A 106,568-nucleotide genomic window follows, 5' to 3' on the forward strand; every position below is an offset into this window, starting at 1 on the left:
TATTTTTTAGAGACTTTATTCATTTATTTGAGAGAAAGAGAGCACAAGCAGGGGGAGTGGGAGAGGGAGAAGCTGGCCTCCTGCTAAGCAGGGAGCCCTATTCGGGGCTCTATCCCAGGATGCCAGGATCATGACCTGAGCTGAAGGCAGAGGCTTCACTGACTGAGCCCCCCAGGCTTCCCTCCCTGCCCGTTTCTCAAAGGAAGGCAGCAAATCATCGACACAGAATTTGAAAAAATGAGCTGGCCAAGGGTTGTGCCAGTTTCCTTATCCAAACGATAGAGGCCGGATGTTCTGCCCGTCATCTTAAGGAGCATGAGTGTTAGAACGCATAGAAGGCTCGGCCTCTTTCCACACCAAGTATGAATGGGTAGGCCCATGACCGGTGTGGTCAGTAAAGGCCAGACACTGTGAAACGTCCATGAGATGGATAATATGGGGGTCAATTATTATCAGCCGTTCAGGGCAATTCATGCACAGGGTCAGGAAGCCCTGATTCAGTGCGTTCAAATCCATTTGCATTCCCAGAAAATATTGCTCAGGTTCTACAGGGAGGGAGGGAGGGGGTCTAATCAAGTCAAGCTTTAACACGACCTCTGTTTTTTTTTTTTTTAATTTTTTAAAGATTTTATTTATTTATTCGACAGACAGAGATCACAAGTAGGCAGAGAGGCAGACAGAGAGAGAGGGAGGAAGCAGGCTCCCTGCCGAGCAGAGAGCCCGATGCGGGGCTCGATCCCAGGACCCTGAGACCATGACCTGAGCCAAAGGCAGAGGCTTTAACCACTGAGCCACCCAGGCGCCCCACGACCTCTGTTTTAATCCACGCCTGTTGTCCTAAGGCAATAGCGTCCCTAGCCATCTAAGCAACTGCTTGTTACTCATTTCAGTTTTTCCTTCAATGCTGAGATTAACAACCCATCCACATTTTCCCTGAGGTTCAGACCTGTGGGGAACTTAGAGGAATTTGGAAGAGTGTCCTGAGACCCAAGGACAGCTGGGAGACCTCCTCTAATCCTACCAATAAAATCCAAACATTTTCCAGACTTGTTCCAAGTAAGTACCATCCTACAACAGCTGCAGTAAGAAATCCGCAGCAGGACAGCACTCCCCTGCTCATTTGCTTAAAAGAAAGTCTTGTTTCTGACTTCATTTTTGTGTCCCTAAAAAGATTTTTTTTTAAAGATTTTATTTATTTATTCATCAGAGAGAGAGAGAGAGAGAGCACAAGCAGGAGGAGCTGCAGGCAGAGGGAGGAGACCACCTGCTGGGCAGGGAGCCCAATGTGGGACTCGATCCCATGACCCTTGGATCATGTCTGAGCTGAAGGCAGTTGGTTACCTGACTGAGCCCCCCAGGCGCCCCAATGTCCTAAATTGTAACCTTGAGTTCAAGAGTCTCAGGGTTGCGCTAGGAGGCTGGGCCTAGGAAGACGGTGGTTTAATTCCTTGTTGAGAAGCTGCGGCGCTGTCTACGCAGCTGACGTGTGTGAAAGGCGGTGCTGATTCTGTCCCAATTCCCGGTGGCTGCTTGGCCTCCCAGGCTGTCCTGGTGACAGCGTGGCCTCTGTGCTCAATGAGGACAGAGCGACGTAGACACGGAAGAAGATAAAATAGCTGTAGGGCTTTGCATAGAATCATGTGCATTTTCAGAACATGCTCAGATAATTTTCCTTTTGCCCCTTTCTGGAACTCTGTGAAGAAATGTGGAGGAAGAGGATGAGACCAAATCACGTGACTAGTGCAGACCAGTTATTTACGAAGGGCCAGGCATGGTTCTAAGCTATTTCTGTAGTTACGGCGGCTTCATTTAAATTCACAGACGCTCTTTACGACAACTCTGCAAAGTAGGAACCACTACCCTGGTTGCTTTACAGATGAGGAGATCGATGGGTCAATAAATTATTTAATCAGGTCACGGAGGCGCCGCTCCTAAGTGGCAAGGCTGGGATTCAAACCCAGAGCCCACCTGTCTTTGGGGCCCTGACACGGAACAACCAGTCGACACTGGGTCTCTATAGAGACAGGGGTAAAGAGCTCTGTGTGGTCTTAGAACACAGTTTGGAACCCGATGAGTTGTCTTAGAATCTAGGTTTCCTGACTCCTATTCAATAACTTCTTTCTTTCTTCTTTTCATTTAAAAAAAAATTTATTTATTTATTTTAGAGGAATAGAGAGAGAGAGAGTGCGCGCACGCAGGGGCGGGCAGGGGCAAAGGGAGGGGGAGAGAATCCCCAGCAGACTCCCCGCTGAGCACAGAGCCCCATGTGGGGCTCCATCTCACGTCCCTGGGATCACCCCCTGAGTCAAAATCAAGAGCCTGAGGCTCAACCAGCTGAGCCACCCGGGCGTCCCCCCTTCTTTTCGTTTTTTTATTATGAAATATATCGTACACAGATCATACTGTATAAACACATATAATTTTATCTCAAAGCATTTGAAATTGTCAATATTTGCTTAGATTTGACACATAAAAATGGCAATTTCATGATTTGATATGCTGTACGCTATTTAATGACTCCAGTGACCCTTTCTCTGCTGGAAAAAGTTAAAGCAAACAGGAGTATAAACACCATCCAGTTCAAAGAAGAGAGCATTACCTCCACATAGCCCCTCCCCGGGACGCGTCCCTCCCGTCCGTCTGGGTAACAACTACGTGAGTTTTGTGGTAAGCATTTCTTTTCCTCGTGAAGGCAACCTTAAGGAACGTAGCTTGTTTGTGCTTGCTACGTCTTTATATAACTGGATCACACCACACATGTTCTTTTGAGACTTGCTTTTCTCATTCATTACTATGTTGGTGCAAATGAGCTAGATTGCTTGCGCAATTATAGTTTTTTTGGGTTGTTGTGTAATATTACATTATATGACTAAATGACTGTTTATTTATCCAGTAGGCTGTTGAAAAGCATTTGGGCTGTTCCTGGGTTGGAGCTAATAAGCGTAGAGTTTCTGTGTACATTCCTGCATCTGGCTCCCGGTGCACTTGGCAGGATCCGTTCAAGTGTACACTTATGGGTGGAATTACCAAGTGCGAGAAAAGACTAAGAGATTTATACGGAATTATTCGGCACTCAGCAAGTATAACTGCTCTGTGTTTCCACTGCTCTGTGTTCTCTCTTCCATGCAGTATGGTCAGACTTTAATACTTCATTTTTGTTATCCGAGGGTGTGTAATGACACTTTCTTGCGGTTTTACTTTGCATTTCTCTAGTTATTAAAGAGGCTGAGCAATATCTCGTGTCTTTATTGACCATTTGGATTTCCCCTTTGCCCTTTGGGAAATGCCTGTTCATGTCTTTGCCACTATTATTTAATTTAATTTAATTTAATTTATTTTCTCTCTCCTTATGTACATCTGTGTTCACAGGAATTCATTAAATGTTTCCAGATGTTAGTCTTTTGTCAGTTATATATGTTAAAAATATTTGTCCCCAGGTTGTGTCTTCGCTTTTCACTTTCTTTATAATGTCTTTAGGTGAACAAATTAAAAAAAAAAATTTCAAGAGGGGAGTATGATTAGTACTTTTTGTGTCTTGTTTAAGAAATCCTTTCCTGCATCGAGATCACGAAGCTACTCTACTATATTGTCCTTTAAGATCTTATATTTTTGTGTCTTATGTCCAAGCCTTTAATAATCCTGGAAGTGAGTTTTGTGTCTGGTGTCAGGTGGCAGCATATCTTGCCCCAGTGTGATTCCTTTAAAAAACTCTTCCTTTCCCCACTGATACACACCATCACTTCTTTTATATATCCGTTTTCCGTTGTTTTTTTCTCCTACGGGTAAAAAATTTGCTCCCCGTACAAATTTGAGAGCAATGGAATGAACCACTTTGTATACCTGTTCTTCCCTGTTCCCACTGATTGTTTGCATGTGGCGGTTTTACGGACGTGGAATCGTGGAAACACTGCAGTATCACCCGTATCGAGTATCGCTTGGGTGGATTCTAGGCAGACTGGCACATTCACGACCTCTAAGTTCCCCAGGACCTCATGGCCCCAGTGCTGCCTTGCTCAGGGCCCCGGGGTGGCTGCTGCTGTTGACTGCCGATTCTCAAGGTTTTGATGCTTTGGGAGAACAAAGGGATCATTTGAATCAGCAGGGGAAGAACTGGGCAAGTGAACAGGAGGAGATCCCCCTGCACAAGTTGGATACTGGGCAGGAGGCAGATTACCTGAGTCCTTAGGGTGCTAGTCTCTGCTCTCAGGCTGACTTGCTTTCTGAGTCATTGAACTATGTGAATCCAGTGACTCTTTCTCTGCTGGGATGCAACGGACTCCATCGCCATCTTTCTCCGTGACCGTGTGTATCACACATCTATGGACTCCAGTTTCTCCTCTGCCTCCAGTGTCTCTTACAGTGCCCATTTGGATGGATGCCGTGCTTCATGGATAACTGAGTCCTTACTGTTGAGGAGGAGCCAGAAAGAAGGTGTCCCGTGTGGGGATACTTGGTGAGAAGTTGGTGATGAAGGCTGGAGGTCCATCCAGTCTTCCTGTAAACCCTGTAACGATACCTGTGCCCCTTCGAAATGGTTTCCTTCACTACCGACCTCATTTACTCTATACACGTGTCAGGAAGACAAATGAAATAACATAGATACAAATGATAAAGTATTTTTTTATAAGTAATAAAGTATTTTTAACAATTTTATTTGTTTATTTTAGAGAGGGAAAGAGTGAGAGAGTGGGAGGATAATCACGAATGGGAGGAGCAGAGGGAGAGGGAGAGGGCATCTCCAGCAGACTCTGTGATGAGCACAGAGCTTGAGCTCATGACTCTGAGATCATGACTTGAGCTGAAATCAAGAGTCTGTTGCTTAACCAACTGAGCCACCCAGGCGCCCCCACAATTCTGTAAATTTACTAAAAATCATTGAGCTGTACACTTAAAATGGATGAATTTATGGTATGAGTATTATACCTAGAAAAATCTGTTTCTTAAAAGTCTCTTAAGACCATACACTGTCATATTTTTAAAAACGATGTATTTATATAGGGGAAGAGAAGATAAAATGAAACGATGAAATCAGAGAGGGAGACAAACCATGAGAGACTTAGTCATGGGAAACAAACTGAGGGTTGCTGGAGGAGTGGGGGTGGAGGGTTGGGGTAACTGGGGAATGGGCATTAAGGAGGACACCGGATGGAATGAGCACTGGGTGGTGATGAATCACTGACCTCTACCTCTGAAACTAATAATACATTATATGTTAATTGAATTTAAATTTTAAAAATTAAAATAAAACAATTATTTGACATTGTACATTAAATGGTTTAAAGTATATGCTAAGAATTGGGATATTTTTAAGAGACTTTAAGAGATTTTAGGAATCAAATAAGAAGTTAAATCAATGCCTGGAAAATTATCTAGGCTGTATTAAAATGATGTAAACTTTAAACACCATGAATCAACTCTGAAGCTATTAGCTTATTCTTTTAGAAACTATTTAGTTTTAAATTTACATAGAGTAAAGTTCATTTTGGGGTGTACCATTCCATGGGTTTTCACAAATGAATACACCGTCATATAAGCACCACCATAATCCAGATATGAAACAGTCCTGTTCCTCCCAAATTTCCCCTGTGCCACCCAGTTATAGTGTACCCCTCTCCCCACCCACAAACCTGGTGATCACTCATTTGCTCTCTGTCTGGAGGTGTCTCTGCAAGGACATTATATGATGTGTAAATTTTGAGAAGATTTTTAAACCTACCATTATCCTTTTTTTTTTAAGATCTTATTTATTTATTTGACGCACAGAAAGAGATCACAAGTAGGCAGAACAGCAGGCAGAGAGAGAGGAGGAAGCAGGCTCCTCGCTGAGCAGAGAGCCCAATGCGGGGCTCGATCCCAGGACCCTGAGATCACGACCTGAGCTGAAGGCAGAGGCTTAACCCATTGAGCCACCCAGGCGTCCCTCCATTTTACTTTTTAAAATTGAGATATAATTTACAGACAACATTATGTTCATTTCAGGTGTGCACCATAGTGATTTAATATTTGTATATACTGTGAAATGATCACCACAAAAAGTCTAGTTAGCATCCATCACCACACACAGTTGTGCAACTTTTCCTTGTGATGAGAACTTTTAAGATCTACTCTCTTAACAACTGTCATATATGCAATAAATATAAATTAAATACATTGATGTTCTACATTACATCTCAGTGACTTCCTTATTTTATAACAGAGTTTGTGCCTTTGGATCGCCCCCACCCATTTTGCACACTTGTCTCTGGTGGCCACCACTCTGTCCTCTGCAGCCACCTGCTCGTTTGTTTTGGTTTGGGTTTTTTAGAGGGAGTTGTTCAGCTTTCATACATAAGTGAAATCCGGTGGTATCTGTCTCTCTCCGGCTGACTTATTTTACTTGGCATAATAAGCTCAAGGTCCATTTATACCGTGGGATTCGAACTTTTGAATGATAAAAGTAATGGTTATTTTGGGGTGGCAGGAATTTCCCTGCTCATAATTAGTCAGATCGAGAATGGCAAGACAGTGACAGGATGAGACTGGTCTGAATTCAGTCACACTCACAGGCTCACAGGCAGCCAGAACCAGAAGGAACTTCAGGGTCATTTAACCAAAATCTTACTTATAAATACAGAGAAACTGAGTCTCAAGCTTGGGTCCCTCCTTGCACCCTGGGCCCAGTGCTCAGCGTGTTAGGAGTCCGCTTCACTACACTTCCCACCGCTACCCACCATGCTTGGGACTGTGGCTTTGTCTGTCAGTTCCAGAACAAATCCTGCCTCTCTGACCCATCCCTGACTGCCGACAACCCAAGTAATACTGGTATCCGTCATTAGCAGCAGAAGAAAGGCTGGTTCTGAGAACTGTCTCATGAAGTTAATTTCTGACGCTGCAACATGGAACTGTCACACATTCACTAGTATTAATTTGATGGCTGTTCATTCTGTTATTAGGCAAAATGTCCAAGAAAACACATAGTCTGGAATCAAAATCAAGTCTTTTTAAAAGGCAAGAACTGGAAGGGTCTTCAGAAATCATTTGAGGTGGTTCTGAGGTGTCCTTAGGCATTTCCAGAGTTCCCACAGGGAGTGTCTCAGTGGAGTGGTGGGGAGGGGCTCAGCGGTAGCTGTGCTTCCTCCTCTGATTAAACTATTATTCTTCTTGAAGGGCTTTTTAAAACATTTCTTATGGTGCTGATCTGCTGGTCAGCTTTTTTATGTCTGAAAAAGTCCTCATTTCATCTTTGTTTTTGAAGACTATTTTCACTGGGTATAGAATTCTAGGTTAACCGTTTTTGTCCCTCACTCTCAAGATGTTGCTGTACCGCATTCTGGCTGGCACTGTTCTCCCCGAGAAGCCTGCTGTCATTTTATCTTTATTCCTCTGTACTTTTTTTTGGTAAAGATTTTATTTATTTATTTGAGAGGGAAAGAGAAAGCATAAGCATGGGTGAGAGGCGGAGGGAGAGGGAGAAGCTGACTCCCTGATGAACAAGGAGCCCAAGGCAGGACTTGATTCCAGGACCCTGAGATCATGACATGAGCCGAAGGCAGATGGCCCCACTGACTGAACCACCCAGGTGCCCTGTTCCTCTGTACTTAATGTGTCTTTTATCTCTGGCTGCTTTTAAGCTCTCCTCTTTATCACCGGTTTTAAGTAACTTGATTATGATGGATCTTAGCATAGTTTTCTGAAGTTTCTTGAGGCTGGGATTTATTGAGCTTGGATCTTATTCTTGGATCTTATTCTTGGATCTATCTTTCATAATTTCATCAAGCTTGGGAAATTTGACCCTTATTTTTTCAAACCTTTCACTTTCCTGTCCCTTTTCTTGGACTCCCGTGAAATGTACGTTGGTCCATGTGAAGTGCCCCCAGAAATCAGTGCTTCCAAGTTATCTTGTTTTCAGTTTTTCTTTATGTGTTTATTTTGGATAGTTTCTATCACTGTGTCTTCCAGTTCATGTCTTTTTTTTTAAATGCAGTGTTTAATCAGTTCTTAATTCTACCTAGTATATATTTTGATGAGAGACATTGAATTTTTTTATTCTCCAGAAGTTCAGTTTGGGCTGTTTTATATCTTCCAAGCTTCTTCTTAATATGCTCTTATTTTCTTCTAGTTTCTTGGACATATAGAATGTGTCTCTAGTCATGGTTTAAATGTCTTTTTCTATGACTTCTGTCATCTGTATAATTTTTGGCTTCTGTTTATACTTAATTTCCTTTTGTCCTCATTATGGGCCATATTTTCCTGCTTCTTTACATTGCCTGGTAATGTTTTTAAAAGATTTTATTTATTTATTTGATAGACAGAGATCACAAGTAGGCAGAGAGGCAGGCAGAGAGAGAGGGGGAAGCAGGCTCCCTGCTGAGCAGAGAGCCCAATGTGGGGCTCGATCCCAGGACCCTGGGACCATGACCTGAGCCGAAGGCAGAGGCTTTAACCCACTGAGCCATCCAGGCACCCTGCCTAGTAAATTTTTACTGGATTCCAGATATTACGAATTTTAGGTTATTGAGATTCTTTGAATTCTTTTAAATAATTTTGAGTTGTCTGTGCAGTTAATTTACTAGGGAACTGCTTGATATTTGAGGCATATTTTCAAGTTTTGTTAAATGAGATTAGAGCCATTCCTCTTTATTCCTTTGTACGTATCAAGGTTTCCATCTGGAATCTTGGTATTTTGACCTTAAGAACGTCTTTTAATATTTAGTTCTGGTCATGAGTTCTTTGAATCTTTTGTTCTTCTTTAAAGGTTTTTATTTTGCTTCCTTTCTGAAAGATATTTTCCCTGGATAGAATTCTAGATTTTTTTTTTCCCTTTCTTTCTTTTAACACTTTAAAGATGTTGTTTGTCTGCTGGCTTGCATTTTTTTGTTGTTGTTGTTTTTACTAGAAGATTGCCGTAAATCTTATCTTTCTTTTCATGTATATAATGTTCCTTTTCCTCTGCCTACTTTAGTATTTTCTTTTTATCACTGGTTTTCAACAATTTGGTTATGATATTACTTGAGTAGTTTTTATGTTTATCTTGCCTGTGGTTTGTTGAACTTCCTGGGTCTGTAAGCTAATAGTTTTATCAAATTTAGAATACTTCTGGTCACTTTCCTTGAAATATTTCTCCGCTGTCCCCTTCTCTGGTACCTGACAACATTTGCATTATACTGTTTAACAGTGCCACCCTTTACTGATGTACTTCCTTTTCTCTCTTTTTCTTTTTTTTAAAAATTTTATTTTTTATAAACATATATTTTTTTTCCCAGGGGTACAGGTCTGTGAATCGCCAGGTTTACACACTTCACAGCACTCACCATAGCACATACCCTCCCCAATGTCCATAACCCCACCCCTTTTTTTTTTTTTAAGAGTTTTTTCCTCCTTCTACTTCTGTTAGGATGGTTTCTATTACTATGTCATCAAGTTTGTTTATCATTTCTTTTGCATCTGTTTAGCTCAGCTAGTGAACTGTCATATCAGGTATTGTATTTTTCAACTCTATAGCTTCTATCTGGTTCTTTTCTGTATCTTCCATTTATTTCCACATAAACACAATAAAGAGAGAAGTAGAAGATACAGAAAAGAACCCAGTTTGCATCTTCTGTTTAATTTTATTTTTTTTTGAGGTTGCCATGAAAGTACACCACTCATGTCTTTTGTTGCAGGAAACCTATTGATTGATGACTCTGGCAGCATGCTCTGAATCCACCATTGTATCCGCACGAAAGCCTCCCTTTTCATGGGCTGCTTATAGTCATTGATTGAATGTGGTACGAATACTAATGTAGGTCTTTTCCTGCAAGTTACAGGTTCCTCTGATGGGTGACTCTGGTTTGAGGACACATCAATCCAGATGAAACTTTCTTAGAACTGCACAGCCGTCTGAGACTCTACTCTTTCAGTCCTTCTTTTCCTCTCTTTTTCCCAAGGGTCAGATCCACATCATGGTCTGAAGAGTCTACTTCTCCAGCTTATTCTCTTTTTTCTTTCGTAGGCATTTCCTCCAGTAAACCTTTGGCATCTTGTTTCTTGAACTATCTGAATTAATATATTTATTATTATCGATATATATTTGGTTCTTATTTGCAGTCAGTATAGAATTTCATTTTAATAAAAGGTTCAAGATTTAAAAGTGAGAACTATAGGTTTTTTTTATGTCATTTATGATTGAGGGACTGAACTCAGAGGTTCTTCTGAACATTGAGTTTGCGAACTTAAACCTACCTATATTATGGCATTAATCAAGGTCATAAAGGCTTGTCCTTTTGCCCTGAACAAAAAATCAGGAGCCCCAATAATACTACTAACTCCTTTTTGCCTTGGACAAACTACTTGACTTCTCTAAGCTTATAAAAGGGGTTACGGTAGTTCATCTATATAGCCTCCTTAATTCTAAAATGTAACTTTACAGATGAGAAAATTGAAATAATTTACCTCACCAATTATCCAAAAAGTTGTTAGGGAATATCTAGATTGGATTTTTTTCCCCAAATAGACAATAAATGGCCCAAAACTTTGTGTGTGTGCGTACTGACCTGTATTTAGGAAAATACCTTGATAAGCCATTTATGGTAAGGGATGTGATCTGAGGACATGGATTTCAGGACCAATATAATGAAAAAAGTGGCTGAACTGTTTGACATATAGAAGGGAAGGAATGTACTTTTCATTCTAGGAGGCAACAGAAAAGAGAAGACAGAAGGGGAAGAGCAAGAGAAAGAAAGGAAAGAGAGTGGAACCACCGTAAGAGTAGAAAACTAGAGACGGGCATGGGTGAACATATCTAGAGGCAGAGTAGGGAAAGGGCATTTAAAGCCAGAGATACCCATCATTTAATTGGAAGTTTTCTGCTCTATTAATCAGGCTTGTTATCTTTGAAAGTGACACAAATCCAATGCAAAGAATCTAAAAAAAAAAAAAAAAAAAGAAAGAAAGAAAAGGATCTTAGTGGGTCACAAAGTTTGGTAAGATACTGGGAACTAAGCAACTAAGGAAGAATTGCAGACACCAATGCTGCAGGCACCAAAATTAGCAACTTGGGTTAGCAGTGCTAGATCTCTCTTTCTCTTTCCCTTCTTCCCTACTTTCCTTTTGGTCTGGCCTTGCTCATCTCTGTTTGGCTCTGCTTTTCTTTGACTTCATTCTTTCCCGCAGCAGACAGGACTTGGCCATGTGGCAGGAAACATGGCTGCTGTCAGACCTAGCTCAGCAACCATAAAGAGAGAGCTTGTGGAGGGAGGAGGGAAAGGGGTTCTGGTGTAACAATTCCAGGGACATGTTCTAACTAGCCTTGGTTGGATTCTGTGTTCATCCCTTGCACTCGTCATCAGCGCCAGTGAAATAGGGCCCTATGGTCAACTAACACAGGTCATGTGATATTTTTCCCTGGGGTGAGGGAAGGGTCTAGTACCAGAAGAATGAGGATAGAAATACTTCCTGGAAAGATAAAAATAATAGCTGATTCTGTGTTGTTCTGGTGTAAACCAACCTTTCTTCCAAGAACCTTTCTTTTTTAGATTTCGTTTTTTAGAGGAATCTCTATACCCAACTTGGGGCTCAAACTCACAACTCCAAGATCAGGAGCCACATGTTTGATGGCTGAGCCAGCCAGGTGCCCCCAAAAACCTTTCGTACAATTGGAATGTTGTATCCATGTGACAGCTTTGTGTAAATGAGACTTTGTGGCAGAAATTTCGGGAGTGATCTGAATCCTCCCTGGATTTAAGGTAGCAAAGAATAGGGAAATACACATGGGTGGTCAAATGATCCATAAACTGAATTTGGCAGAAACAAGAATTTGGAGCCAAAAGTGACTTTGAGAACAATGCAATGAAAGAGGGCATTGCCTCGACAAAGGATGCAGGATGGAGGTTTGAGCCCATTTTTAGATCTCTATGATCTGGATTGGGGCAGATTAACATTACTGGCCGTAAAAATGAAACTTATGGGCCTTGTTTACCTTTTTCTAAATAACATCAGAGTACTTACATCTGAGAATAATAATAGTTCTACTGTGTGGCGACATTTTGTAAATTCTTCAAAGATTCCCCTACTGAGAATATTTAACTATAATTCCCGAGATGTGGGTGATGCTTCTTATCAGATTGGCTGGTTTTAACTTCAACTCTCAGGACTGAGCTTCCCAAAGTTGGTCTTGGGGGACTTCGGTGGAGCAATGAGCTTTCAGATTGGCTCCAGGTCAGCTCCACCTCTGAAAGCCTATGGTTGTTCTGGGGAAACACTCCTGGATTTGTCCCACCATCTGCAGTTGGTCACCCGTCCTCTGCTCTGTGGCCTTAGGCCCGTCTGTCCACACACAGCCTCTCTTCACAGCCCTTACTCCCGAGGACATATGTCGCTCTGAATGACCTGCCGCTTATGATTCTATTGGAGTCTATCCAACCGGCTTGAGGGGAGGGGACATCCCCTGCCCCATGCTGTGTAGAACGCAACATTCCCACAACTTTTTGCAGAGAAAGTCTGTCCTTTTCTCTTCAGCCTCAACTTCTGCTAGAAGTGAAGTGTTAAGGGCCATAAAACCAGCTTTTTCTCATCATCTTTGTAGGTTCCTGAAAAAGTGGGCCAGCCCTGTAATGTGGGAAGAACTTAGCGTCTATTGACTTATTTATGGTTTTTGGAGGCTTAGCCCAAATTTAAAAAGAGAGAATCTCATTTTAAGCTCCTTTTACACATACACTATCCCACTGAAACCTTTAGATATGTTAGTTCCGTTTTACAGATGAGGAGACAGGTTTAGTGAGGTTATATGACTTCTTCAAGGTCATACAGACAGTAAGTGACAAGGATAGAATCTGAACCCAGATTTTTCTGACTCCAAACTTCACACTCTTTCCACTTTAAAACTGTTAACTGATGACCAGACCGACCTCGATTCTTGCTATTAACACTCTGAATTGGGCATGAGGAGCTTTGATCAGGTGTTGGTGGCTCTGACTGATCGTCGTGTTCTTAACCCACTCACCTCTGTGTCTATGCTTTCTGTTACGTAAGCTGTGGAACATAATAGTAATATATAAATAGATATATTTTTACTGTTTCCTTATAGAACTGTGTCGGTGACAATATTTGGGGGTGGGTGGGTAGGGAAAGAATTGACAGAACTAAAATTTACTGAACATCCTCTACTATGTTCCAGTCACTCTTTGATCAGTTCCTCATGTACACTGTTCAGTCAGGATTGACTAAAAACATTCAGCAATGGGTAAGCAGAGTCAACCACCAACCAGGACGTTGGTGGTTAACAGTCAGTAGGCTGTGCCTATGAGGTGAGCCCAAGTGTGGGCCTTGGGGACTCAGGCTTCGCAGCCCACGCAGGTCACACAGCCAGCAAGGGGGCCCGGCCTGCCCCCCGAACGACCCCACAACAAAGTCCATGCTCTTTCCAGCTACTACAGCGAATACTTCAGAAGTCGCCACACAGTAGAACTATTATTATTCTCAGATGTAAGTACTCTGATGTTATTTAGAAAAAGGTAAACAAGGCCCATAAGTTTCATTTTTACGGTTCCTCTTTCAAATGAACACTGTTTTGCTCTTTTGTCTTATATGTCTGTCTCTTTCTCATGCCTCCTGTGGACCAAAAGTCGTTCAGTTATGAGCCTCAAAATCATATGCTCAGACTCCTTTTTCCTCTCCTCGTGATAGTACCCCCTAATCAAGATGCATTTGAAGTACTGAGAGTAACACTGAAGAAGAAAGAAAGGAGGAGGGGGAGGAAGGGGTGGGGGAGCGGGTGACAAGAGGTTGTGGGGGGAACAGGTCAGAAAGAGAGAGGGAGAGAGAAGGAAAGAAAGAGGAAGACAGAGAGAAGGCAGGATGAAAGAATGAAAGGGAGAAAGAAAGAAAGAGAAAAAGGAAGAAAAAGAAAGAAGAGATGGAGACAAAAAGAAACAGAAGGCATTAGGGCAGAGGCTCCCTCAGAGCTCATATCTACATATTCAATCAGAGAGGCTCATAGCCACCGGAAAGTTTGCAAATTTAGATGTCATTTTAACAGCTTTGAACATCAAAGTGCCCCAGAGTCCCTGCCATTCGCCCAAACACCAGGACTGCAGTAATCATGACGCTGGAGGGGTGGTGAGGGTGGAAGGTCGGGCCTCACTGGGTACTTGTGGAAAAACCAAGGACAAACAGGAAGAATTAAACCAGGAAATGACTCATAAACCATACAAGGGGGTGCTCCCCTCCCTTTCTTATCCCCCTCACAGAAAAACGTGTTTCCATTCGCTTTGTTTTTAGGATTTTTCCCTCAACAACAACACAGTCTCTCCTGACTCCTTCCTGGGAGGGAGATTCAGTTTTTCCAGTCACTTCTCTGCCATCTTCTCTCACTGATTTCTCGTAAGCCATTGTGATACTGAACACTTGTGCTCTGGATCTGCTATTGAAGAAACAGCGTTAGTCAGATTTGTGAGTGCACTATTTAGAAAACCCACAGCAGCAGATGCAAATTTTATGGATGGCAAAACTCACCTTAGGAAGTCTTCAAAGAGCTCCTCAGGAGGTGTTTCTTGTTCAGCTCTTGGCTCCAGAGCCTGCTCAGAAAAAGGAACTTCGGGGACATGGGGTTGAAATTGGTTTTCAGGTAGAATAACAGGTGTGTTTCAATTTTTCCGTGGGGGAGGGGAGGGGAGCACTGGTAGGTTTAACAACCTCCTCTCCAATAAAAACAACAAACAACCTCCCCCCCCACCCCACAACACCCTAACTTGCAGCACTTGCCGGAGTCTGTGGCGGCATTTGCATAGAGATCGGCACTAATATTATGAGAGCAATAGATGTAAATCATCTCAGGGGCATAGAATGTCACGTGTAGTCAAATAATTAGGAAGTGATATATTTTGAGTACAAAATTAGCGTATTTACATGTAAGCTTATACAATTCCGTTTTTTATAATGGCTGCGTTTAACAACAGGTTAGCAAAATTCCTCAAATGTTAACAGTTGACTTGTGTGAACCTGTATGAGCAGCTTGTGGCTTGTGGGCCCTGGGACTCTGAGAGGAGAGGAGAGAGGATGAGCGAGACCGCAGGAAAGGCACATGCTGGAACCAATGGAGGACGTCACCAGTGGGAACGTCTCTCTATGTGACTGGCCCAGGGACTTCAAAGGCAGTGATTTGAAGGATTCCATTTTAATTTGTTTTTTATTCTGTGTCATGCACTCTGGCCCTTTCCTTCAAGTTTTGTTTTTTTTTTTTTTAAGATTTTATTTATTTATTTATTTGACAGAGAGAGAGAGAGACAGACAGACAGTGCACAACTGCACAAGCTGGGAGGTGGGGTGGAGAGACAGAGGAAGAAGCAGGCTCCCTGCTCAGCAGGCTCAGTCCCAGAACCCTGGGATTATGAGATCATGAACTTAGGGGAAGCCAGACGCTTATCCGACTGAGCCACCCAGGCGCCCCTCCCTCAAATCTTTAAGTGTTTTTAAAAAGGATTAAAGAAGACCATGTAGGTGACACAAACTTTATCTAACACTTCATGAGGCAGACCGTTTCCATTCAGAGCACTGCAAAATGGGGCAGGAGGCAGGACACTTTTCTAGGACAAAGAATGAAGAACAAGAAAACAGACACAGAGCCCATGGGTGGCCTGGGGGATGGGGCTTGGCTGACTGGACATACCGTGTTTCTGGTCAAGCAGAGCATTTACGGGGTGTGAACATTGTCTGTTTCAGCTTGCTGCCATGGTACTGTAGGCAGGGTGGCCCACCTTGGGCCTAGAAAGTAATTTCAACAAGTGAAGGAGTAATAGACACACAGACTTGTGTTTGGTGGTACTTTGAGGGTCAGGGGTCACACTGGTGACAAAGTAGCTTGAAGCCTCAATTTCTTCATCTGTAAAGTGGAAATAACAATAGTGTCTAAACCATAGAGCAGTTGTGAGTATTAAATGAGATAATTTGTATACAATATGAGCCTGATGCCTGGCACATAAGCAGTTTCCATCCCTCTTCCTCTGACCACTCCTCGTCAGATTCCTTTATTATGTCTTCCTCTTCCAGAGGTAACCATCTGCTTTACATTTCCTCTGTTCACTCTGTATTAACTCTTCATGGGACCACATTTGGTCTCATGCCTTTAAAAATTACCCAGTGTTAGTGGTTTCCAGGTATAAGTTGTCTACACCCACTGGCATTTTTAGACTGCTGACTTCTTCAGCTCCAAGTTTAGGATATATGAAGCAAAAACAGAACCTAGAAAACTCAGCACTGAGCCTTTCCTTGGGTCCTGAGTTCCCTGGCCTGTTTGTCTTCTTCTCTCCACCTTCAACATCTTCTTATGTTCGTTTTATATATAATGTCTAGGGTTTTACATTGCTCTCAGTGAGAAGAATAGAAAACCATATCAACTTTATCTTGGTGGGTGTGTTTATTGAGTTTTTTTTTTTAATTAAAAAATTTTTAAATGTGGTAAAGACACAATATGAAATGTACCCTTTTCACCACTTTTAAGTATACAATTCAGTAGTGTTAACTATATTCATATTGTTGTGTAACAGATCTCCAGAACTTTTTCATCTTGCAAAATTGAAAATATACCCATCGAACAACTTCCCGTTTTTCCCTTGATGGGGAATTCAAAGCACGCAAGAGTGTTTAAAAAGGCAGCATATTTAATGGGACGCCTGGGTGGCTCAGTTGGTTAAGCGGCTGCCTTTGGCTCAGGTCATGATCCCAGTGTCCTGGGATCGAGTCCCACATCGGGCTCCTTGCTCGGCAGGGAACCTGCTTCTCTCTCTGCCTCTGCCTGCCTCTCTGTCTGCCTGTGTTCGCTCGCTCTCTCCCTCTGTCCCTGACAAAAAAAAAAAAAAAAAAAAAAAATAAATAAATAAATAAATAAATAAAAAGGCAGCATATTTAAAAAAAGGAAAATTGAGCCCTCAAGCACTTAAAATAATAGGTTGGCATCATATTCTAGAAAGTAAAATATTTATGCTTAAAATTATTAAAAACATAAAAACAAAAAACAAGATTTTACAAAATTTAGTTTCCAGAAATAAGGCATATAATTGCTGTAATTAAAAACTCAGTAGATATTCAGCCTCAGAAAGGAAGGAAATTCTGTCACATACTACCACATGGAGGAGCTTTGAGGATATTTTGCTGAGTAAAGTAAACCAGTCACAAGAGAATAAATATTGTATGATTCCACTTACAAGAAGTATCTGAGATCATTGAAATCAAGGAAACAGAAAGTAGAATGGTGGTTTCCAAGGGTAACTTGTTACATAGCCATAGGTAATTAACACAGGTATCATAAATATCTTACTAGTTTAAGGCCTTGAAGATATAAATCTATCCTTGATAATCTTGACCTAGTACCTTAATCTTCTGGACTCAGATCTTTATTTTTACCACCTTCATCTACATGCACAAACTAGACCTTGCCAATTATCTAGAATGTTCCACCTGTCTGAAATACTGAATTATTGTATCCTACTGCTTGACCACAAATTTTTATCCTTCCATGTCTTGCATCATTTCTCAATAGAAATTATAAACCTCATCAATATTTCCAGTTCAGGAGCTCCTGGGTGGCTCAGTGGGTTGAAGCCTCTGCCTTTGGCTCAGGTCATGATCCCAGGGTCCTGGGATCGGGCCCCGAGTCGGGCTCTCTGCTCGGCGATGAGACTGTTTCCCTTCCTCTCTCTGCCTGCCTCTCTGCCTACTTGTGATTTCTGCCTGTCAAGTAAATAAATAAAATCTTAAAAAAAAATTTCCAGTTCAATAACCCACTCATTTCTCCCAGTTTATTTGTCTCCTTCCTAGCCTCAATTTGTTTTCCCAGCAGCATTGGTCTATTGTTTCTCTGTATGCTGAACGTTGGTACCACCCGGAACTCTTCCTGCGTTCCATGTGGAAGTGGTAGGGCTGTTGGGTCTTGTGGCTTAACCCTCCACCACAGGTGTGGGCCCCTGACCCAGGCCATCCAAGCAATCCTTGTTGGGGGTTGATATGTACACTGTAAGAGAAAGGGTCAGGGTCAGCCTATGGGGTCATGAGCTCTAAAGAATATGTAAAAACAGAGCTGCTGGAAACTTGGAGAAATTTGGGAATGAATAAAGCCAAGCAGAGGCAAGCAGAGCTGGGAGGTAAAGAGAGATAATTTTTCTAGTGATACTATTTGAACTATGGATCCTGCTGGACCTGAAGCCAATTTTATCTCTTGGATGTTTCCACCCATATGAGTCAGTAAATCCTCTCCCACTTATTTTCCCTTAAATTACTTTATAATTACCCCCCCCCCCCAACCCCAAGTTCGGCTTTATTTTGCAGTACAGAGATGATCTGGAGACATTTTGAGACAGACATCATTGAGGTAGAGGGTCTGTCAAGTCAAAAACTGCATTGTAGCTGGGTCTATTTTGTATGCCACACATGGGATACAAAAGAAGCTTCTACATTTACCTAACATTTTTGTTTTGTACACCCAAAAGCATCGTGACTAACATATTTACATAGCGCGGAGCTCTGTTTCAGGTATGAACACATTTGGTTGCAAACCACCAGAAAACACAAGAACAAGAAACCTGAGGCAAGTCAGTTCAGAGCTGGTAACAACAGCACTGAACACAGTCAGGAACGCATGTTCTTTCTCCCTTTTTGCTCTGACGTCCTTACTGTGTGACTTTATCCACCTACTTGCAGCCTCAAGGTCACCAAGTGGCTGCTGCTTCTCCAAGCATCATGACTGTGCTGTAAACACTAGAAAAGAGAAAGAGAAGGGCATTATTTGTAGACTTATGCTTATGTCTCATCGGTGCATGGCTTCCCCTAGCTGCAGGGTTGCTGGGGAAGTAAGTGTTTACCTTTTACCATCTCACTATTAGAGGCAGGCAAAGGAAAGACGAGTTGGAAATAGACAAACCCAAGCTGATTGTTTTCAGGATCGTACCACTACACGTGACCTCTTTCCTTGCCCTGTAAGCCACCAGCCATCTGTGAGTTCTGCAAGTCATTCTGTATCTGAGCGCTGAAGTTTAGTGAATAAAAATCACATAATTGCAGAGAATAAAACCTCTACAAATTAACAGCATTTAAAATCATGTAAGTATTCACAGCTTTTTTTAAAACAAGATTTTATTTATTTATTTTGAGAATGAGAGATCGTGCATGCACAAGCAGGGGGAGAGGCAGAGGCAGAGGAAGAAGCAGATTCCCCACTGAGCAGAGAGCCTGATGTGGGACTTCAACCTGGGATCATGACCTGAGCTGAAGGCAGACTCCCAACTGACTGAGCCAGCAAGGTGTCCCAGAGCTCTTTGATGGTTCTTTTTCATTTTGGTTTTATTAGATTTCCCTCCTATTCCCTTTAATTATTATTACAAATCTTTAGCTGAAATATCTTCCTTATGTCCCATTCTTATATTCCCTTGCTTGCTGAGAAAATAGAGGTCATAAAAATATGAAGTCCCTCAATTTTCTGTAACCAATACTTTCCTCCTTCCTTTATTCCTTTTGGCTTTAAAACCAGGATCTGTGGTTGTGGTTTTAACCTTGCCCACATCCATTATGCTACAGTATATTTCTTTCATTCTTGATTCTCAACACTTGATATCATTTGGTAGTGGGCCCACCATAAATATTTGTTGGATGGTATTGAATCCTCTTTGCAAGACTTTGATGTGTCAATTACCCTCTACTGGATCTTTCACTTCTCCTTTTCTTAGCTCCTTTTAGTCTATAAATAAACTCGAGCTTTTTTCTTCCAAAGGAATAAGACTTTCCTTCTCATGTACCTGCATTTACCCCTTAGCTACCATCTAATTTCTTTCTCTACTGAACCAAGATTCTCAAAATAGTAATCTCTCCGATTTCAGTCTCTACTTCCATATTTTCCAGATATTTCTCAACCCCTTGCTCAGCAGCTTCAATCCACCATGTCAAGGAAACTGGCCTTGCTGAGGTCCCTGATGACTTCCTAACTGCCACATTTACATATTACTTAAGTTTTCTGAAGAATTCATTTACATGCCTCTTATTTCCTGTGTCTCCCCCCCCCACTTTTTTTTCCCTAGCTCTCTGTTAATTCCTTTTTTGTTCTTCTGTTGGTATTCTCTCCCACCATGGTATTACTCAGGGCTCTGTAGGTGACCATCTTCTCTTCCCACTATAGACACACTTTTTATGTGACCGTATCAATACCGTGGCTTCAGCTGTCGCCCAAATGCAAATGGTTCCCAAATCTTTCTCTCCAGAAAATGATATTTGAGCAAAACCAGAAAGAGGTGAGAAAGTAAGCCATGTAAATATCTGGAAGAATATCATTCCAAAGAGTGGAAATAGCCAAGGGTCAAGGCCTGAGGTAGGAAGGTTTGGTCTGTTTCAAGAATGGCCAGAAAGCCAGTGTGGCTGCAGCTGAGAGTGAGGAGAAAATTTAGTAGGAATTGAGGTCAGAGACATAGTGGAAGATAGGAGAATCAAGCCACATCAGGCTTCTTGGGCCATTTTAATGACCCTAACGCCTACTGTGAGTAAACTAAAAAGCTATTGGAGAGGTTTGAGCTGAGGAGAGATATGTTCTGACTGAAGTTTTAGAAGGATCACTCTGTTGATAGTAGATAGGAAGAAGGCCTACCTGGTTGGGAGGCTATTGCAGTAATTTAACTGAGAGATGACGGTGATCTGGATCGGGGAAGTCACAGTGAAGGAGCTGTTATGGATCTATTTAAAAGAGAGAACCAATAGCATATGATGACAGATGGGATGGGGGTTTGAGAAATAAGGACTCACAGATTTTTGTCCTTAGAAACTAGAAGAATGGAGTTGCAGTTTACTGAGCTGGGGAGTACTGTGGGAAAAGCTGGTTGGAGGAAAGATTAGGAGATTGGGTTTGTACCAATTAAACATGAGATGGTGGTTAGAAGACATTCAAGTGTAGAAGTCTTAAGACAGCTGGATAAAGGATGGAGTTTAGTTGTCAAAGGGACTGGAGATGTGCATCTGTCAGTCATTATCCTGTGGGTAGATGTTAAACTTATGAGGATAGATGAGATCATCAACAGAATGAGAATAAATAGAAAATATTAGTGTTCTAAGAGCTGAACCTTGGCATAATCTAATGTTAACAGGCAGAGAAGGTGAGCATGAACAGTGAGAGAGACAGAGGAGTGGCAGGAGATGGGAAGAAAATCAGAAGAGTGCGGTGGCCTGGAAAATGACTGAAGAAATGTTTCAAGAAGGAGGAAGGAATTGACCAAATCAAATAATACTGATAGCTCATGTAATTGGAGGACTGAGTATTTCAATGGGTCAAGAGGGTGGGAGACAAAAAGTAGGAATTTTTCTGTGAATGGAAGGAGCAATAGAGGAGTAGCTAGGGAGAGAAGTAGGATCAAGAGAATCTTGTTTTGTTTATTAGATGGGAGAAATAATATGTCTGCAATCTGATTGTCATCTGATGGGAAAGATCTAGTGGAGAGGGAATTTGTTAAAATTTAAAAGGGGATTTAAAAGGGGAGATTTAAAGGGGGAGAACTGCTAGAACAATGTCCTTGAGCAGGCAAGAGGAGTTGGTTCTAGTGCATAAGTAGAGGAACTGTCCTTCACTTGATACAGTTAATTAAATTCATCCATAGTAACAGGAAGATGAAGAAAGATACAGAAAGGAAGAGAAGACAGAGTAGGATACAAATGAAGGTGGGTGGCTGGTTGTTATAACGGAAGCATGTGGAAATACTCTTCAGATACCTTCTGTTTTATCAGTAAGGAAGCTGAGAATGAAGACAGTTAAGTATTGAAAGGTGGTGCCCCTTATGACTTCTCTGCCCTCACCTCGTAGTTGTTTAAGAGAGTGAGAGAATGAATGACAGAAATAAAGTATAATTGCTTGGTAGCATTGAAGTTAGGAATCGTAAATTTAAGTGAGACTAATCATAGCATGATTGTATACTCTTTCTCCAGATAGTTGTACAAATTCAGGCATGAACAAGCCCAAGTTGGAATTAAGCAGTATTGAATATTTATTTATTTATTTATTTATTTGCCAGGTGATATGACTCAAAATGGAACAAGGGACTTGAGGGTGTGTGAGAGGGAGTGATGACAATGACTTACTGTGGTTATTAAACTGGGTAAGGAGGAAAGTGATGTCATGAGGGGCAGGAGGGACAGTGAAAGGTAGTTGGATCAATGTACTATTGGCTAGGGCATGGCAGTGAAGGGATTATTGGAGCTGGGGAAAAGAAGGAGTGAAATAGAAAGATAGAAGGTGAGATTAGAAAGAGTAGGATGCTTGAAACTAAGATTACAGAATGATTGTAGCTTTTGGTACTAGGTATGACTACAGAAGATGGCTAATCAGCAGAATCTAGAGAAACAAATCAGGTTATGGGACAGGAATCACAAGAGGAGGCAAACCAAGGAGCAGTAAGGAAGAGCCAGAAAGACAGAGGAGAAGACCAGGATGGAACAACTGAAAGTCTAATCAAGTAAAAGGAGTGGAAGACAAGGTCATTGGAGGACAGGAGGTCAGGGATCTGATAAACAAGGTTAATGGAAGGACCATGTGCATGGATAGAAGTTCAAAAGGAGTAGTGTTGAAGAGTGTACAAGGTAGCCAGCTGGGAGTTAAACTCAAGGAATTGGAGGACAGTGACCTGAGGAATGCATGTGACTCTAACAGGAAGACTGGTGGTGTTACAGTCTTGTAACATGAGATTCAAAACTAAAATTGTTCATTGTATGGTCATGCATGATCTCCTGCTTAGCAAACTTTTTACTTAAGTTTTCTGCAGAATTTGTCATCATTTCCACTTCCTTGGACCTCTTTTATCTTGAACTGGTGTGATTCTAGATCTGCTAGTTCTCTTACCTCTCTGTCAACTCCCTTTGTTGTTTTCTCTTGGATTTTCCTTCTCATGGGTTACTTCTCAGTTACCCAGGGCTCCCTACATGTTCTTTTCTCTTCTCACTGTGCATGTACTCCCTGGGTGATCTCACCAATCTCATGGCTTCAGCTGCCACCCAAATGCATGTGGTTTCCAGATCTGTAGCTCCAGCCCCAAATGGGCTCTCCTGCTCTAGTTTTCTATTTCTTTTTTTTTTAAGATTTTATTTATTTATTTGTCAGAGAGGGAGAGCGAGAGAGCGAGCACAGGCAGGCAGAGGCAGAGGGAGAAGCAGGCTCCCTGCTGAGCAAGGAGCCCGATGTGGGACTCGATCCCAGGACGCTGGGATCACGAACTGAGCCGAAGGCAGCTGCTTAACCAACTGAGACACCTAGGCGTCCCTCTAGTCTTCTATTTGTGACTGTTCAGTGAAGAGAATTTAGATGTCCTTCAGGTGGCTTAAATTCATTCAAGACCATGTTAATTATCTTCTCCCAACTTCCTCTTCTTCATTTTTTAATTTCAGCCAATCATTGCTATATTCGACTCGTCATAGTCATATGTCTCTTCCTCATCTCCAATATATAGTCAAGTCACTGATTTCTGTGAACTCCATTTCCAAGCTCTGAGTCTTATATCTAAATGTCAACACTGAATAAGTCTGACACTTTGCTTCCTTCAAACCTATATCTGTGCTGCAAAAAGTTGGTGAAGAAAAACAGAAAGGTGCTGCCCAACTTCATAGAGGTCTAGGATATGTAGTTTATTTGATGTTCTCTTTCTATAGCACAGGAAGACCCATAGAAGGAAGATGGGACGGGTATTGAATGCCAACCCACTGCCTTGACAAGTCATCCTGAGATTCAGGACAGGGAATAATCTAGGTTGAGAACTGGTGAGTGTGTGTATGTGTGTGTATGTGTGTATGTATGTGCATGTGTATCCACACCAGATAAGAAGTTTTGGTCACAGATTATTATCTGTAAATTTTTTTTAAAAAGTCGCTAACTCAGAGAAGCCTTCCTTGATCCCTTTGTCTGGGTAGGCTTCTCCTCGTTTTCTATAATTGTTCCTTCATCAGTTTACCAAAAGTTTAGAGTATCTATTTCTTCTCACACATGATTTTTTAAAAAGATTTTATTTATTTATTTGACAGAGAGAGCCACAGTGAGAGAGGGAACACAAGCAGGGAGAGTGGGAGAGGAAGAAACAGGCTTCCCACCGAGTAGGGAGCCCATGATGCGGGGCTCAATCCCAGGGCCCTAGGATCTTGACCTGATCTGAGGGCAGATGCTTAATGACTGAGCCACTCAGGCACCCCTCGTCTCACACACTATTTTGAGTGCTAAGAATACAGTGAAGAAAAAGGACAAAATCCATACCATTACTGAACTTAGACTCTAGTTGGGGAGCTAGGCAAGAAACCTGTATAGAAATAAATAATGTATTTTCCAATAGTGATCTGTGCTATGAGAAAACAAAGGGTACAGGACAGAATGAGTGTGGGTGGGGAGGCTGGGAGAAATTTTAGGTAGGAAAATCAGAGAAATCCTCTTTGATATGATTGGTGAGAAGAAGCTGGCCACACAAGGATCTGGGGAGAGAGACGTGCACTGAAAGTGGCAAGTATAAAGCCCTGAGGTTGTAGAGCCCGGCAGGTTCAACATTGCCTGTACCTCTGAAGGACTCATATAACACTTACCACAGAGGTCATTTTGTATTTATTTGTGTTTGCCCACCCAGATCTGTTGCATATTTGTATAGTGTCCATTATCCCCATGATTCCTGAGGACTGAGGCCCTGTCTATCCTTTTAAATGTTAATACCTAGTACCTAGCACTCAGGGAGCAGTTAAATGTTTACCAAATTAATGAATAGCTAAATGACAACTGCTTACTAATGCAACTATTCATAGGATTAACTGTTGAAGAGGTGCATTTTGTTTTCTAAATATAAGCCTGTAATACTGACTATGTCTCTTCAAACTGCACATTCTGCCCTGTGTCATAAGCAGGCTCCTGTCCCTTCCTTTCTTGAAAATCTCTATTGTAAGAAGTTAAAAACTTAAGTTACCTTCTCCTTTGTCTTAAATTGCTGTGAACTCACCCTATGACTTGGATTGTTATCAGATCCCAAGAGGGGCTTTTGTAGGGATTTTCTCCTTTGAGTCACTAGAAGTATTAATGATATATAGTCCATGGAAATGAGTAAAATGAGAGAGAAAAGCAGAGTTTAAGGTGATTATGGGACATCCAGATAGTGTCCAGTCAGCAGAATCATGCAAAACAAATCTATTTATGAGAAAAGAATCATAAGAGAAGCCAAGCCAAGGAAAGGGAAGAAGGACCAGAAAGAGAGGGGAGAGGGCTAGGCTGGCACAATGTACTGAGAACTAAAAAGTGGGAAACTTTTGGAATGGAGAGGACTCTGTAATGTCAAATGCCCCAGAAGGCACCAGCATATTAATGCTTTTAAGAAGGAAGCTTCAGAAGAGTGGTACGACTAGGTCTGAAAAAGTGAAAACTGGGGACATAAGTCATTCCTTTTAGTGGTCTGGCAGAGGTCAATGACAATGGCCTCTTCCTTCTTTCCCACAGAAAGTGTCTTCAGGCAACATCTGGGAAGAGGAGAATAAGGAGTTCAGACTTCCCCTATCTCAAGTTGAGAAGTCATTTCTCAGCTCATTGTTATCGCAGTGAAATTCAGCATGAAAGGTCTGCCCTGAGACTCTGGAGCAGGGTTGCCTTCTCTCTGCTCTGCCTCCATCAGTGGCAATCTTCCTCCTAGAAACATATACATTGGACCCAGATGGGGACTCAGTGGTTCTTGACTAAAAGCTTTGGAGAAATGTTCTAAAGCCGCACAGGATCCAACTATTGGTTTGGGGGTAGATGGGAGTGAGGAAGGGAGTTCAGGCCTTTTGCCTGACTTACTAATCTGCTTCTTGGACCAGTATGGAGTGGCACAAAGCTTCATGGCTTAATCTAGAGGTTGGAAGCTTAAATCTTTATAGATATCAGGCATATCAAATAAATCAGAGAGGTGGGCAGGCCAGGCCAGGGATGAAGAGTAGAGTGTGAGCCCCATTTAGTATAGGACAAATGTCCCTTAGTACCAGATATTGCTGCCCTGTAGAAATGTGCTCCCAGTATGGTCAGGGATCTGGAAACCATTTTTAAAGAAGAGTGAGAAGTGAGTATCTCGAGGTAAATTGTCTCAATTTTTCATGTTACTCTATAAAAAACTAAGGTGAAGGGGACTGGGAGATATAGGCCTCCAGTTATGGAATGAATAAGTCATGGGAATGAAAGGCACAGCATAGGAAGATAGTCAATGGTGTTGTAATAACATTGTCTGTGACAGATGGCAACTACACTTATAGTGAGCACAGGGTAATAACAACAACAAAATTAAAGCACTGTGGGGCCAAATATCTGTAGATAGGATCTTCATCTTCAGCTGCCAGTTTGTGATTTCTGGTTTAGGACTTAAGAAAGTATGCCAACGGAATACTTTCCTCATCCCTCACTTCATTACTGACTCCCCACCCCCACAACACCTCCATCATCGATCCCAAACCCCTTTTCTCAGCCATTCACTGACTCTGATTGTTTTCTCCTCCACCCTTATGTGCTGACTTTGAGGGAGGCAGCAGGTGGGCAGCAGCCTGTGGATAGGAATGGGGAAGAGCTGGGGAAGCTTCACCTCCAGCTTGGTCTCTCGAGTCTACAAGCATGCCATCGATGTTCTATTAAAGTACCTGAAGATCAACACATTACCTCACGAGGAAGATCAGTCTCCTCTCAAACACCACACCGTGTAGTCTACGTGTGCAAAAGAATGTTTCTGCCAGTACGTAGACTGGAGTCACCGAGGGAGTTCAGAAAGGCTGCGCCTGAGTCCCAGCCTAGGATAATTAGATCAGTAACTTTGGATGTCAGATCCTACATTGGTGGGTTTACAAGCTCCTCTTGTGGTTTGGATGAGCAGTCAAGGGCTGAGAACCACTGTATAGGCGATTACTGAAAATATAGAAAGGGTGAAGGGGTTTGGGTTAGCAAAGGTCCAAAGAGAAATTGCATGGACTTGTGGTGTGTCCATTGGTCATTGGCTTTCTCCTATGGATGTCGTAAGTTGCACTGGGAACTCAGGATGGGGCAGGGGCAATCCTTTGGGTTGGATGCTGGCTTAGCAAAATGGAAAGCGAAGGAAGAGAGCACAGAGTGTTAATAATGACTTTATTGATGTGTGGACAGGCAGTGAAAGCTATTCAGATAGGGACTAAGGGTCTGGATGACTTCAAATGAGTGAAGGAGGGAGGAAACACCAGGGAGTATAGGGGGAATGTAAGGAAGAGGGGTAATTTCATATTTCAGATTCCAAAGGCCATTGTGATGAGACAGTTTGGGGTTTGCCATCCTGGTGTGATTCCACTGAAGAGCTGTCTCTCCTTATACAAGGAATCCCCTCTTGTGTTCCCAGCATTCACATACACTGGTTGTATTCTAACAATCTTAATGTCACTCATTCTGTACCCTGGTCCTTCCTCCAGTCTTTAAATTCCCCGTCTACCAAATTACTTCCGATCTATTGTTTGCTCCTTTATTCAACCCGTAGGTATTGAATGTCTACTTTGATAGACTAGGCACCATGTGAGGTTCTGGGGACACAGTCACTATTCTCTTGAAACTCAGAATGCAATATGTTAGATATATCAGACATAAAATTACATAAATGCTTATTAAATTACAATTTATGTAAGTGTTTGGAGAAACAGAGGGAGCTATGAAACCACAGTTCAGGAATAGTGAGGGTCAATTTGTCAGAGAAGGCTTCTCTGGAGAAATGATATAGAAGCTGAGTCCTGAAGGACGACCAGAAGCTGGCTGGCCTGTATGGGTGTGTGTGTGTGTGTGTGTGTGCGCGTGTGTGTGCGTGTGTGTGTGTGTAGAACCTATCACAGAGGGAACTGAATATACAAAGGCACAGAAGCAGAGTTTGCACTCTTCCAGGAGTGAAATGAAAACGTGGCTGGGGTGCCATGGAAGGAGTGGAGATGTAAGTAGGGGTCTTGCAGGTCATGCCAAAGGTTTGGGACTGCCAGTGGTTGGACTGGGCTGCTTAAAAGGGGACAGGACTTCTCTTTCATGATTCTCCCAGAACAGCCAACCACAGTGTCCTTCCCTTAATCAAAGCAGTTTAATGGTGGTGCAGTTTCCTCCATTCTGCAAGGAAAACCTTGAAGAACAAGATTATTTTCTGGACAAAACAAGGTTTTTGTTTTTGCTTTATAGGAATTTTGTAGGCATTGAATGTTTTCTTCCCTGGCTACAAAATGCATTTTCTATGTCTTGGGAATAGGGCATCCAGGTCTTAATGTGTTTACCTTCATAACAATAGATTACTTACAGTTGACTAACTCATTTTGTTTCCCACAAGAAAGGGAAAAATGATTAATTATATGGTGAACATTGGGTGGTCTTCAGGCCTGTAAAGGAGGTTTCTCATTAACAATGGTTCCATTTATTGATATGGGAAAGAGTAGTAGAAGAAGAGCCTTGGAGAGGGAAATCCAAAGGCTTTTTCTTTTCTTTTTTGGCATCCTAAATTTGATATATGTGTTAGACATCTAAGTGGAGATGCCAAGAAGGCAGTTAGTGATGTAAGCCAGCAGGACAGGCTAAAGATTTAAATTTGGGAACCATTAGCATATAAATCATAGTAAGGTGATGGAAATGGTTGATATCATATTAGAACATTGAGATGGAGAAGTGAAAGGGGCCCAGGTTTGAAGCTTAAGTCCAGTCTTTACTGGTCCTGCAGAGGAGAAAGAAGTTCAGAAGGAAACTGAGAAGCAGCTGGTAAAGAAGGAGGAAAATGCGGGACAATGTGGTTTCACAGAAGCCAACAGAAGACAGTGTGACACTGATAATAAATATAGAAGATGTTTAAAGGTTTAAGGAAATGTAAAAATTAAGAACTCTATATTTTAGGGTGCCTGGGTGGCTCAGTGGGTTAAGCCTCTGCCTTCGGCTCAGGTCATGATCTCAGGGTCCTGGGATCAAGCCCCACATCGGGCTCTCTGCTCAGCAGGGAGCCTGCTTCCTCCTCTCTCTCTGCCTGCCTCTCTGCCTGCTTGTGATCTCTGTCTGTCAAATAAATAAATAAAATCTTAAAAAAAAAGAACTCTATATTTTATTACCTGGTCTATGGTGAAATGTTAGCTTAGTTTTTCTTAAAAATTTTTCTCACTCACTTCTTAGATATTCATGGACACATTTCTAGTTCCCATTTTAGTAGTGATCCTGTCCAGGGCTGTCCAGGCTCAGGGTGGGTTCTTGCAGATTTCCTGCTCTAGATAGATTAGCATCCCTTCCAGGACTTGATCTCCAATTCTCTGGCATCCTAGATGTTGAAAACATTTCTCTGCCTGCCCTGATTTCACAGATTATTCCTTCTTCCCCTCTGCCTTCAGAAGTCTTCCTTTTTGTTGATTGATCCCCTTGGTGTAGAAGGCACAATTTTACCCAAAGAGATTTCCTCTGAGCTTGACGCCATCTTGCAGGGCATAGCAGTAAACTTCTCTTTCCTTGATGCCTCCACGACTCTGTTCCTAGAAGTTCTTCCTTCTTCCTGATCAAATTTTCTCAGTCCTCTCCTATTCCACTGACTGATCATATAGTTGATGGCCAGTATGTGAGATTAATTTAACTTTGATGAATTTTGTTTGGCTCATCTATTGTTTGCAGCCACTATTTTGGCCATTCCCTATTCAAACTTGCTCACCCTTTCCCACTGAATCTTCGAAGCTGGTCTCCATCACATAGTTTCCATCACATGGGCTCTCCCCAACAGTCCTGGCCTATTTAAAATTTTGCATTTAACTTTAAAAATGGATTTAAATTTTAAGAAGAATTTTAGTCATTTAAAATCACAAAACAATACACTATTAATGTAGCTATTTAAATGATTCAGAAATATATAAAGGAAATCATAGATACAAAAGTTAGAATATCTCACAGAAGAGACAGATAAAAGTTTTGATAAAGGTGATAGCAAAGGGGGTTCCCAAGACAATGGCTGTGCATCAGGCATAGGAAATAACCAGCTCAGGCTGGAGTAGAAGGTCAGATGCTCCAGTAGGAATGCCTCAGAAGAACATAAAGCTAATACATTATTTAACAGATTTAACAGGTGGAGAATTATATTGAGAATCGCTTTTACAGAGCTAACGGAGGGCATGGGAATATAGATGTTTCATGAAAACAGAGCAAAGAGGAAAATGAGACAACTCCAAGAAAAACTAAAAACTGTGCAAGAGGAGAAATATAATCATAGTCACTTCTTGGCTCAGTAACCAACAATATTTTACATGGTCGTAATGATGAAAGCATTTGAATATGTATTTGGCCAAAACTGAGGCGTCTTCATATTAGGAAGATGGAATTTAGAATTAATGTAAACAGATAAGACGTCAATAGACAACAGGTGGTGTGCACATGTGAGAGGCAAGTATGAAACAAGACACTGTAGTTAGTTGTTATATACATTTTATTTTTTTAAAGATATTACTTATTTGAGAGAGAGTGTGCACAAGGGGGGCAAGGGGAGGGGGCAAGCAGACTCCTTACTGATCAGGGACCCCCATGAGGGGCTCGATCCCAGGACTCTGGGATCATGACCCAAGCTGAAGGCAGACACTTAACCAACTGAGCCACCAAGAAGCCTCCTTGCTACATGCATTTTAAAGCACTATTTGACTTTAAACAATTTGTGGATAAAACTGATAAAAATTAATCAAAAGCAAAAACAAATGTAGGACAACGACAGGTTCTAACATTGGAATGTTGTTTAAGAGATATTCTTTTATTTTTTTAAGAGTTTTTAAAATGTTGGGGCACCTGCATGGCTCAGTCAGTTAAATGACTGCTTCTTGGTTTTGCCTCAAGTCATGATCTCTTGGATTCTGGGAATTGAGCCTTGCCTGGGCTCTGTGCTCAGCAAGTAGTCTGCTGGAAATTGTCTCCCCCTCCCTCTCCCTCGGCTCCTCCCCGGCTCACATACAATCTCTCTAAAATAAATAAATAAAAACTCTATAAAAAAAAAGATTTAAGAAAAAATTTAAGTAATCTCCACACCCAACATGGGGCTTGAAGCCATAACCCTGAGATCAGGAGTTGCAGGCTCCACCTACTGAGCCAGCCGCAGGTCCCTTGAGAGATTTCATAAGCAAAAAAAAAAAAAATCTAAAAAATGTTTCCTTCTGGTAAAAAAAAAAAAAAAAAGTTGTTCTTTAATAGGAAACCATTTGTGGTAGTTATCTTGGGGATTGTAGGGGGTTTTTGCTTGTGGAATGTTTGACTTATTTACGATGAGGATGTATTTATTTTTGTGATCAGAAAAAGACACACCAAGGAAAGATGTATCAGAGTCACGTCAGCTAGATGGTGGGATAAGAGGGCCCCAGCCTTGCCCTCCCACAGGAATACTGATGGAACAGCCATTCATGGACAAATACACTTTTACTAGAGTTCCAGGAGGGTCTCGTTGAGAGGTCCTAGGAGCCAGTGGAACCCAAAATCGGAGAACAGCCGCATCGCAAAGGGTGAGAACAGTCTCCCTTTACGGACATCCGCCAGTCCCCAGGCTGGCATAGCCCAGTGCTTGGAGAGACTCCCTCAGCCTGCGGTTCCTCCCGCAGGAGACACAGAAAGTGGAGCGAGTGTGCCGGTTTCCCCAGCCCTTTCCAAAGGGGCCTGAGAGGTTTGCTCCTGTTCCCCAGAATGCTTAGGGAATTTGCATTTGTGCCTCATGGAGGGGCGGTTAAGAACAAAGAAAAGGGGATGGGGATCATGGCGACTGACACGTGCATCAGCTGGCCCACCGGTGGAGCCCAGCAGCTGGCCTGTGGCAGCCCTTGCAGATGTCACCCCATTGGGCACGCCCCCCCCACCATGCGCGGCCCTACAAACAGCACCCAGTTTGCAGCAGCCAGCATGGATGCCAGCAGCTGGTTGGCTCTGCAGGATTGGGAGAAAGCACACAACCCCCCTGACTGCTCCTTCAGCAGGGAAGGAGAATAATGGAGCTTGTACCCATTATCCTGGGATGCTGAGTGCTACTCCGGGGAAGATGGACCAGTGACTCAGCCCTTAGCCTGGTTCTGCAGGGTAGGGAGAAAGGGTGTACAATTTCAGTCCTGCATGAGGAGTAAGTCCCAGAGAGGCACTGTGCCTCGCTGAGCCTATAATTAACAATATCGTACTGTATACCTAAAAATTTGCTAATAGGATAGGTCTTATGTTAAGTGTTCTTATCACATAAAAAAACTAAAAATTAAAGAGATTAGAGGAAACTTCTTGTGGTGCCAGATATGTTTATTGTACCAGTTGTGGTCATGGTTTCACGAATGTATTCTTATCTCCAAACTCATCAGGTTGTGTGCATTAAGTATGGACAGCTTTTTGTGTGTCGATCCTACCTCAACAAAGTGTTGAAAATAATTTGTTTAAGGATCTCAAACTTGGGGTGCCTGGGTGTCTTAGTTGTCGGGCATCTGCCTTCGGCTCGGTTCATGATCCCAGGGTCCTGGGATCTAGCTCCCCATCAAGCTCCCCACTCAGCGGGGAGCCTGCTTCTCCCTCTCCCACTGCCCTGCTTATGCTCCCTCTCTCGCTCTGTCTCTCTGTGTCAAATAAATAAATAAAATCTAAAAAAAAAAATTCAAACTCACACAAAAAATTAGAAAATTCTTCCCTAGAGATGAAAGAATGAAATTTAAAAATCTGATCAGAGGAAAAAGGTAGGAAGTGATGTGGAACCGGGACACGGAGGATGTATCCTTCCTCCTCTCTTGTGCTGGGAGTTTGCGAGAAGATGCTGTCCGTTCAGGAGGGATGCAGTTTCATAACAGAAACAACAACAGCAGAAGAGATGCTCACACTCACCGGGCTCTTTTGTGTGCTAAGGCCCAACACAGGGGCTGCAGGTAGCTCGTCTTTAATTCTCACAAAACTCCACCACACATTCATTTATTTATTAAAAAGTATCTGTTGAACATTTTCTATGGGCCAGAGGCTCTGGATACAGAGATAAAATCGTCATGGTCCTTTTCCTGGAGAGGGTACAATAGAGTAGGAGAAATAGTCATTAAATTAAAATAAATATTTAATGGCATATGATAAATGACACATAAGGTGTGGCAGCATAACAGGGTTTAGGGTTAGGTCCAGTGGCCTGAAGGTCTTTCTTGGAGGATAACATGTATATATTGAGACCTGGAGAGTAAGGAGGCAGGCAGAAAGGGTCTTGAGGCAGATGTGAGGAAACTCTCTCCTCTGATGGAGGGGCTGAAAGAGAATCAGAGAAGCCAGATCAGAGAGGGGCAGGCGTGATGGCTGAGGCTGCAGGTGGGCCAAGCCATCCAGAGCCACGGAGACTCAGTTTCTTTCTGAGTACCTGGAAAGCCTTGCAAGGCCAATTTTAAGCAGACAAGTGCAGGATCTGGTTTATATTAAAAATATTTCTCCAGCTGTCTTGTAGAGAATGGATCAGAGGGAGATAAGAGCAAAAATTGGGGAAATTTGTTCAGAGCTTACTGTCACATTCCATGTTGGAGATGATCATGGGTTAATACAGGATGGTGGATAAGGTTTGGAGAGAACTGGGTCAGTCTACAGTACATATTTGGGCCTGGTGATGGAACAGCTGAAGTCAAGGCTAAATCTGGTTCCTGGTTTGAGTAACGGGCTGATCCCATTTTTCAGTCTAGGAGACCAGAGTTCAAGAGGTTGCAGAACATATCCCAGGAGGTATGTCTATAAATCACATGTGAGGATTTGGAAATAGGCCCAGCCAGTTCCAGAGACAACATACATAACAAATCCACTGTACTCCCTCCCAGTGAATCACAATCCAGCTTTCTAAAAGGGGAGGAGGGGTTGTCCTCTGAATTATAACTCTCTGCCAGACACAGCTCTGTCCGCTGCCAAAGAGAAAGTCAACATCCAGGCTTGTTCACGGAAGCATGTTTTGGCCTGGAGCAGATTAGAACATGTTATTTGGATCACACGCTGGAAATGACGTTATTCCCAAGACGTTTGACGTACTTGAGCAGATTCTAGTCTGAGGAACTGGAAGGGATAATCCTAAATATTCGGATTCTGTTGCCAGGCAGAAACCAAGCTGTGTTCTCCCCGATGGGATCAGGAGAAGCTGTGTCACTCTGAGTTTGAGAAGAAGCTGAGTTCCTTTTGAGACCTCTCTGCAACTTAAATGACATTGTTGAGGGCAGTTGTCCTGGAAGAAATAGGTTTACTCTAATGGAAAAAAGGAAGATGAAGTAGGTTAGTAGAGACCAGAGCCTCCCAGGCTACCTCTCATGGCTGTAGAGAAGGTCTGGAGAACACTAACTGGCAGATAAGGATATTGATGGCTAAGGCAAAGTTAAATTAAAATTTGAATTTAAAAAATCTCATTAAATTCAGGTACGTTGAAAACCTACTTATGGGTGGAGATCCTGAAATACAAGATAACTTCTTGGATATGTTTTGGTGATGTCCTGAGGCTTTCTATACCCTGCTGGTATTCTTGCATTTATAGAATGACCCCTTTACTTGTACTTTTTCTGTAAACTGACAAGTCTGGGAGAGAGGTAAGATGTGAGAACAGGGGGCAATCATGGGCTTACCTGTTTGGACTGATGAACTGTGGAGTAAATGGTGGAGAAATCACTGCTTTTCACGGGTGTTGGGCTATTTGTTTGCTGCAAAAAATAACCACACACATTTGTCTCACATGGATGAAGAGATATTCATGCACAGACACATTCCGGGGGAAGACAATGGGATATAGAGCCATGATGTCGAAGTTCTTCAGGAGGGAAAGGCTAGAGACTGTGTGGCTAGAGGAGCTGGAGACCAAACACCACGAGCTCTCCAACCTGAGAAGTTTACTCACACTTCCTGAGGCCCACACAGAAGCACAACAGCCCAGCAAACCAGTAGCTCAAGAGCCAGAAAGGCACAGAAGGGCGACCTTGTTGGCAGGTGGTGTGAAGAAAAGGAAGGATTCTTTCCTGTCTCTGACTCTGCTCTCCTTCCTCCATTTTAAGAACTGATTCTATAGCTGAAGGGTACAAAAGTATTGGGTCTTTTGTCTTAGATCTTTGCTCGCTACAACTGGAGGTATTGCCGGCTCTGGTCTGTCCCTTGACTCGAATTGCCTTGTCCTCATGCCGTTGGGCTCTCCTCAAGCCCGGGGAATGGAAAAGCAGGAGGAACCCCCAGTCTGAAGAATGGTTCTGCTTGGAATACGAATACAGCCGCAACAGCAGAAGTGCCTGTGTTCACAGGTTTCAACATTTGAACCTAATTAAGGAATATTTAGAGTATTTATTAAAACCTCTGGGACACTCCAAAGTATAATTATTGCTAAAGAAGAAGTTAGAAAATTTCCTGAAGATTCACGTATTGGTTTGTCGAGGGCGATTCATCTTGTCTTCAGGATGACCTTGAAAGGAACGTTCGAATAAGCGAGAGTACCCCTTCTTGTTACCTGTCTTCAGGGGGGCCTACCTTGCAAGTAGCCATGAGGGGCTGAGTGACATTTGACACTCACTTGGGGAATCTAAGATTTCTAGCTGGACCATTGCTCCCATGAGTTGGCAAATGCTGAGGTATCTTGGCTTACTTTCCAGAAGACGTACGGTATTATTCAGAAATGTTCACTAGCAGGTGCTTCATTTGGGTGGGGGGGTGGGAAATTGCTGATGTGTGGCAGGAGAGTTCCTGGTGGCTGACCAAGGCCATCTGTTATGTGGCAGCGGGGGGAGAGGGTTGAAGGCTGCTCATGCCTTTACCGTCTTCTACTGTTGCAAATCCTTGCCCCACTTCCCCTCTTGAGAGACTGCTTCTGAGTTCCCCTATTTCCACTGCATCCAGGGTGAGAAATCCCCTGCGACTGAATTGTCTGCTCTGGAAACTCTCAGACCTAAGTGAACTCTGATCCATTCAGCAAGTATTTACTGTGCATTGTGCTCAGGGAAGAGAGAGGAAGACGTAATTTTCACTTCAGGTAGCTTGTAATTAATCTGAAAAGGGACAAGACTTACTGATGCATCAGCAGTTAGAGGACCATGCAAAGCAGGGTATGAGCAAACACACCATGGGGCTTGAGCCCTGGGTGCTAGCTAGGTCCCACATACAATGCCATAGCTCCTGCCACTCCTCTCCTCCATGGTGTGCGTCATTGGATTAGTCAGGTGATTGTGGTGACGAGTTTGTGAATAAAGGCTATAAAAATCATGGCAATGATGGAGTATAAAGCTGAAAAGACTCACCCTGTTTGGATGTGTGACATGAGCGTACACGGTATTCCCTGGAGAGACGGAGACATAATCTATGTTCCTTATGGTCTCTGCTGTTAACATAGGAAGGCGCAGTCAGTGTCCTGCTCTCCTGGGACCTTTGCCTACACCAGGGCACTTTTTGGCTCTAAAGAGGCAGTTGTTCAAGGCAATGCCCTTCCCTAGGGTTCATTCATTTTTGACAGTCTTTGAAGTTCTGGGTTGAACCAGAACCTTTTAAGCCATGTGTTCTATTTCTGACCTTATCTCTTAGAGGAATGTGCTCTAGAGGTACCCTAAAGCTTCAGAGTCTACCTCTAGGTTTGCACTGGGCTAGGGAGCTCCTGGACCAAATAGCACTGCCTATACAAGGGCTAGAGAACCTCCTTGGCTCCTTTAATGGAGCCAGATTAGGTCACATATATAATATTGTTAAACTTCTCAGATTATATTGTAAGTGATTATACTCTAGAGGATTATACTCTAGAGGACTGTATTATATTATATTAATACTATATTATTTATATTATATTATATTATATTATATTATATTATATTATAGAAACTGGAGGCTCAGAAAGTTCAATTAACTTGGTACAAAGTCAAACAGGAAGTGATGGACCAGAAAGTGCTGCCCGCCTTCTGACTGTGAACTTCATGTTTGTCCTCTACACACAATGTCATATATCTCTCAGCCAGGAAATGAGACTCACAGCCAATCTGAAGCCAGAACCTGTGTTCCTGTCTCTATATCATACTTTCTTTTCGGACTGCGTCTACTCAGTGTTCAAACCTTGGTTGAAAGAGTGATGGGTCAAGCAGTTAGTCTTTGGACCTTTGATGCTTTAACCTTGTCCCTGCCCTGGACTTGTTGGTTGATAATGGACAGGCCATGAACATTTCACTGGCACCTGGTTTCTCATTAGCAGGGCGGGGAATGACCCTAATCCCACTCCAAGAAACTGAGTGAGTGACTGGTTTGCATGCTTGTAAGGGGTCCTTTGGGTCCCAGAGGGGAGAGACACGCATAGTTACAGGTCATATCCTTTTGCACCATCTGGTCCGTCTCAATAATGACATTCCGACTCCCTCCTCTCTCATTATCCAGCCCTTTGACTAGCCCTTTTCCTCCTCCATTAGGCTCTCCCCATCTGTTCTATGATTGGAAGCTAAGATTCTGCAAGCTCACCAGGACTCTGGGTTTGTGGAGTAGAGAAATGAAAGATGCCTGAAAAATAAAATCAGGTAAATTGAAATTTGTGAGTGTAGTGAGAGAGGCTCCCACACCCTACCCCATGCCCACAGGCGTCTCTCTAGAGGATGTGGGGGAGGTGGGCTGCAGGGGAAGTGCAGCTAGACCTTGAAGCTTGGTTGGGCATTTTCTGGTAGGACCCACCCCCCTTGGGAACTTAGCAGGTGTTTGGTCACATCCCAGGGGTTGTCCCAGTGGACCAGCCTCCTTCCTTTTACCTGTCCTCCACAAACAATCTTTTTTCCTCCAAACAAATAACCCCACAGTGATGACTGTGCACATCAAAATAACCACAACCACAGTTATAATCCACTTGGTATCGGGCTGATTTTTGGTACTCAAAACACCTGAAAAAGGAAAAAGGAAGTTGCATTTGAGACACAGGGAGTGTTTTCCTCAGAGCCTCCGCTGAGCCTCTTTTAGGCCCCCTTTTGGGGGCTGGCTAGGCTCTGGCTCTGGGTAGATTTTCTGAGAGTGGGAGTCCTTATGGCAGACAGGACAGGAGCCTGGTAGAGCCAGAGTGGGGACCAGTTCTGACTCCCCAGGGACTTTGCTCCTGGGCTCTGAGTGAGCTGGAGGTGGGGTTGGGGGAGGGAGGGAGGAAGGAGAGGCCTCTGGAGGTAGTGAGAGGCACAGAGTGGCAGGAGTGTCTGTCCTCTCCCAGCAGTGTTTGGCTGCCTCCCACTGGGCCACTGTTTTGGGCAATCACCTTGGGCAGGAGGGACACACCACACCCCACGGCTGCTCAAAGCTCCTGGAGGCACCTGAGACAGACTGTTACCTTCGCAGAGTCTCTGAGTGGAGACAGAGAGGGATATGTTGCTGACAGGATTCTCAGCTATGCAGGTGAACTCCTGTTCACCAGAATTCCTGGAGTCCCAGGAGATAGTGAGGTTTGCTTCATTTACAGATGTGTTTCCTACAACCTGCCACCTTACAAAGGTGTCATTTGAGTTCTCCACAAAGCAGGTCAGATGGATCTCACAGGTCCCAGTCTCAGACAGCCAAGTGTGACTGGCAGTTTGTATGTTCCTCAGCCGTCCTGTGGGGAGAGATAAGACCCGAACTAAGAACAAATGGCTTGGTTCAGCCCTCTGTGAAAAATATCCTTCCCACCACAGAATGATTCTGCATTCCACCCGACACTCCATGTTATGGTCTGTGTACTCTGTAAGTAAGTCGGCTTCTATTGCTTAATTGATGACACCAAGGTCTGGGGTGACCAAATGATGAAGGGCTTCCGCAACGAGACAGAGCAGCCAGAGGGAGAAGCGGGTAGAGACACACCAGGGCAGCCACCAACTAGTTAGATGATTTGGGCTGATTGATTTACTTTCTAGGCCCGGTTTATTCCTGGTGTCCTTTCTAGCCTTGCACATAGCCTCGTGTAAAGACATTTGGGAATTCTCCTGAGGGTCGACTCTACTTTAGCCAGGGCAGAAGCCAGGAGACCAGACTCAAGAACCCTGTTTCCTCAACCATCACAATTCCCTTCCCTAGTTGGGATGGGAAATAAAAGCTTAACGTCCTTGAGGAACAGTATTTCTCACAAATATGCAGGAATCCCGGACCTCGTTGTATCGGGTGCTGGCTCCCACGATGGCAAAGAGACTCTGGTGTGGAACGCCAGCAAGTCACAAAGGGAAATGTTGAGAATCGAGAAACCAGGGAAAGGAGCGAAACTGAATGAGCGAGCAACTCTAGGGAGCAAGAAGTACATTCAGACACTTGAGAGAACATCTGCTGTGGAAATTTCTGAGAGCAGAGGCCAGAAAATATTGGCTATTAAGATGTCAGCAGCTGTGAATCAACGGGGAAATGGGAATGTACAGAAAAGGCCACTGACATGGACTTGGCCGGAGGGTAATGGTGACCCAGAGGAGAACTTAATGACCTCCCGCCCCCACCGGGTCTGGTAGGAAGAGATTGAAGGATGCTCCAAGCTTCGTTATTGGAGAAGGAGGTGGGACATATTTCGAGAGGAAGGAGATTTTGTGTAAAGGCAAGTGTCAGATTTGGAGTTAGGAAGACCTAGGTTAGACTCATGGCTTTGTTGCTACTGGTTACACGACCACGGATACATTTTTAATCTCTCCGAACCTCAGTTTCCTTATCTGTAAAACTGGGCAATAATACCAACTCCTTAGGGAATTATGAGGATTAATTGAGACCGTGCCTAGCACAGCAATGGCAAATACTTGGCATGAATGCCACATTTCCCTCAACTTGTGTCCGCGGCTGACCTCAATTTATCTTGCTACCTTTTTCCACTTAATGAATGTAAAATTGCCTATGTGACATTTCCACTTGGATATAATGTGTGTCTCAAACCCAGCATGTTCAAAAGCAATCCTGTTTTTCTCTCCCAAGCCTGCTCAGTCCATAGCCTTCAGCACCTTGTTGGTAATCGCCTTTCCAGTTGCCAAAAGCCCCGGAGCGGATTAACCCCTTCCTCTGATACCATATCAGGACATCCTCGTGGCTTTACCTCCTAAATATATCCAGAGTCCAGCCCCTTCTCCTTACCTCCACTGTTACCACCCTGGCACAAAGCACTGGCAACTCTTTCTTGGCTGTCACAGTGGCCTAATTGGTAATTGGCTTCTACTGCTGTCCCCTGGAGCCTATACTTAAGGGAGCAGTCAAAGGGATACATTAAGCAAGTAAGCCAAATCACATTACTGCTCTTCAAAACGCTCTGATGGTCCTCAGCCTCGCAGAGTAGAAGCCAAAGTCCCTGTGATGGTTCTCAGAGCCTTCCCAGACGTGGCCCCTATTTCTTTAGTGATCTTGTTTCCTAGTACTCTCCCCTCGCTCTGCTCCTTGGTGTTGGACCTCCTTAGTGTTCTTTGAGCATCCTGGGCACAGGGAATGCCTATGCTAGATGGCTCTTCATTCAAACATCTACATGGCTCACTTTTTCACCTCCAACAGGTCTTGGCTCAAATGCTATTTACTCAGTGAGGCCTGTTATGATCACCCATTTAGAAATCAACCCTGTTCTCTGGCACTCCTGATGCCAAGAGGCCCTGAGAAAGGATTGGCATTGAGCGTGGGGAGTATGGTTATTGCAGAGGAAGTCGTGCTTGGTCTTCTGAAGAATGGCAGAAGAACATTGTCTCAACAAGTATGATGGAGCCCAATATGGGGTCTATTCTCAGATTTTTAACTGGATGTCTCTCTTCTCTCCAGGGTCCTAGCTCTGCCTTGATGGTCCTGGTCACCCTGAGTGATTCTGCTTGTAGTGGGTTGAATGATGACACCTTCACTTCCCCATCCCTCGGCCAAAGATATCCCCCTGTCCTAATTCCCAAAATCTTATTTGGAAAAGGATCTTTGCAGATGTAATTAAGTGAGATGAGGAGATGATTCTGGATTATCTGGATGGGCCCTAAATCCAATGGAAAAGGTCCTTGTAAGGGGAAAACAGAGATATTTGAGACAAAAGAGGAGATCACACAGGGAAAGGAGGATGCAGAGACTGGTGTGATGCTGTCACAGACCAACAAACACCAAGGAACACCAACAGCACCCAGAAGCTGGAAGAAGCAAAGAACGGATTGCCCTCTAGGGCCTCCAGAGGGAATGTGGCCCTGCCCACACCTTGCTTTTGCACATAAGGCCTCTGGAATTGTGAGAGAATAAAATTTCTGTTGTTTTAAGCTACCCTATTTGTGGTGTTTTGTTTTGGCAGCCTCAAAAAACTAGTACACTGTCCCAGGCTGATTTTGCCCCTTTGGTTGGAATTCCTGTTGCAGACCTTTCTAGACAATCTCTCTTTCCCATCATATTTACATGTTCTGCGTCCTATTCTTTTAGGGACACGACGTTGACCAATCTAAAATGGTAAATCCATGTGGGGGATTCTAAAGGTTCACCTGTAACCTATTTGTGGTGACATTTTATTTTAACTAAAGTGCTTTTTTTGGATTCCATGTCTTAACACAAAGGACTCTGGGTGAATTTTAGATACCATGGATTCTGGAGGAGATAAGAATTATAGAATCTTGGTGGCCTTTAAAGTTGCCAACTTAATGCTTGGATCTCCTGTACAACATCCCCACCAAGTTACTATCTTAAAGCCATTCATGACATCTCTGAACAGCATTGATTGCCAAAAGGAGTTTTTCCCCCACCCCAATCTGATTCATAACTGTCTCACAGTTTTTATAACTTTATGTTGAGGACATGAGCCATCTGGGGGAAATATTGTTAGAAATTAAATAACCTTGAGATGCCTGAGTGGCTCAGTTGGTTAAGCATCTCCCTTCAGCTCAGATCATGATCAAAGCGTCCTGGGATCAAGTCCCACATCGGGGCCCTTGCTAAGTGGAGAGTCTGCTTCTCCCTCTGCCTGCTGCTCCCACCGCTTGTGCTCTTTCTCTCTCTGACAAATAAATAAATAAATAAAAATCTTTAAAAAAAGAAGTTAAATAACCTTGATAGAAAATATCTTTCTTATTATCCACTCATCTTTATAGGGCACTATTCTCTACACTGATCACTCTGCGGGGTCAGACCAGCCTTCGTGTAAAAGGAGGGATCATGTCAGGTACTCTCCTAGTTACTGTCTCCATGACTGCAAGCAGGTTGCTGGCACTGACTCGAGGCCTCAGGTGTAAGGGTGGCACCTGCCTCATGGAGCTGTTGTGAAGAATATACTAGAGATACAGGTAATGCACAAAGTAAGAGAGTCATAGCGACTTCACTTCTGCTACTTCCAGAGACTTGCTGGTCAAGAGGAACTATTTTAGGGTGTGAGCGAGAGTGATGGCATTTGAAGCCAGTAGTTACAAGACTTACATTCTTTTCTCCACTCGCCACGAACTGGTGGACTTGCTTTTCTGCCAGACCTCAGTCTGACCACAAAGCCATGCTCTTTACCACTAGGCTACAGTGCGCGCTTGTGGTCACATAGGATCTGACCTCCGTAGTATCTTTCAGTCCATACACAATTAAACCCCACACTTTGACTCACTGAAGACCTGCAGAGTGTAACAGGAGAACTCTCTAGAGGTCTGAATGGTCATCTGGGCGCAGTAGTGTCCTGCATCTGCCGCGGTCAGGTTGCTGAGTCGTAGGGAGTAGTTCTCCGCCAGTTGCAGCCGATCTTTCCGTTCTGGGTCAGTCACGAAGAAGTGCGAATCTGGGGCAGTTTTCGGCAATATGAAGGCGATGGAGTTTCCATCGTGAAGCCAGGTGGTGGACTGAATACCAGTCGGCACAGGAGGCTTCAGGGAAAGAGTTACCGCCTCCCCCAAGACCCCATTCACTGTCAGTGGCTTTGAGCTGTCTTGCGAAGCTGTGTTCCCTGTAAGCAAAGAAGGGAAACGGCTATGACCATCCCCTTCTGCCTACCCCTCCTCCCCACACCCTTTCCCCTAACTCTACCCATCTGTGACAGCCTTCTGATACCCAAGCCCAGAGACGGAAGGGAGACAGACAGGGGTTAGGAGAAGTGCTGAAACGGACAATCACAGAGGTTCCGCCCCCAACAAATTGTGTGGCTTCCTGGGTCATGGACAGTTGGTCCAGATGGCTCTGGCCCAGTCCACCCTCCCACACGAGCCGGTCACGCCTGGGTCATGACCACGATATCTGACTCCAGCTTCTCAGTTCTCTGGGCATGAGGCGGACAGGGACACGGAACTTCATCTATGCCCTGGCATGGGCTCTAGAAACCACCAGTCTTTGCTGATGAAGTTTAACGAAAGCTCAACCCTTACTGATTATCTACTCTGCTCAACGTAGTATGTTTGTGGGGCTTAGAGGACTGATCATGAGAATTTACAGCTCTTCTTATCCATTATTTCCTTTGATGCTGTTACAATTCTGGGAGGCAGGTAAGATGGCTATTACTATCTCCATTTATAGATAAAGGAACCGAGGCATGAAGAGTTTAACTCACTTCCCCAGTGAGTTGTCCAGATAAAGAATATGAGTCAGAATTCAAACCTAACTATTCCGACTGCCCGACTTTGTGCTCTTTTTATGATACCAGAAGATACCTTTTGTATTCTCAAAAAGATTATAGTGTAATTGAGGAGATAAAACTGATAAAGATCAAAGTAATATATATAAGGAGCTCCTGGGTGGTTCAATTGGTTAAGCGTCTGACTGTTGATTTTGGCTCAGGTCATGATCTTAGGGTGGGGGGATCGAACCCCACATCGGGCTCCGTGCTCTCGGGGCAGTCTGCTTGAAGATTCTCTCCCTCTGCTTCTGGCTCTCCCACTGCTCACACACGTTCATACACACACACACACACACACACACACACACACTCTATAGCTAAAATAAATAAATAAACCATTTTCTAAAAAAAGTAATAAATATAATTTCAAAGGAAGAGATAAGGCCATATTCTCATGTGCTTATCTCAGAGCCATTAATGTTTGAGCAAAAAAGGTGAAATAGTCACAACGATTCTTAAAGATGCTTCCTTAGCATGCTTTGTGAATACTAAGCCCTCCCCACACCATTTTGTAGTCCAATTGACTCATTTGTCTAACTGACCGTGCCTAAATTATCCTTGTATCTCAGCACTGTGCCCGACATGAAGTAGGATCTGGAAATGTTTGAGTGAATCACTGAAGAATTAACTGCAACCATGACCCAACCCTCTCTAGATCTCTTCCTTCTCAGGAGAGGATCTGAGCAAGGAGGAGATAGCTCTTGCGATCCTGATACTCAGCCTCTGGGTGAGCTCTCGCTTCCTCTCTCCCTCCCGGACAGTCCTGTGGAAGCTGGGTGCAGACATACGGCCCCCTCTTCACCACATCTTTCCCGTCAGGAGCTCAATGTGCTCGTATCAGTCGTCTTAGCCCTTCTACCCTCTAGTAACCACACGGGTGAGTATCACAAGCAAAATCTCGAGCAAAGATTTATTTTGCTTTTATTTTTATTATTGGTTCCATTTATTGAAAGTTTAAAACCGGGCAAAACAAATCTGCTGCTAGAAGTCAGGACAGTGGTCCCCTTTGAGGAGGAAGGAGAGAGCAGGTAGGAGGGAGCATAAACAGGGAATTCTGGGCTGCTGCTAATGTTCTATTTCTTGATCTGTGCCTTGATACACAGATTTATTCATTTTATGACAATTCATTGAGTTCACACTTAGGATTTGTATAGTTTTCTCACAGTGTGTTATATTTCTTTTATTTTTTAAAATCTAAATTCAATTAATTAACATATAATGTCTTCTTCGTTTCAGAGGTATAGTGATTCACCAGCTGCATTTAACACTCCAATGCTCATTACATCAAGTGGCCTCCTTAATGCCCATCACCCAGTTAGCCCAACCCTCCCCACCTCCCCTCAGCAATCCTCAGTTTGTTTCCTAGAGTTAAGAGTTTCTTATGGTTTGTCTCCCTCTCTGATTTTGTCTTATTTTTCGTTCCCTTCCCCTATGTCCCTCTGCTTTGTTTCTTAAATTCCACATATGCGTGAAATCATGTAATTGTTTTTCTCTGATTGACTTATTTCCCTTAACATAATATCCTCTAGTTCTACCCACGTCATTGCAAATGGCAAGAATTCATTGTTTTTGAAGGCTGAGTAATATTCCGTTGTGAGATATACATATATATCTATATCTCACATATTTATCTACTCATCTGTTGATGGATATCTTGTAGGAGAATGAAATTGGACCATTTTCTCACACCACACACAAAAATAAACTCGAAATGAACGAAAGACCTAAATGTGAGACAAGAATCCATCAAAATCGTAGAGAACATAGAGAACATAGGCAACAACCTCTTTGACCTCAGCTGCAGCAACTTCTTACTAGACATGTCTCCAAAGGCAAGGGAAATGAAAGCAAAAATGAACTACTGGGGGTTCATCAAGATAGATGCACAGCAAAGGAAACAGTTGATAAAACTAAAAGGCAACCCACAGAATAAGAAAAGATACTTGCAAGTGTCTTATCAGATAAAGGGCTAGTATCCAATATCCATAAAGAACTTAGCAAACTCAACACCCCCAAAAAACAAATAATCCAGTCAAGAAATGGGCAGAAGATGTGAACAGACATTTCTCCAAAGAAGACATCCAAATGGCCAACAGACACATGAAAAAATACTCAACGTGACTTGCCATCAGGGAAATGCAAATCAAAACCACAGTGAGATACCACCTCACACCAGTCTGAAAGGCTAAAATTAACCAGTCAGGAAACGACAGGTGTTGGCAAGATGTGGAGAAAGGAGAACCCTCCTACATTGTTGGTGGGAACACAAGCTGGTGCAGCCACTCTGGAAAACAGTATGGAGGGTCCTCAGAAAGTTGAAAATAGAGCTACCCCACGACCCAGCAATTACACCACTAGATATTTACCCAAAGGATACAAACATAGTGATCAGAAGGGGCAGCTGCACCCCAATGTTTATAGCAGCAATGTCCACAATAGCCAAACTATGGAAGGAGTCACTGTGTGTGTTATATTTCAGTTAAAAATGTTAGAACATCAACAAAAACAAAATCAAACCAAAAGAGTTACAATGGCCTACAAGGACCAAAATGATTTGCTCATTTTTATCTCTCCAAACTAACTTCCTATCGCTCTCCCCAGACTGGTTTACTTTGCTCCAACTCTACGGGCCTGGCTATCCTTGAATAGACTAGGGCTCATACATGTGCAGTTCCCCCTGTCTGGAAGTGCTCCCCCCAGGGGTGCACGGGGCTCACATTTTCACCTCAAAAAGGTATTTAATGAACACATTCCCTTCCAAAGAGGACCACTCTTCCCTCATCACCAACCTTCACCCTTATGCATTCAGCTGCCCTTTCTTGAAATTTAAATTCAGTTTCATTACCATACACTGTATCATTGGTTTCAGGGGTAGAATTTATGATTCATAGGTTGCATATAACACCCAATGCTCATAACATCAAGTGTCCCCTTCTCAACGCCTATTCCCCCCACCCACCTCCCCTCCAGTGACCCTCAGTTTGTTTCTTAGAGTTAAGTCTCTAATGGTTTGCCACCCACTCTGTCTTCATCTGATTTTATTTCTCCTTTCTTCCTACTATATTTATTTGCTTTGTCTCTTAAATTCCACATATGAGTGAAATCATGTGGTATTTGTCTTTCCCTAACTGACTTATTTCCCTTAGGATAATACCTTCTAGTTCTATCCATATCACTGCAAATGGCAAAATGTCATTGTTTTGATGGCTGAGTAATATTCCACTGTATATATATATATCACATCTTCTTTATCCATTCATCTGTCAAAGGACATCTGAGCTCTTTCCATACTTTGGCTATTGTGGACATTGCTTCTATAAACATTGGGGTGCTGTGTCCCTTCGAATAACTATGTTTATATTCTTTGGGGTAAATGCCCAGTAGTGGAATTGCTGGTTTGTAGGGTAGCTCTATTTTTAACGTTTTCGAGGAACCTCCATGCTATTTTTCCAGAGCAGCTGTACCAGCTTGCTTTCCCACCCTATACATTCAGCTGCCCTTGAATTTATTTTCTCCATAACGCTTACCATTTAGCATACTTTATAATTTTCATTTTTTAAAAAATTATCTCTCCCTTCCACTAGAATGTAAGCTCCATGAGAGAAAAGATTTTTGTGTGTTTTCATTGTGATCACTCTGGAACAATGTTTGGCACGTTGTAGGTACAGATGACTCATTCAATGAGTATTTGTAAGGAGTTTGGGAGTACCCTGGGGCCCGAGGACTCCCCAGGAACTGTTGCCTCTCTGCCTAGCATATTCCTTGAAATCTCCTTTTTAAAAAATTGATCGCAATTATGCATTTAACAAGACATTCTTCTACTATTTGCTTAGTTCTATGGTAACTCAGTGAAAGAAGCCTTAGAAATCATGGTATTCAGACGATATGGATTAGATTCCGTTTATGGACCAATTTTGGGGCTAAAGATCGGGAATGTGAATAGAAAATGTTGGTCTTCTGGGCTTACTATGTGGAAGAGGAGCCCGGTAGGTAAGGGAGTAGTTTTGGGGCAGTAGGCTAGCCCCTGAGCTAGGATGGGGCTGACCTCTGCACTGCCTTGTACCAGGTACACTCAGTACCAAATCCTTCTTTCTTTTTGTTGTTATTATGAAATGGTTTTCCTCTCTTTTCCAGAATCTTGAGAATAGCGATTGTGCTTATTCTTTCTGTATCCCTAGCACATAGCACACTTTCTAGCTCAATAAATGCCGCGCTCTGTGGGACAAAGAAGTGAGCATCAGGGGCTGGGAGAGTTGGGGGTTGTCAGGGAACACGTCACAGGGGAGATAACATTGTAGCAGGGTTTGAATAAAAACAAGAGTTTCCCAGAGCTTAATTATTTGTGATTCTTCCAAGAATGCCCTCCCTGCTCTTTCTCTGCTCTGTTATTCCTTTTGTCTGAAATGTCCTTCTTTGCCTTTTCCACCTGGTGAGTTCCTAGTTATTTCTTCAAGGATGAACTCAAATATCTGTTTGCCTCTGCTTTTTTTTTTTTATTTTATTTATTGATTTGACAGAGAGAGATCACAAGTAGAGAGGCAGGCAGAGAGAGAGAGAGAGGGAAGCAGGCTCCCCGCTGAGCAGAGAGCCCGATGCGGGACTCGATCCCAGGACCCTGAGATCATGACCTGAGCCGAAGGCAGCGGCCTAACCCACTGAGCCACCCAGGCGCCCCCTGTTTGCCTCTGCTTATAATTGTGGGGAGTTTTCTTGGGTACAAGGTAATGAGAAAGGAGTCCGTAACAGAAGAAGAGACAAAGCGGGAGAAGGTGGAGAAAGGGAAGATAGAGGTCCCTGAAGGTCTACAAATAAAGAAAAAGGCTGGAGGCACTTTGCTTGGGGAAGGCGAAGGACAGAAATTCCAAAAAATGTCCCAAAACCCTTCTGTGAGGCTTTGGACACAAGGAAAGATTCTTCAGGGCCCAGGGGATTTTGTCCCCAGTGAGAACCCCACAACTCAAGAAACTCTTCAAAGCTTCTGCCTAGCTATCAATTTTGTCTTTTAGAAACTAGCTAAAGAATTGTTGGAACAGGAAAAGAAACGTTTTGAGTAGGATCCCTTCTGCTCCCCGCCCCCAGGGCAGGCCTGGGCAGATGATTCATAAAGTGCCTAACAGTTAATTCAACTTCATCACAGTGTTAAAAATCCCTGCCCTGGGAGAGCATAAGCCTCATGAGCATAACATGCACTGTATGTATAGGCATGTTTTCTGAGTATGCGTGCACAACTATATGTCTGCCCATGACGTGTGATGAGGAGAAACTCCCCACCGAATATTCATCCCAGACCCCAATGAGAGGATTCTGCTTATCTACAAATTTAATGCAATCGCCGTCAAAATGCCAACAGCATTTTTCATAGAACTAGAACAAAAAATCCTAGAATTTGTATGGAACCACAAAAATTCCTGAAGAGCCAAAGCAATTCTGAAAAAGAAGAACAAAGCTGGAGAATCACAATTCCAGATTTCAAGATACACTACAAAGCTGTAGCAATCAAAACAGTATGACACTGGCCCAAAACAGACACATAGATCAATGGAACAGAATAGAGAGCCCAGAAATAAAATCAGGTTATATGGTCAGTTAATCTTCAACAAAGGAAGTAAGAATATACAATGGGGAAAAGACAGTTTCTTCAACAAATGGTGTTGGGAAAACTGGACAGTTACATGCAAAACAATGACACTGGACCACTTTCTTATACTATACACAAAAATAAACCCAAAATGGATTAAAGACCTAAATGTGAGACCTGACGCCATAAAATTCCTAGAAGAAAACATAAGCAGTAATGTCTTTGACACCAGCCATAGAAATATTTTTCTAAGTATGTCTCCTTTGGCAAGTAAAATTAAATGATTGGGGCTATACCAAAACAAAAAGCTTTTGCACAGTGAAGGACACCATCAACAAAACAAAAAGACAACCTACTGAATGGGAGAGGATATTTGCTAATGACATATCTGATAAAAGATTAGTATCCAAAATCTATAAAGAACTTACACAACTCAACAGCCCCAAAACAAATAATCCAATTTAAAAATGGGCAGAAGACATGAACAGACATTTCTCCAGAGAAGACATCCAAATGGCCAACAGACACATGAAAAAATGCTTAACGTCACTTGCCATTAGGGAAATGCAAATCAAAACCACAATGAGATACCACCTCACATTTGTCAGAAGAGCTAAAATCAAAGGCACAAGAAACAAGTGTTGGTAAGATTGTGGAGAAAAAGGAGCTTTCCTGCTCTATTGGTGGGAATGCAAACTGGTGTATCCATTGTGGAAAACAGTATGGATATTTCAGTTCCTCAGAAAATTAAAAATAAAATTATCATATGATCCAGTCATTTCACTACTGGATATTTGCATAGAGAAAATAAAAATACTAAGTCTAAAAGATATAGGCACCACTCTATCTGTTATTGCAGCATTATTCACCATAGCCATGACAGAGAAGCAACCCAAGTGTCCATCCACAGATGAAGGGATTAAGTTGTGGCGTATGCACACAATGGAATATTATTCAGCTGTAAAAAAGCATGAAATCTTACCATCTGCAACAACAGAGATGGATCTAGAGGGTATAATGCTAAGTGAAATGGGTCAGGCAGAGAAATATAAATACCATATGGTCTCACTCACATGTGGAATTTAAAGAGCAAAACAAATCAAAAAGAGACAAACCGAAAAGCAGTCCTAACTCTAGAGAACACACTGCTGGTTACCAGAGGGGAGGTAGGTTGGGGGGAGGGGTAACATAAGTGGAGGGGATTAAGAATATACTTATCATGATGAACACTGAGTGATGTGTGCAATTGTTGAATCACTACATTATACACCTAGAACGAATATAACACTGTATGTTAATTATACTGGAATTTTAAAAGATTGCGTTAAAAGAAAGGAAAGAAGGAGGCTGCTTACTCCTGTTTGGGGAGTCACGGCTTTGGAAATTCTCCATGTTCTCTTTATTTGCTGCAAATAAAGAAGACTTCATAAGGCATCTCCAGCTAGTGTAGTTTCTCTCTATAACTCACCATGGGGCTGACCCACACGGGCCCAGTAACAAAGTCTGATGACCCAGATGGATTCTTGTCCTTCTGTGGTCCTGCCCTCTAGTTCCCTGGTTTCTGATGAGCGGAGCAGAGGACAGTGGCAGCTTGTCCTGGGCTAAGCCATTCAAGCTCCTGGGGACGGGCCGGGCTTGGATTCCTCGAGGGGCTTTCCCTCCTTGGTGCCTATAACGGCCACCAGTGTTGGGACCGCCCCTGAAATCCAGGGGCCACACTGAGTATGTTTATTCAAAATGATCTCTGCTGGCATAAGCTGGGTCGACAGCACAACTTTTAGGGGTAAATTAGAATTACCTCACAAAGTCTGGGTAAATCGGGAAAAACAGGAAGCTGGTATAACCTGGCTCTTCAAGAGGCTTGGATCCTCCAGCCTGGTGAAACCAGAGCTTTTCTTTAGAGACCAATCCACAGGGTAAATTTGGTTGGTCCCTTTGTCAAGGACTCTGGATGCTACGTTCTGATGTCGGATGCTTAGGGTCTGGGAGATTTCCAGACATCTCTGCCCTGGATGACCTAATACCTGTGTCATATTTAGTCAATAGACCATTGCTGACTGTTTGGCTCACTCCCCTGGGGCTTGGCCTTTGAGTACCTTGTCCTTCCTTTCTCTTTCTTTACCGGCAATCTGTAAGTAGAGGTCCCCTGTTCTCTGGTTTACTTCCCCTTTTACTAACTGATAAGATAGAAATCTCAGACTCCTTGGCAGTCTCCCAACATCTTTTAGGAAGCCACTGGGGCACGTTTCTTTCTCTAGCTTTTCTCTTAAGGACAAGCCACTGGAGTCTTAAATATTCTGTGAGCAAGAGGGTGTGGCATTCGCGTCACCACTACTCACTGTAAGTTACCTTTGTAGGTTAGAAGGAGACTCGAAGGAAAATTCCCAGAATGTAGGACAAGTTCCATTCTGAGGGAAAGACTGTGGACTGTAGCCTCCAGGACTGGAAGGCATTTGGATACTTCCCCTGGACTTAAAAGCAAGTGATCTCCTTTTGCAACATAGCCTGACCACAACATACTGTAGAGGATTGAGAAAAATGACCAGGAAATGAAACTTTAAATTTCAATAACACATTGCAATTAAAAGTATCTTGTAGAAAGGTAAGAAAATGGGAAGGGATCCTATATGTTCAATGCTTTATGCCACTATATCGAAATGAAGGTTTACAGAGGAAATGTAAAATTTGTAAGATTAAGGTGGAACCTAAAACCGCAAAAATACTTCCCATATTAAATCTGATGAAGAACTAGTCCTTTAAGTCAGAGGACATAAAAGCTAGAAACCGTTAGCCTCAAATCCCTTCTACATTTCCAAGTCAGCCATGAGGTCGTTATAAACCTCTGCCTTATTTCCCTGGTACCCAGATCCTTAGTGACACCGAGACCCCGGTTCTGCCAACCCCGCTAGTGCCAACCCCTGGTTTCCCATTAACAACCCCCCAAGCAGATCCTGATGTCTCCTCCCTTACTAGACAGGACTACTAGATTAAGGAACCACTTCCAGAATATTCCCATTTAGACAGGTTCCTAATGGTCACAGGCGTCTCATTAATGTCCTCTGTTCAACATCACACCTGTGTGACTGGAAGGCACACCAGGGTCTCGGCTAGTTGAATTCATAAATTGACTGCATATTCTCTATGCACAGCCCAGTCGGGGCGGACATCCAAGCTTTACTAACCATCCTCCTAAAGCCAGAAGAACAGTCTGTGGGAGTGACAAAAGCCAGAGAAGGGGCTGAAAGGGACTATCAGCCTGGGTCGTGTTCCCAGAGAGAGTGAAGAGGGAGTGCCAGGAGTTGTCCCTCAGTGGGATCCTGACTCCTTAGATGGGAGAGAGGATTTATATGGCTTTTCTGGAGGCTGCTTTTGAAATACATGCAAGAAGTGAGTAGACCTCCTATAATTCATCCAAATTGAGGGAGATTCACCAGGGAAAAAATGAACACCCACCAGCCTTCTCAGGCTCCAGAATAGTCTGAGATAGACTACAAATTGGGACCTCAAGGCATAAGGTAGTCCAAGTGGTCCTTAATACCTATTTCATATCTCAAAAGCACTCCAGAAATCTGTAGAAAACGTCAAAAACTGACCATAGGTCCCAAAACTGACTCCGCTCAGCTAGCAGAAGCAGTCTTTGGGGTGTTCAATGAGGATGGGGGTGGGGTGGGGGAGTTGGCGGGAGAGGGGTCCAGAAAGCTGAAAACTGAGCTGCCTTCTGATGGTGGTGCTCCAGGCCACTTGAGGTAACCCAGGGTCAGGAAGGAAGACGTTGTGGGTGACTGTCCCCGGCCCCTGTGCCAACCTGCACCCCACCCGTGGGGTCAAGAGGCGGCTGACAGAGTTGGGTAACAGTCAGGGTGCCTCCTGTAAACAGGAAGGGCAATGGAAACAGAAGTGCTCACACCACCCCCAAAAGGAGGATGGGCAAAACGGAATCATCCCAGCTGCCCCTCAGGGAAGATGGGATGTGCTGGGGTTATGGGGCTCCCTGGCCAGCTTCAAATAACCAGATCCTCACTTCCCATGAGGAGCCCTGAGTGACCCTCTCAGTGGGGAGGAGAGTGGGTTGAATTTTTGCCCAATACTGGAGCCACTTTCTCTGTGTCGAGCACCCAAAAGAGTAGCCTTTCTAACACAAAATGTAGTATAAAAGGAGTCTCGGGAGGAGGAGAAACTGAAAGATTTCTGGATACTTGACCTACATAGGGTCAAGATGACTAAAACACTCTTTTCTTTATGCACCAGAACGTCCTGTTCCTCTTTTAGGAGGAGACATTTTATCCTAATTGAGAGCCTTACTCAGGAGCAGGACGGGAGAGAGATCCAAGTGTCTGGGTCCTGGGGAGCTAAAGCCACAGCTCTACCACATGGTCTGTTAGTGTCTGCAGGAGAGAAGATTGCACAAACTATTTTAAGCCAGGTTAACCCAGAGGTCTGGGCACAAGGATGAGTGAGATGTGCCCACAGTGCCACACTCGTGATGATGGAATTGAAACAGATCGATTGGGCACCTGGGTGGTTCAGTGGCTCTCTCTCTCTCTTTCTTTTATATAAATAAATACAATCTTGAAAAATAAAAGGAAACAGATCAATCATTGGCCAGGGGTAAGGCAACACCCATTAAAACCAGAAGCTATAAAAGGGATCTTCTGGGTAATAGATTCTCAGAGCAAACGTTGATCAGGCCATGCAGATCCCCACGCAATACCGTAGTTTACCTGTTAAAAAGCCAGGGACCAAGGAACAGATTTGTTCAAGGTCTCCAAGCTGTTGATGAGTCTATTTGAGACTTATGTCCTGTAATACCCAATCCATATACCCTATCGGCCAATTTGCCAAGTGATAGTAAATATTACACTGTGTTAGATTTAAAGAAGGCCTTTTTCTACTTCCCACTAGATTCTGAATCCCAAGAATTATTTGCCTTTGAGTGTGAAGCCCTCGGCCACCCAAGAAAACAGTACTGCTGCACTGGCTTACCTCAGGGATTTAAAAATAATTCCCCCACTATCTCTGGAAAAATCCTAGAACAAGCTTTAAATGAGTTAACTCTAGAAGAGAACTCTCAGGCCATGCATGGATGGTATTCCAATAGCCAGCCTCACTCAAGATATTCTGACCAAAATACTATATTCATGTTAAATGTCCTAGTTAGCAAGGGGTATAAGGTATTAGAAGAAAAAGCTCAAATTTCTAAAGAAACTGTAAAATGCTTGGGGCTCATTATTTCTAAGGTGGGGGGTGGGGAGGCAACAAGGTTTTCCTCAAGAGAGAAAAAGCAATATGTCCGCCAGCTCCACCAAGAACCCGCAAGCAATTTTGTGGGATTTGGGGGATGGCTGGGTTTTGCACATCTGTGTTCCTAACTTTGGGCTAACCGTGAAACGCCTTTATGATCAGCTTCAGGGACATGAGGCCAACCTGTCTGAGCGGAATAAAGCATGTGATCAAGATCTCAATAGACTGAACGCCCCTCTTTCAGAAGGGTAATAAGAAGAAGTGGTAACAAGAAATGGCTATGGGGGTGTTAACCCAAATGCTGGGGCCCTTGGAGAGAACAGTAGTTTATTTCTCTAAACAGTTGGACGTGGTGGCCAGCAGTCGACTCCCTGCCTGAGGGCTGTGGCGGCCACATGCCTTTTGATCAAAGAGGCAGAGAAAAACTACAAGTCAACCTATTAGTCTGGACCCCACACCCGGCCTCTGGTCTCTTGGAAACCGAGAGGCCTCTGGGGCTGTCCTAATGGAGATTACTGTGATGTCAGGGCATGCTGCTAGAAGCCCCCCTCGGTGGCAGCTGAAACCATGTCACACTTCCAACCTAGCCACCCTACTTCCTGATCTGCATCCACACACGCCCCACAGTCGCCCAGAAGTAAAGGATCAAGTCTGCCCTAGTCCCAGAGATCTCCAAAGTGGAGCACCGTCCAGTGCAGAGGAAGTCTGGTTTGTAGATGGTGGCGGTTTCATAGAGAATGGGCAGGACAGGCAGGTTGTGTGGTTGTGTCCCTCAACACTCTCGTGGAGGCTCAGAGGCTGGCCCCGGGGCAGACATGATTGTGCTAAGCAGAGCTTTAGAATTGGGTCAAGATCGAGTGCTACCTATTCACACTGATTCTAAATACACCTTCTCTGTAACCCACGCTCATGAAGCCATATGGAAAGAAAGAGGGTTCTTAAATGCTGGAAATAAAGAAATCAGATACGGCAAAGAAATCCACAGGCTGTTAGAAGCAGGGCACAAGCCACCAAAGGTGGCAGTGGGTCATTCACTGTAAGGGCCACCAGGAAGGAAATTCAGAAGTGATACAGGGAGGTTGTTTGGCTGACACAGGCATGGAAAGGCCTAGCTCAGGGGAGAGTTTGCTGAGGCCATTAATCCCTTCCTTGCCACTTTATCAGTCCATCCCAACCTACTCCTGTGATGAAACAAAGGAGGCAGCAAAAATGGGCTTCCTGTAGTCCCTGATAATCAGAGACTGGATGACAAAAGAGCAGTGGGAAAGTCCGGGCACCTAGCAAACTGTATGGGGTGGGGGGGTTCCTAAGAGTGCACGTGATCCAACTCGTTATGGCCAAGAAGCTTTATGCCTATGGTTAGCAAAGATTACAGACATTCCGGGGATGAGAAAGGTTATTAAAAGAATAGCAAACCGGTGTGTCTACTGTCAGACAAATAAGCGACAATGGGTCGGCTTTCATCTCAAAGGTTATTTCTGGGGTAGCCAGAGCTTTGCACATCAAATGGAGGCTGTACTCTGTGCCTGGAGACCTCAGTCCTCTAGAAAGTCAGGGGAAACTAAAAGAACCCCTTGGAAAAGATCCGGTGAAGTTGTGTCCAGAAACACAGCAAAACTGTTTAAAATTATTACTGATAGCTCACACCAAGGTAAGAACTGCCCCAAAGGGTAAACCAAAATCAGGCCCATTCAAAACAACATATGGGAAGCTCTTTCCTAAAGTCTCTCACTCCTCCTCACCACCAGACCCAGTGGTTTCTCTGGCCATTAAACATATAATTAATAGCATTGATAATTTATTATGATTTATAATAATAATTAATAATTAAGCATTCAATTAATCTCCAACACGATCCTTGGGACTTTCCCCTTCGCCTACCTACTGAAATCAGGCTTCACCTGACCAACCCAGCACTGGGTGTACCTCCAAACTTGGAAAAGTCGTCACTCCAGGATTAACCACACCCAATAAACACAGGGTCCCACCTCGTACTGCTGGCCATGCATTCCCCTATAAAGCGAAAATGAGTGGTGCCTTGGATCCCCGACTCTGGAGTGGAAAGGTCACCGGCACTCAGGAGACGAGGTGCTCCAAGCAACAGATGACAACAAGCACACCTGTGAGCCACTCTCTGGCCTGAGACTTCTGTTCCAGGGACATGCAGAAAAGTAAAACCCCAGTGGGCAGGACGCTCAGATGTGAACTGCAGTGATTTCAGTACATACAGGGCTAACCGCTGTGCAGCTTTGCTGCCTTTGAGAGCTTAATCCATTTCCCGTATGACTGTTCAGTAAGACGTGCCACCGCTCATTGCTAATACATGGTGAAAATGGATAGTTTTCAAGTCCTCTTGGCCCTGCTCACCAGGCTCCAGAAGCCAGATACCATGTTTTAGCCCTTAAGATCTGTGTTAGCCCTTAAGATCTTAGTGTGAACACTTGCCTGATATTGTTTATTGTCATAGCGGTTCTAGGAACATCTCAGGCTACAGACACACAAGGGCACCTTGGGAACGGAACTCCCAAGGGAAACCAAGTAAACTCACAGCAGAAGGAGATAAACCAAAAGCTGTTGGATTTGTCACCAGCGCCCGCAGACTGAAACTGGATGGCTTCTGTACCATCCAGTCCAGAGGGACCCTAATGTAATTTTTGTCACTTCAAGAAATAACTTTACCCAATGGGAATTCAAATGGAAGATACATTTAACACCAATTCATATATTAGTAACTTATACACTTATTATCAAGTATGACTTCATTAAAGCACAAAGTAGTCTCTTTCGATCTCAACCCAACTTCTGGCCTCCGTTATGTCTCCCTCCCATGACTACCAGCCGCACGCCTAAAGAGACTAGGAAAAATTTACTGAAGATGGTTTTCCAGGAAATGGATAAAAGGAAAAGGCCATATATGTCAAATGGAGCATAAACACCAATAGGGCCCAGAATTTACTCTGGAAAGGCTGCCTAAGGCATTACCAAAACCACGGTTGTAAATCCCTGATCTGACTTAGTAATTTTATGATCTTAAAAATTTCAGTTTTTGAAGCACAAGTTGACATGGCCATGCTCATTAGTATATTATTTTCTCAGTAAGGGCATATGTGAGAAATAGTATGTCTTTCTAGGACGCTGTCACCCCAGTTTGTGTTTGTAACACCGGTGATTATATAAGGTGTGAAAGTCAACTTGGTTATTTTTTTGTAATGCATTTTAAGAACCAATGACACAATGGGGAAAGGACTGTTTTTACACAAAACAATATTAAATCCACCTGTGATGAGGTGAAATGGTGAGGCTGTAAGGATTTTACAAAACAATAATTTAGCAGAACTGCAAAAAGGGCATCAATTCTCCTCACTTGCTGGAATCACCATTCTTACAAATAACAGCGTATACTGATGAACCTGATTAAGAATGAGTAAAAAGAATTAATTGGAAAATTGGAATGAAAAATAAGATGTAATTTGGGATGATTCTGGTTGAAACCAGAATACAAAATGATGAAGACCAGATCAGTTTGACACTGGGGACAGCAGTACTGCTATCTGGCTAAGGAGAACAAGGAATGTTCCTGACCAGTGTTTTCCAAGTGCCCTGTGCAGGGGACCTGGGTGGCGTCAGGAGCTGGCTGAGAGTGAGGTGGGCGCCTGGGGAGTACGGCTCCACTCTGGACCTCGAGAAGTTACTTCTGTCTGTTTTACCATACATTGAGAATGTGTGAATATCTTTTTTTTTTAAAGCCTTCAATATGTTTTTTTAAAAAAAGTCCTGAAAAACCATATATACACATATATATATGTATATATATACATATATATATTAGCATACATGTGTGTGTATGTGTATATGTGTGTATATATATATGTATATATATATATATATATGGCTCAGTTGGTTAAGCAGCTGTCTTCAGCTCAGGTCATGATCCCAGCGTCCTGGGATTGAGTCCCACATCGGGCTCCTTGCTTGGCGGGGAGCCTGCTTCTCCCTCTGCCTCTACTTGCCACTCTGTCTGCCTGTGCTTGCTCTCGCTCCTCTCTCTCTGACAAATAAATAAATAAAATCTTAAAAAAAAAAAGAAAAGAAATGGGCAGTGGACATGAACAGACATTTCTGCAAAGAAAAACATCCAGATGGCCAGCAGACACATGAAACAATGCTCCACATCACTCGGCATCAGGGAAATACAAATCAAAACCACAATGAGATACCACCTCACACCAGTCAGAATGGCTAAAATTAACAAGTCAAGAAATGACAGATGGTGGCGAGGATGCAGAGAATGGGAAACCCTCCTACACTGTTGGTGGGAATGCAAGCTGGTGCAACCACTCTGGAAAACAGCATGGAGGTTCCTCAAAAAGCTGAAAATAGAGCTACCTTATGACCCAGGGATTGCACTACTGGGTATATACCCTAAAGATACAAACGTGGTGCTCCAAAGGGGCACGTGCACCTGAATGTTTATAGCAGCAATGTGCACAATAGCCAAACTATGGAAAGAACCTAGATGTCCATCAACAGATGAATGGATAAAGAAGATGAGGTATATATATATATATATATACACACACACACACACACACACACACACACACACACACAAATGGAATACTACGCAGCCATCAAAAGAAATGAAATCTTGCCATTTGCGATGACGTGGATGGAACTAGAGGGTATTATGCTTAGCGAAATATCAGTCAATCAGAGAAAGACAATTATCATATAATCTCCCTGATATGAGGAAGTGGAGATGCAACATGGGAGCTTGGGGGGTCGGAAAAGAATAAATGAAACAAGATGGGATCAGGAGGGAGACAAACCATAAAAGACTCAATCTCACAAAACAGGCTGAGGGTTGTTGAGGGGAGGGGGGTCAGGAGACGGTAGTGGGGTTATGGACATTGGGGAAGGTATGTGCGATGGTGAGTGCTGTGAAATTTGTAAACCTGGCGATTCACAGACCTGTACCCCTGGGGATAAAAATACATTATATGTTTATAAAAAAATTAAATAATTAATAAAAAAATTTAAAAAAATGTCCTGTTGCTAGTAGTATGTTCTGAAGGGTAAAAATCAGGAAAAAAAAATCTACTCTAAAAAAAAGGATGTAGTGGGTGCCTGGGTGGCTTAGTCATTAAGCATCTGCCTTCAGCTCTGGTCATGATCCCAGGGTCCTGGGATCGAGCCCCAAATTGGGCTCCCTGCTCAGGGAGAAGCTTGCTTCTCCCTCTCCCACTCTCCCTGCTGTGTTCCCTCTCTCACTGTGTCTCTCTCTGTCAAATAAATAAATAAAATCTTTTAATAAAAATTTTAAAAAAGGATGTAAAGTCCACTCTATTCTAATGCTGCCATGGGAAATTTTTTTTTAAGTTATAACAGGTTTTATGCTTAATACATACATTTTGGGCTTAGGAAATAACACATAATTACAAGGCAAAATTTGATTTTGATTAATACATAAAAATGGAATGCTTCAGGAATTTGCACATCATCTTTGAGCAGGGACATGCTCATCTTCCCCGTATCTTTCCAATTTTAGTATATGTGCTGTCGAAGAGAGCACTAATGTAAGTTTTTTTATGGGCTTCCTGAATTCCTTTAAAAATTCTCCTTCCAGGTGTACCTGGATGACTCAGTGGGCTAAGCATCTGACTCTTGGTTTCAGCTCAGGTCATGATCTCAGGATTGTGGGATTGAGCCCAGAGTCAGGCTCTGTGCTCAGTGGGGAGACTGCTTGAGATTTTCTCTTCCTCTCCCTCTGCCTCTCCCATTCATGGCTGCACTCTTTCAAATAAATACATAAATTTTAAAAAATAAAGGAAAATAAAAATTTTCCTTCCCTAGGTGTACGGCTGAGTCATTCCCATAGAGAAATTCTCTGTGTAAATCTTACCCTCATTGTTAATGATACTGGGAGAAGAGAGGTGTGATACCTAAATCGCAGCACTTCAGCACCAGAGCCCTGCTGTGGGTATACCCCTGAAACAGCCACAGCACCTCTTACTGTCAAGGTCACTGAGGATTGCTTTCCAAGTGAAGCTCATTGGTGTCCATCGAAGGGATGCAACAACACTACAAGGACATGGGAAAGTCCATGTAAGGCAAGGACAAGACTGGCTAAGCCTAGGGGTGCTGGAGACGTACCTATTTATGTAATCAGGCCCCTGGAAAGGCAGCCTCAGGTCCAATCCATTACACAGTCTTGTGGAGCGGACCTTTGTCTCCTGCACGCAATGGCGTCCCCCAGTTAGGGTCCTGAACTGCTTCACTGGTTTAAATCAGTGCAGCTCCCTGAGCCTGCACACCCAGGATCTGCTTTTATTTGTGGGTCACCTCACCACAGGCTCCTAAGGACTCATCTCCAGCTGGGATTCTTATCTCCCCACTTCTTGCTGTTGCTCACGTGTCTGTTGACGATATCCAGCTCACTGGGCAATGTACTGTAGGCTTCGTGAGTCCCGTGTGAATGACCTTCCATAATCCTATTCAACCTTCATTGGGAAAAGAGAGCCCTGGGACTGATTCTGGGCAGCATTGGACTGACCGTCAGATTAACCGCCCCTTGGGAGATTTTATATCATGAAGCCACCCTAAAGAATTGGCACAACAGAAACATTGGCTAGAAATACAGGCAGTGCCCTCAAGAATTTAAAAATTGTCCTTTGACTCCTTAGCTAATGTAGTGTGTGATAATAGACCCGCTCTGGACTATTTGTTAGCAGAAGGAGGGAGAATCTGTGTAGAAACTAATCCGTCACGTTGTACCTGGATTAATAATGCCACAGGTGAAGTAGAAGTGAATATTAAAAAACTCTGATCAGGAATCTTGACTGCATACCTTCAACCAGAGAAAGATCTCCCAGTTAAGACCGACCAACTATCAAACGGCATGACCCAGTATCACAGATTTCCTCTCTTTCCTGCAGCCACTAATAATCCTGCCACTCATTACTTCTTGGACCTGCATACTCACCAGTTTGGTACAGTTTGTGACCAAGCATATGGAAGCCATACAGTTGCAGATGGTGGTAACACAAGGGTATGAAGAGCTCAGAGTTGAGCGCAGTGACCCACATATCTCAGACTAGCTGGAGAGAGGTTCTGCCCCTCCACTGAGCCCCCAGAGGATGCCCACATCCAGCAGGAAGTAGCTACAAAAGACGATCCCTTGTACCATCCACCTCAAGAATGAGAAGCAGAATAAAACTGGAGGAGGGATTTTGTCACCAGTGAGACCTCCTAGACTCAGGAAACTTTTAGAAGCTCCTGCCCAACTGTGAATTTTATCTTTTAGAAACTAATTAATTAATTGCTGGAACAGGAAAAGAAACCTTTTGAATACCAACTCCAGGACAGTGACCATCGCCATCATCATCATCAGAAAGTAAGTGCTCTTAAGAATTCATAAGATAGGGCGCCTGGGTGGCTCAGTTGGTTGAGCGACTGCCTTCAGCTCAGGTCATGATCCTGGAGTTCCGGGACTGAGTCCTGCATTGGACTCCCTGCTCTGCTGGGAGTCTGCTTCTCCTTCTGACCTTCCCCCTCTCTTGCTCGCTCACTCTCATTCTCTCCCTCTCTCAAATATATAAATAAAATCTTTAAAAAAAGAATTAGTAAGATAAATAATTATTAATAAAATAAGGGCTGGAGAAAGTAGAACCCTCATATATTGCTAGTCGGAATGCAAACCGAACCAGCCACTGTAGAAAATTATTTAGTGATTCCTCAGATTAATCCTAGAATTATCATATGATCCAGAATCGGATCACAATTGAAAACAGGTGCTCAAGCAAATACCTGCATGAAAATCCTCATTTACAAGGGCCAAAAGTGGAAACACCCAAGTGCTCATCTATATAGATGAGTGGATCAATAAAATGTGCTACATGTATACAATGGAATGTTACTGAGCAGTAAGAAGAAATGAAGGGCTGATACATGGTACAATATGAATGAACCTTGTAAACATTATACTACGTGGAAGAAGTCAGACAGAAAGATCACATATCTTACTATTTCATTGATATGAAATGTCCAGTATAGGTAAACCCACAGAGACAAAAAGCTAGTTGGTATTTGCCAGGGGGGCATGGGGCTTGGGGGGAGGGGCAAATGGGAAATCACTGCTTAATGGACATACAGTCTTCTTTCGAGGCGTTACAATGTTTTGAGATGATAAAGGAGGTTGCACACCACCGTGAACGTACCAAATGCTACTGAATTATACACTTTACAATTATTTTATGTTTTGTGAATTTTACCTTCATGGAAGAAAGAAAGAAAAGCTGCCTACCGATGGAGACCCCGCTGAGGCTAGATGGAGCCTGGGAGGCTGGAAGCTGAGGGCATGGGAGGCTGGAGGTCACATGGGGACAGACGGTGGACTCTGAGAGGTGGAAAGGCACAGTTGTCCTTGAGGATAATGTCAAAATGCAAAACAACTCCTTGCCCATGGTGAGCAATGACAATGAGCAATAATAATTCCTAGCAGCTGTGTATGGTTGGTAAGAGAAGGAGCGAGTCCTGCTCAAGGGCTGGGAGCCATTGGATGTAATCTCTGAGCAGAAAAGTCTTCAAGTTTTGGACTCAGGACCTCAGAATCACAGGGCCAGCTCCCAGGTACTGGCTCTGCCTACGTTAGCAACCACTTCTCTCCTGAACATGCGCATACCTGTATCTGCTTCTGGCAAACATAAGCAAAGACTCAGTCCCTCTTTCTCCCTCCTTTCAGCCACGACATGACTAAAGTCCCATGAAATCTAGAGCCTTGCTACTCATGGTGTGGCCCACGGAGCCACATTGGGGTTACCAGAGAGCCTCATATAAATTCAGAGTGTTTGTCTGCATTCAGAATCAGTATTATACGATTCCCTAGTAATCTGTATGCCTATCAATGTTTGGTAAGTTCCCATCTAGAAAGAACAAAATGGAGAAACAAGTGAAATTCATTTTCTCAAGGGCACGAAGATGCCCGATTTTAGTTATAGGGCTTATTTCTGGGATTATTTCTCAACATGGTTTATCTTTTCAGTGAACTTTAAAAAAAAGTAGCAAGTCACCGTGTCTGACCAACTGGAAAGTAGGTTGATGGCATGAGTCATCTTCCTTCACGCTTCTTTTCAAAATTGACTTGATTTGTGCCAGATCTTTGCCACAGCAGATTTCTTTCCCTTCCTCAAACTCTTCCCAGCAGCGGGCTTTTGCACACTTCTGGCCCCACGCAAAGCAGATACCTCTGTTTTTCTGTTTCTTGGTACCCTGCTGATTTTCTTCCTAGTGTCACATTTTATATATATTGATGTGAATGTGGAGCTACGCATAAACTGAGTAGCACAGCCAGGTAATTCTGAGCACGGACTCTGGAGCGAGGCTCCCTGACGTCCGACCTTGGCAACCTTCGCTCCTCTCCTGGGCTCCAGAACACCAGCAAGTGCATTCCCAGGTGTTTCTTTTTCTACAGGGACCACGGTGCCACCCCAGCCCATAACCGTGTGACACAGAGTAAGTTACTGAAGGGTCCTGTGCCTTCTTTCCTCTTCCCTGGAATGAGAACAAGGACAGTCTATTTCACAGGGTCTTTACAAGAGGTATTGATGGAAATGGGGAGGAGCAGGGGAATTTTAACCTGAGGACACTCAGCATATTGCATTTTAGGGTGGGTTCAATTTTGCAAGGAGGGAAAAGTGCAGCAAAGATGCGGGGCTTTGCTCTCAGGCCAGGGAGCGGCTCTCGACTATACAAACAAATTCTCCCTCTTTCTTCGTCTTACACATACTGCCTAGGGTTCTGTCCTCCTTGCACTTTCTCCTTAGCTTTGTTTATCAGTTCTGTGCCATGACTTCCAAGCCTCCAGCCCCTAGTCCTCAATTTCCAGCTGCTCTTCGGAAATCTTCTCATGGATATCACACTGATGTCTTAAAATCAGTAGGTCCTGAACTAGGCTCCCCTTCTCCATGGCAGCTCCCTCCTCCCCTCCTCTTTGTCACCCAACTTCGCCACCGTTGGTTACTCTGTCTGAAATTTCCCTGCCCCTTCCACGACACTTCATACCCCCTTTCTCTGCTCGACTTAGTTGTCATTTACCTCTGTGCCATATGCCATTTCACTCATTCATTCGTTTCCCTGCTAAAATGTGAACTCCACAAGGAGGGGAGGTTTTGCCTGCTTTGATCATGATACGTCCCAGAAAGTAGAAAACCAGCGCGTTCCCCTCCCTCCTGCTGCCAGTCACTCTAGTTCACTCTACATCTGTGGTAATGCTCTCACTTCTTCTCACTGTATTTGTCACTGTTTCTCAGAACTTTTCCAACTGTTTCAAGAGTTTGCCACCTGCTGGCTAATGAAATTTGGACAAGTTATTTAAATCATCTTGGCTCTTCAAAGTGGGTTAATACAGTTCAAACTCACAGGCCTGTCCTGGGGCTTATGCATATATTGTGTGTGCAGCACTTAGCCCAGGGCCCGGAACAGAATCCCTTCATGTTTTCCAAGTAGCGGACAGCAGGGAACCAGGAGGCAGGACCAGGTCCCGTTCCTTTCTCTGTGGCACATACAGTCCTGCTGGGCTGCCTAGACCCTGATTTGCATCAGAGGAAGGGAGATGTCTTTTTTTACAGTGAGCAGAAACGAATAGGGCTATTTCTAGCATCTTCATTATGCCCAGAAATTCTGGCTACACAGAGCCATAGGTTTTCAGTCTTTTTGATGAGGACAGTGAGGTTCAGGCACACTCAGTAACCTACCTAAGGTTCCAGAGCAAGACAGCAGCTAATTTGGGAGGAGAACTCACCCTCCTCATCTCAGTACTCTTTCTATCAGAGCATGATGGTTGTAAACGCCACATCATCTGGTCTTAGAAGAAGCTCACCTCCCATGGTCCGCAGAGACCTCCCTCACAGCCCCACGCAGGTGAAGCTGTGAACTCTGAAGGAAATTGGGCACGTAGTGTGCCAAGTTGAGAGGCGGTGGCACTTTCTTGGCACCACCGAGAACCTCCCTCCCGGCCCCGGTCCACAGCAGACAGACAGACAGACACACAATATGCACAAGTGATACAGATTGAGCAAGCAGCACAGAACCCAGGAGTCCGTCCGTGGCTACACCAGTCTGCTGCGGCATTTACCTGGGCTGGAGAAGACAAGCACGAGGGGCGGGAGCAGCCAGAACATGCTGTCGGCGGCAGAGGCTGGTGCCGGTGGCCTCCGATGCCTGGCATCTGCCCTTCAGTGCTCTGTCACAGATCGAAATTGGTTCTCACGAAGACTTCCCCTTCCTCTGAGAGGTGTGGTAAGCCCTCTTCCTGCATACTGCATTCCCGGTTTTATTGCTATTTTACTCACTTTTTCTTCTGAGCAAAGGGCAAAGATCTGAAGAATGAAATGTAAATTGGCATTTTCATTTTTCATCTAGATCCTTTTTTCATTTTTCGGTATTTTTTTTTAAATTGTAGTGAAATGGCCTAAATGACATGCGGTGATGTTGTAAGCTGAAAGTTACTGTTGTAGGGACACCTGGGTGGCTCAGATGGTTGAGTGTCTGTCTTTGGCTTTCAGGTCACAATCTCCGGGTCCTGGGGTCGAGCCCCACATCGGGAGTCTGCCTGTCCCCCCACCCCTGCCATGCTCATTCTCTCTCTCTCTCTCAAATGAATAATAAAATCTCAAAAAAAAAGTTACTGTTTTAACCGTTCAATTCAGGGGTGTTAATTACACTCACAGTGTTGTGTAACCACCAACATCACAATCATACCTTGTTTCATTGCACTCCACTTTACGGAGTGCTGCAGACATGGTGCTTTTTACAAGGTGACGTTTTTAGGAACCCTGGGTCGAGCAAGTCTACTGGCACCATTTTCCCAACACGTACTTGCTTTGTGCCACGTTTTGGCACTTCTCACAATATTTCGAATTTTTTTATTATTATATTTTTATGTGGATCTGTGATTACTGATCTTTGATGTTACTATTTTTTTTAAGATATTTATTTATTTGAGAGAGAGAGAGCATGAAAGGGGGGAGAGGCAGAGGGAGGAAGCAGGCTCCCCGCTGAGCAGGGAGCCCTACTCAGGGGCTCGATCCCAGGACCCTGGGATCAGGACCTGAGCTGAAGGCAGACGCTTCACCGACTGAGCCCTCATGGATGTTCAGGTTACTTCTTGAACTTCAGATTTGGTAGAAATAGTTAAAAGGATCAGAATCAGAAGTGGGACCTGAATATGGGACTGAATGGTTGTAATCTCTTGGCAAAACTTTTTAACGAATGAGGGGTTGCTTCTTACAGATGAGTAGAGGAAAAAACCTTTTTTTTTGAGATGGATTCTATGCCTGGTGAGGGTGCTGTGAAGATTGTCAAAATGGCAACAAAGGGTTTAGAATATGATGTAGGCATAATTGGGTAAAATGTTATCAAAGGGCATCACCTAATACAGAGAAACCATTCCTGTGGCAAACTTTATTATGGTCTTCTTTTGAGAAATTCCCACAACCACACCCAAGCTTCAGTCACCACTGCCCTGATCAGTCAGCAGTCCCCAACATCGAGGCAAGATCCTCCACCAGCAAAAAACATTACTACTTGCTGAGAACTCAGCCTTTTTTAGCAGTAGAACATCTTAAGAGTCTTATTGTATCTGATATATGAGTGTTAAGAGATAAAGAGATATGATTTCATATTTCCATTGCTAAGATTTAAAGATGCTGGCGTAAGGGTGTTTGCAGGAGAAAAGAATTAGGTCTCCACTCACAGAGGAGCAGAGATAATGAGAGTCAAGGAGTAGTGAGAGAGAGAGAGAGAGAGAGAGCACCTGGAATGATGTCATTTGTCTCTGGGTATAAATGTCCCCTCCTGCTTGAAAGGCACACTCATGAACCCCCTACAGATGTAAGCCATGGCAGTCCTGTTCCCCACTTACCTAGAATTTGGTAAGTGACATTGTTGGCCACTCCCCAGCTCTGGAATTTTTAAAGATTTTATTTATTTATTTGACAGACAGAGATCACAAGCAGGCAGAGGCAGGCAGAGTGAGGAGGAAGCAGACTCCCTGCTGAGCAGAGAGCCCGATGCGGGGCTCCATCCCAGGACCCTGGGATCATGACCTGAGCCGAAGGCAGAGGCCTTAACCCACTGAGCCACCCAGGTGCCCCTGGAATTTTTAAATGAAAAAAATCTCTTCTTTCTGAAATATTTCCCCTTGTCCTTTGAATACCAGTTGATATTTCTATTTTATATCCAATATCTTATTTACCTGCCTTTTATCTTTTGTTCAAAACCATGCTCACCTTGAAACTAGGGATTGTTTGGTTGTATCAGCAAGTGTTTCATAGTACATAGCACAATTTCAAGTACAGGGTATCATCTTCTTGCAAAACTTTCCCGAACCTCTTGAAAACCAGGGGAAGTGATTTGCTCTTCTTGTTATTCAAACCATAGCATTTCTCACATGGCTCAGAATTTTTCCTTGGCCTCTCTTCTTTATTTCTTTTTAATTTAACTGAGGACATGAAATGTGTTGATGATTATCATTCTTACCCACAGCCTAACACAGTACCTAGGAACATAACAGACACTCAGTAAATAGCAATTAAGTTAATGAGTATACGCAATGCAATGTATTCATTCCTATGTAAGGACTACAAGGACTACTTTTTTCTTTCTTTCTTAAATGGAAGCTTTGTTGACTATATTGACTATAGTTGACTATAAAACTAGCATTATTAGGGGAGCCTGGGTGGCTCAGTCCGTTAAGCATTCAACTCTTGATTTCGGCTCAGGTCATGACCTCAGGTTGCGAGGTTCAACCCCGCATCTGACTCCAGGCTCGGCATGGAGCCTGCTTGACATTCTTGCCCTCTGCCCCTCCCCGTGAGCGCTCTGTCTCTCTCAAATAAATAAATAATCTTAAAAAAAAAATAAAACTAGTATTATTAGTTTCACGTGTAAAACATAATGATTCAACATTTATAGGCATTTTGAAATGCTCACCGCTATAAGTATAGTTACTGCCTGTCATCGTACAAGGTTACCACAACTTATCCACAATATTTCTTCTTTTTAAAGTGTATTTGAGAGAGAGAGAGGGAGCACAGGTGGGGAAGGAGCAGAGGGAGAGGGAGAAGGAGAGAGGCGAACTTCCCACTGAGTGCAGAGCCGGAGGCAGGGCTTGATCCCATGACGTTGAGACAATAACCTGAGCCAAAATCGAGAGTTGGACGCTCCGCTGGCTGAGCCACACGGACGTCCCACTGATTATGTTTCTTGTGCTGTACTTTTCACCCCCATGACTTGTTTTGTAACTGGAAGTTTGTATGTCTTGGTCCCTTCACCTATTTCATTCATGCCCCTACCCCCTTCCCTCTGGCAATCACCAGTTTGTTCTCTGTATTTATCAGCCTGTTTCTGTTTGTTTGTTTGTTTTTTAGAGTCCGTGTGTAAGTGAAATCATACAGTATTTATCCCTCCCTGCCTGACTTATTTCACTGAGCCTAATACCCTCTTGGTCATCCATGTTCTCGCAAATGGCAAGATTTCCTTCGTCTTTATGGCGGAGTCATAGTCCGTTATATCTCTCATATGTTTTATCCATTCATCTCAGTGGATGTTCACTTCTGTATCCTGGATATTGTAAGTAATTCTGCCATAAGTGTAGAAATGCATATATCTTGTTAAATTCGTGTTTTCATTTCCTTTGGATCAATGTCCAGAAGTGGAAAATCCAGATCATACAGTAGTTCTCTTCTCAATTCTTTGAGGAACTCCATACTGTTTTCCACGGTGGCTGTACCAGTCCACACTCCCAACAAGTCATGAGGGTTCCCTTTTCTCCACATCCTCACCAATACCTGCTATTTCTTGTCATTTTGATACTAGCCACTCTGACTGGGGTGAGGCGACATCTATTGTGGTTTTGATTTGCTTTTCCCTGGTAATTAGTGATGTTGAACATCTCTTCATGTGTCCAATGGCTATCTGTATGTCTTCTTCAGAAAAATGTCTAGGCAGGTTCTCGTCTCATTTTTAAATTGACTTGATTTTTTTTTTTTGGCATAGAGTTGTATAAGCTCTTTATTTTGTTATAAAGTATTTTTAAATGAAGGTATATGTTTTTGAGACATATTGCCACTGCATACTTAGTAGATTACAATTTGGTATAAACATAACTTACAAAAAAAGATATATTTATTTATTTGAGAGAAAGAGGGGGTGCATGTGTGCAAATGGGGGGAGGGGCTGAGGGAGTGGGACAAAGAGAATCTTCAGCAGGCTCCCCACTGAACAGGGAGCCCAACTCAGGGCTCAATCCCATGACCCTGAGATCATGACCTGAGCTGAAATCAAGAGTCAGACGCTTAACTGACCTAGGTGCCCCACTATAAAAATAACATTTATATGCACTTGGAAACCAAAAAATTCACTTGACTTGCTTTATTGCGATATTTACTTTATTGCAGTGCTCTGGAGGTACATTTACAATGTCTCTGAGATATGCCCGTATCTATTTCCAAAATGATTTCATTACCTGTGATACTGTGATTCATGAGAAATATATATTTGGTCACTCATTTCTTATATATATTTGGTCTTTGTCCAGGGTTTCTGTCTCACAGCTTCCCTGACCCTTGGAATTTCCTCAGTGCTTTGATATTCATGGGAATATATTTTGTTATAATATTTGGTCTCTTGTCCTCAATTCCTAAAAATCTCTTCAGAGCCTTAAAAGAGAAATGGGTGTCTTGTTCATAACAAACCTTTTCAATCACAACTGGATTTATGTTAACGAGTGCTTTTGGACTTCACCTTAAGATGAAGGCTGGTGGGGCGCCCGTGTGGCTCAGTGGGTTAAAGCCTCTGCCTTTGGCTCAGGTCATGGTCCCAGGGTCCTGGGATCAAGCCCCATATCAAGCTCTCTGCTCAGCAGGGAGTCTGCTTCCTCCTTTCTCTCTCTGCCTGCCTCTCTGCCTACTTGTGATCTCTGTCTGTCAAATAAAAAAATAAAATCTTTAAAAAAAGAAAAAGATGAAGGCTGGTTGCCAGGGGAACCAACCATGTGATTAGAGGGTTGGAAATTTTAGTTCCACTTCCTGACCTTCTGGGAGGGGAGGGGGCTGGAGGTTGAATCAGTTGGCAATGGTCAGTGAATTTTTCAGTCATGCCTACATCACAAAATCTCCATGAAAACACAAAAGAGGGTTCAGAGAGCTTCTGGGTTGGTGACCGTGTGGAGATTTGGGAGAATGGTAACCTCAGAGAAGACATGGAAGCTCCTTGCCCTTTCCCATACCTTGACCTGTGCATCGCTTCCATTTGGCTGTTCCTGAGTTACACCCTTTTATAATAAACTGGTAATCTAGTAAATGTAGAGTTTCCTTGAGTTCTGCAGGCTGCTATAGCAAAGTAATTGAACCTAAGGAGGTGTTGTAGGAACTTTCAGTCTATAGCCCATGGGCCAGAAGCCCTGACGGGAACCTGCATTTGTGACTGGCATCTGGAATGGGGGCGGAGGGCAGACTTGTGGGACTAAACACTTAACTTGTAGAACTTGATGTTATCTCCAGGTAGATGGTTTCAGAATTGAGTTGAATTATAGGACACCCAACTGGTGTTGGAAAATTCCTTTTTTGTTTGGACACCCACCCCCTACCAAAGCACACAATGGGATTGGGTGGAGAACCTTTTATTATCCCCAAAAGACTCTCTATAACCGTTAACCAATGTATCCCTATTTCTCTTTTCCTTTAGCTCCTAGTAACCTAATCTACTTTCTCTCTGACTTTGCTAATTCTAGATACCTCATATAAGTGAAATTATACCATATTTGCCCTTTAGTTTCTGTCTTATTTTAATAGCATAATGTTTTCAAGGTATATCCATATTATAGGATGTATTAGAATTTCACTCTATTTTTTATGGCTAAATAATATTCCATTGTTTTTATATAACACGTTTTCTTTATTCATTCATCTATATGTGGACTCTGGAGTGTTTCCACCTTTTGCATATTGTGAATAATTTTACAACGAACATTGGAGCACATGTATCTGTTTGAGACCTTGCTTTTGATTCCCTTGGATAGATACCTAGGATTGGAATTGCTGGGTCATATGAAATTCTGTGGTTAACTTTTGGAGGACCCACTAAACCAATCTCCATTGTGGCTGCACCATTTTACATTTGCACCAGCAATGCATGAACATTCCAGTTTCTGTACATCTGTCATTTTTGGGGGTTTTTTTTGGATAACAAAAATTTGATAACAACATTTGTCATTTTGTTTTTTTGATAATAGTCATCTTCATCAATGTTAAATAGCATCTCATTGGTGGTTTTGATTTGCATTTCTTTAATGATTAGTGATGTTGAGCATCTTTTCATGTGCTTATGGGTCATTTGATTTTCTTCTTTGGAGAAATACCTATTCAAGTCCTTTGCCCCTTCTAAAATTTGTTTGTTTGGGTTTTATTGTGGTTGTTATTGAGTTGTAGGAGTTCTCTATAATTTCATTCAGTAATGTTTTATAATTTTCTGTGTTTAAGGTTTTTTGCCTCCTGGTTAATTTTATTCCTAAGTATTTAATTCTTTTTACTGTTATTGTAAATGGAATTGTTTTCACAATTCTGTTTGTATGGTTCATTGTTAGTGTATGAAAACAACTGTGTTTTGTGTGTTCATTTTGTATATGGTTATTTTGCTTAACTCATTTATTAGCTCTAATAGTTTTTTTTAAAAAAGACTTTGATTTCTTTATTTGACAGAGAGAGAGATCATAAGTAGGCAGAGAGGCAGGCAGAGAGAGAGGAGGAAGCAGGCTCCCCCTGAGCAGAGAGCCTGATGCGGGGCTCGATCCCAGGATCCTGAGACCATGACCTGAGCTGAAGGCAGAGGCTTAACCCACTGAGCCACCCAGGCACCCCTAATAGTTTTTTTATTAAGATTTTATTTATTTATTTGACAGACAGAGATCACAAGTAGGCAGAGAGGCAGGCAGGGAGGGAGGAAGGAGGCTTTCTGCTCAGCAGGGCTCGATCCCAGGACCCTGGGATCATGACCTGAGTTGAAGGCAGAGGCTTTAACCCACTGAGCCACCCAGGCACGCTACACTGTGTGTTGTGTGTGTGTGTGTGATCTTTAGGGTTTTCTATATATAAGATCATGTCATCTATGAACAGAGATCATTTCACTTCTTCTTTTCCAATTTGGATGCCTTTTATTTCTTTTTCTTGCCTAATTGCTCTTCAAATAGAACTTCAAATACTATGTTGAATAGAAATGGTAAAAACCAACATCCTTGACTTCTTCCTTATCTTAGGGGGAAAGCTTTTAGTCTTTTACCTCTGAGTATAATATTAGCTGTGATTTTTTTCATATATGGCCTATTATGGGGCTGAATTACAGGTGTGTGATTTATGGATACAATTAGTCATTTCGGTGGAAGCCAAGAATAGACATGGAGTTATCCAGGAATGACCTGAGGAGGACTCTCTTCTCTGAATGGCATAGACATCTGTGAATTGCATGGGAGACTGGCAAGGCTTTGGGGGATTTTATACTAGCAGAAATGCTGTCAGCTTGGACTGAAGGAGACAGAGACAGGACTAGATGAAGGATGGCCACAGGATTTCTGAAATTCTACAGGACAGACCAATGAAGTTACCCAGCGACAAACATGTGTTATCTTTCCAGAAAAGAGAAAAAAGGCAGGGCTGATACTACCACTATGGGCCCTAGGGCACAGCTCAGGGGTCAGGACTGCTTTCAGTTATAGAGTGGTGGGACCATTGGTGAAGGTGGAGAGGATGAACCTGGTTGTCCCAGAAGGCAGGGCCACCCAGGGGGACCAAAGAACAGAGCATAGAGCCAAAGAAGATTACTCCCATGTCTTAAAATCTAATAAAATCGCCCTGCTAGGTTTTAGACTTGCTTGGGACCCGTGACCCCTTTTCTTTTTTTTTTTAATTGAGGTGTAATTGACATATAATTATATTAGCTTCAGTTATATAACATAATGACTCTGTATTTGTATATAATGGGAAATAATTGCTACAACAAGTCTAGTTATCATTGGTCATCATACACAGCTACACTTTTTTTCTTGTGTTGAGAACTTTTAAGATTTATTCTTAGCAACTTTCAAATATGCAATACAGTATTATTAACTACAGTTTCCATAAGTACATCCCCATGACTTCTTTATTTTATAACTGGAAGTTTTTATCTTTTGAGCTTCTCCTACTTCATGCTCTCCTCATGCCCTCACCCCATTCCCAACAACCACTAATTTGTTATCTATATCCATGAGCTTGGGGGTTTTTTGGTTGTTATTGTCATAATTTAAATGTTTGTTATCATCATAATTTGATTGTTTGTTTGTTTGTTTCTTGTGTTTTAGATTCCACATATAAGGGAAATCATAGCAACATGGTTGGTCCTTGAGGGCATTATGCTAAATGAAATAAGTTAGACAGAGAAAGACAAATTCCATATGATTTCGCTTATGTATGGAACCTAAAAAAAAACCAAAAAATATGACTCCTTTTTTCTCTTTCTCCCTTTGGAGTGGGCATGTCTATCCTTTGCTTGTCTCACCATTATATTGGGGAAGCATATAGCTTGTCCAGTTTTACAGATTCATGACTGGAGTTGAATTTTCCCTCAGGATAAATCATATCTTCAGATTCCCACATACCTGATTTAGATGATATTTAAATTAGATTTTGGATTGAGAATTGATATTGGAATGGGTTAAGACTTTGAGGCTATTGGGATAGAGTAAACACATTTTACTCGTTAAAAGGACATGGAATTGGGGGATGCAGAAGGCAGAATGTTATAGGTTGAAATGTGTCTTTCCAAAATCCATATGTTGAAGTCCTAACCCCCAGTATAGCAGTATGTGACTGTATTTGGAGATAAGGTATTTAAAGAGGTAACTAAGTTAAAATAAGGTCATATGGGTTGGCCCTAATTCAATAAGCTTGATGTCTTTATAAGAAGAAGAGATTAGAACACAGACATGCTCAGAGAGACCATGTGAAGACACAGTGAGAAGAAAGCAACCTACAAGCCAGAGGGCGAGGCCTCACAATAAACTGACCTTGCTGACATCTTAACTGCAGACTTCTAGCCTCCAGGATTGTGAGAAAATACATTTCTCTTGTTTAAACCACCCAGCCTGTTGTACCTTGTTATGGAAGCCTTTGGCAAACTAATACATGGCTTTTATTATGTGGAAGAAATGTCCTTGTATTCCTATTCTGTTCACTGTTTTTAATCATGACAAAGGTGTTGAATTTGGTAAAAAAAAATTTTTTTTGCATCAGTTGAGATGATCATATGGTTTTTTTTCACTCTTCATTCTACTAATCTGTTCTATTGCACTCATTGTTTTGTTTTGTTTTTAAATGTTGAACCATCTTTGCCTCCCAGGAGTAAATCCAAACTGGTCATGATATATAGTCATTTTAATGCGCTGCTGAATTTGGTTTGCTGGTATTTTGTTGAGGATTTTTGCATCAGCATTCATGAGGGATATTACTCTGTAGTTTTATCAATGGGTGGTACTGGTGAAACACTGGAAAGTGGGAAGAAGGGAGAAATGTTCTTTTCATCTTGGCTTCTGTTAATGTACCCAGCGGTAGCAACAATGGTGGGAAATGAAAGCAACTCCGGGGTTCTTGGTCTAGCAATGCAGTTCCAGCAGTCATTCCAGAAGTCTTGGCGGTGTGGTATTTGTGGGCTCTGGCTCCAGTGGTGGCAGCCACAGTGGTGAGGCACCTTAGGCTCTCACATTCTTGTGGCTTTGGTTGGAATATGGACTCCCGGCATCCTGCAAAGGGCAGCACTAGTTTCCAAAGGCAAATTCCCCTAAGAATGCTCACACCTTCCTAGACTTGGTGAGTCACTCATCCTCCCTGTTTCACTCCTCAAACCCTTCCATCACTTTGTGCATTCAATTCTTATGCTCAGATGAGTATAAATACCGAGGGATGGAGAGGAGAGGAGGCTTTCCAGGCAGCAAACACAGCATGCCAAAGGCATGGAGCGGGAAAGGATTTGGTGGGTTCTCGATCCCATGTACTTCTGTGTGACTGGAGTTGAGGGGGGAAGCAGGAGAAAGGCCTGGACAGTCTGATGGGTCAAATGGCTCAGAGTCTGGTCCCACGGAAAAATTTTTCAGTAGAAAAATAAAGTGATAAGGTCAACATTTTGGAAAGATTGCTCTTTATGTGAGAACAGTCTGGGTCACGTGTGAAAAATAAATGACCTGGGAGAGTGGGCACCAGAAGGGAGGGTGGGCAGATTGAGGGGACATGGTTGAGTTGGACTTGACAAGACCCAATGACTGCTTAGATGTGGGGGGTCTGGAGTCAAGAGTAAAATTTTCTGCCTTGGGAAGCTGTGGGCTGGGGAAGCAGTGCAAACAGTGGTTCCGCTCCCAGCCCCCGGACTTGGGGGGCTAGCAGTGGAATCCTGGCTTCCATGTTAACTTGGACTAGTTGCTGAGCCTTTCTGTGGCTCAGTTTCTTCATTTGTAAAGTGGAGGAGGATTGCATCTACTTTGGGAGTGGGTGAATTTTAATGTTTCTCGCGGGATTTAAATGAATTAGAACATATAAAACCTTTGGGTAGGAAATGGCACATAATAAGCACTAATTAATGTTAGCGATTGTGAGTGTGGTGGGTCATCAGAATGTAAAGGTACACAGTAGTTTCTAAACTTTTAAATAGTGTTGCACAACTCATAAATTCTTACCTCTTCTTTTGTTTCTGTTATTCTTCCGATATTAATAGTGGAAATTTGCACTGTTTTTCTCTCATCTTATAACAATTCACCAGCAGCACTGATGACCTGGCTTCCTTGTTTGCTGTGAAACCAGCTCTGCCCAAAATGCAGACGGTGAGCTCTACTCAAGATTCTTTCATGGGTGTTTCCAGTAGAAGAGTTGAGTCGTTATCCAGACAACAAGGGAATTAATATATGAATACATCTGCTTGGAGCTGCCCTTGGTGTCTTTAAAGCATTATTACGTATACAGAGTCATTCAGCAAATGCTTGTGGTCCACCTGTGAAGTGTCAAGCAAAGTGCCAGGTGTTGGGAGGCCAGAGCCAGATACAGGAAGGCTCAAGTGCATGGTCAGGTGCAAGTGTGTGGCTCTCGGTGACAAGAGGTCTGGAGTCCAAGTCCTGTCTTCCCCAGCTGCCTGAGTTTGCTAAGGTATTTACCCTCAGTCTTAACGTAAGCTGGAAGAATTAATTTCTACTTTACAGTAGAGAGGGTTGTTGTGAGTTGTAAAAAGCTTCCAATATAGCAGTTGGTACACAAAGGAAGCCCTTAATTAACTCTTCCAGTCTCCGCCCTCTGGAGCTCTCCATTTGCATTATTATTATTATTCAGACCAGCCCCTCCTCTCTCTGTCTGGCTGGGGAGCCGGTTCAGGGGAGGGTGGGAAGGTAAGGGAAATGACAGGAGGAACAAGCATTGGCGTAGGAAGACTGAGAGTTAAAAGTTCTGCACACAACACTAATTGAGCACAATATCTGATATATTTGTGCTGCATGAACCTGGTACAGGTTTAGCATTTGATGAAGGTGTCAAGCCTGTAAGAGCAGCTTGCAGGCATTTTCTTACAGCGCTGCCTCACTTAATCCCTACATCAACCCCACACAGTAGGAGCTATTATGGTCCCCATTTTACAGGTGGGAACACTGAGGCAGAGGAGGAGAGCCTAACTTGCCCGAGGTCACAGAACTAAGAAACCAGGATTCAGACCCAGGCACTCCAGCATCAGAGTCTACCTTCGGGATCACTCAGTACCCTTCTGCCTTCTGTCTCCTCCTCCAGACTTCATTTTATAGCCAATAGAGACTATCGCTAATGGTTCTTGAGAAAATTACTCAAATCCAGTAAATTCAGGGAAAAGTCAAGTAGAAGAAAAGTAATGTATCTGGAAGGCAATATGACCTAGCCATTTCTTTTCTCTAGGTGGAACCCAAGAAATGCCTTAGGGGCGCCTGGGTGGCTCAGTGGGTTAAGTGCCTGCCTTCAGCTCAGATCATAATCTAAGGGTCCTGGGATGGAGCCCCATGTAGGGCTTCCTGCTCAGCAGAGAGTCCGTTTCTCCCACACACCCCCTCCCCAAACCCCCCCTTGCCCCCCCCTCTCTCTTTCTCTCTCACTCATTCTCAAATAATAAGATCTTAAAAAAAAGAAAAAAAACCACCAGACCAATCAGGCTCCTTCCTTCCTTTGCCCGGTTTCCAGAGTGGCCCAGACAAGCTCCTCTCTTGTGGGCTGTGCAGTTTAGAGCGTTCCATAGTTTTTTAAAAAGCATCACATTTGAAACAAGCTTCACTTTCTTTTTCTGGGAGGCATTTGCTGCACGGATCCTCCCGTTCTCTGTTCCCTGTTCTCTGCGGAAAGCTCATGTGCACCCGTAGGTGCCGGGCTTGTGCTGCCTTACCGGCGCTTGCCACTAGAGGGCCCTGCCCCCGAGATTGCAATTTCAATGAACCTTCGGAAAAACTGGCGCATCTTGGTGTGGTCCATAAGATCACACCCACTTTGCAGAAGGAGAATCTAAGAACCAAGCCCTTAGGGGATGGGGTGAGTAGCTTATATCTTCATATCAGAAGACTAGGGAAGAAAGAAAGCGAGAGATGGGAGCTCGGTAGTCCCAAGTCCCAAAGGCCGTATGAAGAATTCCTGGGCACTAGTTCCCTTCCAGGTTTGTTCTCCTGCAAGACCAAAGGAACACTTGCTTCTGGTTCTATTCCTTCTCCCCCACTTGCCATCGGGGCTGTAGGAAACTAGCAATCTGACTGGGTGAGCGCACCAGGAAGGAGTAGGGGCAGGCTAGAGAAGGACCATGTTCAGGAGTGGTCCCTCAGCTCACACAAAGGTGAGGAGCCATGCTTTTAGGGGGAAACCCAGCCTGTTCAGTGTCCCTTTGGAGCTTTTCCATCCTTATGATGTGTCTCTTTGTTTCTTCCCTCATGTTCCTCCCTGGGTGACTGCCTTTCACTCACAGCTGGTTCATTGCTTCCGGTGATGTCTCCACTGGTCTAACTCTGAAAGTCTTTTCCCTCCAAAGTGTCCTTACGCTGATGTCTGCGTTCTGACATTGAAGGCTTGCCATAACGGGATTCCACTATGCTTCTGTCTATCAGCGCTTGAAACATAGACCTTCTGTTTGAGCTGGCTGGTCATTTTCAATGCCATTCAAAGAATTTATTGCTCACAAGCCTGGTGCAGGGCACAACGTTGGCTGGTGGTGGGTGCACAGGGGAACAAAATTCTCATCATTCAGGGTAAGTCTTGATGGGTTTGAAGTCACGGACCTTGCCCTTCAGTATGCACAGTGTGGAGGGATGCAAATAGCGTCTATACTGTGAGGCAGAAGGAAATGAGTTGCAGTGATATAAGGACAAAGCGGGGGAAAGGAGGGCAAAAAAGCCATAATTAATTTGACCCATGAGACCCGTGATGCTTCACAGAGGAGGTGACATTTGAGCTGAGCATTGATGTGTGTGCAAAGGGCCGGAGCTGGGGACACACACCGAAACAGAGGCACTCTGCTGTCATAGACAAGGGACGGTGAGCGTGGTCTGTGCATCTGGGGCAGTGCCCAGAGCACATCACACAGATCCAGCCTCCGCTTCTTTCTTGGGCTTTCCTCAGTGGGATGCCACCTGGATTTCATTCTTGGCCAAATCCTACTCTTCCTCCAGAGGCCAGTTTCAACCCGCCTCCAACCCTCCAAGACCCACCTCCTTCAGGAAGCCTTCCCTGATTTTGCTAGCTCCCGCCACTCCCTGAAACGTGTAATTCAGCATTTAACACGAGTGCCCATGCTTGCCTTGCACAGAGCAGCTAGACCAGAGCAGACATTTTGCTCATCTGATACTCTGGGGGGTCTTGCAGCCCCCAACACAGGGCTAATGGTGTTCAGGGCTAGACGGTGCTATGGACCCATTCACTGGGACTAACACCTCCCTTCTGCCTACATGCAGCTCATTTCTGCTGCCCAGCCTGGGATCGTTGATGGGGATTTGGGATTTAGCTGGCCGTGGGTGCTCACACGTACGGGAAACGTTCTTCATATGATCACTTGAAAGTTCTGCTCAGCCGCGGGCGATTCCTCCTCAGCGCTGGTAGGAGGGGCACGGACATCTAACCAGAGCGTGAAGTCCATGATTCTCTATGAGAATCTTATGAGGCCTCTGAAGTAGAGCCTGAAGAAAAATGCCCCAGCTGTCTAGTCCCTACAGAAAGAGCATTTTCCAATGCTCCATTTGGAGAGTGTGTCTGCACAGCTGAGAGCCACACCACCAATGGCTTCCCATGCGACCCCATCATGCACGGGTGGGCCGGTCCAGCCAGCTGTCCCCTGCACAAAAGTTCCTGGGCAAAGGGGCACAGAGAAGCTGAAATGCAGCCCACACTCTATTCCTCGAGCCATGTGCTTGGGAGGGGCTGCTTCTGCCTCAGGGAAAGGTGCTTTTGTCTCATTTGTCGCTGGGGCTGTGTAGAATTTGGAGGCTCTGCATCAGGGCTCCTTGCAGACACCGAGTGTGATAAGAGCATCTCAGGTGGTGTGCCACCACGGAGCACAGGTGTGCAAAGTATTAATCCTTCTTACCTAGGGGGTTGCTGGGAAGAGTCATCACCTCCAATCACAAAAAGTCACCTATCGGGGTGTGATGGCTTCAGTCTCCATGTAAGACATGCGCAGAGAAAGTCTGGGTCCGGGGCATCTGCTGGGCTATCGATGGCGGCTGAAGCCCGTTCCACAGGGAGAAGGCTGCCCAGCAGCCTAGACCACATTGTCATAGGCTGAAATCCCAGGAGGTTTGCCGTCCTGAGTGCTGGTTTTCCCCATCTGTACACAAGAGGCAGTTGGGGCGGCAGGTTAATTGAGAGACGCTGCATGGGAAGCCCGGCCCGGGTGGTACCAGGACAGAGAGACGGCCCGGGAAGATGCTCCCGGTCGCCCACTTGCAAGCGCTTGAGTAATCAGCAGTGGAGCCCAAGAAAAAAGCAGCAGGAGGGAATGGGGGTATTTGCATTGATTTGATGACAGGCTTGGGCAACACCAGGCTCAATCTACCCGCCTCCCTTGCTCCTGGCTGAGCCTCAGCTCCTTCTGAACCCCCACAAGTGCTCCCCACATACTAGGGAGCTGCCTCCACCAGTGTCCTATGCTCTAGTTATGCGACAGACCTAGAGCCCTCCCCACACCCCACTCCCAAGTAAAGTGGACCCGACAGGACAGGGAAAAAAATCTTCTCAAATCACCTAATGAGCAATCAATAATTGCTATCCACCTTGTCTAGAGGATGTGCTTTGAGATGCTGCAACCTGAGCCTCCCTGGTGAATCCCTCCAGTAGAGTCCTTGCCAACGTCTCCTCCTGTGTCCTTCCCCGACCTGAAGATCCCGGCTCACACATGCAGCCCTGCCCCTCCCTTCTTCCTTCCCCTTCGCCTGTCCTTTGTCCCTCCGTTGTCCCTCTGTCTCCTTCTCCCTCCTTCCCTCTCCTGAGCACTGAGGGAGCGAAGGCCCTTCTGTCTTGTGCTCCAGGACATTGGCTTAGCCCCACACCCCAACCACCTGAGCACAAGTTCTCTTGCAAGCCTCCTGCTTCTGCAGCTCACAGATGCCCTCTACCGAACCAGCTCTTAATTCTCATTCCCCACCCATCGGCGGCCCATTTCCTAATGTCCCCTCCCGCTCTTCATCTGCTCTCTCCACTTTCCCTTCCCCCGAACCCCAGGTTCCTGTTTATCTTTCACGATGATTTTGCTCAGCTATTACCCAGGAACACTGAAAAAACATTCGATTCCCCAAGACACCCCAAAGCTGTCCTTCTGACTGCAGCAGAAATGAGGATCCTCACAGACAGTGAGCGATGCCCCAAACGGAAAGTCTCACTTGCCCTCTATGCATAGCCCAGAGCAGGACATTGAGGCACAGGGCACTGTGCGTGTCGCTGCTCCATTTCAAATTGTGGTGCAGGTTGCACACTGTGCAAGTCAGCTGGCGGAGGAAGTGGGAACTGAAATTCAGCCTGTGTTCTACTTCCCCGGGCTGGGCACATGGTGTGGGCCTGTGTCTGTCCAGAGGGGGGCACCTGGTTGTCTAATTTTATTCTGTGAGCCCGCATGGCTCCAGCTGCTTGAGAGGCTAGAGTTGGAACCCCGCAGTTCAGAGGTCCGGGGGCTCCTGCATTTAGGGGCAGGCTCAACACCCCAAGTGAGCCAGCTTTTGGATGGCCACGGACCTGGAGCTGGGTTCTGCGCAGGGGTGGAACACTGTGGGCCAAGGCCCTCAGCAGTTAGTCCTGAGAGGGACAGAAAGAAGCACCAAGCGAACCAGCTGGCCCCTGCTCGGAGGGACGGGGCACAACGGAAGGGCTGGAACACACAGGCTGAGATAAAAAATCAAAAGGATTTACCTTATCCATCTGCAACGTGGCGTAAACCCTGTTCACTGGGTCCTCCTTGGCAGGGAGCTCCTGTAAAACACCCGTCTTCCCCTCAGTGAGGGGCCCAGGCAAAACCTCGTGAGGCCCCCTCCCGCCTCTGCCTGGCCTGCTGCTCCCTGCTCCCACTCCCACCAGGTCACCTCCTCTCCCCGCCTCCACTCTGGTTCCATCCAGCCTCGAGAAGGCCAGGGCAGGGCGTGGGGCGGGAGGAGTGGGTAGCAGTTGGGTAAAAGCCTCAGGAGCCAAGAGGAGGGGTTTGTGTGGTTCACACCGGGTCTTGCCCACTGAAGATTTTGGCTCTGGACACCTGGTTGCCCATCAGCACAAGCTCAGTGCTGGCTGGACCAGGCGGACCTCCACTGCCCTTCCACTCCTGTGGACTTCGGGGGAGCAGGCCAGGGCCTGGGAGCACAGAGGAAAGTGGTTCAGGGTGGAGATGAGGGCAGGACAGGCAGGTGAAGGGCAGGTGGGAGGAGGGGGGTGTCGCCGCCAGACCAGGAAGTTCAAGGGGACCTCTCTTGGGGCTCCTGGGTGGCTCAGTCATTAAGCGTCCACCTTCGGCTCAGGCTGTGATCTCAGGGTCCTGGGATCGAGTCCCGCATCGGGCTCCCTCCTCAGGGGGGAGCTTCTCCCTCTGCCTCTCCACTCTGTTGGTGCTCTCTCTCAAATAAACTAAATCTTAAAAAAGGAGGGGAATCTCTCTCAGTTCTGTGCTCTTAAAGGCCCCTCAGCCTCCTATTCCCATGTTGGTGGCCACCTAGCAGCCCTCACCTCACACCTAAACAGCCCCCTTGCTGTTTGTCCCTCGTGGAGGGCACCCCACTCCCACCTAGTCAGGCCTCTCACGTCACCCAGAACCAGACCCCCCTGTGGAAGCTGACGGCCTCCACCCCTGAAGGTTGCTGTGCAGTGACGACTGGCCATGTTCCTGTCCCCACAGGGGGACTCATGGCATCATTTCCCTGACATGACGATGCTTGGTTGGACCCTCTAGATCCCTGACCTGCTGCCCCCGACTCCCTTCCCCTGGGGGCGGTGTGAGGACCTGTGAGTGGCATTAGCTCACCGAGGACGGGGGGATTTCATCGTAGATTCTGCCCTCTGCTGGGGGGGCAGCTCTGGTCACCATGATGTAGGTGTATATTGTTTTCTTCGAGGTGGCATCTGCGTCACAAAGAAACATAGAAACACAGCGTGTGAGAGGCGGATGGGTTTTAGAGATGACTTCTTCTGAGGTTCTTTTTTTAAGGTAAAGAAACGAAGCCCTAAAAGGTCAGAGGGCTAACATGGCCTTGAGACGGATGCTCGGGTCCTGGGACGGCCTCTCCCTCTTGTCGGGACTTCGCACGGTGTGGGAGGCACCGGCTCAGGCCTGGCTCACCCAGGGCTCTGCTCCAGAATCCACAGGAGGCTGACGAGGTTCCCCCAGCCCGGGCGGGCAGTCGGAGGCAGCCCCTCCCCGCAGGGTCTCGCGTGGCATCTCCGGCACATGGTGCTGACTGCGTCCCCTGGGCTCATTGTCTTCTCACGTGAGGGTCTTGGTTTTTCCGCGAGGTTGATTCTCTCTAGTTACACATTGTGTCAGACTCCTTTGCCCCGTACCTTCCTGTGACTATCTCCAGGGAGAAGAACAGAGCAGATACTCTACAGACATTCGTTGTCTGCTGATTGAGCCACATGGTAAAACACTGATGAGAGGCTTCCTCTGTGTACCAGGCTCCACGGGAGGCAAAGACCACAGAGACAAGTCCCTACTCTTAGGAATTTCTGGGCTGACAATAGCTAAACTATGGAAAGAACCTAGACGTCCATCAACAGATGAATGGATAAAGAAGATGTGGTATACACACACACACACACACACACACACACACACACACACACCGTGGAATATTATGCAGCCATTAAAAACCCTGAAATCTTGCCATTTATAACAACGTGGAAGGAACTAGAGGGTATTAGGCTAAGCAAAATAAGTCAATCAGAGAAAGACAATTATCATATGATCTCTCTGATATGAGGAATTTGAGAGCAGAGCAGAGGGTCTTGGGGGGTAGGGAAGGAAAAAATGAAACAAGACGGGACCAGGGAGGGAGACAAACCATAAGAGACCCTTGATCTCAGGAAACAAACTGAGGCTTGCTGGGGGTGGGGGGTTGGGATAGGGTGGTTGGGTTATGGACATTGGGGAGGGTATGTGCTATGGTGAGTGCTGTGAAGTGTGTGAGCCTGATGATTCACAGACCTGTACCCCTGGGGCAAATACTACATTATATGTTAAAAGAAATAATAATTCCTGGGCTGAGGCAGCTGGGTGGCTCAGTCGGTTAAGCCTCTGTCTTTGACTCAGGTCATGATCCCAGGTGTCCCGGGATCAAGTCCCGCATCGGGCTCCCTGCTCTGCAGGAAGTCTGCTTCTCCCTCTCCCACTCCCCCTGCTTGTATTCCCTCCCTGTTATCTCTCTCTGTGTGTCAAAAAAATAGATAAAATCTTAAAAAAAAAAAAAAAAAAGAATTCCTGGGCTGGTAAAGGCATCCGTCCCAGTGTGCCCCTCTTTCTGATCCCAACATACAAAATTTTAGGGCAAAGTCAAAAAGAGCTGTTTCAGGGCACCAACACATCCACAAATAGCAGCGAGCTGAGTGGCACACAGAGGTAAGTCCTGTCCCAGACCCTACCTCCGACTCGCCAAGAGAGTAAGCCCGGGCACTCTCTGTCATCTCATTGGTAGATGAAAAAAGTAGCACTTCTTCCTTCCCAAGAGACCGTGAGGGATTGGAGACAGATGTCTCTTGGAGGAACCCTGAAGATACCTATGGCCTGAGTCAGGTTACGGGACTTCTCCCCATCACTCCCATTTGAGTTAAATTCTCTGCCCCTGAAAACCTCCTTCTGTGCCAAGGCTGGATGGTCAGTTGTACGCATCGTGCTGATATTTACTGAGTCCTTACTATGCACCGGGCTCCAGGCCAAGTACGTAATGTGGGTAATTCCATTTAATCCCGTTAATAAGTATGTATGTCTGTTTTACCACCGACAAAACTGAGGCTTGTGCTGACAGATCTATAATAGCTGATAAACGGTCAAGCTGGGACCTTTGGCCCAGACCACCTACGAAACAGAAGCTGAGTCTTAACCCATCTGCCGTGAACTCATCACTCTCAGTTGTCACCTGTGGAAACTCGTGGCTGAGAACTTACCAGAGTTCTTACTGAAGGGCTTCAAGAAGGAACCTGAGGAATCAGACCCAAAGGAGAGTCAGGAACATGGAAACAGAGGTGGAGCTCTCTACACCCAGGCTTGTTACTGTGATTGGGGGGAGGATTTGGGGAAGATTTGGGGAGATGATGGGGGTAGGAGGAATAGGAGGGCATAATGATCCTCGGGGGGGGGGGGCGGCCAAGATTAGGTTTTCTGCATTGCAAATAGCACAATTACAGAAGGATCCAGAGGGATCCAGAGGGATCTAGTGACGTCCATGGAATGAAAAGTTAGTACATGTCTGTCAGGGACTCTCCAAAGTCAAAATATGGTGGAATTGGAAGTGACTCAGGATACCCTATAGTTCGGATCTCATTCTACATGTGAGAGCTCTGAGCCAGAGAAGGAAAGATACAGTCCAGTGAAGCCCAGCTCCTCCGTGGCAGTAGTGAACTCAAAACCAGATTCTGGGCCCACCAGATACTGATGACAGCAGGAGCGGATTCCGGAGCCCACTGAGAGCACTGGCATCCAGGGGTCAGCACTCTGGAGAGGGTGAGGGAGTGTGGATTGGAGGAAGGCAGATTCCCCAGAACAAGGCACCTCTCTACCCCACCTTGGATGGATGACTGCTGTCCCGGGAAAAGGAAGGTGTATTTCCACATTTTACCTTCTGGAGAAATCCTACCTTCTCCTCGTTTGCGCAAAAGGAACAAAAGCACCAAAGTCACGATGAGTATAGACAGAAAGAGCCCGGCCAGCCCGCTCAGCAGCCTGGTGTGGCGAGAACGGAGGCCTGTTGCAGTGTCTGGAAACAGAAGAGACAGTGAGACTTGGCCACACTCAGGGACACTGTCAAAAGGGGTGCCCGCCGGGGGAGTGCCACAGCTCCAAGGGAAACTGGACTTTCTGGTATTCAAAGTCAGCGTTAGAAACAGTCAGAGGGCCAAGCAGGGGCTGCTTCAGAACACCGCAAACACCCGGCCCATCTCAGACAGCTCTGGCCTCTTTTCCAGGCCCTTCTGGGAGGAGATGCCCCTGGGGACCAGCCTGGCCTAAGGGAGGGACACCCCCCGGGGAAACAAGGCCCAGTTTAGGCCGCTCTTCCGAGTGGGTCTTGGAGACTACAGGGGAGCCGGACGGCGCCGGTTACCTGCACAGAGCTGCTGGGCAGAGATGGAGTCCGAGCTGTTGCTGATGGGGTTCTGGGCTGTGCACGTGTAAGTCAGCTCCTGGCTGTCGGGGGTCCGGGAGATCCGAATTACATTCCCCTTTTCCCCCAGAGGACTCCAACTGTATGTGACGTTCTCTTCTTCTTTCTCCACGGAGCACGTCAAGGTGACATAGCAGGTGCTGTTCATAGACGTCATTAAACTCTGTGTGATTCGTGGCTTCCCAAGCCGACCTAGGACAGGGAGGCACAGGTGTCCGGGCTGAGCGGGAGCTAACCTCTCTCAGGAGAGCCAGCTGTTGGGTTCTCAGAAATTCTTTCAAGAGGGTTGTTAAGTGCAGCCATCATGAAAAATGAAATGATAACAACTTACAATAAAATAAATCACATTTTGAAAAGCTAATATGTACTCAAAATTCACCGCTTTCTATTTTTTTGGCCGATTTGCTGTTACCTACGCTCTAAAAGTCATTTACATCTCTCAGATCTGTCTTGTGTAATGATATACAAAGTCTTCCCAGTTCTGCAAGCTTTAAAACACAGTGGGAGTCTTTACACCACAGAAATGGACAAATCAGGGGGTGCTTGGGAGGTTCTGTCAGTTAAGCGTCCGACTCTTGATTTCAGCTCAGTTCCTGACCTCAGGGTCATGAGATTGAGCCTCACGCGGGGCTCCGCACTGGGCATGGAGCCCGCTTGGGATTCCCTCCTTCTCCCTCTGTCCCCCTTTACCCTCCCCTCAAATAAAAGAAATTGGCAAATGCTCAGACTTGGGCTGCGTTGACTGGTCTACAGATTGTCACTCTAGACTGAAGAAAACAAGAAGAAACATTAAAGATGAAGAAACATTAAGAACATTAAAGATGGTTAAAGTCAATTAAACTTCAGTCTGCCTTCTGCCTGCAGCCATTACATTGGGAACAGCGCCAAAGAAACTAGGAAATATTCTTCCAGTGTTTGAAAACCATTATCCGATTCAGCAAAGCAGTCTCTTGCACTGACATGCAAGGTCAGGTCTGAAGTATGTGTTTGTTGGGTTACTTTTTCCTTATTAGCCCAGTTCACAAAACTATAAGCCAGTATCCCCGTTGGCTTCTTCTTCGACACCTGAAGGCTGAGAAGGATAAACATTCAGCAAAATTCAATGAAAACGTTCTGTGCATACGGCTAGCTCTATGGGATACACAATAAAGACCAGTGTATATTTACTACCATTTATGAAATCATGTGCCGCACGCCCTTTGGGTCACCCAGGCCATCGAGAACCAGTGCGCCACTGCATGAAAGTCTCTACAAAAAATGTTTTGGCTGTGTTTTCTGGTGTGTTTTCATGGAGTTGTTTTGTGTTGTTCTAAAGTGCCACAGTAAAAAGTTAAAATCCCTTCAAAAGTTCATTTCAAAAGATGTTTTTACAAAAGCAATCAAAAGGTTAACTGTCCAAGTGGTAGGCTGGTAAGGGGTTACGGAAGAGCAATTATATTTAGGTTGAAGTAAGAGCTATCTGGGGCCAGCAGAAGGAAAGGGAAGTTCTTCCCTTCACTGGCAGATAAGAAAATGCCCACGTTCCGAGTTGGTAAATTTAGTTAATTCTTGGCCAGACTGCTGTGCTGGGCTTTGTTCCCTCTATCCTAGCCACGTGGGGAGGGTTCAGAAGGAGGGGGCATGTGGCTTTCTGGTTCATGTAGTATTTTTAAAGTTGTCTGTGCCTGCAAGGAAGTAGAATATGGTAAGGAAGAATCTATAAATGTTTTTCATTCCAACCACACCAGAAACCCTGGTCCTGTGAGTCTCTTAGAGGGATCTACTCCAGACCAGAATTAGTGGTGACTTGTGAAAAAACTCCCAAAGAAGTTTGGAGTGACCTTGATGTGCTACGACAGTGATCAATACAGACATCTATAGCAAAAAATCAGCCAAAGTGTGTGTGTGTGTGTGTGTGTGTGTGTGTGCGTGCGTGTGCGCGCATGTGCGCGCGCTTTTCTTTAGAAACTGGACTTACAGGAATATTCAAGTCTCTGCTTGATATTTACAATTATTTTTAGAGAAACTCTTTTGCTGAGTGTCGAGGTGGGGGATAGTGGTAAAGATAGGATCCCATCTCATTCTTCTCGGCAGGAACAGAGATGTTACCTGCATCAGGCTGCTGGACAGAGAAGGTCAGGGCTGTGGCTGAGAGTGGGGAAGCCACTGGAGACCTGGGTCCGACCAGGCTCTGCTGCTCTCCAGAAAGGGGACGCATGCAGCCTCAGCTCCATCCCTTAAACTCTGATAGAATTTTCTCTTGCTAGGGTTGTTTGTTGTGAGGACTAAATGAGCTATTGTGTTTAAAGAGCACCTAATACCCGTCTCCGTCCATCTGCCCATCATCTGTCTAGACATATTAATTATCTATGGGAAAGACAAAACAAGCCAGCAATAGGGACTGCCTCTGAGAAGGGAGAGTTGCAATGCACTGTGTATTGTCTTTGATTCTGTGCATGTGTTGCCTAAATGTATGTGATCTCTACATATTTTTTAAAATTAGGTGGTAAAATGGCAGACACACAGAGTTCAATAAGTGTCAGTTCCTGTCTCATTATCTTCTCCACTAACTCCCCCAAAAGTACAGATTGTGTTAGGTGGGCAATCTGGCTTTCTCTGAGACTTTCTGGTGGTCTGCTCTACCTGCAAATAGTATAACACCTCCCAGAGATTGAGTGGGTAAAACTGAACATATAAAGAGATGAAAGCGGGGGCGCCTGTGTGGCTCAGTTGGTGAAGCATCCTACTCTTGATTTCAGCTTGGGTCATGATGTTGGAGTCCTAGGATTGAGCCCCATGTTGGAGCTCTATGCTCAGCAGGAAGTCAGCAGGAAGTCTGCTTCTCTCTCTTTCTCTCTCTCTTCCTCTCTTTCTGCCCCTCCCCCTGCTCACATGCACTCTCTCTCTAAAATAAATAAATAAATCTTTTAAAAAATGGTTAAAGTGTTTAATGTTGTGTTACATATATTTTATCACAATAAAAATTTTTAAACAAATAAAAGAAAAAATGAATTTACCACGTGTTTTCCTTCTTGGGCATTTATCCTGGAGAAGCAAAAAGTCATTTCGTGCAGAAACTTGTACATGAATGTGCACAGCAGCTTTATTGTAATACCCCCAAGCTGGAACTAACTAAAATGTCCCCTCATCAGTGAATGGTTAAACAGACTGGTCCATCTACACCATGGAATACTATCCAGACATAAAAAGATAAAAACTACTGATACGTGCAATAATTCGGAAGACTCTGAAATTATGCTGTGTGAGAAGAGCCAGTCTCAAAAGCAGATGCGTACTGCATGAGTCCATGTATGTGACATGTGTGAAATAACATAATGATGGGTGTGAAGAATGGAGTAAGGTCTTCCAGGAGCTGGGGAGGGAGCAGGTGGCTCTGAATGGCTGAGGGACTCTTGCTGCAGTGGTGGTGTGGTTCAGGACCTTGATCGCGGTCATGACACACGAGGGCCCACGGGTGAGTAAACTCTGCAAGCTACATGTACACTGACACATAGAGGAGAGCCCGTACAACTGCTGACGTCTGAATCAGCTTGCTAGGGATGCCTGTGCTGGCTTCCTGGAGTTGATACTGTCCTATAGTTACACGAGATGCCACCACTGGGGGGACTGGAGAATGTGCACACAGAACCTCTTCTTCTTCTTCTTTTTTTTTTTTTTTTAAAGATCTTATTTATGTATGAGAGAGAGAGACAGAGAGAGAGCTTGAGCAGGGTGGGGGGGAGAGAGAGAGGGAGAAGCAGACTCCCCACTAAGCAAGGAGCCCGACATGGGGCTCTATCCCGGGACTCCAGGATCCTGACCTGAGCCCAAGGCAGACGCTTAACCGACTGAGCCACCCAGACGCCCCTCCCTGCCTGACTCTTTACACCTCTCTATGCATCTACACTTATTTTAAAATAAAAAGTTTTTTTTTTTTAAAGAAGTGCTTTCCATACACTATCTTACTTGATCCTCTCAGTGACCAAGGGAAGTGATTATTCACATTTTATAGAAAAGAAAAACCAGACGCATGGAACAACCTGCTGCTTGAAGATTACATACCAAAAAACAAGCAAAATCACAAGCTCTTCGTTAGTATTGATGTATTTACGTATGGATTTCCAGGTACAGAAAGAATTAGGGACGTCAACAAAGAAATAAAGGCATTCTGTACATAGCGCATTTGCAAAACAAAGCAAGCCCTTTATCCTCGCGCTACATGCTACTTACGGAAGACTTGAAGGTTGAAGCGCCTGGTGGTGGTGGTGACCACCCCTTCAACGGTCTTTGTATTTATGTCGGCTTTGTAGATGCCAGAATCTTCCATCCTCAGATTACTGATCTCCAGGTTGTAGTTCTGACAGGAGACATTTATTCGGTCATTATAATTTTGGTGGGTCACAGTAACTTTGGGTGCTTCTCCTGCATCTCCTGGCGTTATGAAAGCAACAGATGTCTCAGAGTTCCAAACGATGTTGACAACTTGCTGTGATTTTTCGATATTTAAGGGGAAAGTGACCAACTCCCCCAGTATCCCAATCAACGTGACGATATCTGTGTCACTTCCGTCTGCTTCCAGACCTGGGGACATAAATAGAAAACCATTGCCATTTCCCTGTTGCACTTTTTAGAGTCTCCTGTCTCCCAGGCTGCAGCTCATCCAACCTCTGGAGGGTTTTTTTGTTTTTCTTTTGTATTTTTGTGGGGTTTTTCTGTTTGTTTTTTAGGTTTTGTTTTGTTTCATTTCATTTTTTGTTTTTGGTATTCTACTCTACATATAATATGTTATGATGGCTAAATTTTCTAAGGGATTCTCATAAAACAAAAATTTCCAGTGAATTTCAAGGGGTCTATTTTATTAAAAAGCTTTACCTGGACTTATAGACCGAAGGGTCTACGAGATTGGAGGGACAAAGACCATACACCTCCAGAAGGTTTGAGGATTAAGTGTCTTTCTTTCCCAAGATCACATTGCCAAGCGACGGAAGGGCTGGGACAAGAGCCTGGCTGCTGTGGTCTTTGCAAAAAGAAAGCTACATTTATACCTTTATTTCCAGAAGATACAGGCCTATAGTGCTTTGGAGGTTCTCGAGTAAGTATTTCCCAAGTTGGTGATTTGGAGAGGTCTTTTTTGTTCCCTACTCTATCTCCAGCCTCTAGACTAGTCCATGACATGTAGTGCTTGCTTAATAAACATTTGTGGAATGAATTAATAAATGGAATTCACTTACGTGTTGCCTAGAATCTCTTGGAACAGCTTCTGATGTAAGCAAAATTCATTTATTCATTCGTACATTTATGAATGAATGCATGAATTTTTTTCAAGGTCAGCTTTGTCCCAGATACTACAGCAAGTAATTATTAATCAAATTTCTGATACAAATATTTGCTGAACATCTACTCTTTTAAGTGCAATGCAAGGAGCTGTGGGATACAGAGGTGAGTGAAAATTGATATAACTTTCCTGCTCTTTGGAACTTTACAATTAAAGGAAGAGATCAATAGTGATCAGATCATCACAGATGTACAGATACGATATATATAGTTGACTCTTGAACAACACAGACTTGAACTGCGTGGGTCCACTTATACATGAAATTTTCCTGTAAATACAATACAATACTGTCAATGTGTTTTCTCTTCTTTATGATTTTCTTAATAACATTTTCTTTTCTCTAGTTTACTTTATTGTAAGAATAAGGTCTGTAACACAATAAAGCATACAAAATGTGTGTTAACTGACTATTATCAGTAAGGCCTTTGGTCCAGAGTAGGCTGTAAGTGAAGTTTTAGGGGAGCCTGAAGTTATACATGGATTTTCAAGTGCATGAGGGGTCAGTACCCTCAACCCCTGCATCGTTCAAGGTCAACTGTGTAAGTATTATGGTGCTTTGAGAGACAATAGCAAGGAGACTTGACTTGTTACTTTCTAGTAAAAGCTGAAGGATGAATGCTTTTAAAATCCAATGTAGGGGGAATGAGAAATTTATTTTTTCTCTCTTCTCCTCTTTCATCTTATGAAGATAAACTGACTTGATACCTAGTTTGTAAAATGAGAGGCAATATAATTATAGAATGGCCGCCCTTCACCTCCAGCCCAGTAGCTCCTGAATGAGACTAGAGATTGCTAATAAAAATCTCTTTCCTTTCAGACCAACCAAGATTTTGCCTTAGGAGGACCATCCCAGGTCATGCATGATGACTTAGTTGGGATGGGTTAAGTACAGAAGAAGATGTAACAGGGTCCTGGGGGAGGGAGAGACTAAGGACCTGTATCTACAAACATTTATTAGGTGCTAACTATGTGCCATATGCTATGCTAGAGACTCAGGGAAAAATAGGATGTGGCTGCGGTGCTGAGGAGATCACACCCTGGAGAATAAGACAAATGTGTATGCAAGTAAAGAATAACACAATCTGATGAGTGCTAAATGGTAAAAGCAAAAGAAACAAACCACTGGGGAACCAAAGGAGAGACTAAGGCTGCCTTCAGGGCAAGAGTCATAGTTTACAAAAATCCAGCTTCTTTTTTTTTTTTTTTTAAAGATTTTATTTATTTATTTGACAGATAGAGATCACAAGTAGGCAGAGAGGCAGGCAGAGAGAGAGAGGAGGAGGCAGGTTCCCTGCTGAGCAGAGACCCCGATGCGGGGCTCGATCCCAGGACCTGAGCCGAAGGCAGAGGCTTTAACCCACTGAGCCACCCAGGCGCCCCAAAAAATCCAGCTTCTTGAACATTAATTCTCTCCAGATAAACTGTTCCATTGGGCTATGGGGTGTGGTAGAGGGGTCCTTGGTGTGTGCCAGCCTGAGTCCTTCTCAGACATGGGCATGCCACCCGGGCAGGTGCACAGAGCCTTGAGCTCAGAAGGACTCTGAGGTTGGTTTAAGGCTGCTGTGCCACCTTGAAAGACTTACTATTGTTTGGACAAGGACCCCCCCCCCCATTTTCATGTTGCAATGGCTTCTGCAAATTACACAGCTGATTCTGGTGCCAGGTAGTCCATGTCTTGTGGAACTTTTTAAAATCAGACCCTGGCACCTAACTGCCATTCTGTTCTGTAGATAAAAGTTAAATGTGTGAAGAGGATGTGGGTTCTCTCCTCAAGCCCCAGGAAGTGTGTAGGCGAGTTGTAAAAACAGAACTTCTTAGGGTTCATGGCAATTGGGTGGCCACAAGGCAGAGTGTGTGTCGTGTTGTTTTTGACTTATCCCCCATAGCAAGTCTTTCAGGGAGTGATGTGGTGCATCAAAGGGCGAGGAGACAGGAGCACTGGCAGGTAGGTCGGACTGGGGAAAGTCCTGCTGCCCCTCTTGCTGCTTGCATTGTTGGTGAGAATCCTGGGCTTGCTGAGGAAAGGCCTAGGGCTCACCCATGCATGAGATGCAGCCTTGGTTACCTCCAGACCCTCTGACTATGGTCTGAGGCAGGTGGCTGGGAAGACAAGGAGCCTGGAAGTGTGGGTGATAGCACTTCTGATTAGAAGCTGGACTACCTTCATAAAGCTACAAAACCTTTCTGAGTCTCAGTGGCTCCATCTATAGAATGGAAATAATAACCATAAACTTTGTTCTACCTAAGTAGTGACCAGCAAATCATACAATAGGAGTGGAATGTCTTGTAGCCATTAAGGCACCATGCATGTCAGTTGTTTCTGGAGTTGATGATGACAATGACTCTCATCTTCATCATTTGCTTCATCATCATCCTCATAACTGGTACATGCCTTTGAAGCCTTCCTAGGCCACCCCCATGATGGCCTGGGGTGGGGGTGGGGGGTAGCAGGACCATACTGAAGAATGTATAAAGGGCCATTATTAAGGGCTAATTCAAGTAAAGCCCAGAGAGATAGTTTTAGGTACCACTCCACTTGATGGACTTTAAGCTTAAGACTTCAGGTTTTAAAAGAGAATCTCCATATTGAGCTACCTCAATATTTATTTTTCTAGGTGCTATAATATAATGTAAGTGTTGTAAAAAGTGTAGGTGCAGGGTATATATAATATACTAATGACATAATATATATTATATATTAGTTTATATGTTTTATATTTGTGTATTATGTTAATTATATATAATAACATATAACACAAGAGTAAAATAATCCATAAAATCCAGTAATATAATATAAATGTAAACATTATATTAACATTGGAAGGGACCTAAGGAAAACCCATCTTCAGAGAGAACTTGTAGCACAAAAATGTCTTGAGGACTTAACACATAATGTACTAGGCAAGTCTATGACCAAACCAGTTCTCTGCCATTTTTTAGGAATTTCATAATTGCTTAGGAAATAAGATACACACAAATGCACATAACTCTTCTTTGAAAAATGAGGTAGTAAATGGTAAATTCATGTAATGGTAGAGACAGTAGTTACAGTACAAATACAAAGAAAGGAGAGATCACTTTGAACCATAGTGGTTAGGGGAAACTTCTTAAAGAAAGTAGAATTTGAGGAGGACTTTGAAAGAGTGAATAGGATTTTACTGAAGAGAAATGGAAAGGATGAGTGTCTCAGGTCCTCAGGTCCTGAGTAAAAATTTAGAAGCAGGAGAACATGCGATGTGGGTTGAGTAAATATAGGTTTGCATAATGGAGTAGAAAAAGATAAGGAGGAGATACAAATCTGGTTTAGGTCTGAGACAGCCTTGAGTTTGAGATCTACATCACAGGCAGAGGGGAGCTATTGAAGTTCTTGAGGATGAAGATTAAAATGATATTTTAGGGTCATAGTAAGATAGTAATGTTGTGTAGGAAGAATAAAAAAAAAAGAAACTGGGCTTGAGAGACCATTTTGGAAGCTTCTATAGGCATCTGGGCATGAACCAGAGGATGATAAGATGAATGGAATGGAAGTGCTGAATTTGAGACACAGTGTAAAGAAAGAGAGGGAGTAAGGAGGAACCTGATAGAATTTAGTTGTTCAACAATATATTTTGAGCATCTACTTTGTGTCAGTGAAAACTGATAGATACTGGAAAACTGGCTAAGATTATGCTGAAAAAAAGTCCAAAGGAGAAAATAGGTTTAGTGTTAGAAATATTGAATTTGAGGGGCGCCTAGGTGGCTCAGCTGGTTAGGGGTCCAACTTGTGATTTGGGGCTCAGGTCGTGATCTCAGGGTTGTGAGATTGAGCCCCACATCAGGATCTGTGCTGGGCACAGAGCCTGCTTAAGATTTCCTCTCTCCTGTCCCTCTCCAGTGTAAAAAAAGAAATACTGAATTTAAGATTATGTTGGACCATCCTGATAAGTAGTTGGAAGGATGGAAGATAAGGAAAGAAAACGGTCTGAAAATATTGCTTGGGGGTTGCAGCAAAATCTGTCGGTTATTTTCCAATGTTTGTTCTCTCCTTTATTCTTGGTAAGAGAATGCCTAATTTTTAGCAAGGCATATGGTCACCCAGGATAAAGACTACATTGTCCAGCTCTTTGCTAGCTAACTTTGGTTATATGACTAGATTCAGGTCAATGGGATGAAAGCAAAAGTGTTGCATATGACTACTGTGTCTTTAAGAAGAGGGTACTTTGCTTTCTTCATTTCTTTCTTGCTTCTTGCAGGCTGAAGTGCTACGACAGCTGGATCTCAGACACACATTTTGGATCAAGAAGAGAAAGCCAATACTGAAAATGGTGGAACCGAAAGACAGAAAAGAGTATGTATCCCTCACTGCCTTGTTAACTATCCAAGCAATGGAACTGCCGACTCCAGACTTCTTCACACGGGCAAGAGTTCTTCTTCTTCTTCTTTAGGCTATTCTCATTTTTGAGAACTGTCACTTGCCTTTGAACTGAAATCCAAGTAGATTATGAATCCTCCCTCCGCAGAGAGGAGATGATGGAGGGAGAGGAGAGTTATTCAGGAAGCTTAAGGCTAAAGTCCAAGGCTTCTTTGTGAACAGTCACAGGGAGGCATTATTAAAAGAAACGAAATGGAACAAGTGGCAAGAGAGGCGCCAGTCGTGGACAGTATCATGGGACCCAAGATGAGAAAGAGTCTTGAGAAGGAGGTTGTCACAGATGTTTAGTGATTCCCAGTGTTCAAGTGGAATAAAGACTGAAAATGGACCCTGGGTTTGTCCATTAGGCGGTTATTGATGGCCCATGAGAATGTGGTGCAAGTGAGATGATTTCAGTGAAGGCCAGAGTCTAGAGGATGGAGAATAGAATAAGTGCTAAGTAAGTGGAAACTCCTGACAGTGAAAGAAAGGGGATGAAATAGAATGATAGCTAGAGAAGCTGATAAAAATAATTTATGTGATTTTTGTCTTAGAAGAGATTGCCTGCATATCTATGGACAATTAATTTATGACAGAGAAACCAAGGACATCTAATGGGGAAAGGACAGTCTCTTCAAAAAATAGTTCTAGAAAAACTGGATAGCCACATGCCAAAGAGTGAAACTAGGCTGTTATTTCATACTGTAAACAAAGATGAACTCAAAATGGATTGATGACTTGAATGTAAGACCTGAAACCATAAAACTCCTGGAAGAAAACATAGGTGGCAAGTTCCATGACATTAATCTGAGTGATGTATTTGTAGATCAACACTAAAGAGAAAGGAAACAAAAGGAAAAATAAACAAGTGGGACAACATCAAATTAAAAAGCTTCTGCACAGTGAAAGAAACCATCACAAAACAAAAAGGGAACACACTGAATGGGAGAAGAATTTACAAATCATATATCTGATAAGGAGTTGGTATTTGGTATATAAAAAAGAACTCATACAACTCAACAATGAAAAAACAGATGACCTGACTAAAAAATGGTCAGAAGATCTTATTTTCCAAAGAAGACATATAAATGGCCATAAACACATGAAAACATGTTCAATATCACTAATCAGCAGGAAAAGTAAATCAAAACCACAATAAGATATCATTTTAGGGATGCCTGGGTGGCTCAGTTGGTTGGACGACTGCCTTCGGCTCAGGTCATGATCCCGGAGTCCCGAGATTGAGTCCCGCATCGGGGTCCCAGCTCCATGGGGAGTCTGCTTCTCCCTCTGACCTTCTCCTTGCTCATGCTCTCTCTCACTGTCTCTCTCTCAAATAAACAAATAAAATCTTTTTTAAAAAAAGATATCATTTTATACCTGTTAGAAAAACTATTATCAAAAGGGCAATCATATGTGTTGAAGAAGAAGTGAAGAAAAGGGAACCCTCTTAAACCACTGGTGGGAATGTAAATTGGTGCAGTCACTATTGAAAACAGTATGGAGAATCCTCAAAAAATTAAGACTAGAACTACCATATGCTCCAGCTATTGTGAGTAATTAACTGAAGAATATGAAAACACTAGTTCAAAAATGTATATATATCCCTATGTTCATTGCAACATTATTTACAATAGCCAAGATAGGGAAATAATCTAATTGTTCATCAATAGATGAATGGATAAGTGGACATCGTACACACACACACACACACACACACACACACACACACACACTGGAATATATATATAATGGAGTATTTATAATATAGTATATATAATGGAATACTATTCAGCCATAAAGAAGAATGAAATCTTGTCATTTGCAGCAGATGGGCCTTGAGGGTATTATGCTGAGTGAAATACATCAGAGAAAGACAAACACTGTATGATTTCACTCATATCTGGAATACAAACAGACAAACACTACAAAAACAAACTCATAAATACAGAGAACAGATTGATGGTTACCAGAAGGGGTTAGAGGGTGGGTGGGCAAAATGGGTGAAGGTCAACCATATGGTGATATACAGTAACTAGACTTTTGTTGGTGATCACTTTGTAGGGTATACAGATGTCAAATAATAGCGTTGTACACCTGCAACTTAAATACTGTTATATGCCAGTTTTACCTGAGAGAGTGAGGAAAGAGGTTAGTTGGGGTAGGTGGTAGGGAAGAAGACCATGTAGAAATTTCCCTGATCAGCCCTACTCTAGGTTAGGTGCTCTTACTCATGGGATCTCTGGAACTCTGTTTTTCCTTCACGGTACTTGCGATGTTATGTGGTGGTCATGAACCCATGTGTCTGTTTCCGGACACTGTGAGTGACTTGAGTCCAGGGACTATACCTTTCAATCCCCAGACCCAGAACAGTGCAGGAACACAGACCACTAATGCTTGTCATGGAACAAAAGATGGAGGCAGGCAGTGGAAGGCATAGGTTTTCAATCAGAAGATGTTCATGCCTTGTCTGAGGTGGAAGGGGAAAATGAGATGATGAGCAAAAGGACAAAGTATTTTTAGGTGTTGTTGGGGCTGGGGATAGAAGAAAGGCTGCTTGCTGAGGTCAGGCAACACAGGTTTGAGCCAGGTGGGCCTGTGCTCAAGTTCAACCCCTGACATTTACTGAGGTCCTTGTCTTACTTTACTACAAGATGGGATGTAATAATATCCACCCCACAGGAATATTTGAGGGCATCTCAAGGTGCTTAATACACAACGGACATTTTGGAGTAGAGGGGATGAAATAGAAAACAGTCGTGCTTGATGACCTGTATCTCCTCAGTAATGCAGAAGGTGAAGCTCTGCTAAGAGTGAAGGGGTGAGTGTGGGACGAGGTAGGAAGTGGAAGGTTGAGGAGCACATGTATTGAACCCAGGTATATTTGAATCTAGCTGTGCTATTTTGAGAAAATTATTGAAATTCTCTGATTCTCAGGTTCCTCACCTCTCAAATGCAGGTAATTATTAAAATTCAATTATGAGGCTGTGCAGTTAACACAACACCTGGCACATATACATGGTAGTCCTTGTTATTATTTTGATGCATGTAAAAATTTTGAGGAAATGCTACTGTAAGGAACATCCTAGGGAGTCAACAAGATATTGACAAAGGGGAAGAAGAGGTTGAGGAAGACGTGACCCACTTTTACCACATCTCCCAGTGACTGTGATTTCCCGACTACATATACCGGACCAGAGAAGGGAGGGGTGAAAAAGACAACACTAGAGGAGAAGTAAAGGCAAGAAAGAGCTGGAACCCCAGGGTGTGGGTTTGGGTTCACTTAGTGAAGAAGAACCTGACTGCATGAGCTTGAGACCTTAGGAAAGTTAGCAACCTCTCTGTGCTCAGTTTTATCAGTTTTAAAATGAAATTAATAGTGGCACTTTCCTCATAGACATATTATGAGAGTTAAAAGTGTTAATATTTATAAATTTCTTAGAATGATGCCTGGCGTATACTAGGCACTTGTACGTGTGTGCTATATAAAACAAGACCCATGGTTAGAGAGATGAAAATAATACCCCAGTCAACTCTGGGAAAAAAGGAGAGTCAGAGCACTGGAGTCCAGAGCAGGGAGCTGGAACAGAGCAGAGATGAGGAAGAATGTGTTGCTAATTACAGCCACCTGACCACTCCCCTCCCCCAGCTTCCTTAGGATCCTTCAAGTAAGCATTTCTTGTGCTTTGGGACACTAGCAATCATTCCTCCTCTCCTTCCACCCACTGCTTCCTAGATCAGTAAGTGGGGGGAGAACCTCCCCAAATACGGCAGGCACGGAAGGGTGGATGGAGATGATTGCATCCTGCACTCCTCGGGGTAGAATGGGTTACAGCACGTTATACTGAGTGAAAGGGAGTTAAGAGCAAAGAGGAAGCAAAGAGTTGAGCAGCCAGTTTTGTGTCGTTCTCCATGAGGGTGGAAAGTCCTTTGTCAGGAGTTTTTAAGAAAAGGAACCTACCACCCCACACAACAGTACACTATTATCTACTAGATTTTTCTGCCTTCTTTTTTTTTTCCCCTAAAGATTTATTTATTTATCTGGAGGAGAGGGGCAGAGATAGAGAGACAATCCTGAAGCAGATTCCCCACTGAGTGCAGAGCACAGTGTGGGGCTCCATCCCAGGACCCTGAGCCAAAATCAACAGTTGGCTATTTAACCAACTCAGCCACCAAGGCGCCCCAACTTTTATCACCGTTTTTGAGATCTGAGTTGACTTGAATCTGTTTCTTCAAAACAAAAAGAAACACACAATTTCTCAAAACCAAGATGGGATCCTGGCCATCCACTGTTCTATCACTATTTCCTTTTATTGTTGTATAATCAAAAATTGAGTATAACAAAGAAAATATGGGTACATAGCACCACCAACATCAGTCTCCCAACCGATTGCTCATACCTCTTTCTTTTCCAGCTTCCACACAGGTGAGCTTAGTAACCCCAAACTTGCAGGTTCATTCCTCTCCAAGTTTCAAGACAAGAAAGATTTGATACAGGAAACACTTGAACAGCCTCTGTCCACCACTGAATCTTGAAGCCCCTTTGAAGGCATGCTGTACACTTGGTCAGTCACCTTGCTGACACCAGAAGCTTCAGTGCACCAAGCTGACAAGGTGTGTCTCTCCTGCCTCCTACGAGTCTTGTGTTAGCACACTGATGCTCCTTCCTACCCTCTATTTGGAAACTGGATTTTTGAGCTAATGTCTTGATATCCAGTTTCCCCCATACATCATATATTTTTCCATTTCTATAACCGGGCTTCTGCTTTTGAGACCTTTCTGAATATCTGTGGTAATAGTCTTCTCAAACCTCTTTCTAGAACAAAGGCTTTATCTTTATCTCAAAGGCTCCTCTTTACAAAGACTTTGGACTAGTGGCAAATTGGATCTCACCAGGACCCTTCCAGCCATGAAATCCTGTGTCTAATGCCCAGGAGGATGGTCAGGACTTACCTATCCATGGACAGATATCCATGTGGGCCTACTCACCTCTTGGACCTCTTGGACTTCTGATTATCAACTTCTGGAATGCTTCTACTGTGCTACACATTCAACAGGACACCAAGACCTTGTTGATATTGGACCTTTGATTATTTTGAAGAAGCTAATTCAAGTCAACCCACATCATATGGATATGATGGGGTACTTGAACTATATCTGGATATGCTCCTTTTCTTGGATATTCTGCTTTGGGGGCCACTTAAACTTCTATTATTGGCAAAGACCTGCCCACGAGTCCCATTCTCTATCTGAATAATCCTGTCTTTATGGGAATAAATAAATAAATAATAAATCCAGTGACAAATCTCAAAATGTGATCATGATTGATAGCAGGGGCGGTATTTTTATTCCATGTCAGCATCAAAGACAGCAAAGGCAAAGGCAGCTTTGTTCAGTGGTTAAGTCTAAAGGCATTGGCATTCAAATCTTATTTCCTCCACTTTTTTGGCTAATCGACCTCTAGTTTTCTGTGTTTTATCTGTTAAACTGGGGTCTTGGTAGTGCTCATCTCATACGATATTGTGAGGAGTAAGGTAAATAATAAATATGACTACTTAGAGTAATGTCAAACATGTCATCATCACTTCATAAATGGTTAGTTATTACCATTATTGCTGGGGGAGAGAAAACAGGAGCCAGGTGAAGGACTGAAGAAACCGAAGCAAGAAAAGCATAGAGAAAAGGAAGAATTAAAAGAGTGTGAGAAAGAACATATAGAATGGGCATGGAACAAAAGTGGTGGATTCTTCCGTCTTCCATCCTAGAGGGTGGGTGGCTAGGCCCTTGCAGAGGCAGTCAGAATCATAATCACAAGTCAGGATAAGAAAGCAGAATTTGGAGTGTATGACTGTGAGTCTTGGTTCTTTGAGAAAACTTTTCCAATGTGGAAGAGTCATGAGTTTGAGTACCCAGACTTCTCTTATCTCAGTGATTTCAGAGGAATTCTATTGGATATGTCACTTGCAAATATCTTCTCCCATTCAGTTGGTTGTCATTTAGTTTTATGGACTTTTTCCTTCACTGTGCAGAAGCCTTTTATTCTGATGTAGTCCCAATAGTTTATTTTGTTTTTTGTTGCCTATGTCTCAGGAGACACATCTAAAAAAATGTTGGTAGGGCCAATGTTATAGACAAATTATTGCCTCTGCTCTCTTCTAGGGTTTCTATAGTTTCATGTCTCGCTTCTAGGTCTTTGACCCATTTTGAGTTTATTTTTGTGTATGGTGTAAGAAAATGGTCCAGTTTCATTGTTTTGCACAGAGCTGTCCAGTTTCCCCAACACCATTTGTTGAAGAAACAGTCTTTTTCCCATTGCATATTCTTGCCTCTTTTGTTGAAGATTAATTGGGCATATAACCTTGGGTTTATTTCTGGGTGCTCTATTATGTTCCACTGATCTATGTGTCTATTTTTGTGCCAGTGCCATACTGTTTTGATCACTATAGCTTTGTAGTATAACTTGAAGTCTGGGATTGGGATGTCTCCAGTTTTCTTTTTCTTTTTCAAGACTGCTTTGTTTATTTGGGGTCTTTTGTGGTTCCATACAAATTTTAGGATCGTTTGTTCTAGTTTGGTGGAAAAAATGCTGTTGGTATTTTAATAGGAATCGCATTAGATCTGCATGTGCTAGCACTCTGCGTAGCATCAAGAAACTGAAAACCTAATGAGAGGAGGGCAGGAAGGGTGGAGCAGAAAGAGCTCTACCCTTGGGATCAGAGGAACCCACATGCCTTTCCAGCCATACAAATATCAGGTTGTGAAACTTGAGGTGAATTGTTTAACTTGAGTCTTAGTTTATACTTTTTCTGTGTATAATGGGATTAATATTATCTATTTTTGCTTACTTCAGTGGCCTTAGTGTGGCTCACATAAGAATATAGGCACAAAAATGGCAGAATGCTTTGCAAATTAAGTGATATCAAGTGTCACCCTCCAGCCCTTCTCTGGACGACTCGGGACAGCCTTAGATTTTCACTTAGCTTCTGTCCAACTCTCTTCCCCATCTATTTGCATTTTTGTCTGTCATGTCAGGGTGGTTAGCACAAGATCCAAAAAGTTGTTATGCCTAGTTGGTGCAATCTCCATGAACCTCAAATTAAAGGAGTCACAGTCATGTGACTTAATTAGTCACATGTGACTATTAATTAGTCAAGTCAATTAAATAGTAACATTAATTAGTCAAATTAAATAGTCCAATTAATGAATTAATGAGATTTAATTAATTAAATAATCACATGTGACTATTAATTAAATAGTCAAGGGAACCAAAGAGACAAAGGTGTATTGATTCTACCTTTTTAGGAAATCCCAAACCACTAGATTCTCTGTGTTCTAACACATTCCAGGAATTTGCTGGTGAGTTTTTCAGAATGGGTAGGAGAGACTATAAGTAGATTTAGAAATGCCAAGCATAGCGGTGCCTGGGTGGCTCAATCAGTTAAGTGTCTGCTTTTGACTCTGGTCATGATCTTGGGGCTCTGGGATTGAGCCCCACATCAGGCTCCGTGCTCAGTGGGGAGACTGCTTCTCCCTTTCCCTCTGCCTGCTACTCCCCCTGCTTGTGCGCTCTCTGTGTCTGTCAAATGAATAAATAAAATAAATAAAATAAAACCTTAAAAAAACCCAAGTATAAATAAATAAATAAAATCTTAAAAAAAAAGAAATGTCAAGCATAGTCAATTTTTATATAGAGAATATAATTGTTTGGATTTAATGAGAAACTGCAAAGACAAACCCCTCCTAGATCTGTGTTGATGTTATACAGTTTTTTTTGTATTAACAACAACCAATATCCATGTGTCCTTATAGTTTACTGTTCAACTCTAAGAAAAACAAAATTTCAAGTTCATTTCTTTTTTGAGAGCTAACTTACTTATAAAATGGAGATAACAGTCTCTTCCTCATTTACTTTGGAGAGTTTCTGAAGAATAGAAGCAGAGTAATAACTCTGAATGTGCTTTGAAAATAAAGGGGACTTAGAGAGATGAAGATCTTACAATGATAATTATAGGTAAGCATTACTCTAACCTGATAGATAGAGTAATGAAATATAATTTGGAAGGGCGTATCCCTGTCAAAAACTATACACCCAAATCTAAAGCCAAAAAGAAATGATTTTAAGTTATTCATAGTTTTAGATGATATGTTCTTTTGCTGGGCTTTCTGGGTGGGCCTCCCAAGTGCGGACTATCCTGGACAGGGTTTGCAGACTGGGCACAGACAAAATTTAGAAACAAACTCAAAAGCTGAAAAACAGTTAGGTTTGGATCCTGTATCCCCCCAGACCGTTGAACACTTTTTGAGACCCTGGGTGTACTGGTTAAAGTACATGAAGAGGGCACTTCAATGTCTTCCTTATGGGCAATTTCTAAATCTTAACAGGAAACTAGGAGAGCATCGACAAGGGTCAGAACTCACAGGTTTGCAGGCAAAGGAGCAAGATCCACAGGTAGCGCTGAGCCATGTCCTTCTAGACTGTAATCCTGGGTGAACAAGAAGACGTTCCTCCAACAAAAAGCCCGTTGTAAGTAAGCTTCCCTGCTCAGTTTATAGTAACCACTAAGAAAGGAAGTGTGAGCGAGCCGATTGGAGAAACATTGGTCTATGTATTATGATGATAATTTTTTTCCTATTATATAATACAAAATGGTTAGCATTAATTAATTATTTATTCGGGAACTATTTGTTGAATGCATCCTGCACACCAAGCACTCGTCTGCAAATGGACACTAGACAGAGCAACAGGACGACTCATCCCTCTCCTTTCATGGAGCTCATGTTCTTGCTTTTAATTTAATTGCAATTAAACAGGCAATTCCCATATGTCTGCCAAGTGTTGCAAGAAAGAAAAATACTGGGAACTGGGAGAGCAGCAGGAGACCCTAACCCAGGCAAGGAGAGCGTGGGGAAGCCTTTCTGAAGGAACTGACAGCCCAGCTGAGACAGACTTGAAGAGCAAGTTAGCATTATTAGGTGAAAGGTGGGGGGATAGGGAATAAGAAGAATGTGTTGACACAATATGCACCCAATAAATGGTAGCGACTCACATTATGGAATTAGAGTTATATAATTATATTACGTATAATTCTACTCTACATAATTGTATTATGTGATTATATTGATTATATAAATTACATATTATGGGTATGCGTATGCTATATAACATACTGAATACAATTATATTATGATTAAACTACATGTAATACAGGAACGTTCTCTAGTAGAGGCCTGCACTCCCTGTTAGAAGAATGACAGGGGCCTTGTACGGGTGGGGGGTGTCAGAGGTGTTGTGAATAAATATTTGGGCTCATAAGCCAAGCAGTTTAAATTTGAACCCAGCTGTTTCAGGAAGTGCTGGGAGAAGCTGAGGACATGGCCCCTGAGACCTAACGGTAGTAAGATTGTGTAAAGGTTTTCCCCCTGAGAAGTGTCCTTCACCAGCTCCTGGGCCTCTAGAGTCATTCCTGAAACTATCGTGCTCATCATTCTTCCTGTATACTTGCTCAAAATTGAGTAGAGGAATACATTTATCTACATAAAGGTAGTATAGGGGTGACATAGACATCTGTTTGGGACCAAAGAAACATTGGAAATGGAAATGAAATTTCCCAATTTATTCATTTCATAAGATTGAACCATATTACTTTCATACTTCTAGCAAGATGTCTTCCTGAAATATGTAATTGCTACGGGTGTAAAACCACACATCTACCATCTAGTAATTGCCCAGAGAAGGAAGAAAGAAGAAAGAAGAAAGAATATGAAGTTGCCAAGAGCTGCTGAAAACCCAACTTTGTATTCTCTCTCCCTTTTTCTTTCTCTGTAGGAATGTTCAATCCTCTCTGGCCATTTACAAGCATTGCTTGGTCTCGTGTCTATGTCTTTAGAAATTCTATATTGGTATCTTACTCAAGGACATACCTCCTGTTGAACCTGGACCAGTGTCTTATGTTTGTCTTTCGGCCTTAGATCACCAGACCCAACTAGTAAGTTTTTATCAAGACGTTACTAATTTTTGACACCTCTTCTTTTAATAAAATGCAAAAAGATAAAAAAGTCCTCACATAGGGCACCTGGGTGGCTCAGTGGGTTAAAGCCTCTGCCTTCGGCTCAGGTCATGATCCCAGGGTCCTGGAATCAAGCCCCACATCGGCAATAATAGGGGCCTCTAGTGCCCCATTTACATCAACGCGTAGACCATCCAGATGGAAAACAATTAGGAGACATCAGCCTTAAATGACCCATTAGACCAAATGGAGTTAACAGACAGATACACAGAACATCCCATCCCAAAACAATAGAACATACATTCTTCCCAAGTACACATGGAATATTTTCCAGGATAGGTCCTATGTTAGGCCACAAAACAAGTCTTAATAAATTGAAGAGAATCAAATTCGTATCAAGCATCTTTTCTGACCACAATAGTAGGAAACTAGAAATTATGCAAAGAAAACTGGAAAAGTCTCAAATATGTGGAGATTAAAACATGCTGCTAAATAATCGATGGTTCAAAGAAGAAAACAAAAATGTTAAGGTATCTTGAGAAAAATTAAAATGGAAATATACCAAAATTTGTGGGATGCAGCAAAAGCAGTTCTAAGAGGGAAGTTCGTAACCATAAATGTCTATCTCAAAAAAGCAGATAAATAACGTTCTACCCCAAAGAACTAGAAAAAGAAGAACAAGTGATGCCTAAAGTTAGAGGAAGGAAGGAAATAATAAAGGCTAGAACAGAAATAAGT

The 106,568-nt window shown here is 43.6% G+C and overlaps 2 protein-coding genes, 1 long non-coding RNA gene and 1 other non-coding gene across 10 annotated transcripts; all 4 read right to left on the reverse strand.

Annotated features, from left to right (window-relative positions):
• Positions 1–13,961: 13,961 nt before the first annotated feature.
• Positions 13,962–14,597, reverse strand: LOC116862281. The gene is made up of 2 exons (XR_004381618.1): positions 14,470–14,597; positions 13,962–14,377 (listed from the first exon to the last, which is right to left on the reverse strand). It is a non-coding gene; the product is annotated as an uncharacterized LOC116862281 (long non-coding RNA).
• An 18,247-nt stretch (positions 14,598–32,844) lies between these two features.
• SLAMF6 (SLAM family member 6) lies at positions 32,845–65,521 on the reverse strand. Of its 6 annotated transcripts, XR_004381617.1 has the most exons (9): positions 65,351–65,514; positions 42,405–42,737; positions 38,208–38,468; positions 37,645–37,773; positions 37,364–37,402; positions 36,169–36,248; positions 34,519–34,593; positions 33,428–34,147; positions 33,090–33,178 (listed from the first exon to the last, which is right to left on the reverse strand). XR_004381617.1 is itself a non-coding variant. In XM_032849514.1 (8 exons), the coding sequence occupies exons 1-8, from the start codon at positions 65,394–65,396 to the stop codon at positions 32,984–32,986; spliced, it is 1,158 nt and encodes a 385-aa protein (XP_032705405.1). In that variant the 5' UTR covers positions 65,397–65,520; the 3' UTR covers positions 32,845–32,983. The 6 variants fall into 6 exon arrangements, 5 of the variants coding, with proteins under 5 accessions (XP_032705405.1, XP_032705409.1, XP_032705406.1 ...); XM_032849514.1 differs by lacking the exon at positions 33,428–34,147 and having other exon boundaries at positions 32,845–33,178; positions 65,351–65,520; XM_032849519.1 differs by lacking the exon at positions 33,090–33,178 and having other exon boundaries at positions 33,212–34,147.
• On the reverse strand, positions 59,686–59,791 carry LOC116862285. Its single transcript, XR_004381619.1, has one exon. It is a non-coding gene; the product is annotated as a U6 spliceosomal RNA (small nuclear RNA).
• Positions 65,522–80,013: 14,492 nt separating the features above from the next.
• CD84 (CD84 molecule) lies at positions 80,014–104,418 on the reverse strand. 2 transcript variants are annotated; one of them, XM_032849477.1, is made up of 8 exons: positions 104,242–104,417; positions 90,329–90,679; positions 86,060–86,311; positions 85,595–85,714; positions 84,906–84,938; positions 82,771–82,868; positions 81,675–81,734; positions 80,014–80,100 (listed from the first exon to the last, which is right to left on the reverse strand). In XM_032849477.1, exons 1-8 carry the CDS (start codon positions 104,285–104,287, stop codon positions 80,035–80,037), a joined length of 1,026 nt encoding a protein of 341 aa, XP_032705368.1. In that variant the 5' UTR covers positions 104,288–104,417; the 3' UTR covers positions 80,014–80,034. The 2 variants fall into 2 exon arrangements, with proteins under 2 accessions (XP_032705368.1, XP_032705369.1); XM_032849478.1 differs by lacking the exon at positions 84,906–84,938 and having other exon boundaries at positions 104,242–104,418.
• Positions 104,419–106,568: the final 2,150 nt, after the last annotated feature.

This window comes from Lontra canadensis, unplaced genomic scaffold (assembly GCF_010015895.1).
Source record: "Lontra canadensis isolate GAN:19392208 unplaced genomic scaffold, GSC_riverotter_1.0 scaffold230, whole genome shotgun sequence".
Classification (NCBI taxonomy): Eukaryota; Metazoa; Chordata; class Mammalia; order Carnivora; family Mustelidae; genus Lontra; species Lontra canadensis.

Excerpts from the sequence above, each read along its gene's own strand:
- SLAMF6 (XM_032849514.1), bottom strand. The coding sequence starts at position 65,396 with ATGTTCTGGCTGCTCCCGCCCCTCGTGCTTGTCTTCTCCAGCCCAG. Across the intron at positions 42,738-65,350 it reads GCTTGTCTTCTCCAGCCCAG|GGAACACAGCTTCGCAAGAC; the intron begins GTAAATGCCGCA and ends CTTTGCTTACAG. Across the intron at positions 37,774-38,207 it reads CACTCAGAGACTCTGCGAAG|GTGTTTTGAGTACCAAAAAT; the intron begins GTAACAGTCTGT and ends TTCCTTTTTCAG.
- CD84 (XM_032849477.1), bottom strand. The coding sequence starts at position 104,287 with ATGGCTCAGCGCTACCTGTGGATCTTGCTCCTTTGCCTGCAAACCT. Across the intron at positions 86,312-90,328 it reads CTTCAACCTTCAAGTCTTCC|GTCGGCTTGGGAAGCCACGA; the intron begins GTAAGTAGCATG and ends TCCCTGTCCTAG. Across the intron at positions 81,735-82,770 it reads ATGAAATCCCCCCGTCCTCG|GAGCTCCCTGCCAAGGAGGA; the intron begins GTGAGCTAATGC and ends GGTGTTTTACAG.